This window comes from Nomascus leucogenys, chromosome 5 (assembly GCF_006542625.1).
Source record: "Nomascus leucogenys isolate Asia chromosome 5, Asia_NLE_v1, whole genome shotgun sequence".
Taxonomy (NCBI): Eukaryota; Metazoa; Chordata; class Mammalia; order Primates; family Hylobatidae; genus Nomascus; species Nomascus leucogenys.
Genome location: NC_044385.1, coordinates 114,510,758 through 114,654,936, shown reverse-complemented (window position 1 = coordinate 114,654,936; position 144,179 = coordinate 114,510,758).

Sequence of the window (144,179 nt, the reverse complement as noted above, 5' to 3'; positions counted from 1 at the left end):
CCCTTGTTTCTAAATGTAAAGCTGCACTTTTCTCCCAGTTTATGGTAATTGGATTTCTATCCACAGCTGAAGTTTTGATCTTGCTAAACTAATAACACCAAGTTAAAGGGGAGTCCTGCCTTGCATTTGTCAATTTTTTTAAGCAATGTTACACCTTAAACCAAAAATTGTGCAGCTTCTGAGTGCTTGATTACAGACCTTTTGAACACATATTTCTTAATATTGTCATCTTGACCCTATTCCAGGACAGCAATTAATTTTACTGTAGTTCCCTCAGCCCAGTTGCTCTCCAGGTCTGTCACCACATGCTGGATCTCCCCATTGATCTTGTTACCATATCATGCACTTACAGTTCTTACATTTTGGTAGAGGAGAAAGACAATAATCAAGATAAATATAGTATAACAATCAGTGCAAAATTATAAGGAGAACAGATCACATCAGGAGAGGGCATATAGAATATCTGGAAAATATGCTGAAGTTTTAGGTAAGGTGGGAAGGCAAGTCTTTCCAGGGAACTCTTTTCATGTGGAAGGTGACTGCAAAAGAACAGAGGGAGGTAGGGGAGCCTATTGTGCTTACATAGATGAAAGTTATTGAAAAGAAAAGGAACAAGTGCGTGGAGAAATGTGCCTTGTAAATAATACCCAGTAAGTTTCCCATCACATTTCGGCATAATGATGATAGAAAGAATACACTCAAAATTTTCAGAAAAATAATTAATTTCTTGTTAATTCAGAATAGTATTCCATTGTGTGTTTGTGTAATGACATTATCTAGTATATATTATTATGCCACCTATTTCTTTGCTTACATTTACATTTGTGAGATTCATGTCTCTTGATATTAACTGATTCCCAGTATTATATCGCATATATCAAATACAATTTGTTTATTCTTTCTCCTGATGTTGGACAATTTCCTTTCTCACTGGCTACTCAAACATGTATGAAATTTAAATTATCATTTTGTTAAACAGTATTGTTCTGAGGAGTCCAACTCCTGGTTAAAAACCTACTCGCTATTTTCCAGGTGTGACCACAGATGATTACAAAGACTTTACCTGGCAGGCCTCAAAGTGGCAGCTACCCTTCCCACAGCAGGCTTGGTGCCCAGCCAGAGGATGGCAGTGTCCTAGGGAATGGCAGAAAAGGACTCAGGCCAGGCTGCTCCGCTCCTTCATGTTCTTCTGCCATTCACATTCCAAGCCCAGGCACCTTCATTCCTAGGTGTCTTTATCTGAGGTTTTAGGCGGAAGCCTTCTTCAAGCACCTCTGCTAAGGCCTCCTTACTGGAAGAAAGACAGGGAAAACATGAAGACACTTTCCACACTTTTCTAGTACTTTTCCACTCTTAACTCTCTCCTGCATCATCATTTCAGGGTCCACACAACTGCAGGAGCCTTTCTTTCAGGTTCCCTCAACTGAGGGGACCTCCATACCCATGTTGACCCTTCACTGAGGCACAACGCTATGAGGTAAAATAAAACAGGTTTTTATCAGTGCTTTCTCCAGTTTTAGCTTCTTCCACTACAGAAAATGATTAAAGGCTTAATTCTTTATGTTTGGCTTGTTGCTTTTATAGGCTATGCTGATATTTGCCAGCTCAGCTCTCTCCCACCTCAGCTGGGCTCCTGACAGTCGCCTAAATTCTTTGCTATGTTTTATGCAGCATCATATATTTTCACCCTAGTTAATACACCAGGAGATATATTTGACTTGCCCCAAATGTTTACTACCCACTAACAGTAGTTCAAATTCTGTCCATTTGGCTTCCTAAATATTGTAATTCTATACTGAATTCAACCTTTCCTTTTGAGCACTTCTAATATCACCTAAATCCAGTCTTCGTTCTTTAATTCCTGGCCTCCTGATAAGAAATCATAAATGTACCCAGAGTTATCTACAAATCTATCTATACTGTAGATATGGTGACAAATTCAAAACACAGAACCTGACATATATCTTCTCACCCTACCAAATCACTGCAGTTGGATGAAATCTTAGTTTATCATTATGGTTTGGACATTTTTACTTTTCCTGCCTCATAACTCACTGGTCTTTTCTATTTACGTTATTTTCCAAAAGGACTGAAATTCTTCTGTAGCCAAAATGTATTTTAATTTTTAAAATCATTTATTTACTTATTTAATTTTACTTCTGTGCTTATACTCATGCTATCACCATTGCTTAAAATAATTTACTGCCTCTTTTTTTAAAAAATTGAAAAATATTTTTATGGGTACATACTAGGTATATATATATTCATGGGGTACAAGAGATATATTGATACAAGCATACAATTTGTAATAATCATATCAGGGTAAATGGGGTAACCATCACTGCAAACATTTATCATTTATCATTTCTTTCTGTTTCAAATATTCCAATTATATATTCAGTTATTTTAAACTATACATTAAATTATTGTTGACTATAGTCACCCTGTTGTGCTATCAAATTCTAGATCTTATTCATTCTAATTAATTGCCTCTTTACCATAAATAAATCATCTCATTTATCAAATCCAGAAAGGAAACTTCCATTTGTGTGTGTATGTGTGCGCACGCGCATGTGTGTATAAAACAAACCAGCATTAATCACCAGCAGGAAATTCTTAGTGCAAGGAAAAACATACTGGCAGAAGGATCAGCAAAATTGCAGGAAGGACCCACTCAGCACAGGAAAGAGTCGAGAGATGGGAGTGAATGTCAGAAGCTACCAGATGGTGGAAGGAGTAAGGAACAGATTTTTCCTTTAAGCCTCTGGGGGGAGTAGAATCCTGAAAACACCTTGATTTCTGCCCAGGGAAACTGATTTCAAAGTTTTGGCCTCCAATACTGTGAGAGAATAAATTTCTCTTATTTTAAGCCACTAAGTTTATGGTACCTTACTATAGCAGCTGTAGGAAAATAATGTAGATTTATTGGCCAAATTCAGCCAATTGCCTGTTTTTGCACAGCCAAAAATTTTGAGTGTTTTAAATATTTTTAAATGGCTGAAAAAATCAAATAGAGAATAATATTATCTGACATGTGAAAATTGCATGAAATTCAAATTCAATTGCCCTCAAATAAAGTTTTGTTGGAATATACCCAGGCTCCCCTTTACATCGTCTGTAGTAGCTTTCATGCTAAATAGTAGAGCTTTGCAATTGTTGCGAGAAGAGTGTGTCCTGCAAGGCTGATAATATATGTTCTCTGGTCTTTCACAGAAATGATTTGCTGTCCCTTGTACTGGATTATTTTATAATTACCACTTTCTATGTTTGTCTTTTTCACTGAATTGTGAATTACTTGAGGACCAACATTTTACACACAGTCCAAGTTAAACAAGTATTTAAAGACTCAGTAAACTTTTTCTTATCTCTGAACAATAAAAGAATTGCATTCTAATGTCAAATACCAAAGTATCTAAGAATTACTTACAGTTTTCTTAATTTCAAAGCCTTTATATTTTTACTGTATTCTAAATGATTGTGGGAATTTAGAATGATGAAATTACTTGGACTAAAACATCCAATGTCAGCCTATAAGTAATCAAGATGCCTTGCAATAGATGAATTTTGAGATTATTAAAAATGTCATAATGTTGGTAATGATAAAATAAATAGAAACAAAAGAGTAAATGTGAGAAAAATTTAAAAGGTGTCATCAATAAGAAAAGTTGCATAGCTTCCTATAAGTTGTTTATTAAGATACCACATAAATTATGTTTAAGGACCAAAAGTTTTAATAAAACACGGATTTTTAATTTGAACTGAGGATACTTGAGACTTAAATATTTAGCTTTTTAAATATGGTAGAGACATACTAATTAAAGATAAAAGAGCATAAAATATTAACCAACATACAATGTTATGGTTTAAGATATTATTGAAGAGTCCACAGTTTTGTATCATTCTGTAATTTATGCTTTATTGCTAATTGACTTTTCCTAAATGACAAACTTGTAATTGGTAGTTACTGAAGCACATATTCTCAAAGGTCATGAAACCCGAGAGAACCCTGAGTGAGAAAACTTTCTCATAAGATATAGTTATTTCTGAAGTCAGCATAAAACCAAACTTTGTACTTTATCAACTTATGAAGTTTAAAGATTATGCTAATACAAAATGGATATTCATTTTTATAAAAGACTTCAAAAGAGAAAAAAAAAGCCAAACATTGCTCAATAGAAAGAAATGAAGAGGAACTGGAAAAGTTTAATATCATCTTACTAGCCTCTAAGTTTAAAATTGACATTAAACTATTGAGCGTACAGAACTATAAAACAATTTTGTTGTTCATTTGCTCATATGGTGAAGTGGCTTTTGCACAGTTCCACAGGGGAATATGTATTGAACTCTCTCAATTCATTTCATATTTATTACTTCTTCTTTTACAAGAATACAAAGTATTCTTTTGTTACTGGAAACATGAATTATATTTGCACTTGCAAAGAGGAGGAGGAATTTTCTGCCCTTAATTAAGAATCACACATTTTTTAGGCACAAATCCGTGTGTTCAATACCAATGGCAAGTTAGCTTTGGAAAGGTGTAACTTAGAGGCTAGAAAAGGCATCAATGGTGGCCCATTCATTTTTCTATTTAAAGTATTTTTTATTTTCTCTCCTCTCTTTATCCTATCATATTTTAACTCACGGTTAATTTATACAAACTAAATATTTATATCCCAAAAAACATGTGTGACCATAATTGTCATGTTACTAACATGTCTCAATGATACTTTTTTAGATGACAGTAAGGCCACAGCTTATTGTAGGAAACAGGCACATATTAAATATTTAGAATAGAATATAGTTTTTAATTAAAAAATATAAAAAGCAGTAGGTTTAATTATCTATCGAATTGTGTAGTACAATGGTTCACTCTTACTGAAATGAGACAAACTTATTTCAATCTTAGTGAAAACATTTTCAGCTTTGTGGTCAAGAAAAAGATATACGAAATCTATCTTCAGATTCCTCACTGAATTCTCGATCTATTTTACAAACTTAATATACTAGTACCTGTCTCATAGCATTATTATAAGAATTAAAATCAAATAAGCACTTTGTTCACGGTCACAAAAATTTAAGATTTTATTTACACGAAAAACAGTTGTCACCAAAATTGTTATATTTTGTCTTTACTTTTGAAGGGAGTAGAAAACTATCAACATTTTATTTTTCTGCTGATTGTGTTGTGCTTCAAGAAAAATCAAGTGACTAAATTTAGACTAAGTTAGCCCATCTAAACTATTTTGTCATTTTTAGTAATAATTGGTTAATAATGAATGCTATTGAGGATGAAAATACAATTTCAACTTAATATTCTTGACTTCTCAGGGAGGATAATTATTTTATAAAAATAAAGTTCACATTTAAACTTTAAAAATCAATTATTTCACAAATCTGTGCCCTTTCTTACAAATACTGGGAGACAAAGGTCAGAGGCAAAGTTTATAACTCTTCACACTACAAAAATAAAAATAAAATAGGAATAGTCTACTCTTGGCCATGGAGAGCTGTTCAGAATCTAATTCCAGAGCTTCTGTTACATAGTTGCCGACTAAAATTTATGTAGGTATATGATTGATTACATATATACTAATTTATAGGTATATACAGATATATATTGTGTGTGCATATATGTGTGTGTGTGTGTGCATGTGTGTGTGTGTGCGTGTATGTGTACACACATACACACAGGGCAGCATTAGCAGATCAAGTTATCTTGTGTTTATTTCAAGTCCCTTAATATAATGTAGCATATTTTTAAATGTTCTCAGTGAGGAAGTATAGGATAATAAATAGACGATACATTTAATTTAGCCACAGACACACCTAATTTCAAACTCTTATGAGCTTCTTAAATATTGTATAATTTTGGGCACACTATTTGATTTATTTGACCTTTGTTCCCTCATCTATAAAATGGAGACAATAAAGTCTAATATAAAATGTTTGTATAAGCCTTAAACGAAATAGAATGGAAAAGTGGCTGTTCCAAAGTAAGAACTCAAAAACTTACAATTTTTGTATCAAATATATGATTAGTAAGTGATAGGCATTGCTCAAACCTGAAATCTGTTGTATATATTAAGAGGAAAGCACCAACTTTAGTGAGGACAGCCAAAAATGAAATTGTGTTATTAAATGCAGGAAAACTGACATGTCAGCGCAGCATTGTTAAAGGAGAGTGAAATAACAAGACAGGTTAATCATGTTATCTTTTTTTATCATGTTTATACATTACCTTCTTTTTATCATAAAAGAATTAAATTGAGGGAAGCTAAGAATGTAGCAACCCTCTTGGGGAGCAGACATGAAGATCTTGTTCAGAGAGCATTGCTCAGACGTCACTCTGGTTGTTCTGGAAATGGGACCCAACCACCTCATGGTGTATTATGACACTATAATAAGAAAAAACATATAGAAATAAGCTAATTAATGATTAGCATCAACACAGATATAATTAGCTCCATAATGATGGAATTTCTGAGGGAAAAAAAAACAAAGTGAATTGATCTTCAGACAAAGAATGGGGCTGTTAAAGGGTTGACTCTGAATTAAGTGTTAAAGGAGTGGCCTAAACTCTGAGGACTCCAATTCTGTGGCTTCTCCTAGTAAATTTTATTTAATATTTTTAGGTAATAAATAGTTTCTATACCTCTGTTTTCTGTCAGGTTCTAAATCTTACCATAAATTTTCAGAGGGAAAAAATTTGTCGGGAAGAATTGAAGCACATTCTTCTGAGTCCTTATTTTTAAAAAGTGCCCAGAAAAGAAAACAATTGTAAATATGCTGATTTGGGTGCTACCCCTACCGTTAATAAAACCCAGAGCATCAGGCCTAATAACAATAGCATCAGCACCACCTCCTTGATATACGAATTATCTGTGAATTAACAAATCTAATCCTTATTGTAGGATAAATAAACTGAGATTTTAAAAGATTAAATAATTTGCTTCAGTCACGTACAGTAAATAATGAATGGGTCTACATCACAGGTACAAGCTTTGGAACATATTGTCTGTATCTGTTTGTGAAAAAGCACTTTAATTAGTTCAAAATATACAGAACCTTGCAAAAATTCCCTAATAAAATAACATTTTAATTTTTACAATAAAACCTATGAAGTCTCTTAATGTATCAATCACAAAACAGAGATCTAAAAATGTTTCAGACTTACAGAGAATTAAAAAAATATATTTTTTCCAACTCATATGTGTTTTAATATATGGATTCTAAAAGCCATTTTTGGCAATGCACTGGATTAACCATTTGAAATGCAATTCTCATTATCTCCCCAAATATTTTTTCTTTCATCTATTTTAATATAAAGATTAGGCTTTGAAAATTCCTTCAGGAAGACATCTAATTGCTTGTCATCTTCTTGTTCTACAATTAACACAATTTTCCACTGAAGTGAACCATACCTGCAAGCAATGAATATCATCAGGGAATTTTGATAATTAACCTACAATTGTAGAAATTAAAAAGGTTTTAGCAATTGTTCTTTTGAAATATTTGCTACATGATTATAATTTATTTACTTAAAAAATGTCCCAATTTTAGCATCTCAGGATATAACAGATCTTATAAAAGCTATATTGACAGCTTTCTCATCCCATCTTGTATCATTTTAAGAAAGGCTGGCTGGAATGCAAGTAATGCTTACAGTGCAGAGGAGTGTCTCTACAGGAGTAGCTATTATTAATGCCCTTTAGCCAAAGACCACCAAGAACACAGCTGTAGTTAAAAAAATGGATTTATTACTCTTTGAAGTGAGTATGACTGCTTAACTATAGGGAATTGTTGGGTGTCACGATAAGAAGGTTAAAAAATAAATAATCTTTTATAGGATTTGGACTTAGTTTGGGTGATTTGGCAGAAGGTCCAAGGAAGCAAGGTTTTCTGCTAATTTGAATATATTTTATGTATTTCAAAATAAGAATTTCACATTGATTTTAATACCCTGGTTGATGTGAAAGGAAAGCAGGGGCAATTTTATGATTGGTTAAAAAAGAAGTAGCTGTCACTAGTTTAGCAAAAGAACGGAAATACTGTTACTTTGTGGGCTGAGGAGCAACCTAGATTTTGTTCTGCTTAGACAAACTCATTTTGCTTTGTCTCATTTTATCATGGATTTAGCATTGGTCTGAGGTTGAAATTCTGTGGAATTGTTACATAAGAGAACAACATGGCCCACAGTGAGTGCTGGGTCACCTTCTGAATGTCAAGAAATGCTCTTTGTTTTCTTAGTCACTGTGCATATCACAAGGATAATGATTAAGAAAAATGTCTACAAGACAATGTTAAAAAATTAAAATATTAATTTTCAATTATTCATTTTCCTAGATCAGTATTTCTATCCTAATTCTTCAAATGAATTGAGAATGCTTTTCAAAAACAGTACTTGATATAAATTAATAAAAGAAAAATATAATTTAAATTAGATTTTTCTGGCAGCAGAGACAGAAATCAAAGTAAGTTCAATTATATATTTTCGTGATGTAAAAGAAAGAAACAATACGGTGCTGGTTATCTTTTGTTTTTCTCTTCAGAGCTATTCCTTATCCTTGTTCATCCCTCTTTTTGTCCCCAGGATGCTGGCTGGATTGTTGCTCTCTGTCTTCCAGGTAATAGCTGCCAATAGGCATCCCCAGAGGGAGATCAGTAGGAGGGAATAGAGTGAGGTCAAGGTAAATGTTAGCCATCATTTTCTTCATGTCCTAGATGTGTCCCTGGACCAAAATAAACAGCTCCTGGCTGCCTGCCTCCCCATGCAGCTCTTTTTCTGGATTCCCCTATCTTCTTCAACCCTTGGCCCCTTTTGGCCTTCACTGTAAAGACACCTATTTTTACCAACCAGAAGGCATTGCACTATTTATTGTGGTTTCACTACACCTTGCTTGTTCCTGTGTATCTATTTCACTCATTAAACTCTTTGCAAAGTATCCCTTTTTACATTGCTAGCAGTTTTTTGCTATAGGGCAGAGTGAAACACATATATCATTTATAATATCTTTTGAAATAAAAGGATCACATTGATTTTGACACGTTGGTTGATGTAAATATATTTCCCTGTAAGGCTTTTACTAATATATTCAACAAGCAATGTGGAGGATTCCATATAGCTGTCAAACTGATATTTTGAAATAATCCATTGTTTAAAATGCCTATTGTTTATATTATATGCAAATACTGATAACTAGGTAGTCTATGTTTTCACCTGGATCTGGAACAATGATGTTTAATATTTCTCAAATGATCACATTTTACCTATGTATCGTGAACAAGTCACACATCACGACTTGCCTGGGAGGATCCTGGCTTATAATCAAAGTCCCTTTTACCTCCAGTTTAATATATATTAAATGTTTTTATTTTAAAAATGTTTTATTTATATTTTCATTAACACAAGCTGGAGGATTTGCTATACCTCCCAATTGGACTTTGAGTTTCTGATGAAGTGTCATGCATTAGTGGATGCATGTGAAACGAAAAGATTTACCACAATAATGCATCACTAAATCTGAAGCAAAGGAGGTCAAACCTGTCTTTCTTTTATTGACCTCCCCCAGAAGCTAACATCTTCCCCAGAAGCTATCATAGCTAACCATCTCCTTTGCATGTGTAGACTGCAGGGTGCTTACTGATAAAACATGAGTCTGCAGGGAAAGCTAGCTACTCCGGGTTGTTGCCAGGGGTCATAGGAGTAGGATGCTGCTTTCTCCGTCAGGAATCTGGTTTTAATTTTATAAAAAACAAGGCATGGCAAGAAAGAGGATCAAAATGAAAAAACCCAGAAGAAATGAGTAAGATAGTGATTCATTCCCACAACTAATACATATATTCTATTTTTCAGAAACAAAGTTTATAATTACTTTGATAAGACTGTTCCTTACCTTGTTACCTGTGAGAAGGAACGACGTGCCCTGTTACTGTTCCTTACTGTTGTTACCTGTGAGAAGCAACAAGGTGCCCAGTTTCCAGTCAGTGAGGTCATTGAAAACGCAGGAAGATTATCGGCTAGGGGAAAGCAAATTTGTGCAGGAAATCTTAGTGGAATAGCATTATGTGGAGTACATAAAGTATACGCAAAGGTTTAAAAGAGTGGATTAGTATTTTATTGCATAAGGTAAATCAAAATCTATATAATTTATTATTTCTTTGTATCTTTTTAGGCAATAATCACATTTATCAGCAAAAAGCTCAAAGAGTTTAACTAAAAGAAATAATAAAATTTAATGTAACATTTAACTACTGACTTTAATTTACTTTGGACATTTTTCATGAATTTGTAACTAGAAACAAAATCTTTGAGAAAGTTATTCATGTTAGGGGTTGTACTAATAATCCTGACAAGATGAAAACCAAATAACACCAGACTAATTAAGAAATGCCATCATTTACTTCAAAAGTAAAAAATTATTTAAAGAAAGTGTGCCCAAAAGTGATGCTTTCGCAATGTACAATTATAGAAAGTGCATTCCTATTTCTGTGAACCCTTCCACATTAGTATTGCTCATTTTTTCAAGTGTTTTGCACATATATGCAAAGTGAAGCAATAATTATGTATTGACTTTATTATCAGAAACCTTCCACAAATGACTAGTTTTACATCAATATTATCAGAGAATTCAGAGTGAAAATCAGTAAGAATAAATTCTAATAAATGTTTTGAATTTTTAATGGAATTTATTAAATTGAGGTCAAATTTTTGAAAGTTCATTTTGTCAAAGTAGAAAATCTTCATTATTATAATTGTACTTTACATTCAGTTACTATTTTAATAATGCATGCAAAAATTTTTTAAAATATAAATATAAATTTGAGTATAGTGCTATTAAACAAAAACAACAGCAATAACCACCTAGATTCTTATTAAATTAATAGATATATGGAGTAGAAATGTACTTGAAATTGATTGGAAAGAGCCCTTAGTCCATATTTACATCTAAAATTTGATTATTCTAGGTTATAATTTAAAATAGGAACTATGTACTAAAAATTCATGTAAATTATACATAATACATATATTTTGTATAATCTATCATTCATGTATAATATAATTTATGTATTATACATGAATATATAATATACATATGATACATGAATAGAAATGTATATACTTTATATATAATTTATACATAATAATGTATATATATATTCACACATACACATTCATATACAAAACATGTATAAATAATTAAAATGGAAAAGCTGATGTTGACAACAAAAACCCATTTCAGCAGGGTGTACCTGGCATGAAACAGATGCCAGATGAACAGAACTACAGAAGATGAATAAAATATTTAGAAATCACTGAAGGCATTTAGAAAACAACAAAGGCTGCCAGAACTCCAGAGCCACAATCCTATAGGACAGGGTCATGCATTGAGGTGAGCCCTGAATTTACTGCTGCTTTTTCTTTTTGAGCCTTTATTCAATTCTAGGTGCAAGACATAGGGGCAAACTGAGAGCAGCAATCCAGGACTTGCAGCGTTCCCTTGGCTGAGAAAACAGTCACTAAAAGTATGACTTCCAAACAACCAAGAATGCAGGGCAATATCCTACGAGAAAAGAAAACCACAGAGAAATGACCCACACAGTGTGAGTACAGTATTGCTGTGAGGCATTATTCAACTTTTACACTGTTCGAGTACAGGTGATGACTCAGATAAAGAAAGCAGAAAAACAGCTGCTCAGAAACTACAAAGCGAAGCATAGATTCAACAGTCACACCACTCAGGAGAGACAAATACAGAGCTTAGGAACCCCTCAACACAAGAGAAAGGACCTTTGTACATACCCTAGGATTTCACTTGGGAGACTTGGAAATGTTAAACTCTAGATGTAAGCACAAACCAGGTATGTATTTCTTGTTCTGTGCAAGGTGGTGAAAATAGGTAGATCTTCTGCAGAGAAAAATAATACCCTGCACACACTATATAATTTTCCATATATAAGTTTAAAGAATTTAATTTAAAATAAATAGTGGTTAGAAAGAGGTCCAAATGAACAAAAACCAAAGAAATGCGTAAGATAGTAATTCATACCCACAACCAATAAAGATATTGGAGTTACTGGAGACGAAGTTTAAAATTACTGTGATTTAAATATTAAAGAATATTGACAAAAACAGAATTTCAGCAAAGAAAAACAAAAATCAATTAGATGGGAGGTTTAGAACTGAATAATTCAATAATATATTATGAATTTAATAGATTGGTTTAAAAATAGTGTAGTCACAGCATTAAAAAGAGCAAATACACTGAAAGTTAGAGCAAGATAAACTGTCTGAATTGATGCATCCAAAATAGATTTTAAATACACAATAGTATTTAAAAGGCATACAATTCATGATGATAAGATCTAATGAAGCTCCCAAAGGAAGGGAGAAAAATTGAGTCAGAAAAAAATACTTGAAAAAAAAAAACTGGACAATTTTCTAAAACTTATGAAAACCTAATGTGAATCTACAACTTTAAGGAGATCTAAAACAATATGAAACAAAACCACACACACATACACACACACACACACAGGCAGGAAAAATACAAAATAAAAACACACCTATGTTACTTTGCTAAAAAAGGAAAAAAGAAATCTTAAAAGCAAAAGGAAGAAAACACATTTTCCTTAAAGAGGCAATAATAAGAATGGCAGCTAATTTTCAAATAGAAATAGTGGAGATAAGAAAAAAATAAAAACATTGCTTGAAAGTGCTGAGAGAAAATAACTGCCAAGCAAGAATATTTTGTACAGAAAATATTCTCCAAAAATGAAGGTAAACAAATATATTTTAGGCAGAAACAAAAACAGAGTAAAATATTCACCAGCAGAGCTCTGCCCTTGGAAATTGTAAAGTATATTATTTAAGCAGAAATAAAATTAGTCCACATAGAAACTATAATGCAGAAAGGAATGAAAAGGAATACAGATGGCAAATATGTGAATAAATCTAAAATAACATCAACTACTGAGAACAATAATAGCAATATCTTTTGAGGTTTAAAATGTATGCAGAAATATAAAGCACAAGAAAAAGAGTGGGAAAGCTAGGAAGTGACATAAATGTAGGCAAAAATCATGAGGTCTTTGAATTTTTTTAGAAATAATTAGACATATACTGATTTCATTTTACTCATCAAGAACAAATATTGCAATGTGTGCAATAACCATTGAATACAAGTAAAAGTAGTGTTTGTTATATAACATATAGTATTCCATAAAAATAACATATTTTTAAAAGAATAGAGAATAGTACAAAAACATAAAATGATAAAGTGGTACATAAATATGAAATCCCTTCATTTCATAAAATGTAAGTGGGATATATTCTGCAGTTAAAAGCAAACATTGTCAAACTAGCTGAGAAACAAAATTCTAACCATATGCTGCCATAACAGAAAACTATATTAAATATAAATAAAATGGTTGACAGCAAACGATAAAAACGTGTAATGTGAGAACATTAACAAAAAGGAAGCAATATAGCCACATTAATACTAGAGAATGTATACTTCAAAGGAAGAAGCGTCTTTAGAGATAATGATCTAATAATGCTAAAAAGTTAAACATCAAGAAGCTAAAACAACCCTAATTTTGTATATGCTCAATGAAATAGTTTAAAGATATTTAAAGGGAAAACTACAAAATAGCTTGAAGAATAGACAGAAATATTTCAAAAGTAGTTGGTGTTCTTAATGCAACTATCTCAGTAAACAACAGAACAAGCACACAAAAGAGAAATCCAGGCCGGGCACGGTGGCTCACACCTGTAATCCCAGCACTTTGGGAGGCCGAGGCGGGCAGATCACGAGATCAGGAAATGGAGACCATCCTGGCTAACACAGTGAAACCCTGTCTCTACTAAAAATACAAAAAGTTAGCCAGGCGAGGTGGCGGGCGCCTGTAGTCCTAGCTACTCGGGAGGCTGAGGCAGGAGAATGGCGTGAACCCCAGGGGGCGGAGCCTGCAGTGTGCCGAGATCGCGCCACTGCACTCCAGCCTGGGCAACAGCGAGACTACGTCTCAAAAAAAAAAAAAAAAAAAGAGAAATCCATGAGTATACATTTAAACAACACTCAGCAAGCTCCAACTAAATTATATTTATAAAATATAGTATCTAACATTATTCTAAAGTTTATGTCAAAAAGTAAAAAACAGTAGATAATATGTTATTTTAAAAATTTGAATTCAGAATAATGGTTGCCGGAGCTAGAGGGTGGGGGAAATAGGGAGATTCTGGACAAAGGATAAAAAGTTTTATTTAAGCAGGATGAATACGTTCTGAGACTCTAACGTATTGCATGGGAAATAGAGTTAATAATACTGTATTGTAATTCGAAACTAACTAAAGCAGTAGGTTGTAATGTTCTCATTCTCCCCCATAATGCAAAAAAATATAACTACTGAGATGATGAATATGTAAAGTAGCTTGATTATGGTAATCATTTCATAATGTTTTTATGCATCAAAGCATCACATGATACATCATATACATATATATACACACACACAATTTTTAGTTTTATATCTCAGTAAAACCAGAAAAAATAAAACAAGAAGAAAATGAACAACTTGATTAAAAATAAGCAAAAGAACTCAACAGACACCCCATTAAAAAAGATATACAGATTGCAAGTAAGTTTATAAAAAAACTTGCTATTAGGAAATTAGAAATTAAAACAGTGCCCGGCTGATCATTTCAATTGATGCCAAAAAAGCATTTGATACAATTCAACATTGTTTATGATAAAATCCATTCAAAAACAGTATATAAAAGGAACATACCTCAACATAATAAAAGCCATATACAACATAACCACAGTTAGTATCATACTGAATGGGGAAAAACTGAAAGCCTTTTCTCTAAGATCTGGAACATAATAAGGATGCCCACTATTCCCACTGTTGTTCAACATAGAACTGGAAGTCCTAACTATAGCAATCAGACAAGAGAAGTATATGAAAGGCATCCGAATATGAAGGAATGAAGTCAAATTATCCTTGTTTGCAGATGATGTAATCTTATATTTAGAAGACTCCACAAGAAAACTATTGGAACAGATAAACAATTAAATAAATTTGCCAGGGGCTGGGAGCAGTGACTAACGCCTGTAATCCCAGTACTTTAGGAGGCTGAGGAGGGTGGATCATGAGGTCAGGAGATCGAGACCATCCTGGCTAACACAGTGAAACCCTGTCTCTACTAAAAATACAAAAAATTAGCCAGGTATGGTGGCAGGCGCCTGTAGTCCCAGCTACTTGGGAGGCTGAGGCAGGAGAATGGTGTGAACCCAGGAGGCGGAGCTTGCAGTGGGCAGAGATTGCGCCACTGCACTCTAGCCTGGGCGAGAGAGCCAAACTCTGTCTCAAAAAAAAAAAAAAAAAAAATTGCAGGATACAAAATCAACATAGGAAAATCTGTTGCATTTTTGCATGCCAACAATGAACAAAGTGAGAAAGAAATATGAAAGTAATCCCATTTATAATAGCCACACATAAAATTAAATACTTAGGAATCAAGCAAAGAAATGAAAGATCTCTATAATGAAAGCTATAAAAGACTTATGAAATAAATTGAAGAGGACACACAAACACAAAAATTTATTCCATGTTTATAGATTGAAAGAATCAGTATTGTTAAAATGTCCCTACTACCCAAAGCAATCTAAAGATTCAATGCAATCCTTATGAAAATACTAATGACATTCTTCACAGAAATAGAAAAAAAATCTTAAAATTTACGTGAAACCACAAAAGACCCAGAACAGCCAAAACTATCCTAAGCAAAAAGGACCAAACTGGAGGAATCACATTACCTGACCTCAAATTCTACTACAGAGCTATAATAACCGAAATAGCATGGTACTGGCATATGAACAGACAAATAGACCAATGGAAGAGAATACAGAACCTGGAAACTAATCCACACACCACACAGTGAACTAGTTTTTGATAAAGGTGCCAAGAATATACAGTGGGGAAAAGACAGTCTCTTCAATAAAGGGTGCTGGGTAAACTGGATATCCATACGCAGAGAAATGAAACTAGATCTCTATCTCTCATCGTATACAAAATGAAATTAAAATGCATTAAAAACTTAAACTTAAGACCTCAAATTGTGAAACTACTAGAGGAAAACATTGGGTAAATTTTCCAGAAAATTGTTCTGGGCAAAGATTTCTTGAGCAATACCCCACAGTCACAGGCAACCTAAGCAACAATGGACAAATGGGATCACATCAATTTAAAAGACTTCTTCACAGTAAAGGATACAATCAACAAAGTGAAGAGACAACCCATAAAATGGAAGAAAATATACAAAATACTGATTCAAAAATGAATTTATCACCAGATTATATAAAGAGCTCAAACAACTCTGTAGGAAAGAATCTAATATTCTGGTCAAAAATGGGCAAAAGATTTCAATAGACATTTCTCAAAAGAAGAAATACAAATGGCAAACAGATATATGAAAAGGTGATCAATATCACAGATCATTAGAGAAATGCAAATCAAAAATACAATGATATATCATCTCACTCCAGTTAAAATGGCTTATATTAAAAAGGTGAGTAATAACAAAGGCTGGTGAAGATGTGGAGAAAAGTGAATCCTACTACACTGTTGGTGGAAATGTAAGTTAATACAACTACTGTGGAGAACACTTTTGGAGACTCATCAAAAAACTAAAATAAACTAAAAAATAATAAACAAAAAATAAAAAAACTAAAAATAGAGGTACCATATGATCCAGCAATCCCACTGCTAGGTATATACCCAAAAGAAAGGGAATCAGAATCTCAAAGAGATAGCTGCACTCCTATCTTTGCTGCAGCACTGTTTACAATAACTAAGATTTGGAGGCAACCTAATTATTCCTCAACAGATGAATGGATAAAATGTGGTACATATACACAATGGAGTACTATTTGGTCATAAAAAAGAGTGAGATCCAGTCATGTGAAACAGCATGGCAAGAACTGGAAATCATTATGTTAAGTGAAATAAGCCAGGCACAGAAAAACAAACATTACATGATCTCACTTATTTGTGGAATCTAAATTAAGACAATTGAACTCATGGACTTGGAAAGTAGAAGGATGGTTACCTGAGACTAGTGAGGGTAGTGAAGGTGTGTGGGGGAAGTGGAGGATAGTTAATAGGTACAAAAAATAGTTAAGAAAATGAATAAGACCTACTATTTGATAGCATAACAGAGTGACTATAATCAATAATAACTGTACATTTTAAAAGAACTTAAAGAGTGTAATTGCATTGTTTGCAATTAAATGAACAAATGCTTGAGGGGATTGATACCCCATTACATTCTTCTCATTGCATGCCTGTATCACATTACATGCCAGCATCAAAATATCTTATTAGTTCACATTGCATGCCTGTATCAAAACATCTCACATACCCCATAAGTACATAAATCTACTAAGTGCCCACAAAAATTAAAAAGAAAAAGAAAAAAAGGTAAAAGTTGTCAAAATTTTTAAATGCACATTAAATACACTTACCATCATTTAAAAATCTTAATAGGAAATATTGAATTGATTCATGCTTATACTAGAAAATTTCAAATTAAATGAAAATACTTCTAAGAAAATAAATATAACCAAAACAGATCGATAAAATTATGACTAGTTCCATTGCTATTTAAAGCACTGAGTCCATAAATTCTACCCTCAAGGAAACCATTAGCTTAGATGATATCACTGGTAAATTCTTCTAAGGATTTAAGGAGTCAATAACACTCCAGGAAATGTAAGTAACATTTTGAGTCTGATAGAACATTGATAACAAATTATATTAAGAATTATAAACAAATTTCCAAATGATTACAGGCAAATATTTCATAATCATAATCAAAATGTTAATGAACTCTGTTATAAAAGAATATTAAGGATAATAAAAATAATAATATGTTAATGAAAGAAGAATACCTAATCATAAAATTGATTTTAGGAATGCAAGTATGATATATCGTAAGAAAATCAACACATAATGTTAAGAAAATTGATAGAATGATAGAAGAAACTCATATGATTATTTGGATACAGAATAACCATTTGAAAAAAACGTACACAATTCTGGGTTATGAAACCAAATAAAAAATGTGATAAGCAGGAATGAAAGGAAACTTTCTTAATATGTTAAAATTGTATTGTAATATCTATATAATATTGTATTTAACGGTGAAATTGGGAACATTTTTGACTGAGGTTCAAAAATAGACAAAAATATCTGCTGTCACCATTTGTATTCAATATTATATTAGTAGTTTCTCCAGTGCAATACAGCAAGAAAAGGAAATAAATAATATAAGAATTAAAAAAGAAAAAAACTTTTTTCAATAACTATGTTTAAAAAATTACAAAAGAATCTAAAAATAAGTTGTGGAATATCTATGATGAATTTAGTAATATAGGATACAAGGTCCAAAGGCAAAAAGAAATCATATTACCAAAATAAAAAGGAAAAATGTTTAATGCTCTGATACAATTTGTATTAGCAACACAAATCATGTATGACCACATTGGGATTTTTTCTTGCTTAAAATCTATATGTTTGTGTATTTATCAACCAATATGTTTTTCTTCTCTTTCTTCTCCTACATTTTTCATATAGGAATTTTGGTGGTGATATTACTGCAATTTAATCTTTAGGTTAGAGATTAACCTAAGATTAGATGTGTTGTTACGAGATAAGAAATTAGCCAAACATAAAATCAATAAAGGTCAAATGAGATTGGATTTCTCTCATTTGGGAAAAGTGAATCGGAGCATCTTTGTTTGAACTAGAGAAATTTAAAATTACAACAGGCAGAATAAATTCTTATCCTCTTGCTGTATTGAAGTTTAAATATGAGTTGAAAAGAATACCTTTTGAAGATTTATGTCTTGGATGTTAGACTCACACTTTCTTATTTTCCGATATGCACAGAAGACAGGCAAGGCGACCTGGCAGCCATATTTACCAGAATCTCTTACCTATTGGTTTCTTATTTAATTTGGCCAATGAGATGTAAAATCCAAGAATAAGAAAAAATAATCTGTATTCTGCTTCAGAATCTTAGAGCTGAAGTGATGGTCAAGGAAAGGTGATTGGGGCTCTCACGGTGTTGTTGGCCCACCCAGAGCCTGGAATGACTCAACCTCTTGTTGACGGTGAGGTGTGGCTTGTGGTTTCCTGCTCAGTGACCGGGGTGTTCAAGGACAGTGTTCCCACCTCCCCAGTTCCATGTGAGTTTGTGAGCTCTGGTAGCACCAACTCTCCTTTTTGATTCTTGCCTCTGGGAGCCAAGTGACTTTCTGCATTTACCGATTTCTGAGTAGAATCACTTTCTCTTTAAGGTCCTTTATCATTTCTAACTCTTCTGATCAAATTCACTATACTGGAAATACAGCAGGATCTTGAATAACATAATTGTCTTCAACCACGATTCATTATAACATTGATGAGAAATTTTAAAAAATGGATTCCTGGCCGTGTCCATTGTCTATGTGAAGTTTTTATGTTCTCTCCACGTCCATGTGGATTTTCTCTCCAAGTACTCTTGTTTTGCCCCCTATCCCAACGATGTGTGCATTAGTTCATGGGCATGTCTATGCTGTCCCAGTGTGAGTGAGTGAGGGGTGTGTGTGCATGCACCCTGTCGTGACACTGTGCCCTGTCCAGGATTGAATCTTGCCTTAAGTCTTGAACTGCCAGGAGAGGCTCAGTCACCCTCTATCCTGAACTGGAATAAGTAGGTTGGAAAGGGGATCAATGAGTAAATGAATACAAATGATTGTCAAGTAAAATTCATAAAGTATATGACAATCATACAAATGCACAAAACCTGAAAACGTTGGCATTTGGAAACAAAATTTGACATGACCAAGGCTCATTTGTTGGCAAAACATGATAAAAACTGATGTGAAGCTATTTATAGTATTTATTTATGTTACTGTGAATATTCATAAGAATGTCTACTTCCTAATATCATAGCTAAAACCAGATATTTTAAAAATAATTTTATTTTTGGCTATTTGACATAAAATATTCGATTTTATTTTTGCTTGAATTTGTATTTCTATAATGATGAAGGAAGTACAGAATATTTTCATATATTTATTGGCCATTTGTATCTGTCTCATGTTTATGTGAATTGGCTACTTTTTCCTTTTTAAACATATTGATACATAAGCTGCCTTGTTTATTAATACAATTAGCCTTTTCATAAATATTGCTTTTCCAATGTTATTGTTTGTATATCTTATTTTCTCCATGTTGATAATTGAAAGATATGTTGTCTTAAGTTTTATGAGGCAAGCTAAAGACCTATTTCCTGGTGGTCTTTATTGGGCCCTTTTTGTTAATTATTTATTTTTAGCCCATATGTAGTCTCCAAGAGGGAGTACCCTTCAGCTCTTTTTTCCAAGAAAATCTAGTAAGAAAAGTGTAATTGGAGAAAAGCTTCCAGACATTGCCATTAATGTTTGGATGTGTGATTTTCTTAATGCTATTACCACAGTTAGCAGGTTATCTGACTTGTAAGTCAGCAGGTAAGAGATTAACAGAGGTCTGGCTAAGTCATTGGAAGCGTTAACCAGATTTTCAACCTGCAAATTCTAGATTCTCTCACTCTCATTCTCTTTCTATCCCTACACACACACACACACACACACACACACACACACACACTAGAGAGAGAGAAAGTTCTCCTTCATCAGACAAAACCACCATTAGCTTTCTGTTATTTTAGAATCCACTCTCCATATCCCAAATTCTGTACTGATTACAAATTACATTCTGCTTCTAGTAACAAGAAAATTACAGTGGCTTAAGCATCATAGACAATACTTCCCTTGGGCAAAACTTAATTATGGATGTAGCCCTCCAGGAATAATGTTATGATATTATATCTTTATCACTGACTAGGGATCTTTATATTATTAATTTTTTTGGCACAGCCATTTTTCCTGGAGCTCATTCATCAGGAGGGGCATAAGGAAGGGCATACCTTCTCACTTTGAATGAGACTTCCTAGAAGTCCCATAAAACTCTTGAGCTTATATCTAATTTCTCAGAATTAGTCACCTAGTCAGATATAGCTGCAATAGATATTGATGATCATATACTTTATTCCAGGTTATACAATACCCAACCAAAATATTCAGGTTTTTGCTAAAGAAGGAAGGAAATACATATTGGTAGGCAATTAGAAGTGACTCCCACACTGTTATTTTTTAATGCTGTTTTCCTGGTATTTTTCTTTATTTTTCTATATATAATAGAGGAGAAAATAGATACCTCCCCTTGCATTGCCTAATAAATGTTAATGAGTCAGTAAACTAAAAAACCCTTTATTTTCTGACTTATATATGTTGTAAAAGCGAAGCAAGTTCCCTTGATGATAAGCATGATCTGTGAAAATTTTATTTTTAAGATCTTACTTGTTTCCATTATTTATTTTCATTATGCAAGTAATATATTAATTTTATTGTCCCATATATAATTTTGTACATGTAAATGGTAATTACATGTTTGGAGTTCTCTCCAGAGTAAGTATTCTAGTATTTAAAAGTTTGTCTTTAAAATTCTTACATACTAACTCCAAGCATATTCATTAGGGTAGTTAAATAAAGGTTCTTTATATTTGAACACAAAATTTCTTAGGCACATATTTGACACAGAAAATTTTATATTTAATATTTCCTATTTAATATTCCAAAGTGAGTTAATATTTTTTCTTAGGGAAAAAAATGAAAGAGAAAAATACCTACTAGAGGACAAAGCAAAGCATTATTCCAATTTTGTAGCCTCCTGTTTTCTTGTGCTCTCAGGATAGACCTACACATGGTTTGAATTTTTTCCCTGTTTATGAATGTATTCCTTAAAACCCATTTTTTTTTTCAGCAGTGAAAACAGAGGCTACTTGATAAGTGGTTTTAGTTACAAAAGGAATTAATCTCGTATGCTGGCTGAGAAGAAGAAATATTATAAGGATATGAGTACAGAACCTATATAAAATTATACAGCCCACTCTATACATATTTAAACATATGTCAATGGAAAGCAAAACTGTATGACAGCAAACTGGAATATTTTAACTAAGTGCTCCAGTTTAACATTTTTCAAGTCATTTTTCTTGTTCCATTTCCAACTAGCAATTCTTTCAATGCTTCTAGATTACATCATGAAAGAAAGAAGAAAGCAAGAATTAGATTCAATCAAGCAATAAAAACTGCAATTGCTTAGACAAAAATCTGGCTGCATTTTAGATTTGGACCACCTAGGTCTAGTGCCCAATCTTAGCCACAATAAGGGCAACCCAAATAATTAGCAGCCCAGTAAAGGTCCTCTTAGTAGATGATGAATGAAAATGTGTAGCAGCCTGGGAAACTGGAAGTAAAGAGCCACTTTCTTTATATAAATACAACCTAATAATATGATATTATAATTTTACCAGTTATTGGATGTTGTTAAAAATAATAGCTGATTCTGAAAACACAACATACTTTTTTATTCATGAAGATTTAAAGAACATTTATTTGAAATCTGCAATTAGTATGTTTCTATGTATATCAGCATGATTTTCTCTGTGGTATAGGCATTCACTGATTAAAAATATTAAGGATTTCTGTAGGCTCAAGAATACTAATTTGTTCTTTTTCTTTTTTAATTAAAATTTGACAGCATGAGTCCTACAAATTTTCTTCCTCAATTAATTAGGAAAAGCACAAGTAAATAAAAAAAATTGAAAATGTTTAATTTTTATTTTACATCTATATTTCTCTGAAATCTCACAACCCAAACCAGAAAACTGTAGAATCTATGGATAACATTTAGCAGTAGATCAAATTATTTAACCAGATAAACTTTAACCCTCGAGTCATCTGGATGGACATCATTACATGACTTCCAGCTCTGCTAAGCCAAATATAAATCTAGTTGATAAAACTGCTCCCATATTTCCATGTCAGCATAATTTACTGGAGAAAGCAAATCAAATTAAATATTGTTACCCTATGGCATAGTTGGATCACAGTCAGTGTTTTCCAATTGCCCTTCCTCTGTTAGCAACGTAATTTTTGCAGTTTTAGTTAATGGTCATTGTGAAGAATACTTTCTGAGTAAATTACAGGAAACTCCTTGGCTTTAAAAAATTTCTAATCAAATTTGATAAGGCAGATAACATTATCAGCATACCTGGCAAGCCATTTTCCTATATTGTTACTCACGAATTTTTAAAGGGTAAAAGAATACAATGAGATATATTTTAAAAATACTTATTAATAATTATATGCATAATTTTTAAATTTAGATATCCATTCCCATATTGATAAACGTTTAGGTTGTTTACCAAATTTTACAAATAATGCTGTAATACACTTGTATGTGTGAAGTAAAACTACAGAACTATGAATAGAAAAGTTACACACCAGTTTCAGAAGAGTGATGTACTCAGTGAAAGTGGAAGGGATGAGCAAAGTCACATAGTTTCCCTGACCTTTATCAACAAACATAATCAATTTATAAAACTACATACATCAAATGTGATATTAAACATTCCTTGTGGCATAATGCTCAAATTATTCTTATATTTTAAATATCATTAAATTTAAAAAGCAAAAGAGAAAAAAATGAATATAAGCATTACTGCAAGAAATTAGTATTTTAAGTGTAGGACTTGTTTAGAACTTGTTTCTGCAACCATATTTAATTACACACATCTTAATAATACATCTTAAATTTACTACTCAGTTTTCTGTTATTAAAACTGTTCTCAGAAACTGGGACTATCACATGACTGTCTTTGTATTAGTCTGTTCTCACACTGCCAATAAAAACACACCAGAGACTTGGTAATTTATAAAAGAAAGAGGTCTGATTGACTCACAGTTCAGCACGGCTGAGGAAGCCTCAGGAAACTTACAATTATGGCAGAAGGGGAAGCAAGCATGTTCTTCTTCACAGGGCAGCAGGAAAGAGAAAAATGAGAACTGAATGAAAGGGAAAACCCCTTATGAAATCATCGGATCTCGTGAGAACTTACTATCATGAGAATAGCATGAGGGTAATCGACCTATGATTCAATTACCTCCCACCAGGTCTTTCCCATGACATGGGAAGTATGAGAACTACATTCAAGATAAGATTTGGGTGGGGAAACAACAAAACAATATCAGTCTTTTAAAAGGTAAGTGAGTTGAATCCATGTGTAGTAGAAGTCATTATGAATGCTTTTATTTTAGCAAGGAAATTAGCAATGAAGTTGGTAGTAATGAATCATCAGTTTTAAGTGTTATCTTAGGATTCACACCACTTGACTCCTGAGATAAGAGCTTTGGGGACTTGGTTAAACAATGTCTTAAAATAGCACAATTAGTGTTGAAAGATATCTGGGGTGACCCCAGGAGCAAGTACCACATTTCATCATCAGGGGTTATCAAAAAAAGTTAGCAAATTGCTCAAAGTCACAAACACTTAGTAAGTCTCAGAAGCAGTATTTGATTCCAGGTGAGAGGAATTCTAAGTGGAATAAAAACCTCCAAATTGAGTGTCGCCAAACTTGTCCAAGGCACTGATATGGAACACTTAAAAATGTGGATCTGGAAGTTAGGCTACTTGGCTTAAAATCCCCGGGAAACCACTGGCCAGCTGCTAGCCTTTGCACACAGGTCTCTAAATTCACATGCTAACATCCCCCTATCTGCAATTCCAAAATTCAGTAGCTTTAACATATCAAAGATTGTAAAGGTTTGGTACAAACTTACTTGGTGTCATTTAAAAGGAAATTTAAAATTTTTATTAACTCTGTTACCTATGCATATCCAAATGTTTCATACAGACATGCTAATATTTTTATTCATATGTTTCTCAATATGTTTGATTGTACTGGTATAGACACCTCTAGAGTTGTTATCAAATAAAGAGTAAATTGGTCACATCATATTTCTAAAATATTTTGGATGCTCCAGCATGTCTACTTTAAATAATTCTGTATAATGCATTCTTGGTCCTTTTTTATCAATTGTAGAATTGGAGGAAAAAAGTATCTCTCATATAGAATTTTCATGGCAATTAAAATAATGTCGATTAGTTACTGAGCTCAATATCTGCCTCTTAATAATTACTCAGTCCATGTTTACCATCATTAATATACCCTCAGGGTAAAAGTCAAAACTGACTTGTAAAGAAACTGTTATAAGATATTCTAAGTAACTTGAAATTTCTATCTGACCCAGATCATTGCCCTACTTCTATTTCTTTAGCATACAGATGGCCTATGTCTATAAAGAAAACCATATAAAATGAAAAAATGAGGTTAACTTGAGATAGAATTTTTCTCAGCATGAAGATTCATAAGAGTGGTATGATATCTTCAGACTATGCAAAGATTCCAGAACTACCTGACCTAGGATTTTTTTGTGTGTGTGTGGTCAGGAGGTGACGCAAAATATAACAATAAAGGACAAATCCTAAAATACAAAACTCAAATCTCAAGTTTCAAAATAAGAAGACCTATTTGATGGTGAAAACTTGGAACAAATGTAAGAAAAGTCAAAATAAATAATGCACACTTGCTCTTTCTGTGGTGACAAAAGATCAAGCACTGAGTGCTGTACCCACTTGCAGTAGGATAGGCAGCTGGTAAGAGGCCTCCTAATGGTCCCTGCCTCCTGGTACTTAACACCCTTGAGTAATTCCTTCCCTTTGAATGTGGGCCACATTTAGATGTTTCCTTTTCACGAAAAGAGTATGGCAGAAGTCAGTTTCAAGTATAGGTTGCAAAAAGACCATGTCTTTCATCTTGTGTCCTGTTTCTCCGTTGCTTGCTCTGAGATAAGCCAGCTGTCATTATGTAAGCTGCAGTAAGGAGATGTGTAAGTGGGGAGGCCCTGAGTCCATGAGAAACTCAGGGCTTCTGCCTACCATCAGGTGTGGAATCCTGCCAGCAACTGCATTCCAGCCTGTAGCTTATGAAAGATCAGGAACCAGAGGCACTCAGCTAAGCAACATTTGGAATTTTGGTCCACAGAAATGGACAAGTAGCAAATGTTTGCAAGTTTACGCCATGAAGCTTTGGGATAATTGCTTATATGGCAATAAAAAATATTTAACTATAGAGATAATGCTAAATGGCTTCTGTTATGGAACTGAATATAATTTTTATGAATATGAATAAAGCTAAAATGGATAGTGTAGTTGGAGGTGACAAAAGAAATAGTATAGTGTGAGTGAAGTGTTAGTATGAAGAAATGTACGTGTTCTAATTTTTAAATGGATGTTACAGTGGAGTAAAAATACTATCTAGATTTCAAAAATTACAAAATGTAAATATAAGAAAATGATCTGTCAATGTGCACTAAGTGAAACCAAATAATGTAAAATAGTGCACAAATAATGCATAATGAAACATGGATATTATTAAGAATAATAATGAAGAGAAAGAAGAAAGGGAAAGTAGCTAAAATACAGTGAACAATTTTGATATTGCTGTATTAGTCAATTTTCATACTGCTATGAAGAAATACACAAGACTGGGTAATTTATAAAGAAAAAGAGGTTTTAATCGACTCAGAATTCCACATGGCTAAAGAGGCCTCACAATCATGGCAGAAGGCAAAGGACAGGCAAAGACACATCTTACATGGCAGCAGGCAAAGAAAGCATGTGCAGGGGAACTGCTCCTTATAAAAGGAACAGATCTCATGAGACTTATTCGCTATCACAAGAACAGCACAGGAATAACCCACCCCCATGATTCAGTTACCTCCTACCTGGTACCTCCCATGTGGGGTTTATGGGAGCTACAATTCAAGGTGAGATTTGGGTGGGGACACAGCCAAACCATATCAATTGCTGTCTGTCTTTTTAGCTCTTTATATTCATTAACTCATTCAATACTCACAACAACCCACGACAACCCTAGAAAAAGTGTGCTAATTATTTATTTATTTATTTATTATTTATTTATTTATTTATTTTGAGATGGAATCTCACTCTGTTACCCAGACCAGAGTGCAATGTCACGAACTCAGCTCACTGCAACCTCCGCCTCCCGGGTTCATGCAATTCTCCTGTCTCAGCCTCCTGAGTAGCTGGGATTAGAGGCACCCACCACCACGCCCGGCTAATTTTTTGTATTTTGAGTAGAGATGGGGTTTCACCATGTTGGCCAGGCTGGTCTTGAACTCCTGATCTCAGGTGATCCACCCGCCTCGGCCTCCTAAAGTGTTGGGATTACAGGCGTGAGCCACCGTGCCCTGCCCAATGTGTGCTATTTTTATATCCATTTTATAGATGAGAACAGTAAAAAAAGATACTATACAATAAAACTCATGCTACATAGTTAAGTATGTGCTCAGAAAAATAAACCATCAAATGTTTGTTAAAGAGTAAAAGAAATAACAATGTTAAAAAAAAAGAACAGAAAGAAAAGCACAAGAAAGGAATGAAAGATTTAAAAAGAAACTATGCACCCTTCCAAGCTAAAAAAAAAAAAAAAAAAAAAAGTCAATGTCATGCATAATCAGAATCCTTCCCAACTTAGGAAAAATGTGCTTTCTCCTTTCTCTTTCTGGAATTCTCTCCCCAGCAGCCTGATCTTTACTCACATTCCCATCTTTCCTTTATCTCCTTATTGGTCTATATCACTTCCTCCCATGAACTTCTTTGATCACCAAAACTAAAATGTCCTTCTTCTAGTCTCCTTTTTTCTCTTTAAATCTTTGATAATTCAGGTACATTAAGTTAATCATACCCCTCATTTGTTAGTCATTATCTCTCATAAATTGATAATTATCCTTATTTAGTGGTCTGTGAGTGCCTCTAGGTACTCAGTTTAGTTTACACCACTTTCATTACTTTTCTCTTTCGTGTTATCCTCATTCTGTCTATTCCTCAATAGTCACCACCTACAGCACTCTTGAGAAGAACCATAACGGATTAATTTAGGTCTTGTAATAGTACCTATAGGTAGGATAAGAAGGCTTATTCTTAGAAAAAGAAATCGATTGCATTTTAAAAATTAATTCTAAGTAAACACAAAATATAGGCTAAATGTTAAAATAAACTCTTTTGGGATTAAGAAGTTAGCTTATTCATTACCACCACCATTGACCGTATTAAAAATTGTATGTATAGGTTTAAAGTAGCTATTTCATCTGCCATTTCTTTGTTGATGATAAAAAATATCTTAGAAAGTTTGAGTCACAAACACATCAAGTTTACCACATAATTATTTAAGAAAAAGTTTAGCACATAATTATTTAAGCAGTAAAAAAATAGGCAGTTCACAAATATAAGTACATTGCAGAAAAATACGTTTCCGAATCAGACCATTTAGATATGGGGTTTTTTTGGTAAGAATTTTCATTTGTTAAATAGAATTTTTATGAAAATTAGTATTTTTGCAATAGGAAAATAATTAGTCACATGGGAACCATTGTGACAGTTGCTATTATAGGTGAAACAGTTCTGAATAAAATTCAAAAGATGAGGAAAGAAAGCATTATATTGTATATTCTGAGTTTTTTTTTTCTTTTATCCCTCAGACATACCTACAGTTGATAAAATGGCAAGGCTTACTTTGATAAGTAAAGAACTGCAGACAGATAATATCTACAGAGGTGATCAAAAAGGAACTAGCAATAGTAACTAATATTAGCACTTGGAGAAATTCTACTGTCCCTCCAAAGGAAAGTTGGCCTTAATGCTGGAAGTAAGCAATATATTTATTGACGATGCAAAAGAAAAGACATCATATAATTCTGATAAATAAATAAAATTTATACATTTTTATTATATTCTTTTGTTCAATCCTTGTTTATATAACTGAAACCTCAGGGCTTCAGAACTACATAAAACACCTATTCTTTTCATTTAACATTTCCTATAAAGAAAAGAATTTATAGTTAAAATTGTATGTCACACAAAGCATTTTCTTAACAAGCAAACAAATAAAATACTTTATTTTTCTCATCCTCTAGATTTTCTATAAAAATGTTTGTGTCTCCTAAAAAGTTTGGAGCAATGTGATTTCATATGACTATCTGTTCTTGTGCCACTGTTGTTTTTACATTATTGAGTGTCTGTAGATGTAATATTATTTTCATGGATGAAACTGACCATCCACCTCTTTATTCATCCTTCCCTCAACTTTTTCCAAGAATAATAGTAAAAGAAAAAAGATGATCCTTGAAAAAAAGTAATTAGAAAAAACGAGTTTTGCTGCAAAATTTATTTCATATAACTGAAGAAAAAGAACAAAAACCTAGAAGAAATACTGCAAGTATGCTATCATTACTGAACCTAATAGAGGTCCCATAATGAACTGCAAAGTTTGAACTAGAAAACCATTTGAATCCAAACTGTTAAAAAAAATATATTAACATACATTTCCCTATCTGGTCAGAATAAACTTTCTGAAAATGGATAAATACTGAGAATTAGAAAAAAATATTAATAAGCCTAATGTGATAAATATATATTTAGTGTAGAGGATGACCAATTAAAAAAAGCCAACATACACCCTTCAGGAAGTGCTTTTGTTCATAATCCCTGGTAATAAACATTTCAGGTGCCAAAAAAATGAAATGAAGAAGCTTGAAATCTATACTTTGCACAGAAATCTGTTTGGGGGGAAAAAGGCAAATTTAAGTCTAAAACAAGTAGCAATTTTTAAGAAGATAAAATTAGAACAAACTACGGAAGTCTAGAAACCAAAATGTTAAGTTTGTAGATGAGGAATCAGATACCCAATGAGATTAGATGACTTCGTTAAAGGCATGGGCAGCAAATTCATTAAAATCCAAATTTCTCAGTCAAAGTTCGTGTGGTTTCTACTTGTTCAAAGAGACTGTTCTATTTCAGGTCTAGTAAAATTAGGTAGAGTCCTGAAAATAGTTCTTTAGGGAGTAGCCATTAACATGCTTTGTAGTTTCTAATATACAATGTTAAAGCAATGTCAGAGTAAGTCACATATAAAAGATAGTTTACACACTTAAGGGGTAAAAACTAACTTACCCCTTTTTAAGGGGTGAAAAAATAATTTTTACAAAAAAGTTGAAAAGAATTTACTCTCTTTGTGAATAACATCTTAGTTGAGATAACTGTCCACTTTGTCCACTGAAATAATACATTTTTCTCTAATATGGGACATGTTCTTCATACTTTTAAATACATAAAATGAGGAAATATGTTGTAATTCCAATATTCCTTAAGAATTTCTGAAAAAAATGAGAAAAAAATTCATAAGATATGGATTTTCACTGTAGGATGAAAAAATGAAAACATACAGAAAATGAAAACTAAAACACATAAATTTGTTTTAACTATAAGGAATTTCATATGCAATATTTTGGTGATGTATAAAACACAATTATGTAATATCCATTCTAAACTCCCAAGTAGAAAACCTACATTTGAGAGCAAGTGTGCATTTTTAAAATGTAAACTATAGATATAGCAAATATATTTTGAAAGACAGAACAACCGATTGTACTATAAAATAAATATCTGATATATTAATTTTTAGAATATATTTTTAATCTATGTAAAATGTTATCTTCAGTCATGACACACCAATTTATCATGCATTGCCATGCCATTACTAGATATTTTTGGACCTCAGAAATGAACTAAACAATGAAAAACAACAAACACAAATCTGTTTTCAAGGATTTCAGACCTCAGGATCTATTCTAGAGAGTAGACAATTACTAGAAAAATTAAATGAAAATAGAACACGGTAAGTAGTGATGAATATTAAGGAGAATCTTCAACAAGGAGTGAGGATAGAGATGCTCAGTGGGAAGGTGTAAATTTTAGGCCTGAGGTAAAAAGGGACTCACTGGAAGGGTGGCATTGAAGTCAAGAGGTGGACTATTGAAAAATGTGTATCTCTGGGGAAAACATTAGGCAATGGAAAGAAAAAGTACAGTGTAAGGAGATGTTATGGAAAGTGGTTTATTTAAGGAACAAACAGCCAAGAAAGCAGTGCATCTAGAGAGGTTAACAACCAGAGAAAAAGTATGAGAAGAAAAAATATCATTAAGTTCTAGAGAATTGTAAGGATGTTTACTTTATGAGGACCCATTGCAATATTTTGTGGAGAGCAATGGCTGTTAACATTTAGTTGCATTAAAATTACCTGAGAGGACAGTCAATAATATTGCAGAGCTCTGTCTCCAGAATTTCTGATTCAGTAGGCATAAATCTGTCTCCAGAATGTGTTGCTGGACCAATGGCCACACTAAATATCATGGGCATGGAAGAGTAACATGACATGTTTAAATCCAATTAATCTGGTTTACTTTTGACAATAGACTAAAGTGGGTCAAGGATAAAAGCAAAGGTGGCAAACTTCTTTCTCTGAAGATTGTGGCTGAATTTATTTTCAAGGTTACATGGTTTAGTTGTATCGTGTTAGTGTGTGTGTGTGCGTAGTGTGTGTGTGCACGCTTGTGTGTGTGTGTGCGTGATTTTGAAAAGACTATAGAGGCTACTTCCAGGCTAATCTTCAATCACAGTGTGGACTGTGTATGCACTGTTTTTACAGAAACCCATCCTCAGGGGCATGTTGGGGTTTCACCAGTCCTGGGCTGAACATAGCTCAGAGGCTTCTGCACAACCTCAGGCCAAAGTCTCTGAGCTGTTTACTCCAGGCAATCAGTTTGTCCCATTACCAGATAAAGTCAGTGTATTTAGATGTCTATGTTGTAAAGAAATGATTACTTTCTTGGACCTCTGGCTACTTTCTTGAAGAAAGTCATCGTACTTAACTTTAGGTGGGCTGATATGTGATGGACATGCAAGCTGCTTCTGGAGCTAAGAGGCAGAGGCCTAAATGAGACTTTGGTAGGACCAGTGAAACCTACAGCCAGTCAGTCTTTGAGGTTTCTGGGGAGATATCCATTTTCACTCAGACTTGAGCTCTAGAGACGGAGGCCTTGCTTTCTGTAGCCCACCACAGTTGGTCATGACTTAGTGGAATTTGTGACAGCCCTTGCAAACCTCCAAGAGGAGTTTAGCTGGCCATCCTTCTGGATTACTTGAATGACTCAATGGCCATCAACTATGGGCACAATCTCTGTCGCTCCTGCATCAATATATCCAGGAAAGTTCTAGATAACACCTTTTCCAGTTCTGTCTGCCATTTTTACCGCCCAGACAAGAACTTCAGGCAAAATCTCTAGCTTGGTAGTTTGACTGAAATTGCTAAGATATTGCAGATCAGAAAAAACAACAAGAAAACACAGTATAGAATACCAGGTATAATAAATATAATCAGTTTCTGACTTTTCTCTGTGAAAAGGCCTAGAGGTTCTGTAAATACAGTGCAATTTCTCCTCAAAACAATGGAAGCACTACATTTGCCCCATTAAGAATGCTGCCTCTACCACAGGAAATTTTTTAATTGTAGCATTGAATTTGAAGAACTGTGTGGAAGGAATTGAAACAGTGATAAATTTGTAAGCCAACAAATCAGTGGAGCTGAAAAAAAAAGTAGGAGAGAAGAAATACATTCTGAATTTGAGCAACTTAAATTGTTTTTACTGAGTGATCAAGAGACTATTATTAGGCAGATGCAAGATGAAGGGATGGAAATTATAAAAACTTAAAAACCTTACACAATTCTCAGATCATGTATTCACATTAAAATATCTAGTGAAGGAGGTAGAAAGCACATATGTGCACTCTGAACTGGAATTATTGAAGTTACAAATATTCACCTGAATGATAGAAACTCAAAATATCCTGATTTATTTTTATTTTGATTAAAAAATATGAATTCCGTCTTCTACAATATTCTGGGTTAGACAAAATTATTAAGCTATTTCAAGCAGATGTGATTCTGTATCTTGAATCAGCACATCCTCAGCTTAACATCTTTGAGTATAGAAGAATTATATAATATGGAAAGACAAAACACAATCTTTACTATAAAACAAGAAAGCTTTATTTCTGCTCTGCTGTCCAGATTCTAAGAAATGTAATTATGGCGGCATTACTGGGAGGTAAAATTGAGTAACAAGCCTAAATGGATGTTGAGGGGTTCTCAAGACTGTCTTGCTCAGGAATGATAGAATCAGCTATTATTTCTGGGTGTTCTTGGGCAATTGGGGGATATGCTCAGAGCAGTTATATTGTATTGAGTTGAAGAGAATCCAGCTTCTTCCAATAATAAGACCCAGTAAGATGGGCATTTTTCTGTACCAGGAGTTTGGTGAAGTTCCCTTTAATATTAAGAATTTATAGATTTCTTCTGTACACTTTCCATGGTTATTTTACCAAAGCCCTTTGACTTTATTTTTATACTAGAACAGATTTCTGAAGCTCTTAAAAATCTCTTTGGTAACAGACTATGGAAGACAAAGTACCTGGAACACAACTGTTTCTTTTCATTTTCTTTCCGTTTGCAGGTATAACTTAGCCAGTAAATTTAGTCTCAGTGATTTTGATTCGTTTTAAGTTTTACACCTAAAAAACCAGAATAGATTCTTTTTCCTCATTTTCAGCAACTATAAATACATGGTAGCAATACAAATGTCATAGACCCTTTGGGTGTCGATCATCAAGTGTTTTGAGATTCTGTGAAGAAATATTTGAGACTTATATCACTTAGCAAATTTATGCTACTATAATTTTATGTGTCAATGTGGCTAGGCTGTATCAGAATATTCAATCAAACATTAGTCTAAATGTTGTTAGTGAAGTTATTTTTTAGACAAGACTAATATTTAAATCAGTAGACTCTGAATAAAGCAGATTATTTTTCATAATATAGGTGGGCCTCAACCAATTAGTCAAAAGATTTAAGAGAAAAAAAAGACAGAAATCCCCTGAGGAAGTGAAAAATCTCCCTACAGTCAACCTTCTGGAGACTGGAGCTGCAGCATCAACTCTTCCCTGGAATCTCCAGCCTGCTGCTATTCTCTGCAGATTTTGGACTAGCCAGCCTGTGCAACTGGGAGAACTAGTTCCTTATAATAGATCTCCCTCTCTGTGTATATATCCAGATATTGATATATACATGTATACATATACACACATACATAAATACACATATATATTCTATTGGTTCTGTTTCTTTATCAAACCTTGATTAATACAACATCTTGTACTTTTTTTTAATTAAAAAAATACAATATGGCTGGGTGCATTGGCTCATGCCTGTAATCCTAGCAGTTTGGGAGGCCAAGGCAGGCAGATCACGAGGTCAGGAGATCGAGACCATCCTGGCCAACATGGTGAAACCCCATCTCTACTAAAAATACAAAAATTAGCTGGGTGTGGTGGCACGTGCCTGTAATCTCAGCTACTCAAGAGGCTGTGGCAAGAGAATTGCTTGAACCTAGGAGGCAGATTTTGCAGTGAGCCGAGATCGCACCACTGCGCTCCAGCCTGGTGACAGAGCGAGACTCCATATCAAAAAAAAAACAAAAAACAAAAAACTAAAAACAAAACAAAACAAAACATAATGAGCTTGTATGGTATTACTTATTTAGACCCTCTTTTCTGGAAATTTTAGCCTTTAAGAAGCCTTTACAGAAGAGAAACACCTGTCCTTGATGCCTTGCTTTAAAATAGTCAAAGCAAACAGTCAGTGCTTGCTAGGAAATTATGGACATCTATGCATTGGAATTAAGACATCTCAGGGGAGCCTCAGGAATGGGAACAAAGTGATCTGAAAACTACTTCCGAGGTGTGCTACATCTCACCCTGACCGGTCCTTAGGCATTTTTCCACTATGATTAAACAATGTTAGATTAGAATGCATATTGATCTTTGTGATGACATTTCACAAAGAATATTAGTCATACCAGATAAACATATATTTTAAAGTTGTTTAGATCCATGCCCTTTGAAGCAATTTTTTATGGCTTGATAAGATGAAAATAAAATCAACATTTTCCGCTAACAATAAAAACTTAAAGCATATACCTCAGCTTTAGATAGTGATTTTAAGAATTTGGGGAATTTGGCCCGGTGCAGTGGCTCATGCCTGTAATCCCAGCACTTTCGGAGGCCGAGGCGGGTGGATCACCTGAAGTCAGGATTTCCAGACCAGTCTGGCCAACATGATGAAACCCCGTTTCCACTAAAAAAAAATACAAAAAAATTAGCCGGGCTTGGTGGCTGGAGCCTGTAATCCCAGCTACGCGGAAGACTGAGACAGGAGAATTGCTTGAACCTGGGAGGCGGAGGTTGTAGTGAGCCAAGATCATGCCACTGCACTCCAGCCTGGGCAACAAGAGCAAAATTCTGTCTCAAAAAAAAAAAAAGTATTTGGGGGATTCAAATAGTGTGTTTAAGGAATAATTATGAAATTCAGTGTTAATAAAACCCACAATGTGAAATAAATAAGTCAACTGATGTTTAAAAGGGTTATGAGTCCAACAAAACACCAAGTGTTATGAACAAGAGGTTGTTAATACTGTCCTTTTGGAAAAGGCTAGACGCAGGAACCTACATAAACAGAAATTCGTCAATTAAGGCAAAATAAGCTACAATTAGCTATTCTTCTCAATATCTTGCTTATTAAAAAAATAACAGGAGGAGGAGGTCAGTAATTTGTGTCTGTTGACTGTTACTTCTCTTATGTACATCAGAGCCCTTATCCACTTATTTTCTAGCATAAAGACCATTGCAAAACTGCCATTCATTTCCCAGTTTGGTAAATACGAAAGTTATGAGCGATCTTCCTTTAACCACCTATTGCATACATGGTACTTGATGGTGGTAAAATATCGTCATTAAGACATTAGTTTGCAGAACCATTAGACCAAAAGCCGAAGTAAGTGTGTGAACTCACAATAGTAGCCACCCCTCAACTCCTCTAGTTACTACAGTTGGATATTCGTTTGGATTGTGTTCCTTATTTAGGCATGTAATTGCCTTTTATGTAGAATCATTGCAATGCATTCAATATTGTTAAAAGTCATTTGTGGCAACAAGAGTATAAGTGTTAAGACTGACTTTATGCTTTGATTATCTGATATCAGATTTTCATGCAAACAATGACATTATCTGCACAATACAACTTTTCCTGACTTTGCCCTTTTTCTCCTTTCATTTCCTGTTAGTTTACTTGCAAAGTGTTTCTGCCATCTGCAATTGGTGGCTGCTGTACTATAATAAATCAGAGTTTTAAATAAGAACTTTTCAAACAAGGATTCAGAGAGAATTTGGTATCTTGGCTTGTCAGATACGAAGCTTTGAGGATAACTTATGTAATTTACTATTTTATAAACTAGAAAAATTGAGAGTTCTGGAACCCAGAAAAAGAAAAACAAACAAACAAACAAAGAAGAAAGGATGAGAGCTAAGACAGGAAGTCACAGAGAGAAATACAGACAACAACCTGGTTCCTATGTACATTTGTCCTTGATATTCAACCATTTTTCTTAACTTGAGTTTTATGATATGTCCAAGAATATTTTTTATCTTTCTTTTGTTAATTCTGTCACATGCAAATGAATGACACTCTAGACACTGTTATTTCCCTCATTCCAAAACACAATCATTGGCCACAATTGAGAAACTTTCAACAATATTTTTACCCACAAGAGGAAATATAAAGTGACTTTTAATAATAGGTGGGCAATCACTTAAGATGTTGAGAAAAGTTTTGGCCATCCACTTATTTTTTAATGCTGTATTCAGAGAGCATTATTTGATGTTGAAATTCTAATTTTCATGTATCTGTACTTGTATGCTGGCATAGGCTAATATATGTTATTGCTTACTAATCATCACTTCTTATGACTATTGCTTCTCTTGCATTTAACCTGATAATTGTTTTTTCATGCTGATAATGTACAATTCTTTAAATAAACTAGGGAAAGGATTAACCCACTTTCCTTGATCACAGGCAGGTAGATATTTTTCACTTTCTCAGCCCATCACTGGGTAAATCTGGAGTAGTTCTAACACCTCAGCACATTTTTCAGTTGGGCTAAAACTAGAGCCCTGAGTCAATGTAATATTGCATTTCAATCACCATCTTAGTTTGTATTTTATACTATTAATTTTGAACAGAAAAGAGGAAAAGTTTTCATCCACCATCATCAATATCAAACATTGTTTCAGGAAGACGATAAAGTATGATCAGTGAGATGATGTAAACTTAGTGGAAATGTAATTTAGGGGGCTATTGTATTTGTAGTAAGATTATAAAGTCATTCATGTATATGATGAATACAACATGATGACATGGGTTGACAGAGGAGGAGAATGGGACAAGATACCTCAATCTTTAGTAATGGATTTTTTCGTTAATCTGTGTAATGTATGAAAAATGTCTTCTATATTTTGGCTTTGACTTTTGAATTTAATAAAAATGTATAACATATTTGAAATTCATTTTACAAAACAGTACATGAAGTATGATTTCCTGCTTATGTTGTACAAAATAAATTTAAAATGCTAAAAATAGTAATGTTAATTTTCTATACACAGACTCATTTTCCCAATATCTAAACTTTTATTGTTTATATTATTTTAACTTTACTTTTATGAATACTTTCTATTTTTAAGGCAAAGGTATTAGTCCATTCTCACACTGCTATAAAGAACTACCTGAGACTAGGTAATTTATAAGGAAAAGAGGTTTCATTGGCTCATGGTTCCACAGGCTGTACGGGAAGCATGGCTGGGGAGGCCTCAGGAAACTAACAATCATGGCAGAAAGTGAAGGGGAAGCAGACACATCTTACATGGCCAGAGCAGGAAGAAGAGAGTGAAGAGGGAGGTGCTACACACTTCTAAACAGCCAGATCTCGTGAGAACTCACTCACTATCACAAGAACAGCAAGCAGTAAATCTGCCCATGATTCAATCACCTTCCACCAGGCCCCTCCTCCAACACTGGGGGACATAAACCCAAACCATATCAACAAACATGCCTTTGATAAAATTTAAAATTAAGTCAAAGACAAAATAATAACTTTGGTGAGAATGAATGAAATAGGCATATCATACATGTGTAGGATTTTCTGGTATAATAGTTGAAACAGTTATTGTATGCATGCAAATCTTTAAAATATATTTTATTTGATATTTATATTTATATATTGTACACTATAGATAATGTATAACATATAATGTATAAAATTTATTGCATATATTAAATATATTGTATATATTATTCATATATATTAAAATAAATACTATATGCTATAATAGTCTGTGATAGACATGTTATATGTAACTAATTAAAATATTTAAAGAGAGATTTGAAGATTTTTTAAAAAGTCAAATCTCAATTAATTTCTCTCTAAGGGTTTAATATAAATATCACCAGAAACCTTTGAGAAATGTTTTAATAGATTTTTACACATTAAGAACAAAACATGGTTATGCAACTTTTTAAGATGGTTTATAATCACACATTTTACAATACAGACATTGAAGAAAAATATGAGGGAGCCAGAGCTAAGGAGATAGTTAAACAGGATAGGAAGGAGGCCAGAATGTTAATATACTAAAAGATGCAAATAAATATGGAATAATTACTGTGGTTAAATTTATGAGTACTTTAATCCCAGTACTTTTCTTGGTTTTACTTCTTTAATATTTAACAATTGTGTGTCCTTGAGTAAATTGCTTAAGTCTCTGCTGTGGCTTCTTTTTATATAACATAAATATAATTGTACCCACCAAATGGAGTTCTTTTGAAAATAATTGATAAAATATAATGCAATTGTGGTGTAAGGATATATACATAACGTTGTTTTTTCTTCCCCGGTTCCTGGTTCCTAACACCCATAGCAATTGATGCTGCGTGTGCCTGGCCTCAGGAGCAGGCCTCAGGAACGAGAATCTCTCTGACCTACTCCTGCCCTCCTTTCACCTGCCCCATAGCAGGACTTTAAACTTCCCCTGCCTGCCTTTCTGATTGCAGGTCATAAGACTCCCATTCTAGAGAAGAACCTGCCCCATACCCTTGGAGAGGGAATGCTGACATCATGAATCTTCCATGAAAACCCAAGAGGACTGGGTTCAGAGTGCCTCCTGATAACCAAACCCATGGAGGTTCCTGGAGGGTGGCGCACCCAGAGGTGACAAGTAAATGCTGCCCTGTCCCCCATACTTTGCCCTGTGCATCTCTGCACCTTTATCTTTTAGAATATCCTCTAGAATAAACTGGTAAATGTCAGTGCTTCTCTGAGTCCTGTGAAATGCTCCAGTAAATTAAACATAAAGAGGGGGTTGTAGGAACCCCAACTTGAAGCCAGTTGGTCAGAAGTTGCAGAGGCTTAAACTTGTTACTGGTGTCTGAAGAAGGGTCAGTTTGGGGGACTGAGACCCCAGCCTGTGGGATCTGACATTATCTCTAGGTAGATAGTGTTGGAATTGAATGGAAACAACCCAGTTGGTGTCCACTGCAAAACTGATTGCTTGCTTGCTGGTGGGAAGATATTGCCACATATTTTGAGGTCACGGAAGTCTTCTATGTTGTTGTGCTGATGTGAGATCACAGGGAAAGCACAGTTTGAGAGCTTTTCCAAAACTACAACACAGTATAATTCGATAGTCCAAAAAGAAAGCAAAAAATAAAAGTTTGATACATAATTACAATAAAAATATTTTTCTACATCATTTGCATTATTTTTATAATTAGAAAAGATATCTGAGCTAAGTTTATTCTATCATTTATCTAATATCAAGCTTCTTTGATATCATTGGTTCAATTTAGGATTTGGAAGTATATTTTGCCTCCCTGGCAACTCACTATTGTTAATTGCAGAATTCTTATCATGCTCATGACTGGTCAATGAGTTCCACTATGTGCTTATATATTTAATTGTATTTTTACATATAATTTATACTAAAAAGCTTTATGTAAGGGTAAATCCTTGCTACTGCTCTTGCTAAGGGAGAAAGGCCATAAATAGATAGATTAGGCCTGTTGATGGTCCATTCACACAGTCATATGCTGCATAATAACGTTTCAGTTAAGTAGGGACTGTATATACACTGGTGGTCTCATAAGATTATGATGTAGCTGAAAAATTCCAAGCACCTTGAGACATCATAGCCATCTTAATTTTGTAGCACAATCCATTACTCATGTGTTTGTGGTGATGCTGGTGTTAATAAACCTATTGTTCTGCCAGTGGTATAAAAACAGGACACGTGAGATCATGGACAGTCCACAATACTTGATAATGGTAATAAAAGATAATGTTACTAGTTTATGTATTTAGTATATTTTATTTTTGTTTTATAGTGCACTCTTTCTACTTGTAAAAATTGTGAACTGTAAAACAGCTTCAGGTGGTATTCCAGAAGGAAACATTATTATCATAGGAGATGACGGCTCCGTACATATTATGGTCCCTGAAGACCTTCCAGTGGGGCATGATGCGCCAATGGAAGACAGTGGTAATGAAGATTCTGACCCTATGTGGGCCTAGGCAAATGTATGTGTTTGGGTCTCAGTTTTTAACAAAACAGTTTAAAATTTTTTTAAATACAAAAATAAAAATAAGAATATAAAGAAAATATATTTTTGTTAAGCTGTATAACGTGTTTCAAGCTGAGTTGTCACAAAAGAGGCAAAAGTTTTTTTAATAAAGTTTTTAAGTTTATAAAGTAAGAATAGTTTAAATAAGCTAAGGTTAATTTATTACTGAAGAAAAAACTAAGTTAATTTTGTGTATCCTAAGTATACCCTGTTTATAAAGTCTACAGTAGTGTACAGTAATGTCCTAGGCATTCACATTCACTCACCCCTCACTGTGTGACACCCAGAGCAACATCCAGTCCTGCAAGCTCCACCCATTGTAAATGCCCTATACAGGTGTACCATTATTTGTATTTTATGCTATATTTTTATTGTAACTTTTATGTGTTCGGATATGTTTAGATATGCAAATAGTTACAATTGCCTACAGTATTCAACACAGTAACATGCAATGCAGCTTTGTAGCCTAGGAGTAATAGGCTAAACCATACAGATACAGCCTAGATGTGTAGTAGCCTATACTATCTAGGTGTGCATAATTACACTCTATGATGTTTGCACAATGACAAAATCATCTAATGACACACTTTTCAGAATGTATCTTTGTTGGTGAATCATGAAGATAAACTGTTCCATCCCAGGAGGAGACAAACAGTGCCCTCAAACATGGAAATTCTTGGGCTCATGAAAATTGTTTTTTTTTAAAGAGTATTAGATACACTTTTTATGAAATACCAAAATTGCTATTTTGATAACTTTTTTCTTTTTGTTATCAGAAAAATCAATCAATCTTTGAATTTTTTGCCTTACTAAATTAGAAAAGTGAGTATCCTCTGTGTTTTGTAATATCCTGGTAGCTCATAGACTTTGAAATGTGTTGAAATACACTCTATGATAGTGGGCGAGAAACAATGAGACAGCTTTAGGAAAGTCATCCCACAGCTGCCTAAAGATATGGTCTATGCAGACAATGTTTTCAGTTCCCTTGCCCACCACTTCTTTTTATCCTAATGTTTCATCTTCCAGTTGCCTCCTTGCCCATTGTGGAAAATGTTGGGTGAAAGAAGTCATAATAAGGAAAGATATCAATTCATAAACCATGTGATTTTTAATTCACTGAAATCCACATTAACTTCTGATTGAAGAAAAATAATTTGTTGTTCTAAAAGACAGCTTGTAGATAATGGGTATCTATTTGATCACATAGCAATGATGTAGGAACTCAGTGTTCAGTTAATCAGATATTACTCAGGTAAGTAGAAGAGATTAAAACAACTTGATAAAAAATTTATCTATACATACTAATGATTTTTAAGAGAAACTGCTGGGTTTCAGGTCAAATGAGTTATGCATGTAGTGTACATGTATTTAAGATATGTACTAAGAGAAGACAAAAAAGAATGGAAGAAAAGAATGAAAGGATGGAAGGAGAGAGAGGAAAGGATGAAAGAAGTGGTAATGTAACAGAGACAAGTATTTAACATGATTCATGAATTATTTTATTCAATGAGCATATGCCATGGAATGAAAATGAGAAGGGAGATGTTATATGCCTTTGCCTTCATTCAATTTTGTCTCCTGTGTGTCTCACAGTGTGACATTCTCACTTTCCTAAGTGTGAATCCAATATTTAAAGATACAGTGAAAATTATTTTGTTCATGCCCCCTAAACACAAACTACTTTATAATGGACTCAGCCAAGAAGCTGTGATCTGTTCTGTTGGTGGCAGAAAAACCAGGTGTGACAGACTTGTTGGTAGATGTCCCTAAATGTACTTCACGGCTTATTTAAGAGAATGCCAGAGAGTAATGTTGATTATAAGAAATTTCTGGGCCATGCGCAGTGGCTCACGCCTGTAATCCCAGGACTTTGGGAGGCTGAAGCGGGTGGATCGCCTGAGGTCGGGAGTTCAAGACCAGCTTGGTCCCTACTAAATATACAAAAAAAAAAAAAAATTAGCCAGGAGTAGTGGCGGGCACCTGTAGTCCCAGCTGTTTGGGAGGCTGAAGCAGGAGAATCCCTTGAACCTGGGAGGCGGAGGTTGCAGTGAGCCAAGATCGCTCCACTGCACTCCAACCTGGGCGAAAGAGTGAGACTCCATCTCAAAATAAATAAATAAATAAATAGAAAAAAAGAAAAAGAAATTTCTGCCTAACTAGAAGATGTTAGGACCTAATTAACATGTGCATAGTGCAAAGTCTCCCATCTGGTAGCACACAGCTTCTGAAAAGCCATATGTTTATAAAGTTTGGGCTATAGTTATTTGTTAGTTCCAGCATCAGTTATTATTTATTCCACTTCAATTATACATTTAATATCCGTCCATTTCTCACCACTCACATGCCCTCTTTCTAAGGCAGCCTGGCTTCTGTCCAAGCAGGAGTACTGTACAGGTTTCTGAGTTAGTGCTCCTGTTTCATTCTTGCTAACACTGACACGGGCATAGCATGTTTAAAGGCAATATATGCCTGTGCCTACTCCTCTGCTTGAAGCTCTTGATTTACTTCACATTGTCATTATAGTGATGTTTGGACTATTTATTATGACTTACAGATTATTACTGACGTCCTTGAAGCATGATAAATGCCATGTGCATGTTTTCTTAAATAAAATAAATATAGATAGTCCTGTGTCTGGACTCTGACCCTCAAATCTAGTCTATTTTATACCTAGACTTATTTTTTTTCTAAGATGAAAATATACTGATTCCACTAGCCTGGTATGTCATGTCTGTAGTATAGTTTTATGCTTTCTTTCAACAAATCTAAGCTTATTTCTCACATTTTCTATTATCCACACACCAACTATTGCTAAATATTTTTAAAGCAGTCTACTTTTTTACATCTCCATGAAAATAAAATGCCCATTATCATTTGCTTTCTTTCCTAACACTTAATATTTCCCTAAACTATAGCTCTCAATTATATTCTCTCCTACATAGTTAGAATTGCAATTAGTAAACAAATAGAATTCTACATATGCCTCTATTTGTATATATTTTTATTAGCATTCTACATATGCCTCTATTTGAATACATTTTTATGAGAATTCTACATATGACTGTATTTGAATATACTTTTATTAGAATTCTACATATGGTTGGCTATTCTTGGTGCTTTTCAAAATTCAGTTTAAAAGGATGGAATTCATTGCCTTCCAAATTCTCTCCAGATTCATTTGCTCCTTTTTATTTCCCTAATTATTTGCTTATGGTTCCACCAGTATGTACTCTTGAGAAATGGTCATGTATGTACTGAAGGAGATGTGCATAAGGATTACATAGATACATATATTATAAGGTGAAGAAATTGCTGACATATTTACTTTAAATTAAAAACTAGTTTTAAAATAATAGAGAGCATTAAAGACATCTAGATAAAATACACAAAGAGACAGATATGTCTTATAGGTGTTTACCTCCTTTCTATATACCTTAGTAAGGTTGTCAATACAATAAGAAATGCAGGGGATTTGAATCTAGGCAAAATGAAGCCATGGCCCATGATTCTTCTTTACAATGTGGCTTCTATTTGGACAGATGGGACACCAAACATTTGATAGAAGATTATTAATATGAGTGGTAGTAGGGCAGAAAGAATGTCACATATTTTTGAGATATGTATTTTATGAAGCATAGAGTCCATTGAAAATTCATAAAACCTACCTTATGGTGATTTCTTTCAACCACTTGATGCTTATGGCAACAATATAGTTGTTAAAAGTGCGTGGATGACACTTTTAATGTTCATGGAGGGTTGTTGATTTCTAAAATTAAATAGTTATAATAAATATGCAGGCTTACGCGAGTTAGCAGACTTGATTGCGTTACCATGATTAAATGGTTTCTTCAGGGAAATACTGCTGAATATTTTTGTGTTAATTTGTAGACCTTAGAGTCTACAAATTTAAGGAGATACCTTAAAGTACCTATTATAACACACTGGCCATATTGTAAAAATTCAGGTAGCATACAAATGTCAAAAATAGTGATTTTTAATATTAAGAAAGATGTTGAAAATAAAGATAAATGCATATTGTGTTCTTATTCTAGGAAAATGTGAATAAAAATCAGAGACATTGTGTCTTTTTCTAAAAGCACTGATGGGAAAGTCTTGAAATAAGAGGTATAGTTTAAGAAATTAAGGGCATTATCAGCTCATTTCTATAGTTTTGTTAATTCAAAGTTCATGGTAGAGCACCAGAGCTTATAATACACAATACAATTGGATGCATTGAGAATATTTCTTCATGTGTTAATCAAAGCAATTTAAAGCAGGTTACCTACCTCAAGCACGCTGGCCAAGGTTGTTAGAAAAATGGCTTGGGAAGTTTTAAACTTAGGAATAATGAGTTACACAAAATCTCGAGAATGAAACAGTAAATATTGGTACGGTGTGCTGTTATTTCTTTTTCCCATCAGTTCTTCTACTTAATTCTCTAATAATAAAGCTAGCAATAATTAATTATATTCATTTTATCTGGTTATAAATGAGGGCAGAATGCAATGAAAGTTCAAATATATCAGAAAAGCAAGGGAGGGGGATATTACATTTTTTTCCTAATTTTAATTACTCTTTTAAGAGATGATTTTCCTAAAACTTCATTTATTGAAAGAGTGAATTAAGGTCACAGATTTATTTGCTAACATAGTTATCTGCTACATAGCCCAATATTGGTAAACACTGGGTTAAATTACCGTAATATTTAATTGAATCTTAACTAATTTTAACAATTATCACTTAAAATTCAAATTAAATTTGATCACCATATTCTGTCCACATGAAGGAAGGGAAAGAGTAAAAGAGGAATAGAAGGAAGGGAGACAGGAAGAAAAAGAAGAAAGGAGAAATATATAATTACAATGAAATACATAAAAACATAAAAATACTAGCAGATTAACTAGCTCAAATAAAAACTATCAAGCTGTTTAAATATCACATAAATTAAACTAAGTTAGTCAATTAAGTAAGCAATTGAAATAATTATTGATTTTGAATCGTACCTGTATTAGTCTGTTTTCACCCTGCTGATAAAGACATACCCGAGACTATGTAATTTATAAAGAAAAAGAGGTTTAATGGACTCACAGTTCCAGGTTCCTGAGGAGGCCTTACAATCATGGTGGAAGGTGAAAAGCATGTCTTACATGGCAGCCCGCAAAGAGAGAATGAGAGAGGAGTAAAAGTGGAAACCCTTTATAAAACCATCAATTCTCATGACATTTATTCACTACCATGAGAATAGTATGGGAGAAACCGCCCCCATGATTCAATTATCTCCCACCAGGTCCTTCTCACAACATGTGGGAATTCTGAGAACTACAATTCAAGATGAGATTTGGTTGGAGACACAGCCAAACCATAACAGTACCTTTGAAACAGTATTTTATTTTGGTAAAATAAGGCAGAAGTCCTTTTACATATAATTCTACATAGAAGATCCTCATCAATATTAGACATTCTATAAACATATTAATGAAAGGAATATGCTTTTTATTGAAATCTTGACTACATCACTGGTTGTCACATGCTTTTCCAAAGAGATTGTCAACTATAAAGCTACTACATGATATTAGCTTAATAAATAGGTTTAGTGACACATCATTTAAGTTAAAATGCTTTCATTTCTTTTAGTTCTTAAAACGTATTCACATATTGAACTATTATTAACTTTTAAAATAGTTCAAGTATTTGAACTATTTATTATTTAATAAATAATCTAGAATGTTTTTTGCAGTAAAAATCACATTTATAGGCACATATACAATGTATATAATTATCTTAATCAGAAATTAAACTGTATAAAGTTTTTCCTACTTTATTGTATAGGTTTGTGTATTCACATGTATAGGTGTCTAGATACATAGATGAATAAATATAGATACAGCTATAGACATATACAGCTAATGATTCGGGAGAACTGATGAAAGTAAGGAATCTGGATGGAGTGGATTTGGATTTCATTCTTGATTTTAAGTCAATAAGGATAAATCATAAACTGTATATATGGTACTTAGCAAGCCTGACAATTAATAAGCAATTCATAAATGATAGTTATCACCATAATCATTATTATGTTTAATAATTATTTTGTCCTTTGACTAGAATTTCTGTTTAGGAGAAAAATAACAGTCACAGTTTTGATAGTCACTCAATTTACTAGGTAGTTTGATGTCTATCATTTAATTTTATATTCATTTCTATATTAAAAAACATTAAGTGATTTACCCAGTACACAAAGCAAAGATGATAGCTGACCTTGGAAGAGAACCAAGAGCACCTTTGTATTCTTAATGCAGTTTCTTTTTACAACATTAAGTGTCTTTCTGTTTTGTCAGGAAAAGAAGAAATGAGTGAAAGAGGCATGTAGACTGGGTGTCAGAACTGGTTCTAAAATTTACAACTCTGTAAATTATGATAGTTTATGGAGAACAATTTCAATTTCATCATGGTTCAATTGGGATAAATAATACTTTTCCCTATAATTTGCCTAGATTATAAAAAGATGTGATAGTAGTAATTTAGCTCCTAATAGCTTGCTAGAGCTTAATTTGCAATTCATATTTATATATATTATTTGAAAACACACTTCTCTAGGTGTTATTATGCTTAAAAGTGAGCTACGCAGGAAAAATATATCCATTATAGTGACTAGCTAAATACAGGAGGGACGAGTTATAACTGACAGGACAGGTGAAGGCAAGTTCTGGACATAAATAGTATTTACTCGGGTGTTTGCTTCATAATTATTGGCTAAATTGTATGGTTTGATTCTATGCAGCTTTCCATATTCTCATTTCAAAATAGAACATTTAAAAGATTCAACTAAAAACATATGTAGTATAGTATTTACTTCTGAGTAATAATCATGTAGCATAATATACAGTCATCTGCCCTTATCCATGAGTGATGTGCTCCAGGACCCCCAGGGATTGCCTGAAATTATGGATAGTGCCAAATCCTATAGATGCCATTATTCCCCTACACATGCATACCTATAATAAAGTTTAACTAATGCGCCAGGCATAATAAAAGATTAACAACAATAACTTACAAAAAAAACAATTATAACAATATGCTGTAAAAAATTATGTAACTGTGGTCTCTCTCTCTCAAAATATCTTGTACTATACTCACCCTTCTTGTGTTGATGTGAGATGATAAAATGCCTCTGACAGGAGCATGGGATGAGAATGACTAAAGGGAGGGACAGCATGAGGTTTTATCATGCTTTGCAGAGTGACATGAAGTTTAAAATTTATGAATTAGCTAATTAAACGGGATGAAGGCATGAGAGCAAGTAACAAATGCAAAGCATATGGAAGTAACAAAGTTGCTAACTCCAAGGAAAAGGCCAAAATTTCCTGTTTCTAATGAGCTAAATTTAGTAATAAAAAAATTATTAGACACAAGTGAGGTCACCATTGTGGCAATCTTGGGAGACACAGATAAAATGTAAATTCTCATTCCTGTAGAATAGGAATTTGGATAAGCACTTTAAGAGCGCTAACCCACAGTTATAGAAAGCTGCCTTTAACCTATAGCATCGATTTATAAATATAAAGATTTCTTTGGATACAAAAACTGATAAGCCCTGGTCTCAGTATAGTCACAATTCATCTTAAAAAAAGAGACGTCTGAGCTGTAACAGCATTCATTCTAGGAGCTAAGAGGAAGAGAAAAGGGAAACCAAACAATTCGATTTTTCTATTACCTACTTCTTGGTCTTTCCCACTCCCCAATAAGCCAAGCTTTAACTGCTGATTATTGTGTCTACTTAAGTAAACTGTTAACATAAGTTTCCACAAGACTGTGATAAACTATTATCCCAAGAGGAAAAGTGATATTGAAAGAGCCCATTTACTTCCATCCAATTTGGGGATTTCAGGCACATTAACACACATGAAGGGGGCAAACATGTTTTCAGCATAAAGAAGGTGAGTATAAGACTGCAAATTGTTACCGTAGGTGGCTGTAAAAGTGCAAAAGATCAGCCTAGAAATGAGGCGAGCAGAAATACCCTTTGTATTCCTTGTGATTTATCTGGAGTCTTCTTTAAGGATATCTCTTAAACACTTACATGAGGTCAAATCTAGAATCTTCCAACCTGATAATTTTTGTTGGTACACTGGTACCTTGGGGCCATCAAAAATGCTTAGTTTAAATTTTGGCATAGTATTACTTTAACCTATAGATTCAAACATCACAAAAGATGCTTTTTTGAGGTTATTATTTTAATTTATCATTTATATAATATATTATTAAGGCAGCGTAATTTAAGAACTACACTAATACTGAAATATGTGTACAGACCAAATTTATCTAACAAAGGTTTTTAAAAAATACTTCCCTTCACTCTGTCTATTCAAAGGTTGGTAATAATTGATCAAATGTATGTGGAAATGCATCAACTTGCCTTTTGCACACCAATCAGAACATACACTCATTTTTTTAAATTACCTGGGTTATATATGAATATAACATATTTAAATAATTTTATTTGTATTTAAGTATTCAGTTCTTGTTATATGTAATCTACCTTCCTCTAGTAAAATTAATTACCTAAAATTACAATCATAGGGTAGTTGGCTAGTCTCATTTTTAAGTGAAAATAAATTAAAAATTCACAGAAAAATTAGAGGAATTAATTTATTAATTTACTTTTTCTACATAAAAGTATACATATTCTCCAGTGTTATTTTCACAATTCACTTAATAGTAGTTTATTAGTTTAATTGCAGACCAAGTCTAGGCTGATCAAATGCATGAGAAAATGCATCAACTTGCTGTTTTGCATACCAAGCGGAACACAGACTTGTATTTTTTTATTCTTGAAAAACGGGGCCAATCTTGTCTCTGGACATTGATCAGCACTTAGACTCTCTTCTGCACACAGGGAGTCCCATGCATTAACTTTGAGCCCATTTATCTTCCTACCATAACAAGTGGTCCTGCCTATTCTCAAGGAACCCTTATTTGTTTAATGTATGCTAACACTCTGGTATTTGCATTGTAATGGCAAGATTTATCTAGCTAAGGAGGTGCCTAAGCTTAATAAAGATATAAGTTCCACTGTGGAATTGAGGTAAAATTGTCTGAAGGTGGAATTCTTTGGAGGAGGTAAGTCATCTGAATTTTCTTTTCTGAAAAAAATTCAAATTTTATTTTAGATACAGGGCATACAGGTGCAGATTTGTTACATGGGGATATTGCATGATGCTGAGATTTGGAGTACAGATCTGGTCACCCTGGTGGTGAGCTTAGTACATGATAGGTAGTTCATCAACCCACCTCCCCTCACTCCACCCTCTAGTAATTCACAGTGTCTATTGTTTCTATAGCTATGCCCATATGTTCTGAATGCTTAGCTCTCAGTTATAAATGAGAACATAGGGTATTTAGTTGGGTAGTCCTGTATTAATTTGCTTGGGATTATGGCTCTATGCATGTTGCTGCAAAGGACATAATTTTATTCTTTTTTATGGCTGTGTGGTATTCCATGGTTTATATGTACCACATTTTCTTTATCCAATCTACCACTGATGGGCACTTGGATTGATTCCATGTCTTTGCTATTGTTAATAGCACAGTGATGAATATACAAATGCATGTGTCTTTTAGGTAAAATGATTTATTTTTTTGGAGGGGTGTATATATCTAGTAATGGCATTGCTGGGTTAAATGTTAACCCTGTTTGAAGTTATTTGAGAAATCTCCAGACTGCAATTTCTGTAATTGAATGACTAATAAAGAACTTGTCAAGCAAAATTTCTGGAGGATGGATTCACTGCTGAATTCTATCACACACACAAAAAAGAACTGGTACAAATCCTACTAAAACTAATCTAAAAAATTGGGCAGGATGAGCTCTTCCCTAACCCATTCTGTGTAGCCAGCATCAGCCTGATACCAAAATCTGGCAGAGACTCAGCAGAAAAAGAAAACTTCAGACTAATATATCAAATGAACATAGAAGCAAAAATCCTCAACAAAATACTAGCAAATCAAATCCAGCAGCATATCAAGATGTTCATACACCATGAACAAATAGGTTTTGTCCCTCAGATGCAAGGCTGGTTCAACATCCAGGAATCAATAAATGTGATTCACCACATGAACAGAATCAAAAATAGAAACCATATGATCATTTCAATAGATGCAGAGAAAGCTTTCGATAAGATGCATGATAAAAATTCTCAAAAGATCGGGCATTGAAAATATGCCTCAAGATAATAAGAGCCATTTGTGACAAACCTACAGCCAACGTCATACTGACAGAGCGAAAGCTCGAACTATCCCCCTTGAGAACTGGAACAAGACAAGGTTGCCCATGCTCACAACTCCTATTCAACGTAGTACTGAAAGTCCTAGCCAGAGCAATCAGCCAAGAGAAATAAATAAAAGACACAAAAATAGGAAAAAAAAGAAGTAAAACTATCTTTCTTCACTGATGATATAATTCTATAACTAGGAAATGCTAAAGACTGTGCCAAAAGACTCTTAGAATTGATAAACGACTTTAATAAAGTTCTAGGATATAAAATGAATGTATAAAAATCAGTAGAATTTCTGTGTACCAACAATGTCCAGACTGAGTGAAACCAAAAACACAATCCCACTTACAATAACCACAAAAAAGAGAAATACCTAAAAATATATCTAACCAAAGAGGTGAAAGATCTCTACAACAAGAACTGCAATACATTGCTGAAAGAAATCAGAAATTACACAAATAAATGGAAAAACATTCCACTATTGATTGGAAGAATCAATATTTTTAAAATGGCCATAATGCACAAAGAAATTTATCAATTCAGTGCTATTCCAATTGAACTACCAACATCATTCTTCATAGAATTAGAAAAAAAATTAATCTAAAATTTATATAGAACCAAAATAGAGCCCAAACAGACAAAGTAATCCTAAGCAAAAAGAGCAAAGCTAGAGGAATCACACAATCTGTCTTCAAATTATACTATAAGGCTAAATTAACCAAAATGGCATGGCACTAGTACAAAAACCGACCCATAGACCAATGAAACAAAATAGAAAACTCTGAAAGAAAGCTATACACTTACAATCATCTGATCTTCAACAAGGTCAACAAAGACAAGCAATGGGGAAAGGACACCTTATTCAAAAAATGGTGCTGGGATAACTGGCTAGCCATATGCAGAAGATTGAAGCCAGACCTTTGCATTTCATCATATATAAAAATTAACTCAAAATGTGTTAAAGATTTAAACGTAAGACTTCAAACGATAAAAATCCTAGAAGACAAAAATAGGAGATACTCTTCTCGACATCGAGCTTGGCAAAAGTTTTTTTTTGCTAAGTCCCCAAAACCAATTGCAGTGAAAACAAAACTAGACTAGTGGGACCTAATTAAATTAAGAGCTTCTTCCCAGCAAAATAAACTATTAATAGAGCAAACAGACAACCTACAGAATGAGAGAAGATATGTGCAAACTATGCATCTGACAATGGCCTAATATCCAGACTCTCTAGCGAACTTAAATCAACAAGCAAAAAACAAATAGCTCCATTAAAAATGGGCAAAAATTATGAACAGATAATTCTCAAAAGAAGATATACAAATGGCAACAAACATATAAAAAATACTCAGCATTATTAATCATCAGAGAAATGCAAATCAAAACCACAAACAGATGCTATCTCACACCCATTAGAATGGCTATCATTACAAAGTCAAAAAACAATAAATGCTGGTGAGGCTGCAGAGGAAAGGAAATGCTTATACACTGTTGGGGGAATGAAGTTTCTTAAGTCACACGAGCTACCTATGTTATTTCTTATGAAGGTCCACTGAATTAGGCTGATAACCCCAACTGCATAATTATTTTTTGTACCCAATATTCATTCACAAATTTTTTTCTTTCATCTTAGAATTGATACATAGGCTAGATATTCTGAAAGGTTTGAGGACCATGGCACAAACATGTGGACAAAAGAAAAATAAATTTTTATTATAACTAGAGTATATTTTTCACTTTTAAGAGAAATGTTTTATCTGCCCTTTAAGAAAGCATAATGGTTTTTTTGTTTATTTATTTATTTATTTTGAGACAGGGTCTCATTCTGTTGCCCAGGCTGGAGTGCACTGGCGCGATCTCGGCTTATGGCAACCTCCGTGTCCTGGGTTCAAGTGATTTTCATGCTTCAGCTTCCCGAGCAGCTTACAGGTACCCATGGTGACACCTGGCTAATTTTTGTATTTTGGGTAGAGATGGGTTTCACCATGTTGGTCAGGCTGGTCTCGAACTCCTGACCCCAAGTGATTTGCCCGCCTTGGCATCCCAAAGTGCTGGGATAACAGTCGTGAGCCACTGTGCCCAGCTGCATAATGGTTTATTTTATATTATTTACTACTTTCATATTTTGCATATAATAGTGATGATTTTAGGGCTCATCAGAAAGAAAATCCTATTTAAAATTACTACGTGGTGTTTTATTGACAAAGCACAGTGGACTTCTACACACACATGTCCACATCACACAGAAACATATATTTTACCTTCCAATTTACAATAAAAGAGTAATGAAATATAAATTATAGAGTATCTTTAAAAGAAAGAATTAGCTAAGATATTTTTCCGTCTTAGCTGTTGCCATTGAATGACTTTTGATGTAATCTATGATTAATGTAGAATCGATCACCTTGTTCTCTTTAAAACTTCTTTTTACCAAACCTAATTTCTTGATTTCATTCTATATTTAAAGCTCAGCTGTGTATATTGATCAAACTGACCTCACCCAAAATAAAACGGAAATATACATAATTTGGACATACGATTTTGCTCTTACATTCCACATTAGGTATGTCATTTGTATTTGAAGCACGATAGTGACCTCAAATTATGAATCACTCATTCACAAAATAATACAAATATATGGCTTTCCCCTGTCTCTGGCCCAGCTTTAGAATTGCCAACCAGCCATTTAAGTTAACACAATGAAACAGCATAAATGATACTGTCAACTTTTTATTTGTAATTACTTAATTCACATTTTCCAAGGGTATAGGTAACAAAAACTTGCGGGCCTTCTGTGATGGATGACTCTCAGTGTAATATTTGATTACTTCAGAGGACATCTCATCATAAGTTGGCTTCATTTCAGAACTTTTTTTAGGATGAGAGTAAAGAAAACATAAAATGCAGTCAACAGGAAGATGAAATTGATTTTCAAGCAAAGATAAAACTATAAGTCATTCACCTCACATAATCATGACAAGGTTTTAAATGCACATCAATTCCTAAAATATTTTAGAGAAAAAAGGGAAATTAGCACTAAATAGAACAATAGTAAATTTTTGGAGAACAAAAATGCAGTAGATAAATGAAATATGATGTTCAAATACAGAATAAAGTAAGGTTATTGGTTTACAGGCAGGGTTGAAAACCATGGCACATAATATGTACAGGGGACTATTTGCACCAGGTTATCCTAAAGTAATTGAAAACTGAATTTATTTTTTAAGTAATTATCTAAATAAGAATATATATAAATATAATATGTGATATTTATATATTAAAGGTTAGAAAGACTATTAAAATGTAATCCCTGCTCTAAGGGGCAGTTCAACTCTGGAAGCAAAATATCTTTGAAATCAAATTTGTAACAAATTTGTATTTGATTTAAATATTTCAGGTATTGTGTTATGGCAATTCACACATCAGTTTGCATCACTTGCTATCTTTCATATGAGTTGATGACATAGGAATGTACATAAGAAAATGTGAGAAATTATTCTCAAGAGCATATATTTTTCATAAAAGTAGGTAAACAAAAATGATTTTCTTAGCGTTAAGCAATATCCCATCAAACATTAAAAATTACATGATTTTATTATACATTACATTTGTGTCACCACAGGATGTATTTATTTATTTATTTGTTTGTTTGTTTGTTTATTTTTGACATAATTATGATTCCCCTTCAGCTGGAAAAACTAATACCTAGAAAAAATCTATATACCCTTCACCCAGTTCCTATAGTGGTAACCTCTTACATAGCAGCAGTATATCAAAACCAGAAAATTGACGTTGACCTGCTCCATCCACCTTATTCAGATTTCACCAGATTTACCAGCGTGTGTGTGCACGGATATGTGTGTATGTGACCTTAGTTCTATGCAATTTTGTCCCATCTGCAGATTTGTTTTGCTATTCCCTCACAGTCAATATACAGGACAGCTGCACCATAAGGATCTCCTTTTGTAACCTTAGCCACTTCTAAACTCTGCTTCCTAATCCTTGGCAATAACTAACCTGCTCTGAATCTCTGTATTTTTATTATTCCATGAATGTAATATAGATGCAATTGTACAGTATGCAACCTTTTGAGATTAGCATTTTCACTCAGAATAATTATTTTAGCATCTATCTAAATTGCTATCTCCTTTTTGTTGCTTTGTATCACTGAGTATTATTTTATAGCATAGATATACCACAGTTTGTTCAACTATTCATGTATTGAAGGATATTGGGATTATTTCCAGGTTTTGGCTATTATGAACAAAGGTGCTTATAAATATTTACTTTCAAGCTTAATGAGTATAAGTGTTCATTTTTCTGAATTAAATGCCCAAAGTACAATTCCTGGAATATATTATAAACAAATGTTTAGTTATGTAAGAAATTGCCACAACCTTTTCCAGGTGACTGGTCTGTTTTACATTCCGGCTAGCAATGTCAGAGTAGTCCAGCTAGTTACTTCATATGCTCATGAACATTTGATGTTAACCCTATTTGATTTTCCTCATTCTAAGTGTATAGTGATATCTCACTATGGCTTTAATTTGCCTTTCCCTAATGGTTAATGATGTTGAACATCTTTTTTATGTGCTTATTATTAACTGTATACACTATTTGCAAAATTTCTCTTCATCTATTGCCCATTTTCTAATTGGACAATTTGGTTTTATACTGTTGAGTTTTGAGAGTCTGTTATGTATTTTAGATGAAATACATTTGTTGGATATATGGATTGAAAATATTTTCTTTCAATCTATAGCTTAGATTTTCTTTCTCTTCACATGAGTTTTCACAGAAAAAAAAACAAGTTTTCATTTTGTGGATGTCCAGTTTATCAATTTTTGTTTTATGGATTGTGCTTTTAGTGTTAAGACCAATAACTCTTCACCTAGCCCTATGTCTTAGCCATAAGATTTTTTTCTTTACTATTTTATTTTTTTCTAAAAAGCTTTTGAGCTTTGCATTTTAAATTAGGCCCATGATCCTATTTTTAGTTAATTTTTTATAAAGTATGTGAGTTTAGGTTAAAGGTTCTTTTGTAAAAGATTTTGTACTTATGGATATCCAAATACTCCACTACTATGTACTAAAAACTTTCTCCTTCTTCCATTGGATCATTTTTACACTATTGTCAAAAATCTATTGGTCTAATTTTTGAAACTGTTTCTGGATTCTCTATTCTCATGGTTCTTGCTTCCGTTTCATTGATCTGAGCCTTCTCCTTCATGAATACCACATTATTTTACAAATTGTAGTTACACGGTAAGGCTTAACATCTGACAGAGCAATTGATACCACTTCTTTTTCAAGATAATTTTAGCTATCCTCAGTTCTGTGCTATTTCATATAAATTTTAGAATGAGCTTCTCTGTGCTTTATAAAGCATCACTGATATTTTAATGGACAGATATAGGAACTTATGAATTATTTTGGTTTTCCTGTCCATTTACACACTATATTTCTCTATTTAGGACTGCTTTGGTTTATTTCATCAGGATTTTATAATTTTTAGCATATAAATACCATATATGTTTGGTTAGGTATAGAGCTATCTACTTTCTTTGAAACACTGGTAAATAATGTTGCATTTTTAATTTCCGTTTTCACTTGTTTGTTGTCAGCATATAGAAATAAAATTAATTGATATTCCTATATCAATTTGTGTAGCAACTGTATTTTTTAATCAATTGTATATTTCTTTATACAATTGCTCTTATATCCTGTGACTTGACTCATGTATTCGTTCTAGGGGATTGTGTGTGTGTGTGTGTGAGTGTGCATGTGTGTGTGTGCGTGTGTGTGTGTGTGTGTGTGTGTGTGTGTGTGTGTGTGTTTGAAATCCCTTGGGATTTTCTACATAGACAATCATGTTATCTGGAAAAAAAGCTTTATTTCTTTCGATCTGTATGCACAACTTTTTTTCCTTTTTTTCCCCTTCTTACAGTGGCATGATCTTCCAGTATTATGTTGAAGAAATATTGCAAAAGCAAACACCCTTGCCTTGTTCCCAATCTTAGAACAACATCATTTGACCTTTACTATTAAGTATAATGTTAGCTGTGGGTGTTCTGTAGATGCACTACATCAAGTCAGAGACGTTTCCCTCTATTTCTAATTAAAAAAAAAAGTTCTGAAATGGATATGGAAATTTGTACCGTGTAAAATGGTAAGATTACTCTGATGTTTTTCTTCAGCCCATTATTATGAAGATTCCATTAGTTTTCAAATGTTAAAAAAGTCTTTCATGACTTTAATAACGTTCATTTGGTAATGGGAAATACTTCTTTTTGCACATTGCTGGATAGGATTTGCTAATATTTTGTTGATGGTTTTATCATCTATGTTTATGGATGACATTGTTCTCCAGTTTTTTTTCTTTTAAAAAATATCATTTTTGTTTAGGTTTGGTATCAGAGTCATAGTAACTTTACAAAATAGTAGAGAGGTGTTCCCTTACAATAGACTGTAAAAAAAAAAAGAGCATAGTTAATTATCCTTTAATTGTTTGATAGAATTCACCAGTGAAATAATCTTACTCTGGCAATTTTTTTAACAGATTTCACTTATAAATTTAACAGCTTCAATAGTTATAGAACTGTTTACATTGTTCATTAGATCTTGGCTAAGTTTTGGTCAATTTTAGTTTTCAAGAAATCGATCCATTCTTCTGAGCTGTTGAAATTATGCATGTAAAGTTACTCCTCATATTCACTTATTATCCTTTTACTAAATGCAATGTCTACAGTGATATCTCAATTTTATACTTGGCATGTTAAATTATGTCTTCTCTCTTTATTTTTGTTCCTTCTAAAGTTTTATAAATTTTATTTTATGTCAGAGAAGTAGTGTTTTGTTCCTCTACTGGTTAATTTTTTTTTTTCAGTTTCACTGATTTCTGATCAATCATTGTTTTCTTTTCAGTTTATTTTGCTCTTTTCATTCTAGTTTCTTGAGGATGAAACTTAGATGATTGATTTGAAAGCTTTCGTGGTTTAAAATGTAAACATTTAATGATATATATTTTCATCTCAGCACTGTTTTAGCTGCATCCCAGTTATTTTGATTTGCTGTATTATTATTTTCATTCAGTCCTATTTATATTATTAAATTTCCTTGGAGACTATCTCTTTGACCTATACATTATTTAGAAATGTATTATTGAATTTCTAATATTTTAGAAAATTTTCAAGGGTTTCTGTGTTTTTGAAATCTAGTTCGATTCCATTGTGATCAGAAAAAAATGCTATGAAATTTTAACTTCTTTAAATTTAGTTATAGTTTTATGGAATATAATATTTTCTATCTTTGATTAATGTTTTATGAGCACTAAAAAAATTGTTGGCTAACATGTTCTACATAGAGCAATTAGATCCTCTTATTTCGTTATGTTGATCATTTATTTCTTGTAGTAGGGTAGAGGCAGAAGTTCAGCTCTCTGCTGAGTTCATTGTCACCACAGGAGGTTGATGAAACTAAAATGTCATCTAGATCTATCTTCCATTTTCTTATTCTACTTTTTTTGCTGCTGGGTAGGGGTAGAGGGTCAGCTCCCTATTGCAATCAGTTGACTACAGGGTTGAAGACAAGTGGCGTTCTTACTGGCCCTCAGTCCTATAGCCTTGAGTCTTGAGTTCAGTCTTGATGATGCCAACTGGATGAGATTCAGCTCATTGTTAGTGCCTGCCAACAATATGGAAGGGTACAGCAAAGTGGAGTGGTAAGTAGCCCTTGCTTGCAATGCTTTATTAGGTCTCATTGTTATAGAGTGGGACTGGAGGTAAAACCACCTTTGCAAAAATTATCTCAGTGAGATAAATCTAATCTGACTCCATCTTCCTTTTAACCTCACAACCTAATTGCCTTTGTTAATTTTAAAACAAAGATGATAGTCGCTTTCCAAAACGAAACCCCTCCTTGCTCAGAGACCAAAACCATCTTTGTAAGACTATGAAAGTTCACAAGAATAGGATTATGGGAGGGCCCTGAATTCTGCTAAAATATAAGCATAGTAAAATGATAACTGGTCATTGTCTTCTATCTTGCCTTTCTATAATCACTTACTGCTTGAGAATCACATAGCTGGAGGTCACAGGATTTGTAACTTCCCCAATTGCTCCTATAGAAAATAACACTGTTGTCAGAACTTAAGATTGGTATTTGAGATATTTTTCAGATTTTTGCATTATGGAAACCAACTGACTCTTTCCAGACCCATGATTCATACCAAGAAACTGGCTCAACCTGTCTTGGAACCCTCTTTTAGAAACTCTCAACACATGAAGACCATTTGGACATTCCTATGATTTCATCTCCAACCAATAAGCAACACCCATTTCTTCATTTCCCACCCACCAAATAATTCTTTAAAGTCCTAACATCTGAGATTTCCAGAGAAAGATTTGAGATAAATATCCCATTAGCCTGCTTGGCTGGCCTTGTGCTAATTAAACTTTCTTTGCTGCAATACTTGCTGTTCCCAGTGCATTGGCTTTTCTGGACAGTATGCAAGATTAACTTGGCCTGTTACAGAGGTTCATCACATCACTAACTGTATTCCAGTGACACTACCCTGGCATTAAGTTGGAACACCATTTTCTTCCTCAAGAAGATCAGCCCCCATTCAGTTTGCTGGCACCACACAGTGGGAGAAGCCATCCTGTCTCCTTCTACCAAGCAAGTGGGTGAGGTTGAAGATCTACTTTATTCTAGGCACGAAAACCATAAATAGAGCATGATTGTTATGTTGGTGCTTGGCTGCAGTTGGATCAGTGTTGCCAAAAAAGGCCTGTGGTGATGCCACCATTTTCCCACATCTCGGCTAAAAAGCAATGCATACTATAGAAATATGGAGCTCTTTTTCTCATACTTTTTTTTGAGCTTTTTTGTTTGTTTGTTTGTTTTATGCCTATTGGTTCTGGGACAGAGACCTTTATGATGCTCTGTGTAGGAAAAATGGAAGGGAAAGAGAAAACCTAGGGAATACAACACTATGTCATTCCTCAAGCTCCTATGTCCTTATGAAGTTTACCTACTTCTTTGAAACTTTCGGTCTTCTTGATTATATTATTAAGCTATGTCCTGGGTCTTCTACTTGTAAGAGAAACAACCTAGGGGAAATGTAGCCAATCTATCTTGGCTGGAAGCAGATGTGTATGGATTGAATTTTAATGATTAATTATGCTGAATGAAATATTGAAACTAAATGCAAATGACCAAATATTTATTTTGAATAAGGGGCTTTGTTTTACTTTTTTAAAATGCTGCAATGTTCCACACATTTTGAAAAAAAAAATCTTTCAAAATTCTAAGCTTGTAGTTTTGACGTCTTTTCCAGTTTTGCTGAAATAGAAATATTACATGTGGGACTTTGAGAATAATAATTATGCCATTTTCTTCATTAATATTCTTGACATCAACTCATGCAGAGTTTAATGATTACTTTCTAGATTTTAATATCACCTATGTGAACTAATAAGGCATCAACTTTAGAGTTTTTGTGTTGACTTAAATATTTAGATATTTTATGGTTTATGTATATTAATACTAGATGAATATGTAGTGGGCTTTATTTAAATGTTTCAAAGCTTTTCAAATATTGTAATAATGATTAATAACAAGTTTATATTCTGTTCATATTAGCTTTTCCTCTATTCCTTAGGGATTTTAGAAAATATAATTTTAAAGGTAAGTGAATTTTCTTTCAACTTACATATGTACAGTTTTACATACAAATTCAACCAGTGTTTTCATTTGTAATTTAGAATGTGTTGCTTTATTTCTGAGAGGCGAATTCCTAAAATTTCTGTGTTTTAAAAACTTACCCAATATCAATAAATGAAAACAAGATGTCATCATTCCATGTAACTTTACTGTATATTTATTTATCTTTATGATACAACCAGATTATTTTTTAAACTAAAAAAACCAAAAGATGTAAAGATTATAGGTGTCAGAAGTAGTTACTGGCCTTTCTTTTAATGTAATAAGAAGAATTGGAGATGAAATATTAATCCATTTATGCTGTTTATCTGCATGAAGACAGTTATCTCAAACTCAGGGTCAATTGACAATATTTAAGAATTATTGAAAGAAGCTTTTAAATTGAGATTTTTAGAATAATTATAGTTGATTTCAATCTTCTGTGGGGCTTACATGATCCCACTAAATTGAGCTCTTTTAACTCAAGCAATTTAAAGGAAATCAAAAGAGGGAAAATAAAAAGCGATGAAAAACCTTAAATATTTGATGTAGGGAAGAAATTTAAAAAAGTAACTACTGTTAATTTACTTTATTCAACAATAACTGGGCCCAGGGTAAAATGTTATAAGATCTGGGACTTCTTCTTGTCAAAGAATTTAGTTTGCAATGGATGTAGTAGGGATGATTCTTCTTGGATGATATCTGAATTTCTTCAGAATTCCTATTTTCAGTGGCTTATCAACATGGAGAAGAATTTGTGTAGAGTACCATAAGATAATTCAACAATAAATCTGTGTTTATGTGTGTGTTTCTGTTTAAGGGGGCAGTAGTTCAATACTACTTTAAAAATAATACTCCCTGGCCGGGTGCGGTGGCTCACGCCTATAATCCCAGCACTTTGGGAGGCCGAGACGGGCGGATCATGAGGTCAGGAGATCGAGACCATTCTGGCTAAAATGGTAAAACCCCGTCTTTACTAAAAATACAAAAAATTAGCCGGGCATGGTGGCAGGCGCCTGTAGTCCCAGCTACTTGGGAGGCTGAGGCAGGAGAATGGCGTGAACCTGGGAGGCAGAGCTTGCAGTGAGCTGAGATCACGCCACTGCACTCCAGCCTGGGTGACAGAGCGAGACTCCATCTCAAAAAACAAACAAACAAACAAACAAAAAACTCCCTAAATTTTCCCCATGAAAGTAGGGCCTAAATTCCACAGAACTCTCTCCCCAGTGACGTTGACATTTGCAGTAAGAACTTCCCTGTCCTCCTATTCATCACATAGAATCCTAGTTGTCATTATTATAGGAACATCTGCCTTATCGTATTTGGGGTAACAGGATTTTCTAATTCTAGGTGTCGAATTATTTTTTGTATAAATCTTACTTTCTTAAATTACCTGCATTTAAAATTTTAAAAATATATTTTGGGGTTTTTTCCATTACAAAGATAAAATAGTCTTAAGTAGTATTTAGTTGGAAAGTCCTATGTTTATGCTAAATCTACTTACTTTTGTTATTTTCTCAAAATATTTTCTTGAAAAAATAATAGATTTTTCTAAAGGTAATTTTAAAAATAAATTGACATTTAAATAACGTAATTACTTTTAGTTACTTATCACTTAATGGAATTAGGATCTTAATTTAGTAGTTATATAACTTCTGTTTCACATAAGACATATTATATCGCTCAAATAAAGTTTCAAAGTATTTTCAACTTTTGTTAGAAATGAAGTCTCACTATGTTTCTCTGGTTAGACTTGAACTCCTGAGCTCAAGCTGTCTTCCCACCTCAGTCCCCCGATTAGCTGGGACTTCAGGCACATACCACTGTATCCAGCAAATTTTCAATTTATCAAAAGCTTAATTACATTTTATTACCATCCAGATTAAAGAATAAACATACATTTTAGATTATTGCATGTAAGCATCTCTCTTTCTCTCTCTTCACATGTACACATAGTAAAAATGAACTACAGTTGTGGTTACTTACTCTATTTTAGATACATCTTTCCCTTGTCAATAATTATGTTTATGTATTTATATATGTTATTTGTTATAAAAAGTAAATATTAACTAATTTTAAATAGTTTTAAAATATAGCATCTACTATAAATTAATGAATTCTGTATCACAGTCATAAGCTAACATTGTTGCTGGAATTAATTTTATTATTTATTCATATTTATAAAACTCAATAGCTTTTCTTTCTATTTTAGACAAATTATACCTATTTTTCTCAATAACACATGGCTACGGTGAAAGACTTCCATTTATTGGTAAGTTTTATCCTTAACTGATGGATGCCCCATAATAATAGTAGACATGGTAAAGAAGAAAGAAATTCTTATATAACTTTTTGTGAAAGCCCATGATTTAGAGACTAATACAATGGAGCTTATTGTGCAACTTACTGTGAAATTTCCTGATTTATTATGCAGTTCTTAGGAGCTTATTGAGTGTCCTTATTGTCACACTTCATGATTTACTGAGTAATACAGAAAAGCTTATCACATAACTTGATAGTGAAATTCTGATTTACTGTGAAATAGTTGTTCCAATATGTTTCTACAATGGGAAGAGTTTATCTAATATTTTCTAATTACAGACAAGCCTCATCAGACACTTCATTTTCAAAGCAAGTAATATCTATAAGAAAGCTTTGAATACATCTTTCGCAATGGGAAAATTTCTCCCTTCAAAATGATCATTTATCCTAATTTCTGAAGCATTTAAGTCTGGGAGTTGGCCCCAAGAAAATGAAAGGCCATTTCTACTTTATTAACAATGTACCATAATGACACACAGTTGATGACAGTTATTTTTAGAGAGACTAAAGTTAAATTTTTCTAAAAATAATAAAGTCATTAGCCTTGAATGAATTAAAGGTCTCAAATTATTTTTATAATACCTGGCTTAACTGTTTCTCTCTTTCACTTACCATTAAGGCAAAGCCTTAAGGGAGAAATTTTATAATTTGATAGCATGCAAAATTGTAAGTTTATAAATTACCACTAAAACTGTAATGCTTTCATAATATGTTTATGCTAGTTTTTGCTTCAAATATATGAGGAAATTCTATAACATGAAATGTTTTGCTAATTTTTAAACTATTTTTGTTGAAGTCATTTTTATTTCTTAAACTTTATATAAGCTTAACAGTAGTTAAATATTTGTAATGCAAATTAGTAACTTAAGTCTTGAAAGAATCTATGACTGATGTTTAATTTCACTTATCTGAAATCTAAATTGTGCAAATGAGGATTATTTCATTTAATTTCATTTAATCTATGCATATACTTTGATATAGAAGACATTAAATGTAGATTATACGCAATTATAAAAATCAATACTCTATATGCCCAAATATAATATCACTCATAGCTTGTAGAATGCTCCCAGGGAGCATGAAAAATACAGAGAATTATTTTTACCAATTAGCATGCCTACAATTAGAAAATATTGGATCTCTTGACATTAGGGAGAAAAGAGAAAGGGATAGAGGGTTGGACACAAATCTTTGGGGAAATTTTATAGCTAGGAACAAAAGAAGGAAAAGTAGTAACTGAGCAAAATGGAAAAAGATAGTTATAGAGCTACACACAGAATCTGAGGATACAGTGCATTTTTTCACCTTAAACTTAGCCAGTTTTGAACTGTCTGGTAAGGCTTATTATTTTCCTGGTAGCCAGTAGGCAATTTGATGCAAAGCTAAAAAGTTGTTATAAAATAGAGTGGATTGACAGATAATGAGAAGGAAAAAATCATATTAAAAAAATGGCTTTACTAAAATCTAATGAAATATATTCCCTCAAAATGGAGTTGGTAAAGATAAAGTAATTACATAAGATATAGATCCTATTAGATAATAATAATACAAAAACTACAGAAGTAGACTATGCATAAAAATAGTTAATATATTAAAAGAAGAGAGCAGAAATTTTCGTTTACTTTTATGAAATTAAAGACATGACAACAGAACCTTAACTAGGAAAACTAAAGGGAACTATATTAAAAGAACACTACAATTCTTTGAAAGGCACTGAATGGTAACAGGACAATCAAGAAATAAGATGGCAGGAAGTGGAACCAAATACTGACTTCACAACATATCTTTCATCTCTTATGAACTGATGAATCCCTAATGAAAATGTATTTGTGGATATAACTCATTCACACCATCTATTATATTCAGTAGTCATTTCAGTAACAAATGCTTATCAAATTCACTTCGAATATATAGATAATTATTGTTCTAAAACATTAACGTTTGTGTATGATGTACCAATGAATAGAAACCTCCACTACAACACACACACACACACACACACATACACTAGCACACACTTTCTTTTGTTTCTCTTTTTTGAGAGGGAGTTTTGCTCTGTCACCCAGGCTGGAGTGCAGTGGCACAATCTGGGCTCACTGCCAGCCTCTGCCTCCCGGATTCCAGTGGTTCTTCTGCCTCAGCCTCCTGGATAGCTGGGATTACAGGCACCCGCCACCACGCCCAGTTAATTTTTGTATTTTTAGTAGAGACAGGGTTTTGCCATATTAGCCAGGCTGGTCTCAAACTCCTGACCTCAGGCAATCTGCCTGTCTCGGCCTCCCAAAGTGCTGGGATTACAGGTGTGAGCCACCGCACCTGGCCCACACTTTCACATAGACTTTTTTTTTCTTTTTTTTTTTATTTTTTTTCTGAGTTGGAGTCTAGCTCTGTGGCCCAGGCTGGAGTGCAGTGGCACGATCTCAGCTCACTGCAACCTCTACCTTCCGGGTTCAAGTTATTCTCCTATCTCAGCCTCCTGAGTAGCTGGGATTACAGGTGCCCACCACCACTCCCTGCTAATTTGTGTATTTTTAGTAGAGACGGGGTTTCACCATGTTGGCCAGGCTGGTCTCGAATGCCTGACCTCAGTTGATCCGCTGGCCTTGGCCTCTCAAAGTGCTGGGATTATAGGAATGGGTCACCACACCCGGCCCACATAGACATTTAAACACAATTTGTCAAATAGCAACATTTAAAATTTGTACTTTGTTATTTGAAATTCACAACCTTAGTCAAGTAATAAAGCAGGGTTGAATGGACACTATTCACTCTGCTTCCTATCTCCACACTCCCTAAAGATCACTTTTTTGCCTTTGGCTGAGATCAAGAGCACTACCTGAAGATGAAAGATGAAAGGAGCTGATTTGCAGATTCTCTCCCTATACATTTTTGTTGTATTGAATTTCAGTTTCGTTTTATTCTCTCATCTTTCATGGAATGTTACAATTACCTAAATTATAGATGAATACAGAAGCTTTTGAGCAAAAGGGTGCATGTGCTGTGAAGGTCGACATTTTAAATGATCCTAAAACATAATTGTTTTAGAACGGGCACTTGTCCGGGTCCCACTGAATGACTCATTTTAAGGCATCACATTAAATATGGATTCTATCAAAGGAAAACCAACTCATTCTCAAGATGAAATTCATCCTTTGTATATTATGTACCAATGATATCACTCATCCAGTGCCAATTATGGAAAAATAGGTTTCAACATAGAGTGGCTTGTAGTGTTTATTTAATAAAGCTTTCAGAATGTGTTTCTTTTATAATTTCAAATTATTGTAAGTGTTAAAGTAGGTCCTGCAATAGTCTCTATAACACAAGAAAAGGCTTCAAAGGAATCGTATACTCAATAGCACTCGAGTGGCGTATTGAAAAAATAATGCCATTATTGCAATAGCAAACATCATCGACTATATAAATATCTTCTTGTCTCATTTGAAATACGCACAGGGCTTTATGTCATCCATTTTACAACTGCATTATTGTCTCTCACTGCAGAGACCATGTAGGATGCTAAAATTTGAAAAGCTTTCTTATGTATATATTGATAGATTATGCATTATTAGATGTGTATTAGAGAATCATGTTTTTATGAAAAGCAATAAGTGCTCTATTCAGCAAAAATGTTACTCTGTTCCTCAGACCATAGAATATGTTTGGCTTCCTGTGGTAGGATTTTTAGCCAATTTGTTGGAGTCTTTCCAAGGATAGTCAGAATGAAATCAGGAGTTGCAGCATTTTAATACCTCTTTGAACTTAAGCATTGCTGAAGCACTCAGAAATCTGCAAATTTGCCAGCTCTCCTGTGGGCTTTTGTAGAGTGTTGGTAGTTAATTAATTACTCCCTAATAATCAACTTTGCAGTGTAATGGCAACTGTTTGTTTTATTAACTTTATCAAATGCTAAATGAAAGATTAACCTGCACTATGTGCTGTATTCAGTTGCAAACTTTTATTAAATTTAGCAGAAACATGTAGACACAAATAATAAAAAAGTTTACCTGAATATACATCTGAGAAAAAGGGAGCTTAACCAATAGAATAGCCACAGTACATTTAAACTTTTGTTTTTGGTGATGTTAAATTTGATATACTCAACATATTACCTCAGGAGTAGTAATAGAGTATGTAACTCAATTTCTGATTCTGCTATTAAGGGCCATGTCTGTATTACATCATAAAATACATATTTTGTGAAGGAACAAACAAACATGTTTCTAGCATCAGAAGGAATATATTCATTGATAAAACTATGTCTGCTCTTTTTGATCTGACTAATATAACTCAGTTGGAGAGGTATGCTGTCACTTTTTGCCTTCTAATATAAAGGTGCCTGATATAAAGATACCAGATAGCCCTTGACTTTGAATTTAGACCTGGTACTTTTCATTGACCATTTGTTAACTCCAGTGAATTGTCTATGCAAGTATTACTAGCCTTATAGACATAGCAATTGGGGTGGCAGGGCAGAGAGGGCACAGATGACAACTTATTGCATCTGCCCATAATCAACTATCATTGTTCCTATTTCACACCATTGACTTTTTTATATTCGTAGTGTTCTGAGCACAAAATTGTGAGTTCTAAACAAATTACTCTTAAGACAAATTGAGCAATTCTGTGACCCTAATATATGGCAGACAAGTGCTAAATTCCAAGTGTTCAAAAAAGACTTTCAAATTTTCTTATTATTTTCATAATCAGAATAATTGTGAAAAATCAAAAATATTTTATTTGGGTGTGATTATGTTAAAAAACAAGTTATAATATCCAAGGGCGTAACATGTTTTCATTATAACTTTTGCTTCTTAATATTGTATATGAGTTATGCAATTATTTGGATAATTGTCTTTAAAACTAAATAATTGTGTTTTGACTTCAAATGCACGAATGGTATGTTAAAGAATTATTCAGGGAGCTGAGGTGGCTCAGGCCAGTTGTCCTGGTGCACAAGGAGGTGAGGCTATGCGTTCAAGGCCAACCTGGGCAACATTTAAAAGAAAAAAAATTAAAAACAGAATTATTCCAATGTTCTTAATTTACTTTGAGGATTTTATGTGTCATGTTACAAAAAACAAAAATAATTGCGTTTAAGTATCTCATAGCCATTAAAGACATTTTACATTTTGTCTTTTTTTCTAATAAGATAAATTATATTACTAAATTTATTTAGAAAGTAATTCACAATGGGTTGAAAGACTAAATTATTATTGTTATGTTTAAAATCACCACCATTTTTTCTTATAAAAAAACTGTATTTTAATTTTTTAATCTCTTTTTTGTCAGCATTTGATATTAAACTTCAATAATATCGATACATTAAATGGGAAAGTTTTCATCTAAATTTCTTCTCTGCAACATGAAAATGGTTTTCTAAGCCATGAAAATGATAAAAAAAAAATTGTTCTAGTACCATGTTGGCAGGTTGCCTACCTTGGATATAATTCTTTGAAAGCTTTTCCTATCTCTTCATAATACCTGGCTTAACTGTTTCTCTCTTTCACTTACCATTAAGGCAAAGCCTTAAGGGAGAAATTTTATAATTTGATAGCATGCAAAATTGTAAGTTTATAAATTACCACTATTCATCCATTATTAAGTCTGTTTTAATTTTCCTTACTTTATAATTAAATTTTGATAATTAATATGCTGGGGGAAAACCGCAGCATCACACTCACATAAAAATGATATACAGCACTGTACTTGGCATTTTATTTTTATGATCATGATATTCCCTCTGTCTGAGATTTTATTGCCTTTCTAATTGTTCACTTTGTTAATGTGACTGCATAGAGTTAACAGGAAGAAGCCCAGCAACCTCCTGGAATCCTGTGTGGTTTGCCTTCATGTTTGGCTTTGTTTGCTCAGTACAGCAGATTTTGAATACTGATGATCACCTACCTGTAATAAAGAAATGCTAGTAACATTTTGATCTCCTTTCCACTGGATGAGCTTATTTCTATTCTTTACCTCCCTCAGTTAGCTTTTTATATCCTTCTACTTCTTTCTTTAACAAAGAAAACGTTTTTCAGAAATATTTTAATCACTGCTCTAGTAGCAAATTTATCAACGTGGCCTTTGACATATTCTTTGAATCAGTTGCCATTTTGAAGAGAAATAGGAATTCAAAACAGTGGTAACTATGTTTAGACCTTCTCTATGTGTGTGTGTGTTGGGGGAGAGGTGGTGGGTATAGAGTTTACAACCTTGGCTTGATTTTATTTTCCTTCCGAATTTACGTAATTTTTTCATTATGTCAGAATTTATTCAGGAAAGAAAATAAATGGCATATACCGTTATTGGCTGGATACTTTCATAAATGTTTAAATCTTGGTAAATTTACATTGATCCTCCAAGTTTAGCAGATTATAGGGAGACATGAGACATCAATCAACATAAGTAAGATGAACACTGGTTCGATCCAGAAAAAGGGGGACAACTCAAAGCAAAGGTGGTAAGCTCAAAGCGGGGAGGGGGCTTCCAGGTCACAGGTAGGTAAGAGACAAATCGTTGCATTCTTTTGAGTTTCTGATTTGCCTCTCCAAAGGAGTCAATCAGATATGCATTTATCTCAGTGAGCAGAGGGCTTGAAGTGGAATAGGATAGGAGGCAGGTTGGCCCTAAGCACTTCCCAGCTTGACTTTTTCCCTTTAGTTTAGTGATTTGGAGGCCCCAAAATTTATTTTCCTTTCACATCTTTTACCTATAATTTTATTATAAACATAGTGCCTCAAACCATATCATCAATGTATCTTCCAATTTCAACTTTCGGTCGTTTGCAATTGCTCTTCCATTCTTTGGCATGTATTAGAGCATATTGGATAGTAGGATTCAATAATTCCAAAAGCTTTTGTTGACCCAATCCCAGCCTTTTGACTTCAACTGTATCTTCTTTTCTATATTCTTTATTGGAATTTAGACGAAAAAATCCCCAGCTCTCCAGTTAGTCATGTTTTTCTTCCATTACCTAAACAGGTATGCTGAATTTAGCATCTCAAGCAAATATTTTAATTTCTTAGTCTCTTTCAGCAAAATGTTATTTCAATTTATTCAATGTGGAATAAATAAAGATGGTATAATGGAGCCTTTTAGTCAACAGTGATTGCTTGAACTGGTGTAATTGCCTTTCTCCCAGACAGTGTCAATGTGTGAAAAAGTCTCCAATAGTAAGCTCCTGAATATCTATCCTTTTGTTTTATCCCCTTCTTTATGAACAACTTGACTATTTCCAGTTGATTTAGCTCCTTCTTATTCCAACTTCCTTTCCATTATTCTATTTTTCACACTTCCTCTTTATTCAAATAGCATACATCTTTCTTCTTTATCATAGATTTTATGTCCCAGACGTGAAGGTAGTTGGCTACAACTTCTTATATCGCTCTTGGAGAGTCTAACAGCATATGTTTCAACAAATGTTTAATGATTATTTCCCTGCCCCAGTCCTGGAATCAGGCATTTCTCTATTTAATTTCAGGGTTGCTTTTAGTAGAAAGTAGTATGTAGAAAGCAAGATCTGGTTGCTGGATATGCTAATTGATAAGAGAATTTTTTTTTCTCATAGTTCCTCTCATTGAATACACACAGAAAGTAAGTATATGTATACACATGTACTGTACCTATATATGCATTTACGTAGACATACACATGTGTATATACATGTATTAGTCTTTATTACATTTATTTAAATACATGTAAAAATACATGTATTTTTCACACTGCTATAAAGAATTTCCCCTGATCAAGCCTGTAATCCTAGCATTTTGGGAGGCCGACATGGGTGGATCACAAGGTCAAGAGATCAAGACCATCCTGGCCAACATGGTGAAAACCTGTTTCTACTAAAAATACAAAAATTAGCTGGGCGTGGTGGCACACACCTGTAGTCCCTGCTACTTGGGAGACTGAGGCAGGAGAATTGCTTGAACCCGGGAGGTGGAGGTTACAGCGAGCCGAGCAGAGATTGCACCACTGCATTCCAGCCTCGGCGACAGAGTGAGACTCTGTCTCAAAAAAAAAAAAAAAAGAATTTCCCTGAGATTGGGTAATTTATAAAGGAAAGAGAACATTTCTTTTTCTCCTTCCCTCTGCTCACCTCATTTCTTCTTTCTTCCTTCCCTGCACCCCACACCTTACAATAAAGTTTGCATTTTATGTGTCTGTTGTTAAGCGTACTCTGCTCATATTATATAAATGTCTAATTAGTAAGAATAGCAATTCATCCATGATTTTGACGTTCATAGTTGTCAAAAAACAATATTTGAAAAGATTATTTCTAAGAGAAAACCTATATATAATGCTAAGCCCATTGCCTAGTAAATACTAAGTTCTTAATAAATTTACTTCTTATAGTTATTAAGAAAGTAGTGTTAAACAAAATAAACTTGATTATCCTCATCAATGTAACGAATATAGACTCTCTCTCTAAAAGGATAAGGAGTAAAATATCACAGGTCTTCAGCATTATTTTTACAAATCAAGTGAGATTAAATGCACTGGGTGTTAGTAAGTTTTCATTTTTCTCTTTATTATAAAGCCTATCTTTTGAAAGCTGCAGCTAGAAAAAAAAAGAAAGAAAAAGGAAGAGAAATAAATGAGAGCATTTGTAAAATATACCAGATACATCAGTTAATTAATTCAGGCATATAAGCCTGATAAAGCAGATTTTACATGTTCATCAGTTTTGTTTTTGTTTTTTTTTGTCTTGGAAAGAAAGTGTTGATTATAAATTCAAAGTCAATTTCTAAAAAGAATAGTTCAAGTATAACCGCAATTCCAGAAAAGTATTACATGGAGCTTTAGGAAATTGACTGTTGAAGTACATGAACTGCGCAGAGTCCAGTAGTATAGCAAGTCAATTTATTATTGTGTATCAGTCAGGATTCAACCAGAGAAATAGAACTAGTAGAATAAAGATTCAAAGATGCATTGCACGGTATTGGCTTATGCTATTGTGTAGGCTGGTAAAGCAAGTCTGAAATCCAGTAAGTACCTCATCAGAAAGGCATGCAGGAACTGTCAGGTACAAGCTAAAGCAGCTATGCGCAAGCATAAGTTTCTTATTCTTATGGAAATCTCAGTACTGTCTTCAGGCTTTTCAACCAATTGAGTCAGTCCTGCCTAGAATATCGAGGAGAATCCTGTTACTTTAAGTCATTTAATTACACACTTCAGTCACCTCTATGAAATGCCTTCATTGTCACACCTAAATTGATGTTTGACTAAACAACTAGAAACTAGAACTAGCCAAATTGACACATAAAACTGACCATTACTCTGTAGACATATAGAAACAGGAAATTTAAAAATCAAGTGCCAAAAGATGAAGTATCACACTTTATAAATAAGAAACAGATACATTAATCACTAGAAGGTGAGGATTAGAAACTAGAACTTCCAAGACAGCTAACTGGAAACACAGCCTTCCATATCTTTTCTCCTACCAGCCTAATAAAAAGAATAACACTAGGGCTTAGGATGGCATAAGAGAATGTAATAGCAAACCACATTTATTTAGAGCTTTTTAGGCAGTTTACATGTATTGAGTCTCTTAATTTCTTAATCCTTAATAAATCTATATAATAACTCTGCTCTAAATACTTTTATGATTGTCATTTTATATAGGAGAGGATGGGGGAGAGAATTGAGACTTCAAAGTAATATATTCTATAATTTGTCAAAGTTACAAAGCTGGGAAGTAGTGGAGCTGAAATTTGAATGCATGGAATTTGTTCCTTAGGGTACACTTTTAGTTTCTATGGTCATTATGCTACTGCCTCTCTGTGGAATAGCTTTTGAAAGTTTTGGTACTAATATTACAATATTGTCATGCCAAGGAGTACATTAGAAACAGTACTGTGATCAGAATATACAATAAATAAAGATCTGAAAAAAGCTAAAAATTATTTTTGAAAGCATATTTGGTAATGTCTATACTAGTTTTTTCCATACTCCCCTTTAGTTTTATTTCACACAGAATAGTCTACAACTTATTCAGAAATGTAATGATGAAACATCATAGCTTGATATCAAAAGATATCTATTTCTTTATTTATCTTTCAAATTAAGAAGATAAACACTTATAGATTACATTTGTGAAAAAGAACATCAAAATTATCTACCGAACAGAAAGGTGAAGTCGTCACAGAAATGTTGGCTACTCTCTTTTCATGCACAAAAGATCATTAATTCAAATAGGATAAATGTTAATACAAATCATCTTTAGAAATAATAAAACAGAGAAACACCATTTCACTGAGAAAAGTAAGCTCATAAATTCTCACTTGGATAAAACAAAAGAAAAAAAGTCTTCAAAATATTCAACAATTTTTAATGTTTTCTCCTGGAGTAATAAGGCCACTAAACAAACAAACAAAAACAAATGAAAGTCCTATATGTAAGTAGCATGGAAAATTGCAACATATGATTAACATTTTTCTTTTCTAAATGTGCATCCTACTGTGACAAAGTATTTTATAGATCACTGAATGCCCAGTATTGAGGAGAGAGATTGTTATGAAAGACACAAAAAGTGTTTAGTAAATTAATCCTTGTGTGAAATAAATATACAATAGCCATATACACTTATTTACCCTTTAGCTATTTTATTCTATATTCTTAATTTTCTAAAATTTGGGCCTTGTGTTTAAGTCTTTAATCCATTTTGAGTTGACTTTTGAATGTGGTAAGGGATTAGAATCTAGTTTTTTTCTTCTGCATATGGATACACAGTTTTCCCAGCACCACTTATTGAACAGGGTATCCTTTCCACAATGCATGTTCTTGGTGTCTTTGTCAAAGATAAACTGGTTGTAAAAATTTGCATTTATTTCTGTGTTTTCTATTCTGTTCTAATGATCTGTGTGCCTATTTTTATAAAATATTATGCAAAATAAACATGCAGAAATCAGTACCATTTCTGTACACTAATTACAAACTAGCCAAAAAATTAAGAAAGCAATCCCATTTCAGTAACCAAAAAAAAAAAAAAAAAAAACTAGAAATAAATTTAGCCTAGGTGATGAAAGACCTCTACTAAGAAAACTAACAAAAAAAACTGATGGAAGAAATTGAAGAGGAAACAAACAGAAGGAAAATGATCCCATGTTCTTGAGTCAGAAGAGTTAATATTGTTAAAATGACCATACATACTACCCAAAGCAATCTACAGATGTAATGCAATCTCTATCGAAATACCAATTACATCTTTAAAATAAATTTTAAAAAAGAATCATAAAATTTGTATGGAACCATAAAAGACCCTGAATAATCAAAGCAATATTGAGCAAAAAGAACAAAGCTGGAGGCATCACACTGCCTGACCTTAAAATATAGGACAAAGCTATATTAACCAAAACAGGCATTTGAATTATTTACTCAAAATCTTCCTCAAAAGAAAACTTCAGGACAAGATGATTTCACTAGCGAATTTAATTAATATTCTAGGAAGAAACAACAACCTTACCACAATCTTTTCAGAAAATATACCTTAAAATATGGTATCCAACACAGATTATACTCCCTGGTATCAAAATCTGGCAAACATATTTTCTTGGACTTTTTATGAAGATAAATAAGCAGTTTTTATCTTTATATCTGTATATGTCATATGTCTTTCTTTCTAACTACTTTTTGTAAGACTACAATTACATAGATATCACCTGTTTGATATTGTATCATTGTTTTCTTTAGCTATGTTCAAGTTTTTCAGCCTTTTATTTTTCTTCTCTGTTTCAGTGTAGACAGCTACTCCTTTAAATTTCATTGTTTTTCTTCTGCAATGTCCAATTTGTTGTTTAGCACAACCAGTTAATTTTCATCGTAATTATTATGTTTTTGAGCTTCAGAAGTCCCTTTCTGTTCTTTTGTGTGTTGTCATTTTTTCTGCTACTTGTGGTCAGTTTTTCCTGTAAATATTTGAGCATATTTACAATCGCTCTAAAGTATTTTGTAGTTTTTTAAATCACCTCTCTGTTTCCTGGAACTGCTTCTATGGATATATTTATCTACTAGTGTTGGGTCATATTTTCTGGCCAGTTGGCATTATTGGACAAATGTTATGTTGTTTAGAGTTGGATTTTGCTGTCTTCATTTAAATACTATTATTGTTTTCTCTTCATAAGCTATCATGTATTTGCAGACCAGCTTAATTCTTTTGAGGCCTGCTTTTAAACTTTGTTAGGGTAGGTCTGGAGTAGCCTTTTGTTTATGAGTTACTTAGACCCACAACCAAAATACGATATCCCAAGATCACAATTGAAATATTGGTTGTTCCATGAGATTTTGTACTCTGGTTGGTCAGAACTTAAATTTCTCCTAGCTCACAGGTCCCCTTTAATTCTTCTTTGCCTGGCCTTGCAGAGTTTCATTCAAGTTATGATTGGGTTAGAGTTCAACCAAAGATTTATGGAGATTCTTGTGCAAACTTCTGGATTACCTTCTCTGTATAATATCCTTTTTAAAGTACTTTGCCCACTAATTCCTAATATCTCAGTCTTCCCTAATTCTGACCTATCGCTTTGACTTATTATGACCAGTATGGTATAGATTTCTTTTTTCCTGGAAAGCGATCCCAGGCAGAAATACATAGCAGTCATAATGATCGACTGATTTAATCCCATTCTATCAGGAATTGCAATCGTGTGATGCACATTGTCTAATGCCTGACAGTTTATTTTTTCATTGTGTAATTCAATTTTTTAGTTGTTTTTAGCTTTAGAAAGTCCAATACCAAGAAATCCATAATGGCTAGAAAAGGAACTCCACTGCTTTTCTTTCACCATTATGTCAGGATTACCGCTTATCAAGGCTTCCATGTTGTATGTCTCCCAAACATTTTTAACTGATGATCCCATACCAGACTAATAATGTAAGTTCTTATCTTTCTCCACACCAGGATATCTTCTCATTGCTCAATTATTCTTTTCTCTGATGTTCAGAAGTCTTGATTGTTTTCCTTTCACATTTAAAATTAAATTTTAATTTATCTACTGTTGCTCCTATGTTTCTACACTTATGTGGCCCCCACCTCTTCTCTGAAGACAACTGCAGATATTCCACCCTTTGATCACTATGCTCAAGTCATACTGGCCTCTGTTATTTTCCTGGAAGACATAAAACTTGTCTCTTTCTTAGGACTTTTGCACAAGCTCTTTACATACCTAGACAACTCTTTCCCCAAATTCTCACATCAGAGTATCTTTTGATGTGAAAGTATTATATAGGAGTGTAAAAACATAAGAAAAGGCTTAAGTACTACTCAAATAATTTTCATAAAAGTGCACATCTGTGCAACCGTAATTTACAGAATATTAAATTATTAATATAATTGAAACTACTTATGTCCCCCTCAGATATTACTCCACAAACATAACCATTATTCTGACCACCGTCTCAATACATATTTTTTTTCTGTTTTTCAAATTTATATAAATAAAATTATGTAGTATGTAAGCTTTTCTGTCTAACATTGTATACTTTCTGGTTATTTTAGTAGAATATATTTCAGCCTAATTGGTGTACTCTTAAAAATTCTGCCTTGTCAGGAGGATAGCTTGAGTCCAAGAATTTGAGGTTATAGTACACTAAGATGATAGCTGGGAATAGATATTGCACTTCGGCCTGTACAATAACATAGTGAGACCTCATCTCTAGAAAAATAAAATTCTGCTTTATGCACTTTTAAAATTAGTTATGTTGTAATTATTTAATCATCTACTTTTTCCTAGCCCCTTTCAATATCTGCCAGTTTATCTACCTACCTATTTATACAACTGTGTATCCCCCTTAGGAAAGATACTCCTTAAAGCCCAATGTCTAAAAAAGTGCCTGAAACAAGTAGATACTCAGTGAAGATTTGAGAAATGAATTAATGGACATTTAAACCAGTGATATTGTCACAGAATCTTTGGGGTGTTGCTTTTCCAGCTGGAAACCTCTGTGGCTGGTTGTGCCTTTGCCTAAGTTTTACTCGGGCCCATTGGACTCATTGTGCTCCTCAGCCTAGCAGACTGCGCTTGCCAGGGCAAACAGCTCCAGCCACCAGCATAAGCATTGGTTTCCTGCGAGGCTGCAGCTGGACCAGCTGTACCACAGGCAGCTTCCATGGCTTGCACCAGGGAACACGGTGGCACTTGGAAACTTGGAAATGCCAGGAATGCAGAACCCTAAAGAGGGTATCACAGCCCTGGCTCAGGGAGCTCTTAGGACTTGGCTCCCTGAAGAGCCACCACTCTTCTCTCTTCTCTTCACCCACAAGGTGGTGAGCAAGGGGTGCGTTTCAGCCTTGATTTTGTTACAGCTCTTTCCGCCTCACGATTCAGCGGGTCCTCAGTTCTTGTCCTGTGTCCAGGAAGAATGAAGTACACTGAGAAATGGAGGGTGAGCAAGTGGAGAGGAGCCTTATTGCATGACAGAACAGCTCAGTGGAGAATTGCAGTGGGCAGCTCCTCTCTGCAGGCAGGTTGTCCCGTCGTCTACCCTTGTCCGGGGTTTTCATGGGCTTCAGAAGGGAGGAAGTGCATGTCGATTGGTCCATGGGTGGCCATGAATGGGCCCAGGAAAAGTACCATAAATTCTCACTCTGGTCCCCAGGCCTCAGGGGTCCCCGGCCTAAAAGTGGGGTTTCAGCAGGGACCCACCCCTTTCCACCCAGGAGCCTGTCTGCCTCCCATTATCATTAATCTTCTGTCCACAGTGCCCACAGCACCCAGGCTGTTTATGCCAAGGAATGCCTGCAAGCCCATGCTAAGCTGCCCCCTTGGCACCTCTCCCATGCTCGTTGGCATCCAAAGTCTGGAGGGGGATGAGGTGGCAGGGGGTGGCATGACAGTGCTGCCCCGAGCATGCACCCACCTGACTGGGTTGTGACAGTGTCCAGGCTTGTTCGTAACTTTGCTCCAAAATCAGAGTAGGTGCTGGGAGTGAGGAGAGGCCAGGCGTTCCTCACTGCTGCTGGCATCATGGCAGTGGCTACTCCAGACAGGCCAACGTTGCCTTCACTATGAAATCTCTCCCATCTTGTCTTTTCCATTAAATTCTTTGTCGTTTGTGGCATTTGAAAAGACTTAAATTGGCTTTTGGTTCTAACACCAACTTCCTACCATGTTTTTTGCCTCTTTGTTACTTAGATAACATTGAGAAAATAGGAGTATTCGATGCAAGAGTTCAAAATCTGAGCTTATCTAGATCTCCTCATGTTAGTCTTAACTGTTTTTCTCACATCATTTTTTCTTTTTTGTCAAAAATGAACATTGAAATACTATGTAGCAACTCTGGAATCTAGAAAAATAGGTAAAGAGTTGTAAGGCTTACATGTGCACATTGGTATCTGACTGCTTATGTATACTGTGAACATTGAACATCCGTTGAAACATGAAAGAACCATGCTTATTTAGTGAATTGCTGCAAGTATCCATCTGATGTGGTTTGGCTGTGTCCCCACCCAAATCTCATCTTGAACTGTAGTTCCCATAATCCCCATGTGCCATGGAAGGGACCTGGTGGGAGGTAATTGAATCATGGTGGCGGTTACCCCCATGCTGCTACTCTTGTGATAGTGAGTGAGTTCTCACAAGATCTGATGGTTTTAAAAGGGGCTTTCCCCTTTTAGCTCTGCACTTTTCATTGCTGCTGCTGTGTGAAGAAGGACATGTTTGCTTTCCCTTCTGCCATGATTATAAGTTTCCTAAGGCCTCTCCAGCCATGTGGATCTTGAGTCAATTAAACCTCACTCCTCAATACATTACCTAGTTATCAATATGTCTCTATTAGCAGCATGAGAATGGACTAATACAGTAAATTAGTACTGGGTAGTGGACTGCTGCAGTAAAGATACCTGAAAATGTGGAAGCAATGTTGGAACTGGGTCACAGGCAGAGGCTGGGAAAGTTCGAAGGGGTCAGAAGAAGAGAAAAATGTGGGAAAGTTTGTAACTTCCTAGCGACCTGTAGAGTGGCTTTGACCAAAATGCTGATAGTGATGTGGATAATAAAGTGCAGGCTGAGGTGGTCTCAGATGGAGATGAGAAATTTTTTGGGAACTGGAGTAAAAGTCACTCTTGCTATGCAAAGAGGCTGGTGGCATTTTGCCCCCGCCCTTGAGATCTGTGGAAGTTTGAACTTGAGAGAGATGATTTAGGGTATATTGCAGAAGAAATTTTTAAATGGCTAAGCAGTCAAGAGGAAGCAGAGCATAAAAATTTATAAAATTTTCAGCCTGATGATGCAACAGAAATGAAAACCCCATTTTCAGATAAGAAATTCAAGCCCACTGCAGAAATTTGCATAAGTAACAAGGAGCCAAATGTTAATTACCAAGACAGTGGGGAAATATCTCTAGGGCATGGCAGAGACCAGGATGGCAGCCCCTCCCTTCACAAGCCTGGAGGTCTAGGAGAGAAAAATGGTTTTGTGGGTGGACCCAAGGGCCCATGCTCTATGCAGCCTTAGGACATGGTGCCCTGTGTTCCAGCTGCTTCAGCTTTAGCAGTGGCTAAAATGGGCCAACATACAGCTCAGGAAGTTACTTCAGAGAGTGTAAGCTCCAAGCCTTCATGGCTTTCACGTGATGTTGGGCCTTTAGGTGCACAGAAGTCAAGAATTGAGGTTTGAGAACCTCCCCTTAGATTTCAGAGGATGTAGGGAAAGGTCTGGATGTCCATGTAGAAGTTTGCTGCAAAAGTAGTGCCCTCTTGGAGAACCTCTGCTCAGAAGGGAAATGTTGTTTTGGGGCACCCACACAGAGTCCCAATGGGGGAACTTCCTGGTGGAGCTGTAAGAAGAGGGCCATCTTCCTCCAACCCACAGAATGGTAGATCCGTGGACGGCGTGCACCCTGTGCCTGGAAAATCTGCAGTCACTCAATGACAACCCAATAAAGCAACTGGAATCGGGTCTGTAGTCTGTGTAACCACAGGGGTGGAGTTGCCCAAGGCCACAGGAGCCCACCTCTTGCATCAGCATGCCCTAGATGTGAGACATGGAGTCAAGGAAGATCATTTTGGAACTTTAAGGGTTAATGACTGCCCTATTCGGTATTGGACTTGCAGAGGGCCTGTAGCCCCTTTGTTTTGGCCATTTGCAACAAATGTATTTACCCAATGCCTGTACCCCCATTGTATCTGGGAAATAACGAAGTTGCTTTTGGTTTTGCAGGCTCATAGGCAGAAGGGTCTTGTCTCAGATGATACTTTGGACTTGGACTTTTGAATTAATGCTGGAATGAGATAAGACTTCAGGGGACTGTTGGGAAGGCATGATTGTGTTTTCAAATGTGAGAACATGAGATTTGGGAGGGGCTGGGGTGGAATGATATTGTTTGACTGTGTCCCCACCCAAATCTCTCCTTGAATTTTAGTTCCCATAATCCCCTTATGTCATGAGAGGAACTTGGTGAGAGTTAACTGAAGCATGGGGGTAGTAACCCCCATGCTGCTGTTCTTGTGATAGTGAGTTCTCACAAGATCTGATGGTTTTATAAGGGAGTTTTCCCCTTTTGCTTGGCACTTCTCCTTGCTGCTGCCATGTGAAGAAGGACATGTTTGCCTCCTCTTCCACCATGACTGTAAGTTTCCTGAGGCCTCCCTTGCCATGCAGATCTGTGAGTCAATTAAACGTCTTTTATTTATAAATTACCCAGTCTCAGGTATGTCTTTATTAGCAGCATGAGAACAGACTAATAGACCATTCTAGAGAATATATTAGAAATTGGTTTCAAGTCTATAAAATTTAATTGTAATTTCTGTTTATAATAGGGGTTTAAAAATGTGTGGTTTAAAAAAGCATACATATGAACCAGTATTTAAAATAATAATAATATAATGTATAATGATAAGCATACATTATAAACAATTATTTTAAATAATCGTTTAAATGTATGCCCTACTATCAAGGCATACATATAAAAGGAATCTTCTGGAAAAAAATAGAGTGAATATAAAACCACTCACCTTAAGAACAGAATAATTTATGTCACCTTAGATTATGATTCTATTAGTGTATGTATACAAAATTTGATGATGCATAACTAGAAAAATGAAAAAGTGTGTCCTTTTAGAACATTCTTTTTTTTTTTAGGTTTCTTTTCCCATTTATTTTATATTTTTCATAAGTTTAGCATCTACTTACATTGAAAACTTCACCAAATCTTAAACCTTTGATTTCAATATTAATATATATTTTAAAGAATTTCAGAGAAAAATAGGCTTTCATACTTAATCATATAATGCTGCTCTTTCTTGAAACTTAAGGATTTCAGTTTCCCTTTGGTATAATTTTCCTTCATCCTGATGAACTTCCTTTAGCATTTCTTGTAAAACACATCTGTGGGTAACAGATTCTCTAATTTTCCCTTTTTCTGAGAATGTCTTTATTTCACCTTCAATTACAAAATATATTTTCACTGGATATTTAAGCTGAGTTACATACTGAAGCTGAAAACCATAAGCAGGCACTAATGATATCCTTTATATTTCTAACTATACTACGTTGATATTGCATGTAAGAATACCAAGTGATATAGTATGTAATAAAATATAGCACTCATAAATAACAATAGAAAAGAACTCTCAGCTCATAGTTTAAAGAAAAATATTATTTAATTTTTAAGTGTATATTATTAACCTAACTTTTCTTAAATAGCACTGTAAAAATACATATATAATATATGTTATAAATTTTGCAATGATATAATAATAAGCATACATTATAAAGCATTATTTTAAAATATTATTTTAAATAATAATAATGAGGTCAATATTTTCTCATCTTGCATGTAAATATGTAGATTCAAAAGCTGAAAAATATTGCCAACCAATTAAGCACAGGTAAAAAACTAGAAAAGAAGCCCATACCCTCGAGTCTAATTTTGTATGTCTCTTCATTATAGCAGGTATAATACAGTTAAATTTAAAACAAAACAAGAAGGAATATAAACTTTACATTTAAAATTTTAAATATAAAGTGTTACATTTAAAAATATGTTCCTTCTATGTATGAGAAAATATGCTTATTACCTTCTCCAGTGTTTTCTCAAATCTTGTATTTTATTCCCTCTTGTATGAAAAATTGGGTCTGTATCCAAGAATATAGGAGTGCAGCTGTTGTTTATCCTGGACTATTCACTTTTACTTCTAACAGTCCATGCACAGCTGTGGAGTTGAAGGGATTAAAAAGTTAGAATAGAGAAAGTTATGCACTGTCTACAAAAAGAACAACAATTTTAAACTCTTCGTAGTTTACAAATGTTAACTTCTATCTCCTGAGGTAATCCTGATTCCATTATATGTTCTTGGACTGCTAAAATGACCAACATCTTACTTACTTTTGATGTTGGAAATAAAGTGTTTCTTGCCTTTAGCAATAATAAAATCTTTACAGAGGAGTTGCATCCCACAGACTTCAAGCAGTATTACAAAATATAATTCTTTTAACCATGATCTAGTGCCCATAGCACTTGAAAAAACTTTAGAACTAATATATAAATAGTGCTAAAGAAAAGAAAGGAAGAAACAAAAAGAAAGCTTTCAGCTCTTATTTTAGATTTGGGGTACTGTTTCTGAATCTAGAAAAACATGTTGTTTAAAAATAAAAACTTTCACAAATTTGTAATTAAACAGTTTAGTATAGAACACTGTACTAGAAACCAAGCAAAATTAATAGGAAATACAACATCCATGCCTCCAAAAGATTATCTAAAAAACAGATAACAGAAATTGAATTGTATTTAGAGAAGAGATCCATTACTAGCCAAACTAGAATTATACTTTAGTCTAAAACACAAGAAATGCTAGATAATACATGTCTCAAAATCATTACTGCCCAAATTAACAGGTATACCATTTAGCATGGCTGCACTATGAACAGGTTACAAGCAGATGAAAATATTGATTATTTAGCTTCGAAATTAGTGAATAGTACTTGAGGCAGACAGGAATATATCCCACTCCTACAGAGGCTGCTCACTTCACATGGGCACAACTGCATTCTTTTACCCAGGTACACTTGACTAATTATATTGGTTTCAATGTATGCCACAAATGAAAAACTTTTTGAAGTATTACATTAACCATTCTATGATCTGTCAGGGAAATAAGAATCAATAGCGCATCCAAATGAAGAGAAACCAGATACACCTGAAAATATGAAAGATTATGAAGAAAGGGAGAACATATGGATACTGTGGCTTGTCTACCACAAATCAAGAGTAAATGTGCAGCAATCTAAGACACCAAGTCTATTGTATATAGACAAAAAGGTCAATGGAACAAAAAGAACAGTCCAGAAACAGACTCATAAATAGATGGAAACTTATTTCGCATAATTGTGACATGAAATGTGGGTGGGTGGGGAAAATACTAATTAAGTGAATTTTTTTCTATAAGAATTAGTATTTCAATAAAAATGTAAAGAAATTTAATTAGTTATGCTTACACTTTTATTAAACATAAATTCTAGGTTTTTAATATTTGAATATGAAAGGCAAACTATAAAAGAATAGAGAAAATATAGGAAATTGAATTCATAATTATGGAACGGGAGTAAATTTCCTAAATAAGAGACAGAAAACACATAAATTATGAAAAAGGATGATAAATTTTTCACTGAAATTGCTAAGATATGTTTATAAAAGGCAGCATAAAGTCATTGAAAGATAAACTGAGATTACACATAAAATTGGCGACTAGAATACCTATGCACACTCACACATATATGTAGACATGCATACACAGTTGTGTGTTTGTAGTCTGCAATTTAAGAGAAAAAGACAAAAACATTGAAAAATTGGGCAAATACTTGAAGAGCCAATTTTGAAAAGAGCAATAGTCTACAGCTATATGAAAAATGTATTTATCATATACATTAATCAGATGTTATCCAATCTAGTAGACCAGCAAAAAATTAAAGGCCAGAGAATTCCAAGTGGTAATATGGAGCAAGATGAGTAACTTCTTCATTGCTTGCAGGAGTATTAATTAGTACAACCATTTGAGGAACCATTTTACATTCACACTATGACCCATCAATTATACTACTTTGTATGAACTACAGAAAAACACTTCTCAATATACATAAAAATGTTCACATGAGCACTCTTCAGAAGAGAAAACAACTGAAATGTCCATCAAGATTGTAACATGTAAATATATTTTGCTTAATTAATATAATAAATATACATGGCTTCATCACAAGATTAATGTTGAGTAATTTTTAAAAAATATACAGAGAAATACATTATAAAATGTTTATAAAAAGAGAAAAATATATTCTTTACAGATACATAGTTGGTAAAACTATGAAGAAAAGTAAAGTAATAATTGATACATAGTGTGGAATATTCTATTTCTCCGGTTGAGAGAATGGCAATAGTAAAAGGGAGAAATGATTGAGAAGGGCAAACAGATTCCCAGGAGAAGCAGGTAATATTTAGGTACTTGGCAACAAAGGCTAAGTCTCTTCCGAGATGTGGTCATTAGACAACTTGTCAGAGATTCTGAATTCTAATCCTTTTCTACTGTGGCTAAAATACATTGATAGAGATTCTGAATTCTAATCCTTTTCTACTGCGGCTAAAATACATTGATAGAGATTCTGAATTCTAATCCTTTTCTACTGTGGCTAAAATACATTGATAGAGATTCTGAATTCTAATCCTTTTCTACTGCGGCTAAAATACATTGATAGAGATTCTGAATTCTAATCCTTTTCTACTGCGGCTAAAATACATTGATAGAGATTCTGAATTCTAATCCTTTTCTACTGCGGCTAAAATACATTGATAGAGATTCTGAATTCTAATCCTTTTCTACTGTGGCTAAAATACATTGATAGAGATTCTGAATTCTAATCCTTTTCTACTGTGGCTAAAATACATTGATAGAGATTCTGAATTCTAATCCTTTTCTACTGTGGCTAAAATACATTGATAGAGATTCTGAATTCTAATCCTTTTCTACTGTGGCTAAAATACATTGATAGAGATTCTGAATTCTAATCCTTTTCTACTGTGGCTAAAATACATTGATAGAGATTCTGAATTCTAATCCTTTTCTACTGTGGCTAAAATACATTGATAGAGATTCTGAATTCTAATCCTTTTCTACTGTGGCTAAAATACATTGATAGAGATTCTGAATTCTAATCCTTTTCTACTGTGGCTAAATACATTGATAGAGATTTTTTTCTTTTTTGAATTCTAATCCCTTTCTACTGTGGCTAAAATACATTGATAGAGATTCTGAATTCTAATCCTTTTCTACTATGGCTAAAATACATTGATACAAATAAACGTAGTAATTTCTTTAGGTTTAGATTTTTCATAAATCTGCTACAGTTTTCTGTAGGACATTTTCTTCTGTAGACTGCTCTACTAAGTATATTTAGATTGATACCTGTTTATAGAAATCAATTTATTTTTATATATGTCTGTTAGCTTGAAAATTAGAAAAGGAAGCTATGATGAGCTGAGCACTTTATTCTATAAAGAAAATAAGTTTTTCAAATTCTGTGTGCACAATTTTATCAATCACTTCTCTTGGAATGATTTGTCTGTCCACATAGAGTACAAGTGAGGGATGGCACCTTCTTAAGAATGAAAGTATTGTTCTTACTATCATGTTAGTCAGAATATAAGATTATCCTACTACAATATGCTAAAAATTCTATTCTAGCCCAGGTACTTCTAAGTGGAAAGTGAATGGCTTACCAAATTGTTAGATGCTCAATATTCACTAGATAAATAAGCAGATTTCAAAACTATAAACTATTGGGACAAATTTTGTAAATATAGAATGATAGTATCAAATCTGTCTTCACAACAAACATACAAATTAATTACAAAGCAACAACAATGATCTACATACACAAGAACAGCAGATGCCAGATACAGTAGAACCAGGAAGCCAGTGAACAATATCAAAGCTAAGAGCAAGATATTCCTCAGTATGCACATGCCTTTGGTTTATGTTGAGGCATGATTGTTTATTGTTCTTTTGATATAATTGTGTTGCCTGGTTCCATAGTACTGATTAGGTCTGTGTAGGAGTCTTACTATGATCTTTTTGCTGCAGCAGTAGAATCCCTTCTGACACTTTGAGAGTTCTGACCTACAACTTAGGCCAGGATATAACATAATTTAGGTGAGCAATAAAAAGGAAAAATTGAATGTGGGATTAGTCAAGGCTGGGATACTTGAGTTTAGTGATTCACAATGGTTACAAAATTCAGAATTCCATGACTTTTCCTTGTTATACTCATTGTAACTGTTCAGTAATTAAGCACCGTGTTTAAGCTGAACTCTTGTGTTATAAAGTGTGCTCTGGAGCAGCACTGAATTGCAGATGTGCCAGCATTTTCTCTCTGTGAGATTCTGAGCTCTTATAGATGATTGTCTTTCAACAAAGCTTCCATATATAAATACATTTCAAAACTAATATTAAGATGAAAAGTATGTTTACAAAATAATACTTTCTAAAGTTAACATTTTGTGTTAGAAAATTTATATATAATTAACTCTATACCAAAATCCTGGCAAGACAAACTGAAAGTGGTAAAGAAGCTGACCGAATACAATATGTCTAATAACTGACAATGATGATGTTCACATCAAGATTCTTTAAGGACCAATTTTGATGCTCTAATTATGAAGTACTGTGTTTTGCTGCTTCACAATTCATGGTGAAGTACTTCTTTACAAGATTTTACAATAAATGACACAGATTTTAGTCATATTTTATAATACTAAAAATGTGTAAGAGTATGCCTGAACTCCCCAGGAAAATGCTGATTTATAGACGGACCTATTGCTGGGGTAAAGATTAGCCTTGATCACAAGAACAGAGTTCACATTCCATGCTTTTCTTGAAATATCTATGTCATTGAAAAGATAAAGAAAATGTGGAATATATACATAATGGTACACTCTTCAGCATTAAAAACAAAGGATATTCTGTGATTTGCAGCAGCATGAATGAATTTAGAAGATTCATTTCTTATTGACTCGTTTTGCTTTTTTTTCGCTTTGAAGTAGTATATAGGTCATAACTGTGAAAATATACTACATAGTTAGAGTTAGTACTTTTGTCTTTCCCTTATTACTATGTAGGATTTTAAAAGAGTTGGTACGTGGATACATTTTGATGAATTATAGATAGCCGAATTTCAATATTGAGAAAAGAACGTTCATGTTTATTAAAGTCATGATATATTTCAGATTCTATAGTAGGTTAACATAATGTATCATATATAATGGTAAATGTTTGTCTTTTTCAGTACTATAGTTGTGATACTGAAATAAGAACTTTGATTTAATTTTCCAACCACATTTTAAACACTGGCACAGGTATTTTTATTAATTATGTAGACACATTTATTATAATGTTGGTTTCAGTATTTAATTTACAAATAATTGTTTTCAAGTTATAATAACTTAATAGATATATTTTATTAAAAAGCACTCCTCCAGTCTAGAAGGTGTGTATTTAATACATAATTTATATTTTATGCTTTTATTTTTATACACTGGTTTTTGCTTTATTAGAAATAGAATGAGAATGCTAGCCTTTTCCCTAATGTCTCAGTGCAAAAGCTCTGCTCTAAATTCTACCATAACTAAGAAGCAGAAGTTCCCAGAGGGGCACAGAGAAGAATTCTGGCTTTTCTAAAACAATTTCCAAGCAATAAGCCTAGAATAATATAAATCCTGCTTCTTCCTGAGGATGTTCTGATGGCTTTATTTTTTCCTAATGTGAAATTATTATGTTTAGAAATAAACTGAAAAGCAGTCTTAAAATGACTAAAAAGTTATTTTAATATTCACTATCAACACTCCCATTTTACCATTAATAACTAGAATAGCTAATTCTTAAGTAGTCTTTGTAGTTGTAAAATCCCAGGTGGTAAATGGAAAAGAGAAAGAAATACCTAGGATTCACACACATTTTATTTTTTAGGAAGGCTGAGGAAAATGACCCTCAGTAATATTTTAGCCGTATCATTTTTCTATCACAACACAAAGCGAGGGGTGATACATCCACAAGATATTATTGTGCCGTAAACACAAATTCCAAAAGGATATTTCTAAAATTTAAGGAGATTCCCAAGTATCTCTTCATCCTCAAATTAGTTTAAGATAGAACTTACAGTAATTGACAAATTATTGATAGTAATTAACAAATCAAAAAACAACTTGGTTGAAAACAAATACAACGTTAAAACTATTTGCCAGTGAAGAACTGGATGTACTATTGTTTTTGTACATCTTTCCAAAGTTAATGTGTGCCAAAAATATTTGTGAAAGCAGGTATAATTTTATACCTCTTGTGTCCTTCAAAATTGAGGTAAATGTCACCAGGTTTTAGGGCTCATAAAGTAAAAGAAGTCCACATCTTTTTAAAATGCGGGCTTATACATCACACTGTGTGGTTTGATATGACTTTGAATCACGTCTTTGGCATCATCTTCTCATCTCCTAGGCACAGCTATTGTACCGTCTTCTCAAACAGGCAGTTCCATGTGAAGCTTTTGCTCACATCCTTTGAAATCACTTAGATTGGAAGTTTTGGCTCTGGTATTACTGGCTCTGTGGGCTTAGGTAAATAATCGATGTAAAACTCAGATTTTTTATCTTCAAAATAGAATATTTTGTGGTGACTTCCTCTATGTCCTGAGTGTACAGAAAGACTTTCAGAAGAAGAAATTTTAAAAAAGATTGGTAAATTTGACTACACAAAATTTTTTTTATGAGAAAAATATACCATAAGCAAAGACAAAAGTCAATTGACAAGCTACATGAAACTATTTTTAACATACATTTTAGATAATGGCCTAATGGCATAATATTCCAAATACCTAAAGAATTTTTAAAAGTTGAGCCAAAAAGACCAAAATAATATAGATAAATGGGCAAAATACATGAACAATTCACAAAAAATATATCAAATGGTTCTAATATACACATACACATATGGGTATATATGAAAATAATATATTCAACATATATATATGGCTATAATGTATTCAATTTCACTTATAATAAGGGAAATGCAAGTTAACTAGGAAACAAAATTAAAAGTGGAGCACAATTGCTTGCCCATCAAACTGGCTAAATTAGAAAAGAAAGCAAAGAAACAAAGAAGAGAAAAGGGAAGGGCAAGGGGAGGGGAGGGGAGGGGAAGGGAGGGGAGGGGAGGGGAGGGGAGGGGAGGGGAGGGAAGGGAAGGGAAGGGAAGGGAAGGGAAGGGAAGGGAAGGGAAGGGAAGGGAAGGGAAGGGAAGGGAAGGGAAGGGAAGGGAGAAAAGTAAAATAAAGGGCTGAGTCTGTGGGAAAAGGATCATGTTAAGTTAAAAAAAGACAATGTGTGAAAGATTATATACACTGTGTTAATCTTTAAGTAAGACAGAAGGGAATATGAGAAAATGTGGTTTTATCTGCTTATGTTTACAAAACTAAAAAATTAGAAAGGATAACCAGAAAACACTGAAATTGAATATATACAAAGAGTAGAGAGTAGTGAGATAAAAGACATGCAGAATGGAGTGATTACTGCTCTGTATACAGCCTTCCTTAATAATTTTGACTTTTGGGACTATGTAAATATGTTCTATATTCTGAAGATAATATTATAAATTAATCCACTTATTTAAATGTAAATCTCACCTTAAAACACTCACAGAAACATCCAAAGTAACGTTTGATCAAAAGCTGGGCACCAGGGGCCTGCCAAGTTGAAATAACATTAAACACTGCACTCATTATTCACAAAATAAGGACTGCACTACTTATAAATCAAGAAAAAGGAAATCATTAAGTAGAAGTTATATGAATATTCTGGTCCAATTTATTTATTCACTTTTTTTCTGATTGGAGCAGAGGAAAGGTGGAAATACACTCAAATGTCATGACATTTGTATTTGGATGTCTTAAAGACTTTATACACAGATGTTATTTTCCCGTAACTATATCGTTTTTATTTTTTCCAACTTCTTAACTAACATTTTCAACAACTGATAATTAAAAGATTCATATGGTGAATACACATATACCACCCCATGTAGGTTCCCCAATTATACAAATGTTAATGTATTAATTCTCTCTCTCTCTCTCTCTTTTTCTATCTCTCCCCCACTTCTCCTTTCCAGAATAAACAGTTGGGAATGATTCAATTACTCCATCAGCTACAGTTGGAAGAGAAGCTGAGGTTTCTGTCTGAGAGCAACAACAACAACAAAATGAAATAGGTCTTTGAAGAGCAAAGTCTAGATATTATCTATGATCCATGACCAACTACAGAAACACCAAATGTAATAGCTTGTTTGTTTCCCTACTGCTTGTTATATTCATGCATTTATTTTATGTACTAATCAATCTTTTATTCCTTCTCTTTGTTGCCCTCATTTTTGTGTATTTTATATACTAGTTATTGGAGGTTAATTTGCAATTCAGTATTAAGTAAAAGAATATTCAATGAAACAGACTACTCATTTAAACCACCTGCCAATTTTGAGAAGTGAGAAATGCAGCTTTTTATAGATACAATAACTGTTGGAAATGTGTGTCTTCTCATTTTGGAGAAGAGTGAGAGCTTCTCCATTTGTAAGGAGAGATGTGTGCCATTTAGGTATACGTGTAGAGTTGACTTATTATAATGAGGAGTTCAAATATATGTAGAGGAATGCTTATTTGGAGTAACCAAATAATAAATAACCTGAACTTAATCATGTTCTTCATTATCAATTCCTTGCCTTTCAGCTCTGAATGTACCCTTCAGTAAATGGCGTAGGATGAACAGCAGTATCCCTTTGAATGTTTCTCCTTTGAAGTGAACATGTTATTATGTTCTCTCAGTAGAGAGCTCTGGAAGGACATTACAGGAGGAAGAGAATCTCCTGCTAATTAGCATTTAGGCAGAGTAGGCCTGTTGATAACTTTTCTGTAGACATCTGGACACTCTGAAAACTACCAGCTGCACTGATGACCAAACAATTCATGTGGCCTACTTGCCATAATGTCTCTTCTCTACTGGTGGTGCCTGCACTTCCTCTGTAAGCCTCCGTACAGCCTACATGCAGCTCGTGGCCAGAAGGATTACCCATCAAACTTCCACTCTTTCCACAAGACCTACACACCTGTATTCTCAGATGGCTACATGCACATACTCTGCTCAGATTCCTACTGCACACCTGTGATACCTGTTACTTATTCCTTGTTTTCTTTTTCTTTTTCTTTTTTTTTTTTTGAGACAGTCTCTCCCTGTCACCCAGGCTGGAGTGCAATGGCACAATTTCAGCTCACTGCAACCTCCACTTCCTGGGTTCAAACGATTCTCCTGCCTCAGCCTCCAGAGTAGCTGAGATTACAGGCGCCTGCCACCACAGCCAGCTAATTTTTTTTTTTTTTTTTTTTTTTTTAAGTAGAGACGGGGTTTCACCATGTTGGCGAGGCTGGTCTTGAACTCCTAACTTCATGATCTGCCCACCTCGGCCTCCCAAAGTCCTGGGATTACAGGTGTGAGCTCCCATGCCTAGCCTATTTCTTGTTTTCTTACCTGTACTCCAGAAGAGAAGGTGGCCTACTGCTTTCTCAATAGCAACGGACTAGCTCCAGCCTCGCCAAGCAAGTGAATATTATAGACAACTGAATGATATCTTCTCCAGCTAGGTCTCAACCTCTTCTGAGTTTATCTGCTCTTGGGTACTCTTCCATGGTGAGCTTCCTTACATGCTATAGGTTTCCTTTTATCATAGCTATTAAACTTTTACATTAAACGTCGTGTTACTGTGTGTTTTCTATATCCTTACTAGTTCTGAACTGCTATATAGAGAAGTATAAATTAATGCAGATTATATAAAGCTTAAAGATGTTTAATATAAGGAAATTGGAACTCTTAAAGAGTTTCATTGGTGTTACGTTTGTTGTTGTTTGTTTTTTCCTTTATATGAAGAAAACCTGAAACATACATTTTGTACCAGATTATGTTTCACAATACTAACTAAGATGGTGGCAAACTACATTCCCTCCTGTATCTGTGGCATTAAGGATCCAGAGTGGTAAACTCTTAGAAAGAAGATTTGCTGTAAAATTCATTTTGTTGACTGCTGACAGAAGTTCAAATCACTGAGACATATAAAATACTAGTTTCAAAACCTTAACTCAGAGAAAGAGTCTGTATGCATTTTCAGCTTAAATCTCTGCATGGAAAGTATTTCTTGCAATAAAATACAACGATTGACTCATATGAGAAAGACTGACTGAAATAAAAAAAACAAGGGAGACAAATAAGTTTGCTTGTTATTGTGATCTTTGCACTTTGCTCTGGAAATATTTTTCTAAAAATATCTTGAACAGTAATAACTATACAATAATATCAGACTAGCCCATGATGCACAAGCTAAACTAAAACATTTATGAATCTTTATAATAGTCTTGATTCCAATTCCATAAAGAAACATATCTCTAGATGATAGTAATAAGATATTCTAACTAAAATAGTTAGAAACGTTTTAAAAATGTAGTCATTATACAGCCATCTGGGCTTTAAAGCAACACTGACTTTAAGTTTCAGTTAATTGGAGAAAGAGAATTTACCTGAATTTTCATTTCCCCTTCTATTCTTCTAAAGAGTTAGAGAAATGAAATCTAACAGGTAGTAAAAGTGACAAATAAAAACATATAGACAAACTTTAACATATTGTAGCAAACCATTACTAGAAATATGACAATGTTATCTCCTGGTTTTATTTTATATTGGGCCTCTAAAATATTAATGTCAATTTTAATATGAACTTTAAATTATTTAATATGCTATTAATAATTTTGTTACTATCAAAAAATCCATTGCATGTACTCCAGATATCAAAGACTTACTCAAAGATTGAAATGCCTGTGAATATGTGTCTTTGCCTGCTTGCAGTAGCTGCGGGACGGGAGGTATACAGCTGTATCCCCGCGAAGCCTTGTAGATATCTGTTCTATTACTATACCTGAATATACAAACATTATGTGAAAATGCAAACCATTTTTCTGATATCTAATTCTTCCTTCCACTTTGTAATTTATCTTCAATCTCACTTTAGAAAAATTATCCTCAAAATGTATGTTCCTCATGAAATTTAGTGGATACTTCTTGCTCTGGTAATCAAAGGACACAATGAATGGAGAAATTATGTATCATAGCCAATTATATCTTCAGTACACTGGAGCTTAAGTGATTGAAACAAAGTCCAAGGGCCAGGAAATGTGTTCATTACAGTGACAACTGCAATGTGTTGACTAGTTTGTTTATCTCTGTGACCTTTGCTGTAGCTTCTGCTACTCAATCCTCCAGCGTCCCTCTGGGAACTGCCACTTCTGCAAGCCTAATCCTTCACCTTCCTAATGATTATAAGAGGCTCAGTTTTTTTTTTCTTTTAATCACTTCACTTAAAAGTCCATAGAGATATTCTGTTGTTTGCAGTCCACTGTTTAAGTATGTTGCTTGGTCTTTCTGTCTGGGCTTGTCAGATAGGTAGATCAGTTCTCAAAACCCCCAAAAATGAAACATGGGCTAGGATAGAGAATTCGGTCATATTTCTACTAAAGGTTTGCTGCAGCATGTTTATGGTTCTCTACATTTTTATTTGTCCTTTTTACTACCTGTATGATTTGATTATTTTATACTTTTAGCTGAGATTTGGGGGGTTATTTTATTTAGCTTCAGCTACCAATATTTTAAATAAAAGTTAATTTGTGTATGTATTTTTTTCATTTTTTATGTTTATCAGTAATCTCAAAGACATAAGAAAGATTGATGCAATAATACCTTAAGCTTTAAGAAAGGTAAAATACCCTTCTACACTGGTGTATTTGACTTCACAATTTTCCGATATTGTCTTTAATTATTAGGTGCTCTTATTATTTCATTAAATGAACCATTTTAAATACATATGTGTTGTGTGTAGGTGCGTGTATATATATATATATTTCTGTGTATATATATATATAAACATATATAGGTATGTACATATATGTTATATATACACATAAACACACATACATACACACGTATGTTAAAGGTGTATTATTAAATTATCTTATTTAATGAAATAAGATAATTTAATAATTAAGGAAGGTATAGGAAAATTGCAAAGTCAAATATGCCAGTGTAGAAGGGTATTTAATATATAATATGCTTCTCAATACTATTCTATAAATATAATACTCTTCCATATATACATTTAATTATATCTATCTCTATATATATATGGAGAGAGAGAGAGAGGGGCTGTTATGTTTGCAAACATAACACAAAGGAGAGATTAGTCAGTTTGTGTTGAATAAATTTAGTTAATAGGGTAAAGTGATTCTACCTTTACATATCCATTGTGTATTACTGGTTGTGTTTGTTAAACTTAAATTATTATTACAATTTTGGGATATTTTATCTTTGTTCCACTTAAGATGAATTACTAGCCCCAAAATGGTAATGATAAAAATGCAACCACAGAACTCAGAAAAAGAAATACAGAAGTTTGTGGTGAATACAATCGTGCAAGTACAAATAAATCAGCAAGTATGAGTTTTTCACACAGGTATCTGAAAACAGGTTTGAGCTGGATCTTAGTGGCTCAGTAATCCATTTGTCTTTAATTTCTAGTGCGATCCCTTTGAGTAATTGGTTTTAACAAATGAATGTAGTGACGTTATCAAGGTTTTCATTCAATTTTTATGGAAACACAGTGGCAATTCTAATAAAATATATATTTTCGATATTTTCTTTGAACGTGTTATGATTTTTCAGCTTAGGAAAGAAAATTAAAGAAAATCAAAGAGGCAGTCTTCAAAGGTTATGCCCTTATACAGCAAAGATAAGTACGTGCAATGTTACTGCCAAGACATTTATAATGTCAAACACAACAATAGTACTAAATTGTGTGTTATATAAGAAAACGCAATGCGTGTTTACTAACAATTCTTTCTCAAATGATACTATTCAACATTTCACAATATGAATTACACAGTATGAAAGAGCAATTGCCATTATTTGGACTTGGTGGTAGGTATTTCACCTTACGATTTAATAAATCCTCTGATATGCAGAACATGAATCGGCTCTTGCCATGTTTGTTTTTAGAAATAAAAGAAACTACACAGTTCTTATTTATCATTGAAACCATCGTAGGTGAGGAGATTTTCTTTTTTAACCATGTTAGGTATTATTTGAGCTGTAGAACTTCTAGAAAGAAGTGCTTTAGGAACAGTGCTGATAGAGCATCAGCTGTGTATAAAGCAAGCAAGATGAGGCATCCCTAGGCAAATAGAAGGTAGAACTAACTGCCAGTTCACACACCATTGGATTATTCAATAAAACAGTGGGCTATCACTTGCACAACTCATCTGGATTCAGTGTTAAAGGAATATTTAAATATTTTGATACAATCAAATTATGGTCACAGATTATGTACCCACAACACATGGTGTCCACCACAAGAAACAGTGAAACAGGATGTAAGTGTTCACCTCAATAGGCTATATCTGCCCATGTTCATCTTGATACACTATGTCTGTCCATGTTCAGCTCCATATACTATGTCTCTTCTTGTTCACCTGGATAGATTATGTCTGTGCATGTTCAAGTTGATGCACTGTGTCTGTCCATGTTCACTTTGATGCACTATGTCTGTACATGTTCACCTCAATACACTGTGTCTGTCCATGTTCACTTTGATACACTGTGTCTGTCCATGTTCACCTTGATACACTGTGTCTGTTCATGTTCACCTTGATACACTATGTCTGTGCATGTTCACCTTGATATACTATGTCTGTTCATGTTCACCTCAATACACTGTGTCTGTCCATGTTCACTTTGATACACTGTGTCTGTCCATGTTCACCTTGATACACTGTGTCTGTTCATGTTCACCTTGATACACTATGTCTGTGCATGTTCACCTTGATACACTATGTCTGTGCATGTTCACCTTGATATACTATGTCTGTTCATGTTCACCTTGATACACCATGTCTGTACATGTTCACCTCAATACACTGTGTCTGTCCATGTTCACTTTGATACACTGTGTCTGTCCATGTTCACCTTGATACACTGTGTCTGTCCATGTTCACCTTGACTCTCTATGTCTGTCAAGTGCCCACATAGTTATTTCAATGTGGAATGAGGTTATATATTATTGGTTAAGACCAGTTAATACTATTTCTTTGAGTTCAAGTGGCTTATTTTAAGGACCTGTCTCCCTGATCAGTGTCAGAGAGGCTAAATACCCATTTAGCTTATAAAATATTTCTTATGAAGAAAACCCAAAGGTGCAATGTCTTTTTTATTATGGTATGTTTCTGTTTAGATACCAAGGAACACAGAAAATGGTATTTTATAAGAAATCTCTCCACAGGTCCATTTACTTTCTGAGCATTTAAACTACATGAAAAAGTCTTCAAATACTTAATGTCATGTCTGAAAATATAAAACTGTAAATTAGGTAAATCTAATATAGTAGTAACAAGAAATGCAAAAAGCACATGAGAAATCTAATCTAGAGTTTAAGTTGTCATACATTTCATATAAGTGGTAAATATTTAAATATCAACTCTTAACCAATAGAAGTCAATTACCATAATCAATTTTAATACACCAAATATTTATAACTTAAGATATATATATATATATAGGCCAGGCACAGTGGCTCACACCTGTAATCACAGCACTCTGGGAGCCAAGGTGGGCCGATCACTTGAGGTAAGGAGTTCGATACCAGCCTGGCCAATATGGTGAAACCCCATCTCTACTAAAAATACAAAAAATAGACCAGGCGCCGTGGCTCATGCCTGTAATCCCAGCACTTTGGAAGGCCGAGGTGGCAGATCACTTGAGGCCAGGAATTCGAGACCAGCCTGGTCAACACGGTGAAACCCCGTCTCTACTAAAAATACAAAAATTAGCCGAGCGTGGTGGTGCTGGCCTGTATGTAATTCCAGCTACTCGGGAGCCTGAGTCAGGAGAATCGCTTGAACCCAGGAAGGGAAGGTTGCAGTGAGCAGAGATGGTGCCACAGCACTCCATCTTGGATGACAGAGTGAGACTCCATCTCAAAAAAAAAAAAAAAAAAAAAAAGCCAGGCGTGGTGGTGGACGCCTATAATCCCAGCTACTTAAGAGGCTGAGGCACGAGAATAGCTTTAACTCGGGAGGTAGAAGTTGCAGTGAGCTAAGATAGCGCCACTGCACTCCAGGCTGGGCGATAGAGACTCAGTCTCAAAAAAAAAAAAAAAAAAAAAAAAAAAAAGAGAGAGAGGGATATAAAGGATTTTTTGCTAAAATTGTTGATCTTATGTATTATGAATGCCCATTAAGTTGTTCCTGAAAATATTAGTAACTAAGTGAATAAGCTAATCATAAATTATCATAAATTATCTGGCCAGTGTTTTACAGCATGAAAACTAGCCCTTTTTAGAACAAGCAGCCTGAAAATGAAATGACAATAAATAAAAGTGTAAAAATTTTAGACTGTTCATGTCGACTCTGACATGAGTAGGCATGAGTAGCAATAATGATCATCTGCTCAAACCAAGTATAGTGTTTTATTTTCTGATTTAAATGACTAAAACCCTAGTCAATCCTTTGTCATCTGTAGATGACAAAGAACGTTAAACATCAAATATGCCTGATAACATAATAATACATCCTAATGTCTCAGGTGACACAAAATCAAATAACCTGTATTTCAGATGTAAAGAAGCTGCCATGTTACATTTTCTTGTCTAGTAAAGCAACCTCAAATAATACAATTATTATTTGTCAATTTAAAAAAAGAGTTTAAAAAACAAACAAATGAAAAAATCTGAACGTAAAAAGGGATGTCATATTTATACATACTGTTACTTAAATAGTCCTATCTTAAGTGAAAACATTTACCCTCATGTCTTGATAACGCAAATAAATAGAGAGGTGAAAATGCATAGTATGCTAGCTATCATTATTTTCACCTCTCTATTTATTTGTGTTATCCAGATGTGAGGGTAAATGTTTTAAGATAGGACTATTTAAGTAACAGTATGTATAAAAGTGCACTTTTGTGTAGGTTTTAAATATTATTTTACTTTTACAACAAACTTTGGGAAAATAATCATTTTGCTAACTGCGTTGGCAATTAAGGAAACTGAGATGCATATATGCCATGCAGCTAGAGGATAGGACAGCTATAATTCAAACTGAGAATACCTGACTTTATATTCACTGCTCTTAACACTTAGCTCTACTCTCAAATAGAATTTTGGTTTCTATAAGGAAGCACTGTGAATGATTTTTGTAAATTGTCTCAATGATTGATTCAAATATCTGATTTAAATTTAATCTTCCTATTGAGAAACTAATTTTTGATTATCACTATGGACTATTGATGTAACAGTTAATAGAGAGGTCTCTTCAAGGAGCCCAGAGCCTAGAGCAATACCTTGGTGCAAATGTCAAAAATAAGCATATCTGCCAAAAAAAACACAAACATCAAAGAAAAAATAGATCAATAGGACCTCATTAAATTTAAAATGTTTATGTTTCAAAGGACGACATATATATATATGTATGTATATATATAGAAAGTAGGTGAAAGTCATAATGATTTTACTGAGGTGCAGTTTTATATACATTGGCTTACTTAACCATTACCTAATTTTCCGGTACACTGGTGTTATGACTACTGTTAAAGGGAAAGAAAAAGAGGAAAAAGAAGAGGTCACACTCACCACTATAAGAAATTTGCATAACTGATTTGACTTCCTTTTGCCAAAAAAAGTAAAAATAAGTACCTTTATTACTCCTATATGAGAACTGAGAAAACCAGAAGTCAGAAATACTAAACAATTTGCTCCAGGTTAATTTTCTGATAGGATGGAATCATGGCAGTTAGTAAATCAATTGTAACTTCTCAACCATTCCTCTTGAATTTCATACTTACACCATTACATTCATTTAATTTTGTTTCTTACTGTGGAAATGACATTTTAAATGGAAAGAAAATTGTCTTTATAGTAATAACTTTCCATCAGTGTAATAAAATATTATTATAAGCAGCTGTACTTCTTTTTAATTCTTTTACCTTTTGCTCAGTAAATAGATATGTGTTCAAGATTCTGTTTTGGCTGTTGCCTGGTCATTAAGGCTGTAAGGTACTGAGCCCAGAAGCCCCTAATCGGGTGGAGTTGGTGGGAAAAAAATGTTAATGACATAACCACACTATTAGAGAAGAAAGGTGCTGCGATAGGGAATCACCAAGAAGAAAATAGGGTTGTCAAATGGAGAAATCCAATTGAGACCTTCCTCTGCTTCACACCCTCCCTAGGTTCCCCATCACTCTCCTGCAAGCTTTGCTCACAGCCTGTCCTGGCGGTCTTGCTCACCATATCCAAAATCTATGACTGTAGAGCTTTCTCTCTGTCTCTGTGTCTCTCTCTTAGTAGTTTTATTAAAGAAAATAATTCAGGCCGGGCGCGGTGGCTAACGCCTGTAATCCCAGCACTTTGGGAGGCCGAGGCGGGCGGATCACGAGGTCAGGAGATCCAGACCATCCTGGCTAACACGGTGAAACCCTGTCTCTACTAAAAATATAAAAAAATTAGCCGGGCGAGGTGGCGGGCTCCTGTAGTCCCAGCTACGCGGGAGGCTGAGGCAGAAGAATGGCGTGAACCCGGGAGGCGGAGCTTGCAGTGAGCCGAGATCGCGCCATTGCACTCCAGCCTGGGTGAAAGAGCGAGACTCCGTCTCAAAAAAAAAAAAAAAAAAAAGAAAATAATTCACATCCCATAAAATTTACCTATTTAAAGTGTACAATTTACAGACACAAAAATGTGTATGCAATCTAGTAAGTGCGATATGTTAGCCATGATTATTATAACTTCTATATTTATTTGTATAATTTAGATGTAAGCATAGTGTTTCATTTAAATTTGTTACAAAAGATTAAGAAATAATATTTACACAGTTGTGCAATCATCACTGCAGTCAATTTTAGAACATTTTCATCACCCCTAAAAGAAAACATGTACTCACCAGCAGTCACCTCCTTTTTTCTCAACCTCACCCCACCAGTCCTAGCAAAGCAGCCATCTGCTTACTATCTCTAAGAATTTGCCTATTTCTGAACATTTCACGCAAATAGAATCATACTTTATGTGGTCCTTTGTGACTGACTTTCTCTGTTTAGCACAATGTTTTCAAAGTTAATCTATATTATAGGAAGCATCAGTACTCTGTTCCTTCTTATGATTGATATTTTATTATTCATACATACACATGACATACCTGTTTATACATTCCTGTGTTGATGGATATTTATTCTTTCCCACATTTTGGGTTATAGGAAATAATGCTGCCGTTAACATTTGCGTACAAGTATGTGTGTGGACATAATGCCTCCATTTCTCTATGGCAGCAGTCCCTAACCTTTTTTGCACCGGGGACCGGTTTTGTGGAAGACAATTTTCCACAGATGGAAGGAACTATTCCACCTCAGATCATCAGGCATTAGTCGGATTCTCATAAGGAGCACACAACCTATATCCCTCCCCCGCGCATTTCAAAACAGGTTTCCTGCTCCTATGAGAATCTAATGCCGCTGCTGATCTGACAGGAGGCGGAGCTCAGGCAATAAGGCTCCCGGCTACTCACCTCCTGCTATGCGGCCGGGTTCCTAACAGACCAAAGACAGATACCGGTTTGCAGCCGGGAGGATAGGGACTCCTGCTTACGGTGTATATCTAGAGGTGAACTTGCCGGCTAATCGAGTAAGTCTATGTTTTATCTTTTCAGGAATTGCCCCACTGTGCTTTAAAGTGACTGCACCATTTTACATTTCCTCCTGCAGTGTATATAAAAGTTTAATTTCTTCACAATATACTAACATTTGTAATTATCTGTATTTTTAAAATTACGCTATCCCAGTGAGTGTGAAGTGATATCTCATGGGTTTGATTTCTTTCTTTCTTTTTTCTTTTTTTTGGGGGGAACGGAGTCTCGCTCTCTCCCCCAGGCTGGAGTGCAGTGGTGCGATCTCAGCTCACTGCAAGCCCCGCCTCCCAGGTTCGCGCCATTCTCCTGCCTCAGCCTCCTGAGTAGCTGGGACTACAGGCGCCCGCCACTGCGCCCAGCTAATTTTTTGTATTTTTTTGGTAGAGACGGGGTTTCACCTTGTTAGCCAGGATGGTCTCCATCTGCTGACCTCGTGATCCACCCGCCTCGGCCTCCCAAAGTGCTGAGATTACAGGCATGAGCCGTCGCACCCAGCCGGGTTTGATTTTCATGTCCCAGGTTGACCAATAATGTTCACCAGATTTTCACATGCTTTTTGGATATTTGCAAGTCTTCTTTTTGAGTATTGTTTATTCAGCTTGTTTGACCTTTTTAATTGAGGTATTCGTCTTTTCACTATTGAGTTGCAAGATTTGTTCTACATGATCTAGAAAAAACTCTTGTGTCAAGCATATGACTTGAAAAATTAGTTTCTTTATTATGTAGATTGCTTTTTTTACTTTATCATGTTGTCCTTTGAAGCATACACATTTTAAATTTAATGAGGTCCAATTGATCTATTTTTTCTTTGATGTTTGTGTATCCTCTACCCAGTCTCAGGTACTTCTTTATAGCAGTGTGAGAATGAACTAATACGTACATAAAATACAAGAGTAAATGGTAGATATAATGATAAAATATGAAAGATTATTATATGTCTGTGTGTGTGTGTCTGTGTGTGTGTGTGTGTGTGTGTGTATGTGTGTATTTTCAAAGATCTGACAGGCAATGGAAAGGAAAAAAAACTGTTGATAGCATTTTTCCCGCCAGGCGCGGTAGCTCACGCCTGTAATCCCAGCACTTTGGGAGGCCCAGGCGGGCAGATCACGAGGTCAGGAGATTGTCCTGGCTAACACGGTGAAACCTCGTCTCTACTAAAAAAACAAAACAAAACAAACAAACAAACAAACAACAACAACAACAGACAGAATAAAATTAGCCAGGCGTGGTGTCATGTGCCTGTAATCCCAGCTACTCGGGAGGATGAGGCAGGAGAATCGCTTGAACCCAGGAGGCAGTGGTTGCAGTGAGCCGAGATGGCGCCATTGTACTCTAGCCTGAGCAACAGAGTGAGACTCTGTCTCCACAAAAAAGAAAAAAAAAAAAAAGAAAAAAAAAAGAAATTATGTATTTTTCCCTGTATTATGAACCTCGAAGACATTTTCTTATTTTAATATCCTTTAGTAGGAACTTTTGGTTTAAAACTCTGAACATAATCAGAATTGTGTTAGGATTCACCTAAAAATATTGTACCAGCAGCAGAAACATCATAACTATGTTTGTTACCACTTTCATTTAAGTTTTGGTAGATCCAAACATTCCGAGTAGAAGAGTTTTAACAATTAGGTGTTTTGGTATATGAGCACAAACACATGATTACCTCAATTAAGTGTGTGACTAACTTTAGCTCTGTAACTGCTAAAGTGTTTATTTTATGTAATCAAAGATAATCATTATTATTTTGAATGTTATTGCTGTTTGACTCTATGTACTACCATATATTAAGACTATATTCTATAACAATAAGGAAGAAATATTGGTATGAGGGTGCGAATATTATTTACTGAAGCTGCAGCACATGTCAACCATTCAAATACAACCTTTACCTATAATTCATTTATGGTTTCTATTTTACTGTTGAGGGGCCCAAATCTTTGAGTGATTAGAAGAAATCCCAAAGGCAAGGGATAAATGTATTAAATAATAGTTATGTATTTTTACCAAGACCTCATAAACTTTTCTAAATTAACTCCTGCATGTTATAAACAAGATACACAGACATATGCACTGTACAGCTTTCACCCTTAATACATAAGAAGTGATATATTCTTCTCTTGAATAAATAAAATGTATTCTAATTTTATAAAGTTGAATTTTTAATGTAATGTACACTCAGTAATTCTAGTTCAGCTTTAGATGTTTTATCTGTATTCAAGTTTCCTGCTGTTTAAAATATTTTGTCTATAACAACAGTGTTTCATAAAAGATGTGGGAAGGTTGTCAGAATCACAATGGAGTCATTGCTATTAGAAGGAAAAACAAAAATTGACAAGTAGAATCAGGGAAGGCTATGAAGAGAGGGCTCTCACACCCATATGCCTGAAAACAAAAAAACTATCACAAAAATCACAACCTTGCACAAAGATCACAGCAACCTTAGACATAACAGCGCTTCTGCAAGGATATCTACCCACCAACTGCCTGTCCAAGCCTGGGCTGGCATCACCCTCATTAATGATCTTTGTCACCAAGGATAATTATTTCAAAACAATTATGTAATTCTCTATTTTTTTCCTTTAAAAACCTTTGTCTTCTTTTAGTTCCCTGAATATGCAAATGTATTCCCGTTTCAATGTCCTATGCCTGAATAAACATCATTTTCTATTAGAGAGCTTCTTTCTGTTAGTTATTTAGGTAGACAGATGCTTCATATCGCATAAAAACAAATAAGCCAAAGCTTCATATCTCTTGTAACATGATCTCTTTTAGAAATATTTTAATGTATTTTTGTATTTTATTTTTAAGCTGTATATTTTTTTAATATTTGAGATGTCAAGGTTTTAAAAAATATGTGTTGAGCAGATATTTTGCTTGACCTCATCAACATTTCACCAAAAATAAAACTAAGCATTATGAACAAAGCAGAAACTCGGTATGTTCACCAGGATAATTAAACATATCATAGATAAAATAGCTCTCACAAGAATAAAATAAAGAAAATGAATGTCACATAACCTTCTTTTTTATTTCTTCTGTTGATGTAGGTAGACAAAAATAAAACAGTGTAGAGAACAAAAAGAACCTCTCAATAAATTACTTTAAATCCTAAGTTAATATGCATTTTACATGTTGGATTCATGTTCTATTACTACATAACAAATTACCACAAATGTGATGCCTTACAACAATGTCCATTTATTAGCTCACAGTTCTATAGGTCAAACTCCATGCAGGTTCCAATGTGCTTAGGAACTCAGAAGGCCACATTCAAGCTGTTGGATGGGTTGGGGTCCTACCTGATAACTTTGGAGAAGAATCTTTTCTGGGCTCCTTCGAGCTGTTGGCAGAATTCAGTTGGGTATGCTTGTACTGAGATTGATGTTACTATTATTTCCTTGCTGGCTTTTGACCAGGCGTTGTTCACAGATCCTAAAAGATGCTCTCTGATCTTTGCCTAGGCTTTATCCATCTTCAAACCCAGTAATGCCCATGGAATGCTTCTCATGCCTCAAATCTCTTTGTCTTCCCATTCTGCTACCTGACTTTAAAGTGCTCATATGAACTGTGCCACAATAAACATATCAAAGACTTGGAACCAACCCAAATGCCCATCAATCATAGACTGGATAAGAAAATATGGCACATATACACCATGAAATACTATGCAGCCATAAAAAAGGATGAGTTAATGTCCTTTGCAGGGACATGGATGAAGCTGGAAACCATAATTCTCAGCCAACTAACACAAGAACAGAAAACCAAACACCACATATTCTCACTCAAAAGTGGGAGTTGAACAATGAGAACACATGGACATAGGGAGGGGAACATCACAAACTGGGACCTGTCAGGGGGTGGGGGGCTAGGGGAGGGATAGCATTAGGAGAAATACCTAATGTACGTGAAGGGTTGATAGGTGCAGCAAACCAGCATGGCATGTGTATACCTATGTAACAAAACTGCACGTACTGCATATGTACCCCAGAACTTACAGTATAATAAAAAAGAGATTAAAAAATATATATGTACAAAAAACGTGCTCACATGATTACATTTGGTAACATAATCACAAGAGTGATATCTCAGCATGTTCACAATTCCGATCCATACTCAAAGTGGAGAGAGTTGTGCAAGAGCAAATGTTATTGAGGGCCATTCTTATTTATTTATTTGTTTATTTATTTATTTTTGAGATGGAGTTTCTCTCTTGTTGCCCAAGCTGGAATGCACTGGGTGATCTTGGCTCGCTGCAACCTCTGACTCCCGGGTTCAAGTGATTCTCCTGACTCAGCCTCCCGAGAAGCTGGGATTACAGGCATGCACCACTATGCCTGGCTAATTTTGTATTTTTAGTAGAGATGGAGTTTCTCCATGTTGGTCAGGCTAGTGTTAAACTCCTGACCACAGGTGATCCACTCACCTCGGCCTCCCAAAACACTGGGATTACAGGTCTGAGGCACCACGCCCGGCCAAGGGCCATTCTTAAAATCCAACTACGAATGCACATTTAGAAAGACAGAAATAGAGTTAGAGATAGAGAAAGAGAGAGGGGAGAGCAAAAAAAAAAAAAAAAAAAAAAATCAAAAGAGAGAGAAAGAGGGAGTGAGAAAGAGAGAGAGGGAGAGAGTCTAGAAACAGAGTAACAAAGACAGGGTTGGAGAGAGAGGGAAGTGTAAACAGCCTAGAATATACTACCCTCCTGGATAACCAGGGATCCAAGGATCCTTCAGGCATTAGAATATTATCTTTCTGGCTGGGCACAGTGGCTCATACCTGTAATCCCAGTACTTTGGGAGGCCAAGACGGGTGGATCACCTTAGATCAGGAGTTCAAGACCAACCTGGCCAACATGGTGAAACCCCATCTATTAAAAATACAAAAATTAGCCAGGCATGGTGGTGCACGCCTGTAATCCCAGCTACTCCAGAGGGTGAGGCAGAAGAATCACTGGAACCCAGGAGGTGGAGGTTGCAGTGAGCCAAGACGGCATCACTGCACTCCAGCCTGGGCAACAGAGCAAGACTCTGTCTCAAAAAACAAAACAAAACAAAACAAAGAACAACAACAACAAAATATTGTCTTTCTAATTGGAATGAATTAATTTTTACATTTGCATTAAATTATATTTTTATTACTAATACTCATTCTTTTAAAATAGCCCTATATACATCAAATATTCATATTTCATGTTTTGCAAAACAAATTTAAAATTAAATAAAAATATTAGTAGTCAGAAAATTCATAATTTTATAACTAAATTTTCTTTTGTCTTATTCAAGAAAACAAAATGTTCTGTTCTTCCTCTATATAAGTTTGAAGATGTTTTCTTTTGTTTTTTAATGAATACATTTTTTTTCTTTTGAGACAGGGTCTTGCTCTGTCACCAAGGCTGGAGCGCAGTGGTACAATCATGGGTGACTATAGCCTCACACTCCCTGGTTATAGGCATGTGCCACCATGTCCAGTTAATTTTTAAAATTTTGTATGCGTTCTCCCTATTTTTGCCCATGGTGGTCTCAAACTCCTGCACTCCAGTGATCCTCCCGCCTTGGGCTCCCAAATTGTTGGTATTATAGGTGTGAGCCACGTGTCCTGCCACATACATGATTTTAACTGGTTTTGTAAATTCAACCATACCTGATCTCTTTTCATTTTTAAAAAACTACTATCTATAATTGTTAGCTATTGTCAAAATAATTTTTAATAACATACCACCCCAAAACTCAGTTTCTTAAAACAATTATCTACCAGTTTTACATCTGTTGGTCAGTAGCAATTTAATGACACTAGGTTGACTAGACTTTCTAGTCTGGGCTTCTAGATCTGCACATTGGGTTCAGATCTGTTCCATATGTCTCACACGATTTCTAAACCTGCTCCTACCCAGGCAACGTACCCTGTCTTTAAATGTGATATTTTATAGCCCAGGATGAGGGGCAATGGCTACCTAGGATGTAGTCTTCTCATTGCAGTTTGTTGAGGCCCAATAGGGTGAACCTCTGCTCATGTTACATTTACTGTCAACACAGTGGATGAATTCATTTACGTGGCCAGACCCAAATAGTTAATTAATTGGGTCATACACTCTTCCCATACTGGGTTCATACCAAGGGTGTGAGTATATGAAGCTATTGCAAGTTAGGAAAAAAGTGAGATCAATAATTTAGTCTATCAAACCATCATTAACTCTTTCAAACAATTCTACCACTTTTGAAAGTTGGCTTTGAACTAAACAGAAATATAATTAATAATGCTCTTAGTCCTGTCTTCCCAGCATGGGCACCTTTTCATTCTTGGGGATATCTTTTCTACTTCCATCAAGTTTCTATGTGTAGTTAGGTTCCCAAACTAATTTGCTTCAAACACTTTTAAACATACGGAATTTACCCTTCTGTTAATTTATAATACAAAAAATAGTTTAATGTGCTGTTTTAGGACACTCCTAACAACAGATCAAATTTGATTCCCAAAGAACATTTTCTAGTATTGTTACCATCAGGGGCATCTTAACTAATTTTGAAGCAAGTCTATAAACTTTATGTAATAGAGTTATTCAAACCCTTCAATTTACTTAAGTTGCCTATAGAGTTTTGAGCATTGGTTAATAAGCATAAAAATATTCTTCTAGCAGAATCTTATGTTTTACTTAATGGAATGCAAAACCCTATTGAATTATTTGCGGAGTAAGCTCCTTTGCTTTCAGACATCATTTCTAGAAAATTTATGGCATATATAACAATCTTAACCTTCCTATAAAAAATGCTTTTTAAAGCTTTCTCGTTGTGTTTTCTCTGTCACTTTCTTTCAATCCTAAAATAACCATTTCATATTTCACAAGACTTGCTCCAGTTGTATGCTGTAACTGATATTCTTCTCCTTAAGTAGTTTTGTGTCAAGCCCTGTGTTTTATGCAAATTTATCTCCAAATGACTCTCAGATCTTTTCCCATGGTTGGTAGTTGGCTACATGGATTTTCTTTAATTTACCTGCTTAAATCTCCTTAAGCACCAGATCCTTTCTTAAAACCCTTCATATTTTTTGAATAATTAGCCATGTAATCATAATTTGTCATTGCATTAAGATCTAAAAAATTTAACTAACATTCATGAATTGGGTAGGGCTAATGTCAGAATAGATGTCTAAATAATTTTGTTAAGAGGTGAAAAAAATCCTCTCTTTTTGCTAATAGTTTGGCTAGAATATCCTCTAAATATCTCATTACTCTACAGTATTGTGTCTTTAAGGTATTACTTTCTGTCCCATAAGGATTAAATGTTATGTTTTTTTTTTTCATTTGTCGTCCCTGCTGTGTGAATTAGAGTAGGAAAATGAATTAATGTAGTATAAAAATATCACTGCTGCAAGCTATTAACAAATTTTTATTATTCTTTATTCATTTTCCTACTCTAATTCAGTTTTCCAAGCATAGAAATGATTCTTTGACTTAAAAGCTTTAATTTCGAATGCAGATACATGGGAGAAAAGAATCACAATAGAAACCTAATAGCAGTTTCTCTTTTTCTTACTTCTGCAATTCTTCGGGGTGAATGAGTAGGATAATGGGAAATGATTATTTTTATTAAGAAGGCTAGATAATGATTTAGATGAAAAAACAAAGCAGTTCTCTTAGTCATAAAAACATATCAGGGATCTAATGGTTTTGTCCTTAGCTCTCATATATAGTAGGCATATGCTTTTCTCTTACATTTTTTTTTTTTTTTTGACGGAGTCTTGCTCTGTCGCCCAGGCTGGAGTGCAGTGGCGCAATCTTGGCTCCCTGCAAGCTCCGCCTCCTGGGTTCACGCCATTCTCCTGCCTCAGCCTCCCAAGTAGCTGGAACTACAGGTGCCCGCCACCATGCCCAGATAATTTTTTGTATTTTTTTGATAGAGACGGGGTTTCACCATGTTAGCCAGGATGGTCTTGATCTCCTGACCTCGTGATCCACCTGCCTCGGCCTCCCAAAGCGCTAGGATTACAAGGGTGAGCCACCGCGCCCGGCCTTCTCTTACAATTTTTTGTATGACAAAAGCCAGTAAATTGAGATGTTTTCTTATTGTCTGTGTATATTTTCTCCTTACGGTTTCTTATAGAACTATCATTCAGTGAAGTAGAAGAACCATACTTTCTCTCTGCATGTGTTTGGAAAAAAAAAATGCTGTTAACAAAACACATGTGAAAGAGAAGGCTAATGTTATTCCATAATTTCATTAAAGTTTATTAGAATGATTGCAGACAGTAAATGTTATTTTTTGAGGAATGACAAATGAAAGGTAAGTAAAGTTATGTAGACTCACCTAAAGTCACATAGCAGAGCTGTATCAACAACTTAAAACACCAGGTCTTTCTTCCAAAATAATTTCTATTTCCACTGACCACCATGATATAAAAATATGATAAATAAATCAGATTAAAACTATGCATTCTATATATATCATAAGAAATATATTTTCATATAGATATTTTTAGCACTTTATTCATTTATTTCACAATCTATTCTATCAGAGTCTGTCATCAAGACACTAAGATGTAAATACCTGATAAAGAAAAATTTCTCCTATCGTGAAGCTTATACTTGAGTGAGAAAAATACAGAAAGTATAGACTGAACAAATAATTAAACATAATATATTTACATATTGATATCTTCACTGGGGAAAACTAATTTAAAACAATGTGGATTTATGAAAGAATACATTTTCACGAGGATTTTTAGTGGAAAACACACTAATGTGATATTTGAAATTGGATTTAAATGATAAAATTGGGGAGGTTAAATAAGATTATTTGGAAAAAGAGACTAACAGACAAAAATGAATAGCTAATACATATACTTGGCTGCAGTACCTTGAATGCTGACTAACATAGTAAATATTGTGGGTTAAGTAAAGGGAAGGCTTAAGAATGATTCTATGTTGTTAGTTTTACCAACTAGACTAGTGCCATGTATTTTTGTTTTGTTTTGTTTTGTTTCGTTGTGTTTTGTTTTGTTTTGTTTTGTTTCGTGAGACCGAGTCTCACTCTGTCTCCCAGGCTGGAGTGCGCTGGCATGATCTCTGCTCACTGCAACTGCGGTCTCCCAGGTTCAAGCGATTCTCTTGCCTCAGCCTCCTGAGTAGCTGGGACTACAGGCACCTGCCACCACATGTGGCTAATTGTTGTATTTTTAGTAGAGATGGGGTTTCACCATGGTGGCCAAGCTGGGCTTGAACTACTGGCCTCAAGTGATCCTCCAGGAGGAAGGATTAAGAAGAAATCAATCAGAGCTTCTAGAATTGAAAAACTCACTTAAGGAATTTCAAAAAACATTTGAAAGCTTTTACATAGTTTGGTTATTTCACCTGTGATGGCTTTATATTGTGTCAATTTGGTTAGGCTAAAGTAAGCTTCCTAGAACTCCTTTTTCTTTAAGTGTTTGCTTAGGGCAGGCTTGAATTGAGAAAAGATTATAAAGTTCATGATTAAACCTAACCCACTCTAAAATTTAATGATGAAAACTCAGAAAAAGAGATTGAAAAGGAGTGGCTATTCATGACAGGGGGAAGCCAGGCTAGTATTGTGTTTTGAAAGCAAAATACATTTCTCAGCTTCTCAGATACAAATTTGTCAAATGCTGTCGTAAAGCCAAACATACTTAAATATTTTTTCTTATGTAGGAAAAGCTTGCTGTGAATATTAATAAAATAATTGAATGGTTCCTTGAATTCATCATGAGGTTGAGAAAAGAATTTTTTTATCAATGGGAAATGAGAGAATGTGATTTTATACTTATAGAATTTATGCAGTAGAGACAGAAAAAAGATGATACTGAAAAATGAATTGTTTTAATAATCAAATACTCTGGAAGGAGAGGTAAATATGTGGTTTATGAGAGAAAAGAGCCTCCCTAAGTCAGAAGCACAGTGTACACTGTAAAATATCCATACAGTGATATGTTCATGCTAAAAGATGAGAGAAATCCTATATAATTGTGATTATACTTTTTCAACTTCTTCCAATGATTCAATAAATATATTTTTGACTAAGCTCCGGGTAGAAAAAAACGTAAAAATAAAACCACACAAACTTCATGTGGCTTAAATTATTTTCTATTGAAGGAGGCATACAATGAAAATAGTATTTAATACTTAGTACTAAGACATACAATAAAAGTAGTATTGAATGCTAATTGAGCCTGTGGTATGTGTTACAAAAGAAAATACATCTCAGTTGCAAGGACAGTGATGAGTGCTATTTTATATATTATGGTCAAAGAAGACCACTCAGTGGAGATGACATTTGAACAAAAATGAATGAAATGAGAAACAGGCTACATGATATTTTGAGACAGCATTTAAAGAGACAAAGCATCAAGTACAAAGACACTGAGTACCTCTTAGTGTGCTTCAAAATTTGAATTGTGGCTGAAGTAGAAAGGGAGTGAAAAAGATTTGCAGAAAATGAGATCAGAGAGGGGGCATGGAGACGATTCATTCAGAGTCTTACAGTCATGTAATTAAGCATGCATTTTAGCATAAATATGATGGGAATGGAAAAAAGACTGAGTAAAATTGTGAAACACTCTATTGTATATTTAATGAAAAATTATATAACCATTAATGAGAATGGTCTTTAAGAAGGAAAAGGTGAAAGCCAGGTGAATGGTTAAAGAATTCGGGTCTGGTTACTTTACTAGATAAAGCAGCTATATATGCAGAAAGTGTGAAATATAATGTCCATGCAAAGGAATTTCTGTTTGAAAGGAAGAGTGACACCCAATTGAGTGATTTAACACATAGGGAAGGAAGGGTAGATTTAGGCATGTATCTGCTTTTTGGGTTTGAAGAGTGACTAAATTTTCCAGTTTCACATTCTTTTTTCACTATAATAATTAATAAGGCCTCTTTTCATTTTCAAAAGTATCTAAAATAGTAATTATACAGTCATCCAAAGTTAAGAGTGAAGGCAGACATTCAATTTCAATAACCACCAATTATTTTTATGTAAAAGGAGGCCAAAATATTCCATGATGACATATGCTGTGCTGTGTGTATGGGGTGGGGTTTTGGTGGGGAGCTGTATTTTGAAAGAAAGAATAAGGATTCTTGGTAAGATTTTGGAATAACTTTGGGGTAATGGGACAGGACTATATATATATCATGGAGAGAGAGAAAGAAGGAGACAGTGTGTCTGTGTTTAAGTGTAGTTTTAAAATCCTTGATGTAATATATAATCATAACCAGATATGGCTCTTATATCTGAAAGTTTACCTTGTTAGTGAAAGTCTAATTTCAAACTCTTGGTAGCAAGTATATTCTTTCCAAAGTAATTACTTTTGTGAAGTTCTAAAAATGTATTATTGTAATGGCCTGATAGCATAAATGAGTTCACTTTTTATTACATATACATACATTATACGTGTGTGTATTTCTAAATATACATGTGTGCATGTTAAAATATATATACTTCTGAAATTGTGTGTGTGTTTGTATTCTGCAATTGTGTTGGGTACCCTGTTACATAAACGCTTGAAGTAGAAAATCTTACAGTTCTTCAATGATCAGTTTAGGAAGATTCTTGAATTTTTACCGGTTTATCTCCTATTGTAATCACCTTTAATATTATTTCCAACATTAAAATACATAATAAAAAATATTAAATATCTATCATTTAAATTAGTATATTCACATATCAACATTGTATGTAGTGTTTATTCTTGTAACTGCTGAAAGAAGGAAGAGTAAATATAAAGCCGTATATAGTGAAATTCTATTTGGTAGAAAAGTTTAGATTTATTGTTGCATTTTCAAGTGTATATTGGTGGCATCTGCTGGTGCATATATAATTAATTTTGTGCTCATAGTGAAGTAGCTGGAGGAAAACAATCTGCAAACTCAACTATGCGGTAAAATATACCTTATAAATATCAAAGACAGAAGTTAAGTCAAAATCAACAATAAATAAGCTTTTTCCTTAATTGACTACATAATAAGGCTACTACATTTTTTAGCCAATATTTCTTAAAAATAGTTCCATTATTTTTTGTGATTACCTTAAGCTATAGTATATCAAAATACTCAGAATCACAAGAGAGGTTCTTATTCAAATGGGGAAGTGATTTGCAAAAACAAAATGCTTTTGGAAAAATATCTCTTTTGGGAGCAAATTAAATATGGTATTAAAGTAACAAAAGCAAACATAATTCCAGGAAATTATACTTAAAATTTGCCATACTTACTATAAAGAATTTAGTATGAACACACGTATTTTGTTAATAATAAACTAACTGGCATGCCCTGTTTGAATACTGGAAAATGATTTTTAAAATACATAACATTTCAGTAGTATATCTTCTTAAATTTCTGCTTAAGAAATTTGTTATCCTCATAACTAAATTGCCAAAGTGGAAGATATGTATTTATTAGAGATATAACCAACACTCTAGGATATATAAGACATTTCCATCCAACTCTTTTCATCTTCACAGTACGCTTGAAAAACAGCACAAGAGCAGTAGCTGTGAAAAACAGCAGAATAGCAACCACTGGAATCAGGAGAAGATTGTGTGCAGAGCAGATCTGGAGCTCTTCCAAAAGTCTTATCGGAGTATTGCCAACATTTGAGCAATACAGCTGCTCTCTGGAAAAGTTTCTTTTAGAGGGTTTGTCTTTATTTGATGTGACTCAGAGTTGGCTAAATAAGAAAAATCCTATTTCCAGCTTGTTTGTCAAACAAATCAGTTGCTATTGTTTAATATCACAGTTGCCTGAGGCTGTGATACTGGATGAAATAAAGAGGAAACTAGACAAAAATGTAAAAAACAAAATCTGGGAAATAATGTGAATCTAGTTAGTGTTCAAAAGCTCTAATATATTCCTTGGGATCTAGAAAGCCATGGGCATGTGCAAGAGTTTTCATTGCCCACAAAAAACCTATAATGTCCAAAAGTTTTTTCTATTTGTCTAACTTTAATGCTGGATGTTAGTAGGAAGTGAAGGCTAAGGCAGAGATATAAAGTGTCAGAAAATCAAAAGCATGTCTCAACACCCCAATACACACTCAAAGTTGCTTAGCAAAAGGTGAGAGACATATTGGTTCAAGACTTTGAAGAACATCTTTTGAAAACTATTAGCTGGTCACTATTCTGAGCAGTCTCTGGTTTATAGAATTCATCCAGAAAATTATCTAAACAAATGGCTACTGTAACAGCAACATACACTGAGGATATAAGAACAGATTTCTAGATTTGTGGTATTATTTAAAATGTCCAACTTTTCACTAAAATTGATGAGACATGCAAATAAGCCATATGGGGGTGAGATGATGACAAAATGAAAAAAATTACCAACAACAACAACAGAAAACAAAGTACATACAAAGTGTCTCCAAGGAAGTTCAAACATTAAACTCAATGAGACAAAACTTTAGAACAGTTATAAATATTTCTGAAGATGTAAGAGAAACCATGCCTAAAGAAGTAGAAAATATATTAAAATAATCTCTCATTAAATAGAGAGTAACAAAAAAAGAGATGAGTAACAAAACTGAGAGAAAAACAGCCAAAGAAACACAGAAATTTTGAAGTTGAAAAATATAATAATTGAAATAAAAAATTCACTGGAGTGGCTCAACAGAAACGAATTGGCAGAAGAAAACATCAACACACTTAAATAGATTGAGATTAAGTACTCTGAGTATCAGATAGAGAAAAGAATAAAGAAAAATGTGTATCATGACAACATATGTATATGGGGTCTCAGAAAAAAAGGAGGACAAGAAATGATAGAAAGAATAGAGTTTAAGTAATGTTAGGCAAAAAATCCTAAGTATGATGAAAAGCTTCAATCTATACATTCAATAGTCTCAAAGTACTACAAAAAACATAAAGTTGAAGATATCTATACCTAAACCATTCTAGTCAAACTGTCAAACATCAAAAACAAAGAGAAATTATTGAAAGCAACAAGAAAAATGATTGATTTGTTACAATTTATGTTCAAGAAAAATAACAACTTCTCTTCAGAAACCAGAGACCATGTGGCAAACTCAAAGTTCTGAGATGAAAAATACTATCAAAGATGATATTTATGCCCAGTAAAATTATTTTTTAACAATGTGGAGGAAATTAAGACATTATGAGGTACATAAAACTGAAAAAAATATTGCTAGCAGATTGAATTATAAGAAATTCTATTGAGAGCTCTTCAGGCTAAATAAAAACACTAAACATTAACTCGAGTCATATAAACAGATAAAGAACACAAGTAAATGAACATAGTAAATACAACATAGTACAAATGAATTTTTGTTTGTAACTTTTTACTTTTCTATCTGATCTACAGGCAATTGCATAAGGCAATAATTATAAAATGGTGTTGCCAGGATTATAATGTATATGGGATAATTTAGATGACAATATTACTACAAGGGGGGGAGAAAGAAAAGGAAAGGAAATTTTTGTATTTTGTTGAAATTAAGTTGATATTAATCTGAACTAGGTTATTTTAAGTTAAAATGTTAATTTAGTGCCCAGGACAATAATATAAAAATAATTTTAGAAAGAAGTTGAAAATAAAAATTTTAAATTGTATAGTAGAAAATATCTATTTAATACAAAACATGAAAGCCAGGCGCAGAGGCTCTCATCTGTAATTCTAACACTTTGGGAGGATGAGGCAGGATAATCAGTTGAGGCTAAGAATTCAAGACCAGTCTGAGTAATATAGTGACACGCCATCTCTACAAAAAAAGAAATAAAAATTAATAAAGGAATAGTGGAACAGTAAAGAAATAATATCTTAGGAAAGCAAATAGTAAATTGGCATATACAGTTGACTCTTGAACACAGCAGGTTAGGGGAGCCCATCCCACATGCAGCTGAACATCGACATATAACATTTTTTTTTTTTAATACAGAGTTTCACTATTGTTGCCCAGGCTGGAGTGCAGTAGCACGATCTTGGCTCACTGCAACTCTGCCTCCCAGGTTTAAGCAATTCTCCGGCCTCAGCCTCCTGAGTAGCTGGGATTACAGATGCTCACCATCATGCCCAGCTAATGTTTTATATTTTTAGTAGAGACAGGGTTTCCTAATGTTGGCCAGGCTGGTCCTGAACTCCTGACCTCAAGTGATCCACCCACCTCAGCCTCCCAAAATGCAGGGATTACAGGCGTAAGCCACCATGCCCGGCCCACATGTAACTTTTGACTCTCCTAAAACTTAACTACTAATAGCACACTGTTTACCAGAACCCTTAACAAGAATGTAAACAGTTGATTAACACATATTTGGAATGTTATACGTATATACACTGCATTCTTACAATAAAGTAAGTTAGAGAAAAAACATGTTATTAAGAAAATCATTAGGAATATAAAATTTATTCACTATTCATTGAGAGGAAGTGGATCATTGCAAAGGTCTTCATCCTTGTCATCTTTACATTGAGTAGGCTGTGGAGGAGGAGGAGGAGGAAGCAAGGTTGGTCTTGCTATCTCAGCGGTGGCAAAAGTAAAAGAAAATCCATGTATAAGAGGATTCATTTAGTTCAAACCCATGTTGTTAAAGGGTTGCTGTATAAAGCACAACTTATTGGTAATTGCATTAAATGTAAGTGAATGAAAAAATCCAATAAAAGGGCAGAAATTTGCAGATTTAATTTTAAAGGTTATGATCTAACTATGTACTTTCTAGAAGAGATGCACATTAGATTAAAAGATATAAATAGATTAAAAGTAAAAGTGAGAAAAGATGTACTACACAACAATAACCAAAATAATTGGAGATATTATCTTAATATTAGACAAATAATCTTTATATCAAAAATTGTGACTAGAGTCAAATAAAATTTATAATGGTAATATATGCCAATCCATTAGGAAGAAATACCATTTATAAACACTTGCATTTAACAAGAGTCCCAAATGTATAAAATAAAATCTAAAATTATTGAAGAGTAAAATAGAAAATTCAACAGAAAGAACTTGAGATTTCAATGTTCTACTTTTAAAAATAGATGAGGAGCTAGGCAGACAATCCAAACAGACATAGACATAGGAAACTTTTACAACATTATAAATTAAATAAGCATGACTAACATCTATAGGACATGCCACCCAACAATAGTATAATGAACATTTTCCTAAAGCACATGTATTATTCTCCAGAATACTATATGCTAGGCCACAAAACAAGCCCCAATACATTTAAGAGGATTTTAACTACACAGAATAAATTCTCCAACAATGGAATCAAATTATAAATTAATAACAGAAGGAAATATGAAAAATTTACAAACATGAAAGCTAAATAATATAATCCCAGAAAACAATTCAGTTCAAGGAAAAATGCAAAAACAAAATAATTGGAAAATATTTTATAATGAATAAAATAAAAGGACAATGTATTAAAACTTATGGGGTATGGCTAGAAAAGCACTTAGAGGAAAAATGGAGCTGTAAATGCCAATATTAAGAAAGATGAGGTATCTCAAATTAGTAACCTAACCTTCGACCTTAAGTCGCTGAATCAAAAAGAGCAAAATAAGTCAAATTAAACATAAAGAAGAAGATAATAAAGAATGTAGTAGAAGTAAATGAAATAATCAATAGAGAAGCACTGAGAAAATTGACAAAACAAAACTTGGTTTCTCAAAAAGATAAACAATAAAGGAAAACCTCTAGCTAGATAAATGAAAGGAAAAAAAGAAAAAATAACTTAAATGAATAAAACCATGAATGAAATCGGGGAAAAACAGCAGAACACACAACAATTCAAAAAATATTATAAGGGAATACTACAAACATATCTATGCCAATAAATGATAAAAGTTAGCTTAAATAGATTAAATAGACAAATTTCTAAAAGAAATAAACTACCAACCTGATTCAAGAAGATATAGAAAATCTAAATACATCAATTAAAAATGAAAAAGATTAAATTAGAAATTTTAAAACTTCTGACAAAGAAATTCTCTGCTTCAGATCATCTAACTGATAATTTCTTTTTTAAGAACCTGTATTTCCTTATTGTAGAAATCAATAATCTGAAAATAAAATTAAAACAACAATTTTATTTACAATAGCAGCAAAAATGAATAAATAAGAACAAATTTATCAAAAAACACAAATTTAACAAAAGAAACAATTTAACAAAAGAAAATTTACATCTTTTAGAAGATGTAAATAAATGGAGAAACATCCTAAGTTTTTGGATAAGGAGACAATATTGTGAAGTTTTTAATTCACCTCAAACTAACTCATAGATGTATTACAATCTCTATCAGATCCCAGCTGTTTTTATCTGCAGTGATTGCAATGCTAAACCTCAAATCCATATGAAAATTTATGGGGCTCAGAATAGACAAAACATTATTGAAAAATAAGTGAAAGTTTGGATGACTCATGCTATTGTATTTCAAAACTTATAAAAAGCTACAATTACCAAGAAAGCATGGTACTTGCATGTGGAAAGGAATGTAAATTAATGAAATATTAATAAAAGTTGACAAATTAACAGCGATACATGTAATTTTTGACAAGGGTGTGCAATGACTTCCAATACTAACTTCCTGGAGTTAAGCTAAACTTCACAGGTTAAGGCCAGAATCTTCCACAAGACTGCCTTCACCTCACTGGTCTTTCTGGTATAGCCAATTCCCATCCTGAGTCACCTAATTAGCATAAATTAATAGAATTTACCAGGAATAAGAGATGCCTCTGTCATTCAGGAAATTCCAAGTATTTAAAGGCTACCTCTCAGAGTACAAGAGCAAACACCAGCCTAGCACTTTATTATAGAGAAGTTAACAAGACAAGTCAATGAGTTTTTTAAAAACCAATACAAATGATATTGGGAGAAATGAATCTCTACATTCAAAAGAAAGAAGTTGGCCCCCTTCCTCACACCGAACACAAAAATTATCTCAAAATGATTCAAAGAATTTTATATGAGCTAAACCTGCAGAAATTTTAGAAGAAAACAAAGGAGTATATCTTCATGACTTTGAATTAGGCAAGCGTTTCTTAGATATAAAGTAGAAGTGACAAAAGAGACAAAAAAAATGCACAACCATTGCCTCATAAGACACCATCAAGAAAGTTAAACATCAGACTAGAGAATGGGAAAAAAATATCTGTAAATGATATAGCTGATAAGAAACTTGTATCTAGAATCTATAAAGAACTTATAACTCAAAAACATATAATCCAATCAGCAAAGGCTCTGAATAGGTCTTTCTCCAAAGACAATGTGCAAATGGCTAAGTACATATGAATATACTTAATATCATTAGCCATCAGAGAAATGCATATCAAAACCATGGTGAGGTACCATTTAATACCAAATAGGATGGCTATAATCAAAATAAACAGAAAATAACAAGCGTTGAGGAATTTATGAAGAAACTGGAATATTGCAGGTAGGTTCAGCCCCTTAAAAACAGTCTGGTAGTTCCCCAAAAGTTCCAACATGTAGTTACTACATGACCTAGAAATTCTATTCCTCTGTATGTGTTAAAGATAAACGAAGACATATGTCCAAATACAAACTTGTACATGAATGGCCATAGAAGCATTATTCAGAATAGCGAAAAAGTAAAATGTCAATCAACAGATGGAAAAACAAAATGTGATATATCCATACAAGAGAATATTATATAATTATAAAAAGAAGGAAGTTCTGATACATGCTACAACATGGATGGATCTTGAAAACATTATGCTAAATGGAAGGAGCCAGTTGCAAAGGATCACATATTGTGTGATTTCATTTATATGGAGTGTCTGGAATAGGCAAATCCATACAGACAATAACTAGACTTGAAGTTGCCAGGGACTGGGGAGGAGGGCAACAGGATGTAAATGTTCATGGTACAAGGAGTTTTGCAAGGGTGATCAATTTTTTCTAAAATTAGATCATGCTACTTGCTGGACAGCTCTGTTAATATACTAAAAGAAATTTTACAATTTAGTAGGGTAAATTGTTAGGTACATGAGTTATCTCATAAAGCTATTATTAAAGCTTTTACTAATGTGTGTGTGTCTGTGTGTGCATGTGTGTGTGTATGAGAATACATATAGATATATTTGCATTACATCTATACCCAAATAAGTTGATGTTGAATCCACTATATTAGACAGCTTGAATATTAATTTTCAACAACAGTATTAATACCCTTGCTGATAAGAAGTCGCTTAAATGCATAAACCTATATTAATATGCCTTATATGGCCATCCTTTAGGTAGACATTGTAGCTTTATAACAAAGTAGAAGAATTGAAGCAAGGTTTTATTTACTTTCATAATGTTCTGAAACCATGCATCCTGTTTTTGCTTCAATTCTTTTGCCTACTTCTTGCCTACCCATTCTCTGTCATCTTTTCCTGTTGCATTGATATAGCCTTTTATTATTGCTTCTTACTTGACATTAAAATCTTTTCAACAAACACAGGGTTTTGTATACTATCTGAATAGAGATGTTTTCTGCATTGCTTTAACTTTCCAACAGAACTGACCTTAAACTTCACAAAGCTTCCAGAAGGCAAAAAAAAAAAAAAAATGTTTTGTTGAATTGATCTCATTGTTTTGTTAAATATTAATGTGATGAAATAAATCTGATACATTTTATTTAGTAAAGAATGTTCTGATTTATTTATTCATTTTCTCACTCAAGTATTTGTTTGGATTCTATGAATGATGCATTGTGTGGACTGGGAATAAGTAAATTCTTAACATCTTTATAATATTAACAGTGAATTGTTCTATGACTGGATTGGAAGTACTGATTATTTTCTTACATTCCACACAGTTATGTGTACACTGGTGAAATGGGTCCATATAAAAAGGGCATGTTGTCTTTGAAATAAAGAATCACAGATATATAGTGAATGAAAAGCAATGGATTTAGTGGGCAGACTACCAATAAAATACAAGAATCCTCACTAGGACTTTACTGTCTGACTACATTTAGCAGCCTTTTAAGTCTGAAATGTTTAAAGAATGACATGTTTAAAGCAGAGACATATGAAGAGAGGAAATCTTATACTTTATTTATACAGAAAATATCCAAAAAATGAAGACAATAATTGAATATATTAAAATAGGACCATTGACATTAATTATATAAAGACTAATTTACAGAAGACAAATAATTTGGAAAAAAAATCTCAGAAAGCAGGTCAGATAATCTTTCAGACATAAGTACTGTACCATGTTTGCAATATATGCTAGTCAGCAAGTGGAGGGAAAAGAAAATATAGAATAGTTATATTCAGAAAAACAAAGAGTAAAAAGAGAGATCTAACACCTTTGAAGACAGGCTAGGTGGGGAATAAGTTTGGCAGTAAATAAACTAACATTTTTGTTCATGGCTACTGTGCTTGTGCAACTCTCTCCTTGTTAATGATATAGGAGAGAAGTAGTACTTGGTTCAGTTATTCTGATCTCTTGAGGCTCTGAGTAAAATCAACTTAAAACTTAATGAACAAAATGTGTATGCTTGACTCCCCAAATATCACCCAAAGGCAGATACACTCAATTTATTTTGTGATTCTTGTGGACAGAAAATTATGTTATTTCTGGTTTTGTTTTTATGTACCTGTGTACCAATGACTCTGAAGATTGTTTTATTGTAGGAATTTATCCAATTTCAAATTGCTTAATTGTTCATTTTATCTATTTTCTCTATTGTATCTCCTATTGCTGATGAAAATATCTATATGTTTGAATTACTAACACATTTTATAATTTTTTGGTTATTTTGTTTGGGAAGTGTGCAATTTAGTCTATTGATAATACTCTGATATGGTTTCTCTGTGTCCCCACCCAAATCCCATCTTGAATTGTAGTTCCCATAATCCCCACAGCTTGTGGGAGGGGTACCTGGTGGGAGGAAATTGAATCATGAAGGCAGTTACCCACATGCTGCTTTTCTCGTAATAGTGAGTGAGTTGTCATGAGATCTGATGGTTTTATAAAGGGCTTTTCTCCCTTTTGCTCAGCACTTCTCCTTCCTGCCATCATGTGAAGAAGGATGTGTTTGCTTCCCCTTCAGCCATGAGTGTAAGTTTCCTGAGGCCTCCCCAGCCATGCAGAACTGTGAGTCAATTAAACCTCTTTCCTTTCTAAATTACATAGTCTTGGGCAGTCCTTTAGAGCAGCGTAAGAACAGACTAATATATACTCAAACATTAGAATATTTTTTAGGTTTATTGTCAAAAATACTCTTATACATAACAAGATGTATTTATTTTCTATTCTATAATATTCACATAAAAAGGACATGCTTAGTACAAAATGTAAGTTCTCAATGTTTTTGATTCACTTACATATAAGTTAAGGCCAAATGTAACATAACATGGATGTAAAAGGGTAATTGATGGCCTACTTTTCAATGACTTGCTAGCCATTCATATGAACATACATAAATAAGATACAAAATATATTTCACCACAAGAAGCTCTGTTTTAATAATCGCTTTATATTTCAGTTGTCCAGTGGATGAAACATATATTTCTATCCTCAGATTTTGTAAAAACAATCTATTCAGTAAAATACATATGAGAAACTGAAGACAAAAACCTATCTGAATATCACCAAAAACCTATCTGATATTTAATATGTATATGACCTCTAACAATGAATGGTTTTCATGAATTCAAGCTATTTATTGAAACAGGTATTATTTTAAAATTCCTCAAAGAAAAATATGTATGAAACCTAACAAATGATAATAATTTTATGTAGAAGAAACAGATGATTGAGTTTGTGCAATCTTATTTTGTTAATTTTGTTTTACATATGTTTCTGTATCCTCAGATATAAAGTATAATGGTTGGATGATATGTTCTGGAAAGGGGAATGTTCAAATCCAGTCTCTGTTACTCTGTTATTTGGGTATATATCAACTGCCTTATAACACCAATTTTCTTATATATAAAATTTGTGTATAATAATATATAACTTATTTATGATACATAGCAGTTTATTAACATGAACTCTTATATGGTGAGTATTATAAATTTTATTTCTATCATCTCCTTGAGCATATGTGATGCTTCATTACTGTCTATATCCTTAAATTTTAGCAGTGATTTTTTTTGCTAGTTGTTCAATAAATGTAAACTGATATTGCTTTGCTAAATATGTCAAATAATGTCCTTGGTATATGTTTTTAAAAATGTACTACAACATCATAAGTGCTTGCTTCCTATGTGACAAAGAAAATCTGTCATAAGTACCTAGGGGCTTTTAAAATGAATTACATGTGAAATATTTAAAAAAAAGAGATCTCTATAGAGATAGAGAGTAGAATTATGGTTATCAGAGGCTGGGTAGGGTAGCATGGAGGAAAAGATAAAGACAGGATGGTTAATAGGTACAAAAATGCAGCTAGATAGAAGGAATATGGTCTAATGTGTGGTAGCACTATATTTAAAAATGTATTGTATATTTCAAAATAGCTAAAAGTTATTTTGAAGAATTACATTGAATTGAAATTTTCCTAACACAAATAAATAATAAATGTTTGAGGTGATGGATACCCTAATTACCATGATTCGATCATTACACATTGTTAATTTGTATTAAAAATCACATGTACTTTGTACATACAACTATTATGTATTTATAATGATTAAATTTTAAAAATTTAAAATAGATGAGAAATTGGGTGCAGTGAAACACATGTGTAATCCCAGCTATTCAGGAGGCTGAAGCAAAAAGATCACTTGCTACCAGGAGTTTGAGTCAGACTTGGCAACATAGCAAGACCCCCATCTCTAAAAATATACATAAATAAAATAAAATAATAAATTTAAAAAAAGAGTTGTGAAGAAAGAGTTAAAATTGCATCAATAAATGCAAAATCCTTAACACTTTTACCCTAATTAGAAACTAAGTTGTTTGCCACAATTTCACGCAGAAAACATGTGACTCCTGGGTCACAGAAAAAGCACAAATCGTTACTTACAACAATAGCAGTGCCCAGTTTTTCATATTTGTACCCAATTTCTGAGCCCCAATTCCCATAGAATGATTCAAGGAAGATTAGTGACATATATACATATGTCAGCTTGTTTCACAGTAAAAACCCAAGTTTACGTAAGTGGAATCATTTATAATAAAGAGCAAACACCGCTAATGTTTGCTTTTGAAGAAAAGTATCTTACTATACTGTGAAGTAAATAAACCTGCCCTTTGTTCCAGAGTGTGCAACTATCTATCTTCAGTGGTTGCTTACTATATAAATTTCTTTAAAATACCGTTTAGGATAATGGCAGTCAGTGTCTCTTTTCATAATTTGTTGCTGTTATTGAAAAATACCTCTTGCAAATGGTAGTATCTTGATGGAAGAAGGCATATACCCAAGTGGATTATACTGGGTATTTACCAGCAGTCTCAAGGGTGGTAACCACTATTAACCCTCTTATAGTCCAGGTTTTCCTTATTTCAAACCCAAGTCTACCTTAGACAATATGATTAAAGATTTTGAACAATGAATTCATAATTGATACTTATTCTGGGCAAGAAAAATGATGCACTACTACCAACATACAGAAATGGGAAAATATCTTAGTCCATTCGTGCTGCTATATCAAAATAATACAAACTTGGTGGCTGATAAACACCAGACATTTATTTCTTACAGTTTTAGAGACTGAGATGTCCACAGTCAAGGGACCAGTAGACTGGGCATCTGGTAAGAACTCACTCTGGTTCACAGATAGCACTTCCTTACTGCATCCTCACAGGGAGAAAATGACCAAGGAGCTCCCTCCAGCCTCTTTTATACAGATGCTAATTTCCCTTATAAGGGCTCTGCCTTCATGACCTAGTCACTTCCCCAAAGCCCCATCTTTTAATACCTTCATATTGGGAATTAGATTTCAATGTATGAATATTGGGAGGAATGCAGTCACTCAGACCATAACCCCGAAGCCCCATCTTTTAATATCTTCACATCGGGAATTAGATTTCAATGTATGAGTATTGGGAGGAATGCAGTCACTCAGACCATATCTATCTATCTATCTATCTATCTATCTATCTATCATCTATCTATCTATCTATAAATATATATTTTATATGTACACACACATATATATGTATTTACAGGCATATACCATATTTCTTATGTACTTCAGAGCAGAAGTGCTATTAGAAATCAGAATTGTCAATGGAAATATAACACATATGACTTAAAACAGATAGGAAAAATAAATTGTAAGTTTTAACTTAATTAATTAAATAAATGTATTCTAAAATTGAATATGAAAGGAAGTTAGAGACTCCATTGGACCAAAGGATGGGAATGAGAGTTTGCAAAGGACATATTAGGCAATTGTATTTTTTCCCACCTTACAGAAGTTTTATTTTACCTATATTAGCTTGGTTTTAAATTTGCGTAACAGTTCTGGATATCTGTCGAGAACTGTTAAAGTTAGTAGATGTGGCTAGACGCAGTGGCTGGTTTCTGTAATTCCAGCTGCTTGGGAGGTAGAGGCAGGAGGGTAGCTTGAGGCCAGGAATTGAAGACCAGCAGGGGAAATATTAGCAAGACCATATCTGTGGTCTAAAATAATACAATAAAACAAAACAAAATAAAATAAAATAATACAAATAAAATATAAAATAAAGTGAAATAAAAATCTAGCCAGGCATGGTAGTGCCTGCTTGTAGTCCCAGCTATTCGAGAGGCTGGGGTGAGAGGACTGCTTGAGCCCAAGGAGTCTGAGGTTGCAGTGAGCCGTGATCATGCCACTGCACTCCAGCCTGGGGTAACAAAGTGAGGCATCATCTACAAAAAAAAAAAGAGAGAAAGAAAAAAAAGTAAAAGCGGTCCTAGATGTCTACTGCATTTTTACTCTACTATGTTGCTTTATCCTTCAGCTAACAAATTAGCCTGCTACAGTTATATGGATGCAGGCATAAGAGATGAGATTCCTGAGTTTAGGGTATAGTACAGTTTATTTCTCATGTTATAAGCAGTAGCCAGAGTATCAGCATTGTCTTGGGCCAGTTGTTCAAACTGTAATTTGTATAAGGCGACATACAGAGGGACACATGACAAATGCACACACAGTGGGTTGAGTTAAAGAAAAATCCTGAGCTTAGGAACCTCCAAACCTTTTACATGAGTGACAAATAAACCTAACTTTTCCCCACAAGAAATATTTTCTTTATTATGCTGTAGAAGAAAAAAATCCTACCTCTTGCTCCATGGGAGGACATTATCTCCAATTTTAACGTCCATCTACTAACCATATAATGTCCATCTACTAACCTTAAGAATTTGGTTACATGGCTACTGATGCTTGCACTCACAAGAGGTCTCAAGTAGTACATGATTTCATAATGTTAACCAAATTAAGACTGTGAATGTGGCTTCCTTACCAAGTGGCAGAGACAGTCCTGTGATCTTTCACTTGTCAAAATGTGGACAAATACTAATTATGTAGGCTTGGAAAGGCTGATTATGTGGAAAAAATTGGGGGTTATTGAAACTAGTGACAAATGCAAATAAGAGAGACAATAGCAGAGACAGCAAAGCAGGTTACAAGTGAATTTGAGTTTCAAAATGGGGTCTAATTATTTTCACAGAAATGATTTGGAACAAGAGAGTGAAACTGTAAGGTAAACTATCTCAGATCTATTGCTGATAATGACTAATATTGAAAGACATGTTGACTTGTCTGTGAAGGAAGAAGATTATCCACTGATCTACATGTTCTCTGTATCTGAAGGCTCCATATGGATTCTCTGATGACAACAACCTAAAGAATAATTACATGTCTTAATTTAAGTAACAAATGACAACTACCATTTGATTGGCAGTATATAGGCTGTGTTTTCCATTCTGCTTAAATTTTCATATGCCCTGAGAAAATTATTATCAAGCAATAGATTACAGCATAAGAAGGTTTAATAACAAACTTCTACACTCTGTGTGGACATAAACTAAGTACATTGCTAAGACAGTGTCCTGTGTGCAGTATAAAACAAGTTATGAGTATCAGCTTAGTTACATCACAGCTGTATACACACTTCTTTTGTGAAATGTGAATGTCAATGGGATTCATTTAAGGAAATATACATTTAACTCAGACATCCTTGAGTGGATTTGGGTGAAACTTGGTGGCCTGAATATTGCATACAAGGGATTTCTAGAAAGACACAAAGGACATTAATGTAAACTACCTGGCATAATAAGACAAAGGGGTATTTGGGGGTGGAATATCTGAAACTGTCAGTCCCATGGGGCAGACACTGTTTCTGTATACAGTCCATTTTCCTAATGGCATGATTTTTGTTAACATTCAATGGAAATTACAAATATGGTGACTTGTTTTGCACTGGTCCCAAATTGCCTTTTTTTTTTTTCTTGAGGATATTAGAAACTGGTCTGAAAGTTCTGAGTCAGACCAAAACAATGTTCTTGGAGGCTTACTCTCATAATAAAAAAGACTTGCTAACCCAAAAAAGTACATAAAATAAGCAAAACTGAAAAAAAAAATTAAAACATTCCCCCAACAGAATACAGACTATTTCTGGAAACAGAGAGAGAAAAAAAGTATAATTGGGCTGGGTGTGGTGGCTCACGCCTATAATCTCAGAACTCTTGGAGGCTGAGGTGGGCGAATCACCTGAGGTCAGGAGTATGAGACCATCCAGGCCAACATGGGGAAACCCTGTCTCTACTAAAAATACAAAAATTAGCTGGGTGTGGTGGTGTATGCCTGTAGTCTCAGCTACTGAGGAGGCTGAGGCAGGAGAATCACCTGATCCCGGGATGCATAACCTGTAGTGAGCGAGATTGTGCCCCTGCACTCCAGCCTGGGCGACAGAGTAATACTCTGTCTCAAAAAAAAAAAAAAAAAAAGATAATTAAGTATAATTGCATGACTAACTGAATATTGAGTTAAACATAGTACCACACTGTTGAGTAATGCAGAGAGTAGACATATAGTATATATTCATTCAACAACAACTATTGAACATTCAAATCAGTTTAGAATTGCGTATCATTAAAAATCAGAGGTTGCATATGGTAGAGAATGAGGCCATACAAATAAGTCTGTGGAAAAATTAGGATAATTAGGATTTTATTAGAAATTCTGCCTTTTTTTTTTGTTCTTTAGTGATCTAGTTTCTAGAAATAACAGAGAATTTAAAGTTCTTGTTGTGCAATCAGTTGAGATTGGAAACACAAATAAGCCACACCTGGTGATCCCTAATGGGGTGGGGGTGATAGGAAGTGTCACCTAATGACACCTAGAAACTTCTGAATGTAAAAACCTGTTGTAGGTATCTGAAGTATTGTTATGTTCACAAACCAGGCAGAATATGTAAATAGCTGAGCAATGGCTTCTAGTCAGCCCTTGTCATTTGGAATATGTCGTACATGGGGAAAGTTTATTTCTGTCGGAAGAGAATGAAAAGTAGTACTACAATTGTAATTGATTTATGGTGTGCCAAACATAAATTTAATCTCTCAGACATAGCTAAGTAACGTAGCAATGGGTTGCAACCTCACAGACAGAATTAAGTGAAAATGAATATTACATAATATTTATTCCCAAGATAAGAAAATATTTTAGAAGCTGTGATGAAGGCAGGCTTGAGGTAATACCTATAGAAAACAATTAATGGACAGAAGATAAAATGTCTCTAACTTTGCATACATTACAAACTCTAATATATATTCATATACATATATATATACATCCACACATATAGCCTATTAAAATAATTGATGAAGAAAAAGAGCGACTGAGATAGTTAGACAGTCAAAGGGCTCTCAAAAATATCTGAAAGTATAGAATGTTGATTAACATATAAATAACTTCATATTCTCCATTGAATAGCCCAAATCCTGGTGACCTTTGAGATTTTGTTTTGTTCTTTCTTCAGAATATTGCAGAAAATATTGTAAGAAAAATGAACAGATATCTGAGAAATATGCTCTAAGAATACATTGATCAAATTCAAAAGGTAGACTGGAAAGAAAAGTGTTAAAGTAGTTTTTCAGTGATCCATTTCTTCCCTAAATAGTAGGAGCACATTTTAAAAGAAAGAAGGCAGGAGGCCAGGTCTAATTTTTTTTTTTCAAAGATGCTAACAGTTGGCCTCCTTATAAGTATTATTTGATATTGTTAGGAGGTAAGTCTATATTTATGTCTTTTATAAAGTATGTGTATTATATCTTGGAAAGATGCTCCTGAGTTTAGCTTTGTTTATGGTAAATAAACCTACTATCTACAGATTTATTAGCCACAGCTTCCTGAAAATGTCATGTAAGCCCTTACATGGACTGGATATAAAATGAGGATGTTTAAATTACCTAAACTCTCCCCACTGTATGATGTGGTAAGTCAATCTTACTTAGAGGTCTCATTTTATCCTCTGGTCAGAGATCACGTCAGATTTATAGAGCTTGATCCTGGGGATTCATAAACGATGTCACAGAACTCTCCTGCTTTGCTTGTGCTTCCAGATTTCTTGTGTCCTTGAAATTATGTAAAATTTAACACAAAATTTGTAAGATTTTTCCAAGGTATTTAAGAAAAGTATGTAATATCTCATTACAACCTTCAAATGAAATGAGACACAAATAATCTCAGGCAAAGAAAGTGTGGTCACTTACAAGGAAAGAGCAGGAATCACCCACAGAAATGCGGCATGTATATAATAATAGCTATGACTGGTTCTTGAAATATGCCTCCTTCATTTATCAGTAAAGTTATAACAAGTTTGTCAGATTTATTGTGCATTATATTAAGGTTGGTATGGTGATCTTCTATAAAATCAATAAAGTTCATTTTTCAGTGCATTATGAATGGAGTTACTCAGCATTTCTGTCAGGCTCCGCCCCATTAATCTCACACCAGTTTTCCAACATCACCATAACTGCCCAGTAATGACTGCAGCTTGTGGCTCCAAGTCCTGTGGTAATCCTCACTGGGACATAAATACATCGGTATTAATGGTTTGTCTTGAAACAACCCTTGCTGTGAAAAAATATAGTGTTTGATGATCTGTATGGACCCACATTTCTTCCTGGTCACATGTCTTCCTGGTCAAAACTCTGATGGGTTGGTCTCATCAGTGGTCAACTGTGGTTCTCTAATGAGTTCTTAATTCACATCTACAACTGAGGTCTATTCTGATCCTTTGGGTAGCTCTCTTGGAAACTTTTTACAGGAAAAAAATGGCTCAACTATGCTAGAATTTGCCACTTTCATGTCAGTTTCATTGTGTTACTGGGTACCTATTAAAGGGATAAATAAATTAGCTGAAGTTGATTGTCCCTAATTAATTAAACATTCCTAAAATCTGTTTTTATATCTACTTGTTACCATTTCCATAGAAGAATCTATGAAGTCTTTTCCAAGTCATATGAGAATGTACTATTCCTCACTCAGCCCTGTCTTCAGTAGATACCAATCTAAAATATGCCCTTGGCTGAAATTGGATATGATTTTACTCTCCCGTTTCCCATCTCCTCACTAGTACTGTGCTCGTTCAAGGGTGTCTTCTGTATTTGGACCCGTAGTTTCTAGATAAATCCCATTAGTTTCATTATATCCTTACCTTGGGCACCAGACAGTATCTAAGAATAAGAGTCTGAAATGGCTTGGGGTATTTCCTGCCAAATCTGCAGAGCTATACCTTCCCTCTGGTATCTGGAACTAGTTCTTAAGCTCAAAGATGCAAGCATTTTTGCAGTTCAAAAGCCAGTCTCAACTTCTGTTTTGACTGAGTAACAGGCCAATCTTGCAGGGGAATAATAATACAGGGTTACATTATTATAGTGGCAAGACATCTATGCTGCCGTTGTAACTCTCAAAACTTGGATGAAATGTATTATGTTGTATTATATTTTATATTTAGTGATATAAAAGTATTCCATAAAAATAGGACATGTGTATGCAGTGAATCTGCAGAATATCTAGTCACTAACTTTGGATGCTAGGCTACTAGGGACTCATGAAATATATACTGATATTAACCACAGAAGTTCCAAATATTTATTACCAGGAAGGAGAAGTATGTTTTAATATATTTATATAAATTAGCTGTCTAGAGGATCATATATCACACAGTTCAGAAGAACAACTTGTTATTCTAACACCTTACTTCCTTATGTAATATAAGTTTTTTAATGCAAAACATAAGGCTAAGATAGGGACAATAAATCTTAACAATTTACTTTTGAGAGAATTTCTAAGAACTGTTTTTCTGTTGTTTTGTGCAGAGTGAATTATAGTTACTAAATGTTATGTGAGTTTCAGCAAATGATACCAAGGATGGAGCATTCAGATTTCAAACTATTACTGGAAAACGGAGACATATGATTATGCTACCATTTTCTCAAAATGTCTCTTCAAAAACATACTAGTAGACCATATACTTGTATGTGAGAAATATCATATCAAACAAACTAAATTTTATGGATTGCTAATTAAAATTTTAATAAAAGTTAATGAAAGTATGAGATAACTAAGTTCAGAAATTCCTAGGGATTAATTTCAAATGAAACATTAATTTCATTCATATGAAACCCATAAATAAACTCTTGAGTTTACATAAAAATAATCTAAATCTCTAAAACTCAAAAATCTTTAGCATAAACATGGACTAAAAATTTAGTGTATTTCACATGAGAACCATAAATAAGCTTTCTAGCTTGTTTAGCCATGATTGAATTTGAGTGAAGCTACATTAGAAATATGCCAAAGAATATTAACATGAGAAAATGTAAAGCCTTTTTGTGCATATGTTATATATATATAAATTTCAAGAAAATAATTTTAAAAAATTCAAAATAATATTCAGCATCTGTTTAGAGTGGGAGAAAGTCATATAGTATGCTCAGATTGTTAAAGGTCAGATTTAGAGTTATGTTATAGTCTGATTAGTTACTGCGTGAAAGCAGCTTGATAAACTATTTAGTAGGATATTAGTTTTGAAAGATGATTAACTTAGAGAAAAGTAATTGAGCACACCACTACATGTTAATATTTTTATTTAGTTATTTATTTTTTTGAGATGGAGTCTTGCTCTGTTGCCCAGGCTGGAGTGCAGTTGCACAATCTCGGCTCACTGCAAGCTCCACCTCCCGGGTTCACGCCATTCTCCTGCCTCAGCCTCCCGAGTAGCTGGGACTACAGGTGCCCACCACCATGCTTGGCTAATTTTTTGTATTTTTTAATAGAGACGGGGTTTCACCGTGTTAGCCAGGATGGTCTTGATCTTCTGACCTCGTGATCCACCCACCTTGGCCTCCCAAAGTGCTAGGTTTACAGGCATGAGCCACCACGCCCTACCACATGTTAATACTTTTTATTGCATTGTGAAAAAAAGTCGACAATATTTGTCAAATATTGAAAAACCTGTTAACTAGAATAATGATTGACCCAGAGTTACTGAGTAGCATTAAAATAATTTCACTCTCACATGTAGCTTGTTAGTATTTCTACCACATTAGTGATATGAATAAAAATACACATTAATATAAGAACATTTAAGTATAAACATGTAATTCATTTATATGAAATGCATTCTTAAAATTTTCAGAATCTCAATCTTTGAGGCATGAAGTCACATCACACCAACACCTACCTGTAAGAGAGGTAATACAGAAAACTACTAGTCATGCAATCCGGAATCTTGAATATATTTCCTTAAACAAGTAATAGATAATATTTTTTTGTAGAAAATGTTTAATCACTTTGTATTTTGTTTTTGTTTTTAATTTTATTTTATAAGTTCCTGGGTACATGTGCAGCATGTGCAGGTTTGTTACACAGGTAAACATGTGCCATGGGGGTTTGCTGCACCTATTAACCGGTCACCTAGGTATTAAGCCCTGCCTGCATTAGCTATTGTGCTGATGCTCTCCCTTCCCCCACCCTTCACAACAGGCCTCAGCATGTGTTGTTCCCCACCCTGTTTCCATGCTTTCTCATTGTTCAGCTCCCACTTACGAGTGAGAATATGCGGTATTTGGTTTTATGTTCCTGTGTTAGTTTGCTGAGGATTATGGCCTCTAGCTTCATCCATGTCCCTGCAAAAGACATGATCTCATTTCTTTTTATGGCTGCATGGTATTCTATAGTGTATATGTACCACATTTTCTTTATCCAGTCTATCATTGATGGGCATTTGGGTTGGTTCCGTATCTATGCTACTGTGAATAGTGCTGCAATAAATATACATGTGCATGTATCTTTAAAACAAAATGAATTATATGCCTTTGGGTATAAACCCAGTAATGGGACTGCTGGGTCAAATGGTGTTTCTGGTTCTAGATCCTTGAGGAATTGCCACACTGTCTTCCACAATGGCTGAACTAATTTACATTCCCACCAACAGCGTAAAAGCATTTCTTTTTTTCCACAGCATTCCCAGAATCTGTTGCTTCTTGACTTCTTAATAATCACCATCTGACTGGTGTGAGATGATATTTTGAATCTTTTAGACTCAATGTACTTGAGAAATAATGTTACAGTTTTCTTGTTCCTTAGTTCAGCTAGGTCCAGTTTCTTGTCCCACGACCAAGAGGAATAATGCATGTGGACACTGGAGAGTGAGTAAGGCAGAGTAGGATTTATTAAGTGACAGAAACCTCTCAATAGTGAGAAGGGACCCAATAATTCGTTGCCAAAAATGGGGCTAAGTTCTGGGTCTTTTACGTGGCAGAGGCAAGGAAGTCTTCTGTGGGTTCCACCCAAATGAGACAGGTAAATTTGCCCCCTGGAGGTGTTGCATCTGTGCATGCCTAGGGTTAGCCATAGCTACTCCATCTTGGTTATTATCCATGAGTGCCTAAGTAAAACTTATGGGGGACTAAAACTGCAATGCTAATGATATTACAACTAGCTCTGGGTCAAGGTAAGGACATGTAGTTGATTTATTGTGCCTACACCTAAGTTGGTATAGTACTTTCTGAGCAAACATCCTGGCATAAGAGGAAGATCTTAACCACATTTCCTCTTGCTAGCTACAGGGTCAGTGCAAGTGTGCTCCCACGGGTGTTTTTTCTCTTCCAAGACCCTCCCCTTCTATCTTCCTAGCCATCCTCTGTCTCCTCTCTCAATATGACATATTTGTTATTATACATACTATTTGAAGTGATGAATTTAATTTCAAAAAAGTAAACAGATATAAGTTAAGGATAAAATAATGCAGCTACCCAATTCATAAGACAATAAAATATACTCATAACTGGAAGAAGAGCATTTTAGCTTTCTCAAATCCTTTGCTGGCTTGGATACTTGCTCCTGCAACTGTTTGTACATAGTGAGGTTATCAGACTATGAAGAGCACAATTTTGCCTATTCACTTTGCTTATCTCTTAAACTCCTGGTATCTAACAATGCTTTCTGGAAATCTGGTGATAAGTACAAAACAACACTAAGTGAGTTAGTGTTCAATTCCTAAGTGTCTCTGCATCATCATAATTATTACTAGGGGAGTGAAGCACTGTTGCTCAAGTCTAGTTCATTCCATCATTGATTTGGCCCATGGTTCACAAACATAAACTCTTACCTCTCAGTCTTACACTAATGCAATGAAGATACGATGATGAAAGTACAACATCTTCCTAGTAAGCTATTTTCCCTTAGAAGTCATTTCTTCAAAATTTAGATGAGAGGAAAAATAAGATGTTTTCTGCACTTTTGCTATGATTTAAAACTTAGTTTTTAGACTCCATAATTGAGAAACTCCAAAATTCCTGTGTGCTATAAACTCAATGGCTCCCCTGTGAGGTTTTATATAACTTTTCAGATGTACTTATTCCCTACTTTATGAGCAATTAGTCATTAATCTCAGCATCATATTATATAATAGTGTTTCTAAAACATTAAATTGTCAACTTTGAATGAGAAATCTGACATGTTGTATTTCAAAGATCTACTATCTTGATTGACATTTTTGTATATATGAATGTAAGAAAAAAAATAAATGAGACAGATTTAATATTTTATTTTAAAGCATATTAGTTAAGTAACTGTCTTCTCAGCTTCCCTATTACATTTTAAGCTTATTTTCAAGAAGTAGATAATCTTTCATATTATTTATAGTTAAATTCTGGCTCAAATCTGTAAGGTTTCAATATTTCCATAAGACATAGCAAAGTTCCAAGGAGCTAGAGATTTTTCTAAGGTCTAGCATAGATTATGACATTTAGTAGGCACTCAATAAATATTTGTTGGATAAAAGATTGTGCTGAGAAAAACACATGGCATACAAGAAACACAGTGAATATTAAAAATAAAATTATCTCCCTAACCATAAGTTACTTAAGATTCAATGCTTTTTCTTTGGGAGGCCGAGGTGAGCATATCACCTGAGGTCAGGATTTCAAGACCAGCCTGGCCAACATAGTGAAACCCTCCATCTCTACTAAAAATGCAAAAATTAGCAGGGCATGGTGGCACACATCTGTGATCCCACATACTCGGGAGGCTGAGGCAGGAGAATCACTTTATCCCAGGAGGCGGAGGCTGCAGTGAGCCGAGATCGTGCCACTGCACTCCAGCGTGGGTGACAGAGTGAGACTCCATTAAAAAAAAGGACAATGATTTTGAGAGATGTACATTTAAGGGGGATGATACAAAGAGGTAACATGCTATATAAGTGCACAAAGACACACACACCCACACACACAGACACACACACACACACACACACACACACACTGGTGAGGCTATTCATGTGATATGCTTTCGCTGTATCCCCACCCAAATCTGATTTTGAATTGTAGTTCCCATAATCCCCACATATTGTGGGAGGGACTCCATGAGAGGTGATTTGATTATGGAGGTGGTTCACTTTTGCTGTTCTAATGATAATGAGTGAGTTCTCATGAGATCTGATTACTTTAAAAGAGACCCTTACCCCTTTGCTCTACACTTCTTCCTGCCATCATGTGAAGAAGAACATGTTTGCTTCTGTTTCCACCATGATTGTAAGTTTCCTGAGGCCTCCCCAGCACTGCAGAACTGTATGTAAATTAAACCTCTTTCCTTTATAAATTACCCAGTCTTGTATATTTCTTCATAGCAGTATGAGAACAGACTAACACAGTAAATTGGTACTGCAGAAAGTGGGGCACTGCTGTAAAAATACCAGAAAATGGGGAAGCAACTTTGGAACTGGGTAACAGGCAGAGCTTGGAACAATTTGGAGGGCTGAAAAAAGACAGGAAAATGTTGGAAAGCTTGGAACTTCCTAGAGTCGTGTTGAATGGCTTCCAACAAATTGCTGATAATATGGAAAATGAAGTCCAGGCTGAGGTGGTCTGAAATGGAGATGAAAACTTGTTGGGAACTGAAATAAAGGTTATTCTTGCTATGCTTTAGCAAAGAGACTGGTGGCATTTTTCCTCTGCCCTAGAGATCTGTGGAAATTTGAACTTGAAAGAGGTTTAGGGCATCTGGCAGAAGAAATTTCTAAGCAGAAAAGCATTCAAGAGGTGACTTGGGTGATGTTAAAAGCATTCGGTTTTATGTATTCACAAAGATATGGTTTTGAATTGATACTTATGTTTAAAAGGGAAGCAGAACATAATTCTGCAAAATATGCAGCCTGATGATGTGATAGAAAAAAAAAATTTTCTGAAGAGAAATTCAAGGAGGAGCCAAATGTTAATCACCAAGACAATGGGAAAAATGTCTCCAGTGCATTTCAGAGATCTTTGCAGCAGCCCCTCCTTTCTCCTTCCTGCTGCCATGTAAAGAAGAATGTGTTTCCTTCCTTTTAAGGCATGATGGTAAGTTTCCTGAGGCTTCCACAGCCCTGCATAACTGTGAGTCAATTAAACGTCTTCCTTTATAAATTTCTCAGTTTTGGGTATTTTTTCATAGCAGCATGAGAACGGACTAATACAATATGCTATGTGAGTAAGCTTCATGACAGCCTCATAGAAAAATAGCCTTGATTCTATTCCAATTATCTCCTCAAATCCCTCCTTCTACAGAAATTCTGGATTATCTATATTACTCCTCACTGTTATTAACCCAGCATTTCTTGAATAAGAGGATACAAGAAAAGGAAAAAGGAAGGACCTTATTTTTTACAGACTAGACAAGTAAAAAATAGTATTATAGGGAAAGCATTAACTTGAGTCACATTGTTACTGTTTAAAACAACTCCTTGGATATTATTTAAACACATTTTACAACTTTAATTTGGTCAAGTATATCACTAAATGCCATGATGTATCACTTACATAAAAACATTTAATGACCAACAAAGGGAGTTTATACTAAAATAAAGGTTATGATAATTTTTAAAAGGTATTAAAAACCACTCTGTGCTAGTAGGGGAGTTTGATACCTTTTATATTTCATAAAATTATTTTCCAGAGTTATTTATGGGATATACTTTTTCATTCAAGTTTGAAGAATTTTTCAGTAATATTTCATGTGAAACATTTGAATTCAAGAAGGCTAATGATACTCAAAATAGTAACAATAGTGTTATTTATTTTAATGAATTTTATCTAATTATTGGATGGAATTTTCAACTTCAAAATGTAACTTTGTTCTAATTAAATAGATAAGGATTTGTATTTAGTACATTCTCCAAATGCATATAACTTATATTTTTATCCTTCTAAATTAAATGCAATCATTCTTGTAATATATACACAATTGTTATTCTTTCTTTGGTCACTAATTAACATGTCTATAATCTATAATCATTCTTTTACAGATTCATAATCACATATATTGGTGATTAGTGGTTTTCAATACTTAGTAAAAAATTAGTGGTTTCCAATACTACTTTTATGTGAGATTAGCTGTGTTTTTTAAAGTTTTATTTTGTTTTTAAGTGACAAATAATTTTACATATACATACACATACATATATAAAATTATTATATATACATATCAGTTATATATACAAATGTATATGCACACATGTATATAGAATTGCACATGTATATATGAGCTGCAGTGTGATATTTCAATACATGTGTACATTGTGTAAATCAAATCATGATTATTAGTATATCACCTGAAACACTTGTTATTTATTTATGGTGGGAACATTCAAAATCCTCTCTTTTAGCAATTTTGAAACATACAACACATTATTAACTGTAGTTACCCTAGTGTGCAATAGAGCACCAGGACTTATTCGTCCTTTCTAACTGTAACTTTGTACCTGTTACTAACATCCCTTCATCCCCCTTCCTCTCTCCCTCCCCACAACCTCCCTACTTTTATGAGATCATTTTTTTTTAGATTTCACAAATAAGTGAGATTATACAGTATGTGTTATTTCATGCTTGGATTATTTTACTTAGCATAATGCCCTTTAGGTTCACCCATGTTGTCATCACAAGTGACAGAGTTTTATTCGCTTTTTAGCGATGAAGAGTACTGCATCCATGTACTACATTAAAAAAAATCAACTTATGTGTCCTTGCTGTATACTTAGGTTGATAACAATAAATATGGGAGTGCAGTTATCTCTTCAACACACTCATTTCATTTGCTTTGGCTGTATACACAATAGTGGGATTGTTGAATCAGAGGGTAGTTCTCTTTATAAGTTTTTAAAGAACGTTCATACTGTTGTCCACTTTTAAATGAAATTCACAGTATATACATCTACTGCTTATTTTCTGGCGTATATTTTAGAATTGTTTCTGAATGAAATGTAATTATTAAAAATTAAGGTAAACATTTGACAAATATATTTGCGACAAATTTTTTTTCTGAACACTTTCTAATAATGTACACTCTCAATTCAAGTGTATAGGTAACAGCACAATATAATTGTTGCCTGTGTACTTGAATGCAATATACTTTTAACCTATGCTCTTGAATTCAATGTGTACATTATTAGACATTTGTCAATAAAATGTGGCAAATATTATGGATTATTGTATTTCTGTTTTTGGTTGTTAATACTTTGCTCTTAATATATGAGATATTTGTGTTAATATTATTATTGACTTTCATGCTAGTTGCAAAACTTAAAAAATTATTGGCTTATTAGTTTTAATTATTCTCTAGGCAAAAAGATGTTTCAAAAAAAGTCAAAACATAAAGATTAGATACATAATAAAATATTAATTTATAATACATACACACATATATATGTTTGTGTATATGTACTATAAATTAATATACATATATATGTGTATGTGTATACATATATATATATGTGAACACTTTTATTTTGAGACTCAGTCCTGCTTTTTCACCCAAGCTGAAGTGCAGTGGCATGATCAGAGCTCATTGCAAGCTCAACCTCCTAGGCTCAAGCAATCCTCCCACCTCAGCCTCTCAAGTAGCTGGAACAACAAGCACATGCCACCATGCTCAGTTAATTTTTAATTTTTTTTTTTTTTTTTTGTAGAAATGGCGTCCTGCTATGTTATCCAGACTGGTCTCAAACTCCTGGGCTCAAGTCATCTGTCCACCTTGGCCTCCCAAATCTTGGGATTATAGGCATGAGCCACAGCACCCTGCCAATACACATGTTCTTATTTTAGATATTTTATTTCTTGATTCACCTCAAGTACAATATGGGGTATGCTGTGTGAAAATTTTTTTACCTTAGCTTTCATTCAAATAACTCATAATTTAAGCCAATATCAGAAATTAATTTATTTAATATTTTCACAAATGTATGCTACTAATTTTATCATACAAGAAATTATGATAAAATGTGTCAAATATATGAGGGCAATATATTTTAATTTTTTCATTTCATTTTATTTTTAATATCTATGTTCAAAATTTTATTCGCATTTTTAAATCCCCCAGCTAGTCTTAATTTATGCCAGATTAAATATGACTTTATTTCATTTATATATAAATTATATAAATGCATAATTTAATATCCATTATAATATTTGATATTTCTATTATTTTTTCTAAATCAGTATTTACATATGTATATAAAGTTACATTTACATATTTTAAATATTTGTTTTATTCCTGGTATAAATTGAAAAGTGTTCTAAAGTATTAGATTAACTTCATATCTATTATTGACATTCAGGCATTTTCATTAAATCCTCTAACTACTTCAATGAGTACATTTATTTAATAATTGTCACTTAATATTTAGTGGATCATAGTCTTATAACATTTATATGAATTACTTCCCTAGTAGCTATAACTTCATCATTATTGTTATTTCTGTGTTGTGTTGTATTGACTAGGGTGTGCGGTATTTTTCAGATAATCTTGGCTTCTAAACTTGTGACTTCTAATTCTTATATTCATTTATGTCTCAGACCTTTGCTCATCCTGCTTTCGTTTCACTCACTTGCTTTTGTCTTCAACAATTATGAAGCATTTTAATCACTATACTTTGCCAAGATCGATGAAATAGTTTCCTAAGTGATTATTTTTTGTTTGACTCTTTTAGGAAAGTGTTTCCTCTATGATTTTCTGAAATGTCAAATTTGAAGAATCTAGCCCCTCAGAATACTTTTACATTATTTTTCTCCACTCAGTTTTCACTCTTTTCAGTGAATGAATTCAAAAGTTCCCTACTGAACTGCTTGTCTTCTATAAACAACAGATTTTCTAGTACATCCATGACTTGGTTTTTATTTTCTCTTTTTAGTAAGACTTGTCACCTTTTCTACAGTAAGCATGTTCAATCCATGCTCCTTCAAGACAAATGTTAGTGAGTCTTAATGCCCCAAGTGAGTCTTGGGGTATTTACAAAACAATGTTAACACATTACAGAAAGTCCAAGGTTAAATGTGTGCACAGTTTCATTGGGCAAACATAGGGTAGGGACATTTTGATGGGAACACACCAAGGGAAGTCAGGATAGTCAGGTAGAAGGGTCAAAAAAAAAAAAAGAGGTAGGCAAAATGAAATATGAGAACATGTATGAGGAATGCTATTGGCCCTACTTATACCCATAGAGGGAAGTCATTAATCTTCCCTCTATGGGTACAAGTAGGGCCAATAGCATTCCTCACACCTGCTTCATCTCCAGGAAATAAGTGCATATACTCTTGGTCCCCAGGAAATAAGAAGCTGGTAAGAACAAGGCAGAAAATGTGCCCCTGAAGTCCATGAGGGTGAATTAAGAGATTCCCGGTAACCATCTGATCTTGTCAGCAGTAGCAAGCAGCCTGGTTGCCTTACCTAGGAATTCAGGAAGACTGCTATTTTAAAATTCTGCTGATGCATTTGCGAACTTGGTAGTTGTTTCAAGAGGAACATGTTTTCTTAAGAACACTACTGATACCTAGTGTGTCCTGCGGATAAAATGACTACTTCAACAGCTCTGGGAGAGCGGTAGCCTGCAGACTGCTGGGCACTCATGAAGATAACCTATGAAGGACTGGCTGGTAGGGAAGCACTGCCTGGAGGGACTCCTGTGTGGAGCCATATATGAAAAAAGATGCAGAAAGAAAAAACAACGTTCCAAACACAAACAAGAAATAAGACTATTACCTTAGGATTCTACAACTATTTTGCTATGAGTTCAGTAGCACTATCTTACAAATATCCACCGTTTTAGAAATAAAAAGCATGCTACTAAAATAAATGCACATTAAAAAATTAATCTGGTTGCATTGTATGTAATAATAGCATATATTCATAAATAATATTTTATTAGATACCATATGAAAATGAAATCCATAACAATAAGGAAGAATAATTGTGGAGTTTTTTTTCCCCAGACAAAATGTTGCTTTTCAGCATCTGTGTCCTCGAGAAATGATACTTTGACATGGGCATTGGGTAGAAAAATAGATAAGTAGATGTTTAATAGATGGATATTTCAAGGTTTTTGTTTTGTTTTGTTAATTTTGTTGTTTAAAGTGTGTTAGGTACAATATCTTCTTTTTCTTTTTTTAACTAGCCAGATTTCACTATGTGAAAATTTTACCTAGGATAAAATTAGTTTCTTCTCTTATCATCTCTATCTAGAAATTAATTTATAAGGCAAGAAAAAAATTCTCAAGCTCTTTGGTGAATACTACCAGTTCTTTGCAACTTATATTATTTAAAGATTCAGTATTGGTTCATATTATTTCTACACTTCTCAATCTGATTGGCTGCACCATTTATAAAAAGTTTAAAATTTATTATTATTTTCAGAGACCTTAGTTCTTCTTCTATTTCTTTTTTTTATGCTCAAAGATCCCTGTCAAATGTTACATTCACCTTCCAATTCAGATCACCTATGGCCAAGAGTGTGTGGGGCTTCAGAACCCTGGTTATCCCCTATAGTTTTGTACAAAATTGCTTTTTTTTGACCACAAAATAGGAATGTGAATGTAAGCTCTGTAATTTTGTTGTGCTTAAACACTGAAAGATAAGATTACAGTGCTTAAGGAGATTTTTTGTCTTTTAACCAGTCACTTTCAAAATGAAATCTCACAGTGTGTAGCCTCAAGAAAATAAAATTTCTGTCATGGAAAATAGATACTTCACTATATGCAATGACAAGGAGGCCCACCATGGGGAAGGTATGAGCCATGCACACTTTCCGAGTATGCAAGTTAATAAAATCTGTATTTTCTCACCTTGAGTTATGTAATTTTTCTAGAGATAGATGAATTGAATCAAGTTTTGGACAAACTTCTGAGGCCAGCTCATTTATGTGGAGGATTGCCCTCATTGTACTCTAGAGCTCATGGTAGAGGGACAGAATTGTGCTCAAGGATCTATAGATATGTCCGACTGTGAGTGTTAATGTGTGCCTTGGAACAGGCAACTATCATACATATCTGTATCCTGAAAATGCTAAACTTCTATCCATATAAATAGCAAAATATTTTTAAGTTTTCTTGATACAGTATATGGTACCTTCTAGATATAGCATAAAGAAGTGAGGGAATACACGTTACAGGCCTGTTGGTGAATATAGTAAAATTAATTGGGATGTATGTTATGAACATGCACAAATGCAGAAGAAAAAGCAACTACTCAAACTCAACACAAGCTAAGAAGTCTTCATAAAAGCTTTGCAAAGCATAAAACCTTTCTTCCTCTAAGAAAATAAAGGGTCTCTGATGGGATAGAAATAGTTTCTTCATTAAAAATCATTTGCATTTGACATTCTTTATCAAATATTGATGTTGATATTGAATATTGATATTCTTAGCCTATAGTTAGCATTTTACTTCTATGGAAAGAATAAATATTTCTATAATAGCATATGAATCATAGCAAATTTCCATAAACTTTTTGCTTAAAACAACACAAATTTATTGTCTTACTATTCTGTAGGTCAGAAGTCCAACCTGGGTCTCCCTGGGCTAACATCAAGGTGTTGGCAGGGCTGTGTTCCCTTCTGGAGGCTCCAGGGAAGTATGTGTTTCCTACTCTTTCTGGCTTCTAGGGCCATCTGTTACCTTGGCCTTAGAACTTGTCTTCCATATTCAAAGTCATGATTATTGCATATTGAGAACACTTTTTTCATAGTTATCTATGTTTTTTACTCACCTCAGCAGACAATTATTTTCTACTTTTATGTACTCTTGTTCTGAGTTCACCCAGACAATCCAGGATAACCTCACCCTCTCAAGATCCATAGGGTCGGTCACATTTTCAGTGTCTCTTTTGCCACATAAGGCAACATATTAACAGCTTCTGGGAATTAGGGAATGGATATCCTGGAAGAGGGAGAGGGAGTTATTCTTCCTACTCCACTTCTCAGTAATATTATTTCTAAACACCTGGTTCTTAATATTAAAAATTATTAATGTGTCTTAAGCTGCTTCACGTTCATCTAGAATGATATAAAATGTTTTCACTGATGTCTTTTTCCATCTCAATCACTAACATTTTAATTCAAAATATGGAAAAGTTGGAATAAAATATGGGAAGATGCCCTCATAAATTTTCCTTTAAAAATCTAAGTTATGATTCTAGTTAGAATATTGAGTATCACCAGAAATCATCGCTTTGATACTAAAAAGTATAAGTTGAATAAACTATAACAATTAATGTTTTAAATACATTGGAGGCCTAAAGGTGCAAAGAAAATTAAATTAAACAAATTCCAAAAAAGGGATGAGCCCCAGAAATGTAGAGATCTTTTTCTAATATGAACCACAGTCCTACAGATGGTGGAGGTGTGAATTCTTGTGGAAGGGGTTAGTAATTAGCCAAATTGTAATTGCCTTGGTGGGCTAGTTTGAGGAATTAGAATTCCCAAGAACTCCAGTCATAGAGTCCACTATAGGGCAAGACCTAAACTTATGGTGTGATGTTATGTGCTATCTTGACACCTAATAAAGTTGGGGGTTGCTTAATGGCCTGATATGGTTTGGCTCTGTGTCCCCACCCAAATCTCATCTTGTAGCTCCCGTAATTCCCATGTGTTGTGGAAGGGACCCAGTGGTAGATAATTGAATCATGAGGGTGGGTCTTTCCCATGCTGTTCTCATGATAGTGAATAAGTCTCACGACATCTGATGGTTTTAAAAGGGGAGTTTCCCTGCACAAGCTCTCTCTTTGCCTGCTGCCATAGTGTAAGACGGGACTTGCCCCTCCTCGCCTTCCACCATGATTGTGAGGCCTCTCCAGCCATGTGGTACTACAAGTCTATTAAAACTCTTTCCTTTGTAATTTGCCCAGTCTCGAGTATGTCTTGATCAGCAGCGTGAAAAGGGACTAATGCATGGCCTATTTGCAAGTTCACCTCCCACCT